This window comes from Mastigoproctus giganteus, chromosome 14 (genome assembly GCF_048544385.1).
Source record: "Mastigoproctus giganteus isolate SK-2022 chromosome 14, ASM4854438v1, whole genome shotgun sequence".
Classification (NCBI taxonomy): Eukaryota; Metazoa; Arthropoda; class Arachnida; order Uropygi; family Thelyphonidae; genus Mastigoproctus; species Mastigoproctus giganteus.
In genome coordinates this window covers 98,546,186-98,690,364 of record NC_143588.1, presented here as the reverse complement: position 1 = coordinate 98,690,364, position 144,179 = coordinate 98,546,186, and the positions used below count along the sequence as shown (strand labels likewise).

General features: G+C 36.6%; 2 protein-coding genes across 2 annotated transcripts; one reads left to right on the top strand and one right to left on the bottom strand.

The window, feature by feature from the left end:
* The first annotated feature begins 37,503 nt into the window (after positions 1-37,503).
* On the top strand, positions 37,504-104,176 carry LOC150075426 (uncharacterized). Its single transcript, XM_090388274.1, has 6 exons — positions 37,504-37,630; positions 54,746-54,861; positions 77,418-77,537; positions 91,187-91,335; positions 102,177-102,214; positions 103,644-104,176. Exons 3-6 carry the CDS (start codon positions 77,426-77,428, stop codon positions 103,759-103,761), a joined length of 417 nt encoding a protein of 138 aa, XP_090244400.1. The 5' UTR covers positions 37,504-37,630; positions 54,746-54,861; positions 77,418-77,425; the 3' UTR covers positions 103,762-104,176.
* A 38-nt stretch (positions 104,177-104,214) lies between these two features.
* On the bottom strand, positions 104,215-138,161 carry LOC150075425 (COX assembly mitochondrial protein homolog). The gene is made up of 4 exons (XM_090388276.1): positions 138,050-138,161; positions 120,086-120,190; positions 110,035-110,125; positions 104,215-104,357 (listed from the first exon to the last, which is right to left on the bottom strand). The coding sequence occupies exons 1-4, from the start codon at positions 138,111-138,113 to the stop codon at positions 104,240-104,242; spliced, it is 378 nt and encodes a 125-aa protein (XP_090244402.1). The 5' UTR covers positions 138,114-138,161; the 3' UTR covers positions 104,215-104,239.
* Between the last annotated feature and the right edge of the window lie 6,018 nt (positions 138,162-144,179).

The following is a 144,179-nucleotide window of genomic DNA, read 5'->3' as shown; positions in this document are numbered from 1 at the left end:
CCAGAAGTGGGAACAGCAGATGTTTGTTTGATTCTGATTGCAAGTTAAATGATTTGATAACTGGAAGAGAAATTGATGTAGCTATAAGTGAAAAGGTACTTGAGGCCGATGGAATCTTCCCAAATATATTAAAAGCAGCAGCAGAAAAGGTAATCAAACTTTTGGCCATAACTATGAGAGCACCCTTGGATTTGAGAGGGGAATCCCTATAGATTGGAGACACATAAATGTCTTTCCTATTCACAAGGGTGAAGTGGATAACTATAGATCTGCTAAGTTTGCCTTTCTGTGCCAGGGACAGTGGTGCATTATCCTATAGGCAAAAAAGACATCTGCCTAGAGCCCCGATCAGAGGGGATTCCCAAAATCACTGTTTCAGAAACTCATTGCTGTTTTTTACTAATTTTTTTAAGAGAAACTGCTGAACTTTCTACCTGCCAAGGTCAATGAACTTTACTTGAAGATTAATTTGAAAATTACGTGTTTCTTCAAAAATGGCTTTACTGATTTTGATGAAATTTTTTATTTAGTTCTTGTCATATAATTTGTTTTTGTTGTCACTAAAATTAAATTGAAAATGTTCTTTATTAGTTTTTTTCTTTTAGATGGGCCCCCAAATTCCATTTTGCTTTGGGCCCTATGAAGGAATAACATGCCACTGGCCAGGGAAAGTAATGGAATCAATATAAGGTCATCTTGATAGACTGAAAGTTATCAGCATAGATTTATTAAAGGAAAATCATGTTTAGCCGATCTGAATCTGGTTACCTACTTAAGAGGTTGTTGCAAAGGAACCAGATGGTACAATTGTATTACTTGGAACAATGTGGCATGGATAAAGTGATGGAGGCATATGATGCAAGAAAGCAAACTTATACAGCATCAGCCAAAAAAAAAAAAAAAAAAATAATCCCATTTCACACATCCATTTGATCTAAAAATTTGTCCAGTTCTTCCTTGAATTTATTTAAGCTATCAACTTCCACAACGGCAGATGGTTAAAGTAACTACTGCTCTTCATTGACCAATGTTATGAGAGGAATACTACAAGGTTCAGTGTTGGGACCCCTTATTTACTGTTTTTAATATTTATTAATGATATTGATATGGGCTTCAAGTTTAATGTCTAAGATTACTGATGACACATAGGACAGGATGGTTAATGACAGTAATTGTAGAATCATCCCTAATTTTTTTTTCCTTATCAACTTCTGAGCTTGTTATTAAGTATTTACACAAACTCCATTCCACAATTAATCAGGGTATTCTACTAGATAATTAAAATATCAATGATAAAAGTTAAATGTATTTACTAATTAGTAAAATTAGTAAATACATTTGAATATCAGTAATCCCAGAATAACATACAGTTTGGCTATTATTGTGGAATGGAGTTTTTGTAAATACTTAATAACAAGCTCAGAAGTTGATAAGGAAAAAAAACTTAGGGATAATTCTACAATCTGACACAAAGTTCTCTGGATAGTGCATATAAGCTGGCGCCTCTGTAGCCAGATGGGTAGGAGCAGCAGTGTGTAGCACGCGCTTATTGATCAGACCGGGGTTCGAGCCAGTGACCACCAAATATGGAGGATGCGGAAAGGTCAGGAAATGACCAGCACATATTCCGGGAGCAATATGGCCTTAGTTGCTAATGCTCCTAAAAACTAAATAACAACAGCATATAAGCTACCAGAACAGTTGGAGTTTTGCCAGCAATATGCAGGCATCTTGCCAGGGGAGTTATCCCTTTATACATAAGCAGAAAGATGGTATTTTTTGCATATGTATAAAGCAAAGGTTAGATAAAATCTGAAATTATTGCATACAGGCTTGAAAACCTCATATTAGTAAGTTAAGAGTATACGGTATGTAGTTAAACTGACTAACTTGGACACAGTGAAAAATGCCCTATAAAAATTTTTCTACTTACTCTGACATGACTCAAGGTTCTGTTCTTTCCTTTCTTGTATACTAGTAGCCTTCCCATGTTTATAGGAAGTCTTATCTATGGTGGGGATTATTTAATCATCATTAATCCTAAAACTCGTGTAACAGAAACATCATTTCCCATTACTCGGTTGTTTACGTTACATGATTTTTCTGTTGATATTTCATTTGGTACTGCTGTGTCATCTGTAATTCTATCTTTCATCAAAACCAACTTAATGGGGAGTACGTCTACAGAAAGGATAGACAGGAAAGGAAGGGAGGAGGGGTTATGCTATTAGTTAAGAAATACATAAAATCCAAGGAAGTGAAGCCAGTCGACATCGCTGGACAGTGCAGTGTCGAGTCAGTTTGGTGTGACATAAGCATTGGGAGATCAAAATTGAAAGTAGGAGTGTGCTATAGGCCTAATGACTCTGATAAGTATAATAAGAAACTGTACAGGGAAATAGTGGGCCAGTAAATCAGAGAGTCTTATAATGGGGGATTTTAATTTCCCAGATATTGACTGGAATTTGTGGGTTGGTCACTCACACACTAGCAAGGCTTTTGTGGATTTATTGGATGATTGTTTTCTAAATCAGCATGTTGGGGAGGCAACTAGAGGGAGCAATACTCTTGATTTGATTATCAGTAGTGATTCTTCATGCATTAAGAATCTGCAGATACAGGAACCACTAGGTGGCAGTGATCACAGTGTGCTGAAGTGGGATTTACTCAAAGAGGTAACTACCATCAGGGGTAAAGGGAAGGGTTATTGCTTTCGTAAAGGCGACTACGATGGTCTGAGACAGTATTTAAATTCTATACAGTGGGACCAACTGATGATGTTACCAACAACAAACTCAAAATGGGAAGCATTCAAAGAACTTATCTTGGAAGCTACTAGGCTTTACATACCAACTAAGAAATATTGTTCAAGGTTCAGGCCTAAATGGATGTCAGATGAACTAATGAGACATATGGCAGAGAAGAAAAATGCATGGGATACATATAAATTAACATGTGACAGAAGCCTATGATAGATATAAGTTGATCTGTAACCAAGTTACAAAGGAGGTTAGGCAGGCGAAGGCAGATTACGAGAAATCTTTGGCAAGGGATGCAAAGAAAAACAGCAAGGAGTTCTTTACTTATGTAAACTCTAGAAGGAAGGGGATGAATCAGATTGGTCCACTTGATATCGATGGTTCAACTGTTGATGATCCTGCTCAGGTAGCTAACAAACTAAATCAATATTTTGCATCTACATTCACACATGAGTTATTCAGGAAGGGGAATGCCATAGATAAAGTAAACACTGGCAGTGAGCTAGATGATCTTGTAATAATTGAGAGTAAAGTGGAGGAGAAATTGTTGAAGATAAATACAAGAAAGGCACCTGGGGTGGATGGGATCTATCCAGTTATATTAAAGGAGACAGCAAAGGAAGTAAGCAATCCGTTAGCCATAATTATGAGAGCTTCCTTGGACTCGGGGGAGGTACCCACAGACTGGAGATGTGCAAATGTAACCTCAATTCACAAAGGAGGATCAAAGGCTGACACAAGTAATTATAGACCTGTGAGTTTAACTTCTGTTCCAGGAAAATTAATGGAAGCACTGGTTAAAGAAGCACTGCAGGATCATCTTGACAAGAATTCAGTTATAGCTCAGACACAGCTTGGTTTTGTTAAGGGAAGGTCTTGCCTGACCAATTTGATTGGATACCATGATGTAGTCACAAAAGAATTGGATGCAGGGAATAACTTTGATATTATACAAAGGGTACTAGGAAAGTTTTGCAATATGACGCAACAATGAATCACAGGAAGCTGCTTGTTGCTGCATGTTGAGACATGTTCATACGTGCATAGTAGCCGCCGCGCCAAGTCAATGGGCTCAGTTATTCATTAGTAGTGAGAGTGTAAAGTGCTTGCGATGGCATCGTGGTCACGAAATGAGATAAGGACAGTTTTGCGGTATAATTTCGTGCGTGGCTTAACCATAGACCAGTGCTTAGAAGAAATGACTCTTGCACTAGATGATGATTGTCCACATCGTACAACGATATTCAGGTGGTATAGAGAATTCCAAAGGGGAAATTTCACTCTGCAGGATTCTGAGAGGCCGGGAAGGCCACGAACGTCAGTTAAGGAGGAAAATGTTACTGCTGTGAGGAAAATGTTTGACGAAAACAGGCGAGTGACCTACCAACAGACAGAGGATACTTTGGGCCTAAATGCACCAGCAATTCGTTCGATTCTGCAAGATCATTTGCACGTGAAGAAACTTTGTTCTCTCTGGGTGACGCATCAACTGACTGAAGAGCAGATGACACGACGTGTGACTTGGTGCCGGGAGATGTTAAAAAAGTTTGATAAGGGACAATCTCGGTATGTGAACAACATCGTGACAGGTGACGAGACTTGGCTGTACTATTACGATCTGCCGACCAAGGCTCAAAACAAAGTTTGGGTCTTTGATGATGACGACACACCCGTAATTGTCAGAAAATCCCGATCTGTAAAGAAGAAAATGATAGCTGTATTTTACAAATCTTGTGGAACGTGTCGTTTTGGACACGCAGAAGACAGTCACAGCTAAGTGGTATACTGAACAATGCCTGCCTAAAGTCATTGGATCTATGAAGAACCTGCGGCCAAAGTCAAGAATGTACACCTGGTACCTCCATCACGATAATGCTCCAGTCACCGCGCCAAAGCCTGCACCGAATATTTGACCACGACAGGACTGAAACTTCTCGAGCACCCTCCCTACAGTCCAGACCTTGCTCCCTGCGACTTTGCACTGTTCCCGCATGTGAAAATGAAGCTAAAAGGGAGGCGGTTTTCCAGTGATGAGGACCTTCTACGGGCTTGGGACAACGAGTGTGCTTTACTCCCTAGTGAAACTTGGCAGAACTGGTTTAAAGATTGGTTTCGGAGGATGGAGAGGTGTATTGAATGTAGAGGAAATTACTTTGAAAAAATTAAATAAACAAAGCTGTATTGCAAAACTTTCCTAGTACCCTTTGTATATTTGGATCTTAGAAAGGCTTTTGATACTGTTTCACATGGAAGACTGCTGCACAAATTGGAGCAGTGTGGCATTGGTGGCAAATTGTTGCTACGGATAAAGGGATGGTTGAGTGGCAGAAGACAGAGAGTGGTAATTAATGGACACTGCTCATCGTGGACTAGTGTTATTAGTGGAGTCCCTCAGGGTTCAGTGTTGGGTCCATTATTGATTTCTGTCTTCATAAATAATATTAATGATGGTATATCAAGCTTAATGTCCAAGTTTGCAGACGATACAAAGGTTGGCAGGGTTATTAAGGACACTACAGACGCTATGCTGCTGCAACAGGATATGGAAAGGTTGAGCAGATGGGCTGAGAGGTGGCAAATGAAGTTTAACATTGACAAATGTAAAGTACTACATATGGGAAACAGCAACACCAGAGCAACGTATCAACTCTGTGGTACTAGACTGACAGTGGTAGAGAATGAAAAGGACCTGGGGGTAATTGTGCAGGCAGATATGAAGTTCTCTGAGCAGTGCAGATGGGCTGCAAGAGTAGCTCATGGTGTCTTATTAATGATATACAGGAATTTTTCTAGCAGGGATAGGGAGGTGATTATTCCCTTGTATAAGGCATGGTCAGGCCACACCTTGAGTACTGTATACAGGTCTGGAGGCCTCATTTCAAGAAGGATGTAGAGCTGCTGGAACGAGTACAGAGAAGGGCAACAAGGTTAGTGAACAGAATGAAGGGTTGCTCATACGAAGAAAGGCTTAAGTTTTGCAAATTACAGTGTCTGGAGACTAGGCACCGGTGAGGTGATCTGATAGAGGTGTACAAAACCTTGAATGGTTTGAGCATGCTCAATGCTGATGGGATACTGCCTCTTGCTCAGAATAATCACCTGAGAGGGCATAAATTCAAATTGAGGAAAGACAGATGTAGGATAGATGTGTGGAAATTTGCCTTTACCCAGCGGGTAGTTGGTTGGTGGAACAGACTTCCATCCCTTGTTGTGGAAGTTGATAGCCTAAATAAATTTAAGGCTCAGCTGGACAGGTATTTCGAACGAACGGAGGGGTGAAGTGGAAGGGGTTTTTTTTTTTTTTTGGCTGATGCTGCATAAGCTTGCTTTCTTGCATCATATGACAACTGCCCAACATCCATTTATGTTTCAAAACTCACTGAACTAAATAAAATTTGTATGTTTTGCTGTATTTTATTTTCTATTGTTGGAATCACTGTTCTCACTGAAGACTAAGGCCAAGATTTGGGTGTATCTTCAACTTAGAGACAAATACCATTATCTATGGGTTCTACCTGAGTGTTAATATCTATTTAATGTACAGCATCATCTGAACAGGTGAATCTGTTACACATAAAAAAAAAAAAAAAAAAAAAAAAAAAAAAACTGGAATTTAGGCAGAAATGTGGATAAAGGTACTGCTCTCCAAGTTGAAGATAACCTGAAGGCTTAGTGGGAAGTATTTAGCACTGGGTCCTCAGTGGGAACATAATCCCCATGATCAAAAATCATGTTCTGTGTAAAGTGTGCAAATTTTATTTGACTTCAGCTATTCCATTGAAATATCCATCTGCAATCCTTAATATTTGCCGAATTAGTCTCTTTTTATTTATTCCTTCTCTCTGGTTCTTTTCAAACAGCCTTTCTCCTTACCTACATAGGTGTAAAAGTTCAGTTGTAATCGAGGCCACACTATGTCAATGAGCTGACTATATTCTTGCCGTGTGTATGCTATATCCAAAAACTTCATTACTTCATACAACAAACCCTCCCTATTTTTCTTACTACTAAATATAATCATGAAAAGTCAAACTAATTGAACAAACTTATCTGCAAAAAGGTCTAAATCTCCCAAACACTTCCTTGTTCATTTCACAAATATACGTGGTCTCAGTTCTAATCTCAATGATGTCTATTTTCACTTACAATCTGCCAAACCCCAATATTTTTCTGGTTGATTAAATTACTGCTCATCTCAGTTGTTCTATACAGGGTGTCTCAAAAATGGTACAAATGTTTAGGGGAGGTAGGTAACATCTAAAGGAATGTGAATCGCATAGGAACCCATAACCAGAAACGTCACGGGAAAGTAGTAGCAGAGGCACAAGAGCAGAAATGCCACAAGACAGTAATTAGTGGCAAACATTTATTTGACATAATATTAACAATGGAGTATGAGATTGATGCATTTCATGATGTTACAACAGATGCTTGAAGGTTCCACCACGAGACGCAATGCATGCATGACACCGACGCAGCATGGTTTTGCAGACACGGTCGAACACACTTGGAGTTTCTCTGGCAGCAGCGCAGATGAGATCCATTTCCGTCTCCACAGGCGATTCATACACGATATATTTGAGGGTCCCCCACAGAAAGGAATCAAGGCTCGATAAACCAGGTGAGCGTGGTTTCATGGCAGGAGTTCACGTTGAACGTGAACTCCTGCCATGAAAGAACTACTCCTGTTACCTCTAAATAACCCATAATTGCACAAATTTTGATGCACATGCGCAAACAAACGGTGGTCCAGTACATGTAACCCATAATCGCACAAATTTTGATGCACATGCGCAAGCAAACAAACAAACAGTGCTCCGGTACATGTCTGTCTGGGAAGCGTTCTCCATAAATTTGTTGAGCGGCTCGTCCATTGCCCTCTGCTAATCCATACACTAGGTGCATGTCTGCCAACTCACAGTTCGTATATCGATGCATGCTCTTCGTGCGGCGACTACTGCTTGAATGAGTAAACCAGAATTTTCCCTCTCGTGAACTGATGAACAGCGTTATGTAACCGCTTTACGGTGACGTTTCGGTTATGGGTTCCTATGCGATTCACATTCCTTTAGATGTTACCTACCTCCCCTAAACGTTTGTACCAATATTTTTGAGACACCCTGTATATTTGCTGTACGATTCCTTTCGCTTAAAAGGTGATACTTGTGCATATATCTGCTCTGATATTTTCTGTCAGACTCAGTAATTTGGAATCTCTCTCTCTCTCTGCCCCATTCTATGAAATTCATCTGTTGTCTCTATCATTCTCCCAAATCCACTAATCACTTGGAACTCTTTGAAACTTGACTTTCTCCAGTCCAACTTTCTTAAGCATGAGGTAATTTTCCTTGGTGATTTTAATGTTCACAACTCCAGCTGGTTCCAGTCCAACTTTCTTAAGCACGAGATAATTTTCTTTGGTGATTTTAATGTTCACAACTCCAGCTGGTTTCTGTTTTCTAGTCACACTGGCCTGGCCCACACTTATAGATAGAAGGAATCTATTTTGTAGAGATACTATTCGTTTGAAGAAAGGTGGTGAAAAGATTTTTTGCCAGTATCATTGAGGATACCTTAAGGGTTCAGGAAAACTACTAGTTGGGGGAAGAAGGGTAATACATATCTGCATTTCTCTGATGATATGGGTCGAATTAATGCTTGCAGTCACCAAGAATTCTTGTTTGTTGCCACAAAAGCTGATGCTGACAAGATGTTCTGAGTGTAGCAATGTTTCAAATGAGCTAAATGTAAAAGAGGGAAACAAGCCTAAATAACTTCAAGTGGTGTGTCAGGAGTGGTCGTAACCAAGAGTTCAAATTCAGCCATTTTATTAACACCTAATGCTGACATAGCATAATAGGGCTAACAGAAACGTGGTGCCACCTGGAAATTGGGAATAACGAGTTCCACTACGGTATATATATATATATATATATATATATATATATATATATATATATATATATATATTGTATTTAGGGAAGATAGGAGGGGTGGTGGTGTCATGCTTCTTATCAAAAGGAGTTTGAGTGCAAAAAGAATTTTTGCTAAGTCTGCAGTTACATCTGCCAGCATACAATCTGTGTAGAAAAGTTAGGTAGAAGCAAAGGTATGAGAGTGGGGGTAATCTACAGACCAGACAATTGTGAAGAATATGATGAGAGTTTATATGCAAGTGGAATGGGCAAGCAATTGTGAATGTCTTATTATGAGTGATTTCCATCAGACCCAGATTGATTGGAATAAGTGTGAGGGAAACTCACCTTCGGGGATAATTTTTCTAAATAAACTAGATAATTATTTGTACCAGTATGTCAGAGATAATACCAGGGTTGAGAATATTCTTAACCTCATCATTACTCACAAAATAGATGATGTACAGGGCTTAAAATACAAGAACCACTGGCAGGTAGTGATCATGCAGCTGTCAGTTGGTAGATGAAGAAAGATGTTGCAGTAGTTAGAGGTAAAGGTTGGGTTTTAATTTCAGAAGAGTGAACTTTGACAGTTTCAGGTGCTATTTGGCATCTATTAGCATAGGCACATGATGCAAGAAAGCAAGTTTATATAGCATCAGCCAAAAAAAAAAAAAAAAAACACTCTTATTTGACCCATCCACTCGATCCAAATGTTTGTCGTTCTGCATTGAATCTATTTAAGCTATCCACTTCTACAACAGATGGAAGTTTGTTCCAGCAATCAACCACCCGCTGGATAAAGGCAAACTTCCGCACATCTACCCTACAACAGTCTTTCCTCAATTTGAATTTATGCCCTCTCAGGTGATTATTCTGGGCAAACCCCGGGGGCTCACATCTGGTGAGTATGGGCTTGGCAAACCCAGGGTCCTGAGCTGGATATCATCATTCTTCTCTTTCTTGGTGATTCCTTTCTACTTCTCTCTCTCTCAGGGTAACTCGGGAATTTTTTTTTTTTTTTTTTTTTTGGCTGGTGCAGCATAAGCCTCAGGCTTCCTTGTACCATGTGGCTAATAATAATAATAATAAGAGAAAGAATCCCATCCACACTGAGCATGCTCAAACCATTCAAGACTTTATACACCTCAATCAGATCACCTCACAGGTGCCTAGTCTCCAGACACTGTAATTTACAAAACTTAAGCCTTTCTTTGTAAGAGCAACCCTTTGTTCCATTCACTAATCTTGTTGCCCTTCTCTGTACTCATTCCAACAGCTCTACATCCTTCTTAAAATGAGGGCTCCAGACCTGTATACATTACTCAAGGTGTGGCCTGACCATTGCCTTATACAAGGGGATAATCATCTCCTTATACCTGCTAGAAAAATTCCTGTATATCATTGACAAGACACCATGAGCTACTCTTGCAGACCATCTGCACTGCTCAGAAAACTTCATATCTGCCTGCACAATTACCCCCAGGTCCTTTTCATTCTCTACCACTGTCAGTGTGGTACTGTGGAGATGGGAGAAATCCCAGGTGCCATCTGACACAAACATACCTTATGTCAGTGTGGTACCACAGAGTTGATACCTTACTCTGGGATTACTGCTTCCCATATGTAGTACTTTACATTTGTCAATGTTAAACTTCATTTGCCACCTCTCAGCCCATCTGCTCAACTTTTCTAGATCCTGTTGCAGCAGTGTACTGTCATTAACAACCCTGCCAACCTTTGTATCTTCTGCAAACTTGGACATTAAGCCTGATACACCATCATCAATATCATTTATAAATACAGAAAACAACAATGGACCCAACACTGAACCCTGAGGGACTCCACTAATAATATTAGTCCATGAAGAGCAGTGTCCATTGATTACCACTCTGTCTTCTCCCACTCAACCATCCCTTTATCCATAGCAGCAATTTGCCTCCAATTTGTGAAGCAGTCTTCCATGTGCAACAGTATCAAAGGCTTTTCTAAGATCCAAATATATGATATCAAAGTTATTCTTTGCATCCAGTAACAACATAGTATCCAATCAAATTAGTCAGACAAGACTCCCCCTTAACAAACCCATGCTGTGTCTGAGCTATAACTGAAGTCTTGTCTAGATGATCCTGCAATGCTTCTTTAACCAGTGTGTCCATTAATTTCCCTGGAACAGAAGTTAAACAAACAGGTCTATAATTACCTGTCTCCCTCTTTGTGGATTGGGGTCACATTTTCAGTCCATGGGTACCTCCCCTGAGTCCAAAGAAGCTCTCATAATTATGGCTAAGAGTTTGCTTACTTCCTTTGCTGCCTCCTTTAATATAACTGGATAGATTGCATCCACCCCAGGTGCCTTTCTTGTGTTTATCTTCAACAATTTCTCCTCCACTTTACAAGATTATCTAGCTTATTGCCAGAGTAGTTGAATGAACCTCTGGCATTCCCCTCTCCGAATAACTGCTCATGTGTGAATGTCGATACAAAATATTGATTTAGTTTGTTAGCTACCTGAGCAGGATCATCAACAATTGAACCATCGATATCAAGTGGACCAATCTGATTCATCCTCTTCCTTCTAGAGTTTACATAAGTAAAGAACTCTTTGCTGTTTTTCTTTGCATCCTTTGCCAAAGATTTCTCGTAATCTGCCTTCGCCTGCCTAACCTCCTTTGTAACTTGGTTAGAGACCAGCTTATATCTATCGTAGGCTTCTGTGTCACATGTTAATTTGTATGTATCCCATGCATTTTTCTTCTCTGTCACATATCTAATGAAGTTTATTTAATAACTAAAATAAATGAAGTTTATTTACTAACTCAAGAAGAAACAAGTATACACAAGACTAAAATTACTCTTTTTTACATTTTTATTTGCAGTATCATTTTTTTTTTACAGATCAATTTTTTTAAAACATGACATTAACTACTGCCATGATACACACAACTGCTTCATATCATCATTGCTGTTTCCTTTATCTTTCCAGTACCAGTAATTCCAAGGAATTCTGAAAATATTCTGCATCCAAGAGCTCAGTTCTTTTTTTAATTTTTAAAATAGCCAAGTGTTAGAAATACATTAGCTGAGCAGTTAAAAAAATTCGTATTTAAAAGAAAAGCACAAAAACTATATACTGTAATATAACTGTCAAGTTTAAGATTTTATTTTTTTTTACTTCAAAAATTTCCTTGATTCTATAGTTATCTTGGTTTAACAGTGTTAAATATTTGAGCATTCATCCATTACAAGTTAAGAATGGGAGAAAACTGATGCTAATTGTTCTAATGGATAAATAAAATTCACTAGGAGAAAAATGGATAAAACTTAAAAAAACAATAACATACTGTCTCTGCATTAGCAACATGTGTATCTATAAATATAACGGAAACAAAAGTTTGCATAAGAAGCATGATTTTACATCCCATCTTATGAATCCTTAACAAGGAGTTTCCCTACTCATGCACCTCAAACAAGGAGCACTTCACTAAAGGAGTATACTGCTATTTATTTATTCTTAGTTGAGTACCCACCACCACCCTGACAGTACTGTTTCAGCAAGGTGCTGGATTGACAGCACTTAAGAGCTGACATCCCAGTTGCAACTCTATTCAAGAATGAAAGATCAAAGATGCAAGGGATTTGAGATATTATAGAACAATGCCTCATGTTAAATTTATTTTTTTATTTATAAAGTTACATATAACATGATATAACACTAACAGTATATTATATATATTCTGTAGCTTGAAATGATGGGATGTAAAAAAAAAATACCATAACTGGGCATTGTAACCTAGTGATACAACATAATCTAAGCATGGGTTCCATTTATTTTATTTAAATGAACTTTCAAAATTTTAACAGAAAGCAATAAAAAAAACTTCTCAAAATGTATTGAGAATTGTGGCTGGACAAAATGGTTTCGGGGTGAAAAAGAGCTTTAATCCAGCAGCACTTGTGCAGAACCTGACAGGTGCTTTTGAAAATGTTGAAAATTAATCATCAAAAATTTGAATTTCTTTTTTATCTTACCAAATATCCCCACACTTCTTTGAGGTGTTTTGGAAGTTAAAAAAGATAAAAGGGTGTAAAAAAGAAATGCTTTTTTACACCCTTTTATTTTTTTCATAAAAAAAAAACTACTACTGATGAAAATTTAAGTTTTAGACAAAATATAAACATGAATCAAGTTCTTCAGATGTCTATATCCCTGTCTAAAAGACTTCACATTTGAAATGCCTACAAATACTTTAAACAATTAAAGGCACATTAGATACTATTATTCACTTCCATTTACATTTTTTTCAAAATATCTGAAATTTGGAATTAACACAAAGCTGAAAATGGCTGCATGTATGAGAGAGAGAAACCATTACATAGTTATGATCCATGTACCTAGAAGGCCATTAATATTAAGCAAGTAATTCGGAAAGGTAAAGATTGAGAGGGTGTACAGTCAAGGTTGTCGCATAATCTGGTTGGTAAATGAACTAGTTTTCTATGATCACTAGCAATTTCAAGTTCCAGCATCTCTATCAGCTGAGTCTGTGTAACTAGAAAATTTAAGTGAGCTAGAATTATGAACATTAAAATCAAAGGAAAATTACCTCACTATTAGGAAATTTAAATTGGAAAAAGTAAAGTTTCAAGGAAAGGAACTCAAAATTCTGAATGAACTGTAGAAATGGGAGAACAGAAGGCAACATGAATTTGACAGAATCTGATAAAGAGATTTCAAGCCAGAAAAGATTTCACATTAGGAAGTCTGACAAGTACCACCTTTGAAGTGAAAGAAATCAGAAATTAAAGCAACAGATCAATAGTGGATGGCACAATCAATAAATGAGATTCTGTCAAAATAAAATTAAGTGGTGGCTTAGCAGGCTATAGATGAAAATGAAGACAACATTGAAACAAAGATTATGTATATTTGTGAAATGATTGGGGAAGTTTAACTATTCACAACACATTGAGCATATAAGGTAAAAGTGGGTGGGGGGATGTATGAATTGATAAAATTTTTGGATACAGTATGCAATCAGCAAGAATATATATCCAGCTTTTCAACATAAGGTGGTCTTAACAGTACCTCCTACATAAACAGTACTTCATCCCCATCACAGTCATTAGCTGACAAGTAGAAAAAGTGAGCAACTTAAAAATGCAGATGGCTCCTATAGGGTTAACAATACTTAGTATGACAGGAGAAGCCTATGAAAATCATTCAAAGCTGTACCATCAAAAATGAAGGGAATACTGAATCTGGCCACAATTCCCATCATAACCTCAAAGATGTCTCATAGTATGAGGGGGAATGACAGAGCTTTGCCCTGGATACCTACCACGAGTTTCACCACTTCAAGCCTCTGATAAGCAAGGTGGTGGTGCTGCAAAGGGTGATAAATATTGCCTGGTACCACAGAGTTAGCTATTCCCATGTTATACAGATCCCACACCTCAATCCCTGCTTATGTTAGGGTGCATCTGGACAGTCACCTCCAGTATACCTTGCACATGGGGATATAACAAATATTCCCCCATTATCATTAAGGTGCAAGCAGAGGACTAAGTTGTCACAAAACTGGACCTGAGTATCAGTTCCATTGATATTTTAAACTCCCACGTAGCAAGCCCTAGATGTCATACCTGGAAAACATCTGGGAATATTTTAATTTAAAAATTTTATTTCATATAATGTGAAAACGGCTAAAAAATATAGTTTTAGTAGATCTAGTAATTTATAATTAGCATTCTTGAAAGGTACTGCAAATTATAGCTGAACAGGCAACAAGAATCCAAGTATGAGTGTTATTACAAGTTTCATATCTTTTCATTAACTTATCTGACTTGAGCTTTAACATAATTATTATTCATTCAGTTTCTACAAATATTTTTATATTTCTATACTTGAGCCAAAAAATTTCCTTTGGAACACATCTCAATTTGTATATAGCAGGTGTAAGCTAAAACAGTTTTGCTTAATGTAACTTTTTTTTTTTTTTTTTTTTTTTTGGGAACACATTTATTATGTTAAGTGAGGCACCTGTTTATTTCATGAATACACTTGCACATGAGCACATGATTATAATTCTAATATCTCTTCCTAGCAACTTAAAAATGGAAAACATTAAGTTTTATAAAAAAAATTTTTTCCCAAGCATGGAAAACACAAATACTTTCCCCACGATGATGAAGCTCTATGAAGCACAAACAAAAATTAATTGCAAACGTTCAAAACATTTCATGGGCAGGAGCAGCAGTGCGTAGCACACGCTTCTTGATTAGACCGGGGTTCAAGCCCATGCCCACCAAATACGGAGGATTTGGAAAGGTCAGGGAATGACCACCACATATCCCCAGAGCAATATGGCCTTAGCTGCTAATGCTCCTAAAAACCAAATAACAATCAAAACATTTAAATTTAATATATTATTATTTTCTAATTATAGTATATAATATTAAAAAATTTGCTCCTGGCAAGACAGGAAACACTATTTCAATGCAAACACTGGAGACAAACCCTTTACATTACAAGAATCGATATACTGTACATCTACATTCATCTTGGTTGTAGCAAGTAATGGAAGAGATTTATCTGTTAGTGAACCAAAATAAAGATGATTATATATACATAAATCAGTTCAGAAAGTATTCTCACACAGTAGATACACCCAAACATGGAAATCATTTTTAAGCCAGATATCTTAAGTTTGAGTAGTGGTCTTCAGTTGTGCACCAGTTTCAGTTGTTTGTTGTTATTTGGTTTTTAGGAGCATTAGCAACTAAGGCCATATTGCTCCGGGATATGCGGTGGTCATTCCATGACCTTCCCGCATCCTCCATATTTGGTGGTGATGGGTTCGAATCAAGAAGCGTGTGCTACGCACTGTTGCTCCTTCCCACCTGGCTACGGAGGCGCCTAGTTTCAGTTGTTATTCAGTAATTGATCTTGAATGAAGTCAACACAATTCAGGAGGAAATAAATTTACATGGCTGATTTTCAATCACTGTGCTGGGTGGGTTGTTAGAAGTAAAATCTTCCCAAAGATTTTCTGTTAGACAAACCATCACCTGTAGTCTCTCAAGCTGAATCATGAGACCTTCCCATAACTAAAAACCAACCAGAGAATAATTCCTGGCTTTAAAAATTTTGTGGAGAAAATTATTTTGACAGTCAACCCCACCCCCTTCCAGAGGAGGCACACTGTTTAGGTGAACTTTTCAGGTCACAGAGAGGACAGCTAGAGAAACCAGTGGAACCTCCAAAACAAATCTATGGGTTAGCTTTGTTACTGCCAATCTACTTCCACATAAAGTAGATGGCTTACTGCCAATGGAGCAGATTGACTAATTAGAATGATGTCAATGCATATAAGAGTGCTAGAGCCCTTTTTATAATGCAGAAAAAATTAGAGCTAAACTTTAGTATAGTGTGCCCCCTAGACGTGGCCGATGAACAGTCAAAGTGAAGGACGTGACTGTTCCTCCCCTCCTCGTGACATGTTACAGGGAAAGGCTGTGTGACAAACAGATCACATGAAGGATGTGAACCAAGAAAAACAGTTGCAAATAGAAGGGAAAAAAAAAAAAAACACACAGGGAGGGTCATGTTTTTAATAGACTTTCATTTTTGTTTAGTGAAAATAGGTAAGGTTAGTTTACGCCACTAATTCAGGACGGATTCATGCAAAAGGAGTGTGGGTTTTTTAATACTTTGAATTTATCAGTTCGTCTCTCCCTTGCACCCTCACTACATCGTTTTCAGCAATGAGTCAAAAGTATGTTACAGAGAAATGTCACTTGATGAGCAAAAAGGTTACGTGATGTGGCTGCTTTCTCCTTCTCCAGAGTTCTGTGTTATTAGGAATGCATAGTTTCTTTTACTAGAGTTTTTGATTATTTGCTAATATGCTTTTGAGTTTAGCAGGAAGTCCGTTAGTTTTTGTTTGCCGTGGTTTGATGTGGATGTCCTCATACTGGTGCCATGAGTTTTTCTCTGGTTGCTTTTGTTTCTTCGTGCTGCTGCTGCTATTGTGATTTCTTTGCTTCCTTGTGTTTGTTCTCTGTTCAACCCTAATGGAGTGAGTGACTGTGAAAATGTATCTTTTGCAAAATGATGGTTGAAAGAGTGATTGATTTGTGTATCATGTCAGGTAATGTGCCATTCTGTTTGTCATGAGGCTTTTCTCTATGACTGGAGGAGGGGAGGAACAATCATGTCATTCACTTCAATCGTTCGTTGGCCATGCCCAGGAGCACCCTGTTCTAAAATATTACCAAAATTAGTCCACAGATAAACAAACAATCCAAGTTACAGTAGGCAGAAAAAAAAAAAAAAAATCTGTAACACTTATTACTCACATCCAATACCCAAATGCAAGTTTTCCAATGGACAGTAATTTCAAATCTATCACCATCAGCTGGGGCTTTCTAAAGATTTTTGAAAAAGTTATTCATTAAATGTTAAGTGTTGTTCAGTAAATATTATTGTGTATTGTACATAAATAAAAGGCACCTCCGTAGCCAGGTGGGAAGGAGCAGCAGTGCGTAGCACACGCTTCTTGATTAGACCGGAGTTTGAGCCCGTCACCACCAAATACGGAGGATGCGGAAAGGTCAGGGAATGACCACCGCATATCCCGGAGCAATATGGCCTTAGTTGCTAATGCTCCTAAAAACCAAACAACAAATAAAATATTTTCAGTTTTAGGTGTATCATTATATTTATTAATATATTTATTAAATATATCATATATATTTAATAAATATATTTATTATATTTATTAAAAGGCCTCCGTAGCCGAGTGGTCAGGAGCGAGAGTGCAGTAGCACACGCTCTTTGAGTAGACTGGGGTTCAACCCCCTGACTGCTGAATACGGTAGATCTGCCAACCCGCACTGGACCAGCGTGGCAGATTATGGTCCATTTCCCTCAGCATGAATTGTTGAGGAGGCTTCCATCCTGCAGTGGGTTGATAATGGCTGCACTTTACCTTTTTTTTTACCATTATATTTATTTATTCATCTTAATATTGAATAGCAGTGATCCTTTTGAGGTTGTAAATTTTCTAAAGTGAGAATTTAAAAGCAAAAGTCAGGTATTTAAAAAAAAAAAAAACAAAAGTCAGTCATATTTTTATAATTCTAAAAAATAAATCACTGACAGATTTGTTGCACATAAGTGTTGGGCATTTTCATTTTTTATATATAGCCTGAAAATGAAAAAACAGTAACACGAAAATAGAAACTTTCTTTTACATGTAACAAGATATGGAAAATGTAACACAATTTTTTATCCAATCACTCAGTGCAGCCCGCAAAACAAATCTAACTTTGAATATGGCCCCTGTATGGGAAAAGGTTGGACACCACTGGTCTAGCAAGAACATTTACATTTTTTTTTTTTTTTACATATTTCCATTTATAAAAATATACATGTAATTAATTAAACAAGACCATAACAGCATTTTCTGATTTTTATGAATGAGGTTTGAAACTTCATATTGGTAACAAATTTAAACATAAAACTGATTACTGACAATGGGTTAATGTTTTCACTGATATAGCCATTTTCAAAACTTCATATAAAAAAAAAAAATTACCTTAAGACAGACTCCAAAACAATATTTTAACGCAACCCGCATGGAGGAAAGTGTTGGAAGAGAGAGGCATGAGGATAAGTAGAACAAAGACAGAATATATGGTATTGAATGGAGAAGATGAGTTCTATAAAATTGCAGGAGGAAAAGCTACCATCAGTTTCGAAATTTAAGTATCTGGGATTGAATGTTGAGAGGGATGGAGGATTGAGTGCAGAAATACAGCATAGAGTGCAATGTGGATGGTTGAACTGGAGAAAGATGAGTGGGGTGCTGTGTTATAAGAAAGTAAATTGTAGAATGAAGGGAAGAGTGTATAAAACTGTGGTTAGACAAGCATTGATGTACAGTGCTGAGACATGGGCAATTACAAGGGCCCAGGAGAAGATGGAAGTGGCGGAGATGAGAATGCTAAGATGGATGTGTGGTGTGACGAGGAAGGACAGGATAAGAAATGACTACAGAGGTACAGTTAAAGTGGGGCCTCTGAGTAAAAAAAATTCAGGAATCTAGGTTGAGGTGGCTTGGAAATGTGGAACGAAGAAGTGAGGAATATGTGGGGAAGAGGTGTGAAAAGTTGGAGGTGATAGGGAAGAGGGGGAAGACCTAAGCTGAGATGGAAGGACAAGGTGGCAGAGGATTTAAAAGAGGATGGAGGAGAGGGAAGCTCAGGATAGGGAGGAATGGAGGAAAAGAATTAAGGACGGAAATGCCGGCCCCATATAAACGTGGGGAGAAGGCGAAGATAAAGAAGAAGAAGATTTAAAGATACAACTACTTTATATGTAACACCAAAATAATTAAGTTTCACTTTTTTCCCTTTTCGTACTATTTATTTATTAGATAGTGTGAATCAGAGCTGTAATACTCAATATGTTCTACGTTAATAATAATATTAGTAAAATAATAAGAGGAGTTTACCTCAATATAGTACGTAGAACACTTCCATATGATACCCTCCAGAAATTAAAACAGTAAAAACGAAAAAAACTGACAACTTACCGGTACATTAGAGTAAAATATAAATAATCAATTTAACACAATTCAAAATCAATTTAAAACAATTAAAAATCAAATTAACGCAATTAAAAGAATCTAATGAAAATATTCAAAACGATTTTCCTTCCTAAGGAAGGAAAATCGTTTGATTATTTATATTTTACTCTAATGTACCGGTAAGTTGTCGATTTTTTCGTTTTTTCCGTTTTAATTTCTGGAGGGTATCATACGGAAGTGTTCTACGTACTATATTGAGGTAAACTCCTCTTATTATTTTACTAATACTATTTATTTATATACTCTTTTCCAAAAGGATGCAGGAGGCTTGTGGAACAGGTGCATGCTACATTGGGTTTCAAGATGGAAAACTGAATTTATTTCTTATGTAGTCTAAACACAATCACTCAGGTTATGAACACCATTATACAAACAAAGCTGTATAAAGTATCTTATTACTATACGGTCAATAGCAAATAAACTACTTATAATCCAGAGTATGTTTGATTAAAGGTTACATGGGTTATGTTTTAAAATGTGGCCACACTTTATGACGACACATTTCCTAGCAATTTTCCGAACTCTCTGGGCCTTAATCCTCATGATTTCTGTTTGTTTGTTTGTTATTTGGTTTTTAGGAGCATTAGCAACTAAGGCCATATTGCTCCAGAAATATGCGGTGGTCATTCCCTGACCTTTCCAAATCCTCCGTATTTGGTGGTGACGGGCTCGAACCCCGGTCTAATCAAGAAGCGTGTGCTACGCACTGCTGCTCCTTCCCACCTGGCTACGGAGGCGCCGTCATGACTTCTAGTTATGGAGATATCCAAAGGGCAAGTTTGTCAAGACATTACTCAGTCTCTGGCTGATCTAAAGAAAAGCATCAAATGGCATACTGCCAGTTTTCCCCATATGCTTCAGGCAACAGCTGACCACATGCTGTATTGTATTTCCAGCACATTTGCAATATAAATGTGCTATCATATTTGGCAGTTTTATCTATCACACTGTAGCTTCCTCCTGTATTCATCATATTGTAACTTTATCAATTAAAGTGTGCTGCATTGGCCACATAGCCATATGCAGTGCCAAATGCATCCTAGTGTAATTTTTTTTTCAGGCTTTGTTTCTGCATAATTTAGACACTTGTCTGTTCAAAGTTTCAACTCTGGATGACTCAGTTTGCACCTATAGGTGGGCAAAGTGGCACACTTTAATTATAACCACCCTGTATATTATTAGGACTACCAGATTTTCCCAAACTCAGACTTTAAAAACTAATATAATATATTTGTCGATCAAAGTGGTTTTTTTATTTATTTTTATCCATTCCTTCAAATATTGTCCCTATTAAACAAATTTAAGTTTAGGCACTCCACTGAATAAAGAAAAAATATAGTACTTAATTGCTTATTTTTTATAATTAAAATGCTACTTCTTACATGACATGAGGTGTCAATAAGTATAGATATAAGGCAAATAGTCTGTACTGATGCATTATTTATGACCTCTCACCTCAATGTGAGGTGAACATATATTGCTATTCATTACAATAATGTTTAACTACCATGTTAAATAAACTAAATTATGTATTGATTTTAAATATGTATATTTAAATAGAAAATAACACTTACCTATCATATGGGTGGCTACAAGTACATGTCTGGAAGCAATACACTGTTTCTTCTTTTCTTGAAGAAAACTTTTAAAGAATTTCGAGGAAAGTGAATAATATATAAAGAATGTTCAAATTTTTACCAATACTCTCACAACATTCTGCAGTTGTTATCAGATCAGTTCTCCTATACTCTCTTACTAACTTCTAATGTTAGTAAGAGAGTATGCTTATTAAACTCTAGATCACAGAATTGTTTTATATGGCTGCATATGATGACACCAGATGACAGAGCTATCCAAATTTCTATTTACATGCAAATGATACACAGAACCAAGGCTGTAACATAAGTAAACTTTAAAGCTCAACACTTTCACAAATTCAAGACTGGTAGGTTAATTATGTGTGGCCCTGACATATTATTTAGTAGAGATAAACATACCTACTTTCAGAATTATCACATCATAAAGAAAGAGTAACTGCACCTCCATTTTACCATATTGCACATACAGGATATCCCAAACTAACATGATAAATGTGTTCCTGTAAACCACTGTTAATATCAAAATGGTGTAAATCTAATCCCATTTTCCTAGACACTACTGAAATGAAGATGTTCTTCACTCGTGGATTTGCCAGTTTCATTTTAATTACAGGTTTTCATACCATATACTGTAATTTACCTTTCCTTGAGACTTTAGGGCATAAATAGTTTATACATTATATATATAAAGAATTTATTTGTAAAGTTATAAAGCTGTATATCTGGCCCTCTTTCATTTCACAGAGCTTTCTGCAAGTGAGATTTTCTAATCTCTTGGTAATACAAAACTGCATTGGTTCTCTGCTATAAACTTCCTTGGCTTCACTGAAGAAAGAACTAGCAAAAATTTAACAGATAGCTGCTTAGAATAGTGATTTTTTTTCCCCCTTAGAATATTCTTCTGCTTCCTATTTTTGCTGCATCAAATCAAACTTTTACATGTCTCTTGAATATAAGTAAAGCTGTTCTTCCACATGCTCATCACATTCTTCAAACATGCCACAATAATCTAGTTTAACTTCTAAATTAATTTTATTTTTTTTTTTTTTTTGTGCAAAAACTACCACATTGGCATTTTCTCACTCATGAAGCATATCAAAAAATTTTAAATAATTAAAATTGTTCGAACACAACTATTTTCTTTGCAGTAAAAATGGCACATCAAGATAAAGTGTTAGTGCATTGCAGGAACAAGTAGTTCCACCAGCACCAAAACTATTGCCTCCTCAATTGACTATTATTATTTATTTTAGTTGACTAACTTTATACATAAAAATATAAAGTTCTCCCATCCCCGTAGAGGGATGATAGAATCTAGAATCCAAACTATTGCTATTATTTGATTATGGTTATCTTTTTAAAAAATGTTCTTCCTTTAACTTTACACTGCTAATGTGGCATCTGAGACTTTTTTTTTTTTTTTGTAAATGAAATCAAATTCTCCCACGTATACCTCTGCCCACAAATATTCTGATTATACAGTATTTTGTTTTCATTTTGATATACTATGAATTAAATAAATTAATTTTTATTTGACATTTAACAGATACTAGCAAACAAAAGCATCTATCTTCCTTATAGGCAACTCCCACTCCCTCCCACGTCGCATCTGTGAAATGCCAGTGCAGTATGTCTAATCTTGCTAGAGCTTTCGTCTCACCAGCTAAAAGCAAATAGCTAACAAAAATACACAGACATTCACATTGTATCTATTTCAATTCAGAGGATGAGTGACTAAATTCTTAAAAATACAATAAAAACTGTTACTGGTGCTTATTTTTGTTTAATATTTTGCAATAGAGTTTAGAAAGTTATACTTATAGAAAAGTCTTCAAGTCTTCAATTCAGTAAAACAGCAGAACATTAACTGCTTATAATTAAGCTGATGCTGCATAAGCTTGCTTTCTTGCATCAAATGCCTCTACTAATGCTAATGCTAAAACAATTAAATTTAAATTAACTGAATCTGCTTCAAACAATTGAATTCAGAATATTATGTCTGCATCCTTTGCAAAAAAGGACTTGAAATGCTTCTAGATTTTGCCATATGGCTTATAAACAGCACTTTTGCCAATGAGATTGTGTGTGTGTGTGTGTGTGTTGCACATGCATGAAGAGTATGCCAGTTTTTAAATAACTGATGAAGAAATTTAAGTAGTAGAAATAAGATAACATGAATCTTCAATGACTAGTGTTTTTAAAGATAAACAGTGAAATCTAGTGAACATGACAATAATTACTGGCCTGCATAGATTTTGATGTTTTCAAAATTCATGGTGTTTCTGGGCATATTTTTAGTGATAATTTTAAAAATCCAGAGAGTTTTTACCTATTACATGCAACTTTTTTTTAAAAACAGTAAAAACTGTTTTCTCAGATACACCTTCCATGTATACAAAATGTGTACTGTTTCCTTTGTGATTGACAGGCATGTGTTTAGACATGATCAAAACCTGCAAGTCAGGCAGATATATAAACCTGTGACTTATTTCCTTCAGAGTCAGCTGTTTTGTGCAGTTGTGCTAACTAGTATAATTTTCCTATTGTCTTTCAAAATGGCAACTTGTAGTTATGTGAACAATATATGCAGTATAATCCAAATATATGCAGTAGCTATGTAGTGGCAAAACAAAAGCATGTATAACATTTGTGAAAAATATATCATGCCACATATTTTGGAATTAAATTAGGTGACCAAGATAAAAGTGGAGACTTACATAAAATGGATTTACATGTGTGGAGGGCTTGTGAAAATGTGGTGAAAAGAAAGCCATGACATTTTCCATTCCCAAAGTGTGGAGGGAGCCTCGGGATCATATTAATGATGGCTACTTTTGTTCCATAAATGTAGCAGGTTATGAAGCAAAGAACAAGCAGAGCATTGTATACCAACAACATTACTTCCGCTGTAAGGCCAGTACCCCATGGATGTGAATTACAGGTACAACCTACACCAGTTTTTCTCGAACATATGCCATTAGATCTCAAATCTGATATTTGTGTTCCGCAAACTTTTTCTCTTTGCGGCACACCTTAAGTTATCCATGACACATCAAAATGTTAATCTCCCAAAAAGCATAGTTTACAGTAATTTAATATAAATATGCTATAAGTCACAATAGAATAAATTATTATTGTTCCAACAATCCAGTAGAAATTGGCTCATGCATATATTAACATTTTATGAACCCTAAATCACTATACAAAAGCAAAGCCAAAAAAAAAAAAAAAAATTCCATTAGTATTAAACTAAACAACTATGCATACCTTCAATGTGATACTTGTGCCTACTTTGCTGAATATAGATGGCTGATGCATGGTGGAATCATTGACAATGCAAGCCTCATTTCTTCATCATGGATCTCAGTCTCTCCCTCTTTGATGTTTTAATTTCAGTCAATGGCTTCACAGTGAATAAGACAATGGTCACATCGTATGTCAGGATTCACTTCATGCACGTTAGCTGCAAAGCCTTTAACTTGACCTGTCATGGAAGCAGCTCCGTCTGCGCAAACTCTAACACTATCCTTCCAATTTAAATCATTTTGGAGCATATATTCATTAGTAACACGAAATATTTCTTCACCGGTGACTCGCTCAGGTATTACTTTGCAAAAAAATAAAATTTGTTGTAATTACATCTCCACTGATGAACCAATCATTGGCAAGAAGTTGAGTGTGACCACTAACATCTGTGGACTCAATCTGCAGTGACAACTTCTGACTGCTGTTGATTTTCTCCTTCATAATGTCTTCAATGTCACTGGACATATCACTGACTTGGCAACTGATTGTGTCAGCTGAGAGTGGAATTTTGAAATTTTGTGAAGTTTCAAAAAACATTGCCTGTTTTTGGTTTTGTTGCAACAACCGTCGAAAATAACTGATATCTTTGCATGCCAGAGAAAAATGTTTTGTTGAGAAATGCAGTTTCAGTTTATTGGGAACCATAACAGCATTGCTGAGTTTTTATCTGCATGCAAGACACTCTGGGATTGGACATGTTTTATCACCACACCAAAAAAAAAAACCAAAACGCCTAATTATCACTATACTGTCTGCACACTAATTTGTTTCTTTTATTTTCGCGGGCTCGTCCCTTTCAGTATTTGCCCTCGTGGACGGAATACTCCTTATGAGGAACTTGTCCATTATTAAAAAAAAGCAAATAGTAAAATCAACAATGTTATGGCTCGCAATCACAGTTTTCTGACTATTTCAGAGCACAGCTGTGAGGAAATTGAAAGTAATAGACATGGGACCAATGCTCTTCGAACAGAAGGAAGTGCACATCTATCGCTTTAAAATATAGTCTTATAACAAAGGGTAGGTGCATTGGCACAGGAACAAAGTAATAAAGTTGAAGTAGCACGGACAAACATCAAAACAAGCAAATAAAATAATAAAAGACAAGGGATGCTTTGCTAATCCTTTAAGGAACAGCAAGTATGTATCTAACTTTAACAAGTGGCATCTTATTTCAGTCAGCACAGCGACAAAACGAGAAATATTGGAAGGGCAACCACACAAATAACTTTAGAAAACAAGTGTTGGATACTTACATGAAAAATAATTTACTGTCCCATACGTACAACATTGTGTTTCGGTAAAAATGGGATGTTGTGAAATATAATAATGGGTAGCATTACAAACATATATAAAAACTATAATTGGGAGTAAATAATGTACAATTAATTTCTTACAATAGATAAAAGTTCTCAGTTGTCAATTTCTAATCATAATACACATAGTATTATTTATAGGTATAGTTTCAGCAAAGTTCGTGGCACACACCAGTTGTGGAAAACTGATCTAGAAGATATAAACTATAATGACAAAGAAATCCACAACTATGGACAGAAGAATCAAAAAACAGAATATCCTTCACCATCCAAAGACCAGACAGAAATATTACTGGAAAGTTACCTTACATAGAAAAGGTAAGCACTCAGATCTAATTACAATTCTGAAGTTGAGTTCACTAAGCATGGCAAATAATATTAAATTTAACAATTTCAAATATTCAGAACTGCAAATTATGAGATCTTATTGCCTAAAATTTCTCAGTATAATGTTAACTTTCTCCTCCATATTTCTTACAGAATATCTTAAAAAAAGTAGTGATTGTTTATAATTCCTAATATATTTAACAAAAGAAACCTACAAGGAAATCACACACTTTAAAACATTACTACCAGTACAGATATATAGGAAAAAAAATTACTTCTACCAATGGCCTAAAGTAAAACTAAGATGTACCAGTGGGATATGGCATCTGGATCAACAGCATAATATTTTGTTTTCTGTGTGGGAGAAAAAAAATAAAAGAATTACCCACAGAGAAAGCTAGATGTAACAAATACCATTAATATTTCTATATACAAAATATTTTAAAACAAAAAAAAAAAAAAAACTTCCAAAAGTATCTGAATATCTTTATTTATTATAACTTTTTTTTTTTTTTACAAAATATTTACATATTACAGCTTAATCGGCACTTTCAAATCTCAAGCTGACGTATTTACAACACACAGAGACAATTATACAAAAATAAAACAATTGAAGCAAACAACCAAAATTTGGGTATTTACCACCAGTTGCACATCAGTCATTTTGACACTTAATATGCACTCTGCTAAAATACATGCACTTAGAAGAATAATTTGAGCATTTCTAATTATCACAGCACTGGTGATGACCCACAAGATCTTGGTAAGTGAAAGCAATTTTCAGACATATGAAAACATAATTTGGCATGCTCTTTGTCTAATTCATTGATTAAAGCTGTCCTCCTGTCTACAGATGATTGAACAGTTTTAAGCTGAATGTTTGCTTTACGAATTAAATGTAGATTCTGCATTACAGTTTTCTCAGCAACTGCCAACTGCTGTTTTAATTTTTGAACATTGCTTTGAGCATTACGTAAAGCAGTTTTCTTCTTACTGATTTGCAGCCTAAGTATCTGCGCTATCTGCTTTTCCTTCTGAAGAGTAGCTTTTGATATATTTAGCCTTGCTTCAAAATGGAGCAAATTCAAAGCAGCTAACTTTCGAGCATTTTGTTGTTGCTGATGATCTACTTTTCGAGCAGATTCTTTCTTAGCAATTAATGCTTTTAATTTTCTGTATTCTGCTTGTTGGGCTTTTGACAGCCTATAAACTGCAGCTGGTGTATTACTTAAATTTTCTGCATTAGATGATTTCACATTAGATTTCATTCTAGCCTCTTTGAGTAACTGATCTAATCCTGCTGGTACATTAAGTTTATGTGATGAAAAATCTGGTCCAGCATTACCATCATCACCACAATCTGATCCATCAGAAGAAGAAGAATCATCCTGAAGATTAATGACTAATGATGGCTGGGAAGCAGTTTCCAAATGAAAGTTATACCCAGAAGAGACACTCTGAACATCACTATTGTTCACTTCTTGTTCATTATCATCACTGGAAGGCAGAGTACGGTTGATTATAACAGGTATGGCAATCTTTTCCACAGCATCAACCTCACTGGATACACTTGATTGCTTAATTTCTTTTTTCTTGCTTGCCAAAGATACCAGAAGCTCCTTTCTTAAGGCTTCCTCATCTAAATCTTCTAACTCTTCATCTACAGCAACACATTCTGTTTTAGTTAAGTGTATTTCAGGCTCAGGATGATCAGAGGCATCTATTTCAGTATCACTATCCAAATCCATATCTATATGATCATAATTATCACCAGTTAAATTTTCTTTTGCAAGTAACAATTCTTGACAAACACATGCATTTTCATTCCTAGTTTCCACTTGACTGATGCCAACTGTGAATGATGATTCTGAGTTATTAACACTACTCTTTAGCTTTAATGTACCAGGAGTAGGTACTGTTTCTTCAGGTTTTGTAGTAAGTGGACCAATTATCTTATTTCTAGATGCCAAAGCTTTCATTCTGAGTTCCTTTAATTCCTCCTCTTCCTCTTCAGGTTTAACTTGGTTATTTACTTTTTTAAAGTTGAAAGTACTTTCTTTTGACTTATGTTTCTTACAAAAAGAACGTGGCTTATCTCGTGATTTTTGTCTAGCTACAACTTTTACTTTAGAACTTGGGCCTTCCAACTGCTTTGATGCTGATCGTCTCCTTTTTTTATCCTTAAAAATACCATGAGGACATCTCTGGTGATTTTCCTTTTCATTTATTTTTTCTTCCTTAGGCCTTGGCAATGGTCTGCGTTTAGTCCTTTTAGATCCCTGTTTTCTTAAACTCTCTAACTGATGCTGTATGTGCCGATACTGATCAAGAAGATCTTCATAGCTGCTGTCCTGATTTGGTCGCTTAATGTTTTCTTTTTTGATATGACTATGTTGCATTCTTTGTTTGCTAGCAGGGCTAACAAGTAAAGGAATATTTCTATTAGACTGATGTTTAGATAAATTAACTTTATAATTATTTTTCTTGCTGCATGTGTGCTTCGGAAGAGATGATGCTTGTGGTGATGGATACACACGTCGCTTATTTGATACTTTTTTTGCCTTGTGATAATTTTTAAGTAGTGAACTTTTCTGACAGTGCATTCTTTTTTGAAAATCAAAATTGGAAGCATTATAGGACTTATTTTTGGAGATTTTGGGGGCAAGTATCCTTTCTTTTTCTCCAAAATCATCTCCAATTTCTCCCTCCTCAAGTTCTCCTTCCTCTCTTACATATTTGGATCCTGACATTTCAATTAACATATCAGCCAAACCAACGGGTGTGTGGAATTATGGAAATAGGGACAAAAAAAATTAAATAAATAAAAAATAACTTTTCCCCAACTAAAACTTGATTAAAGAGTTTATTTATTTAAACTAAAAATCTCATAGTTTAAATAAATTTAAACCAAGTATCTACTTCAATGCAGCTGATAAACTATTCCAGTGTTAAATAGATGGGTGTTTAGGGTAGTGGGTTTAAGAATTGTTTTTAAGTGTCGAAACATCATAAGCCACTGAAATAGAAAAATAAATAAATGTGGAAAAAAATCATTCAAGCTTATCAAATATTTGTTTTTAAATATATCCCTGACATAACCATTAAAATTAACTTTATCAAATGAATACTTTGAAAGGGTAAACAGAAGTTGAAGTGCTCACGTGAGTGATACACAATTTCCATTTTCATTACTCCTGAAGTAGGCCGGTGGCAGTAAATATTGCAGACACATACCGATCTTTTTTTTTTTTTTTTTTTTTTTCACTTTTTCAAGTGCTTTGCTGGGTAAGATTCAGCTTGATAAGTTCAACTTGTAGCTGAATTCACGCTACATGACGATCGACTACTGCTTAATATTCACCTACACGAATTACATTACGTATTATTTAATAACTAACTTTAACAAATTCTGAAACAAAAAACATAAATATACATATCTACTATACAAAACGAATAGTTAAAAAATTCTCAATAAATCTAAACATTAATAACACGCCAAAACACACCCACTCTTCTTACACAAAACCAAAACGATGACTACCAATTCCCCGAACAAGAATAGAATAATATTTCTCTTATTTGGTGTGTTCGAGAGTATATTCTGGTTAGTTCAGTATAGATATAGAACAACCAAGCAAATTTAAAAAAAACAACTTCAACAAAAATCTCTCATGCAAGAAAACCGAGGGAAATGAAAAATAAATGTCTGCGTTACTTTTCTTTAAAAAAAAAAATATATATATATATATATAATTAACAAGTTGAGGATATTCAACAACAGCGAAACTACATAAACGAATTCCTTCGCCCACCCCCCCCACCAAACACCGTGCTCCTTGATAACGTTGAAGGCTTTGGCAAAAGGGCTACAGGCACCACAATTCGCCTTTCAAGCTATTAATGTAATAGTCCCAAGTTTGAAAGTTTTTACAGGTGAGAAAATATCCTTATATTCTTTAGAAAAGAGAGGAATTCGTCTAGGTTTGCTTCGTTTCTCGAGATATACTTAATTGCTATAGGCTTCTGTGAGACAGGAATGTTTTTAATCTTTCCTGCTGATAATAGGAGCAGTCAAATAAAATGTTTCCCTGTGAACACATTATGGCAGTGATCATTTGTGACCACATCATAGTATCCAATAAAATCCATCAGACAAGACTTCCCCTTAATAAACCAATGCTGTGTCTGAATTATAACTGCAGTTTTGGTTAAGGAAGCGATGCAGGATCATCTAGACAAGACTGCAGTTATAATTCAGACACACCATGGGTTTGTTAATGGAAAGTCTGTTTTGACAAATTTGATTGGATACTTCAAATAGTATCTATTTGAAGTATCTATCTATCTATCTATTTATCTATCTATCTATCTATCTATCTATTAGTATCTATCTAATATAATAATATTATATATATAAATATATATAATACTCTGGGGTTGGGTATATTCATACTATGATTTTTTTAGTGTTTCTCACCAACCATTGGTGAGAAACACTAAAAATTTGGTTCTTCGTCTTTCGTTTTTACTTCAATGGTTGGTGAGAAACACCAAAAAAATCATAGTTTGATTGGATACTATATTTGGTCAAAAAGGCATTGAATGCAAAGAATAATTTTGATATCATATACTTGGATTTTAGGAAAACTTTTGATACTATGGCAAATGGAAGACTACTATACAAATTTGAACAGTATGGCATTAAGGACAAGTTGCTACCATGGATAAAAGGATGGTTGAGCGGGAGAAGACAGTGAGTGGTTATCGACAGACACTGCTCTTCATGGACTAATGTTATTAATGGAGTACCCTAAGGTTTGGTGTTGGGCCCATTGTTGTTTCAGGTATTTATCAATGATAAATACCGAAAAATAGATCATTGATGAAGGAATATCAGGGATAATGTCTAAGTTTCCAGACGATACAAAGGTTGGCAGTGTTGTTAATTGTTCCACAGGCTTTCTGTTATAGTGCACTTGCTAGATGACCTTCTTCCATGACAATTATTGCAATCATCTCTTACAATCTTTAGGGGTGGCTGAGGGGGAGAAGACAGAGAGTGGTAATCAATGGACACTGCTCATCGTGGACTAATGTTATTAGTGGAGTCCCTCAGGGTTCAGTATTGGGTCCATTATTGTTTTCTGTATTTATAAATGATATCGATGATGGTATATCAAGCTTAATGTCCAAGTTTGCCGACGATACGAAGGTTGGCAGGGTTGTCAAGGACACTACTGACACTATGCTACTGCAACAGGATCTGGAAAGGTTGAGCATATGGGCTTCGAGGTAGCAAATGAAGTTTAACATTGACAAATGTAAAGTACTACATATGGGAAACAGTAACCCCAGAGTATTAACTCTGTGGTACTACACTGACAGTGGTAGAGAAAGAAAGGGACCTGGGGGTGGTTGTGCAGGCAGATATGAAGTTTTCTGAGCAGTGCAGACGGGCTGCAAGAGTAGCTCATGGTGTATTGTCGATGATATATAGGAATTTTTCTAGTGGGGATAAGGAGGTGATTATTCCATTGTATAAGGCAATGGTCAGACCACACCTAGAGTACTGTATACAGGTCTGGAGGCCTCATTTCAAGAAGGATGTAGAGATGCTGGAACGAGTACAGAGAAGGGCAACAAGATTAGTGAATGGAACAAAGGGGTGCTCTTACGAAAAAAGGCTTGAGTTTTGCAAATTACAGTGTCTGGAGACTAGGCACCAGCGAGGTGATCTGATAGAGGTATATAAAGCCTTCAATGGTTTGAGCATGCTCAATGCTGATGGGATTCTTCCTCTTGCTCAGAATAATCACCTGAGAGGGCATAAATTCAAATTGAGAAAAGACAGATGTAGGATAGACGTGAGGAAATTCGCCTTTAGCCAGCGGATGGTTGGTTGGTGGAATAAACTTCCATCCCTTGTCGTGGAAGTTGATAGCCTAAATAAGTTTAAAGCTCAGCTGGACAGGTATTTCGAACGAACAGAGGGGTGAAATGGAAGTGGTTATTTTTTATTTTTTTATTTATTTTATTTATTTATTTTTTTTTTTGGCTGATGCTGCATAAGCTTGCTTTCTTGCATCAAATGCCTCTACTAATGCTAATGCTGATGCTAATTCTAACAACACTATGAGGTTTCCGGGCAAGTTTAAACACTAATATTAATGTTCCAGAAAGCTCTTGTGTTTTATATGATCAGCTGGTTTATTTTAGGACTACATCTCGTGTTCTCAAGATCTATTCTGAGACGTGGAGAATAGATTCGCAACATCAAGAAGGCACTGTGTTCTCACGCTGAAATTCTTCCTGAAGTTAGACCGCAGAGTGCCGCAAGATATGGTTCTTTTATTATACTTGTGCTATGGTTAGTGTGTGTCAAGAGAATGGCTAAGAGGTAAGGATGAGTAAACAAAACATGATTTATTAACATAAACATCTATCGTACAGGATAAACGCATACCTTACAGAATAATTAGAAGTGGTAATTTAGCTAGTAATAAAAGAAATTAAAACTCAGTACTCTTCTACAACGGGGCTATAGATTAAAATGTATATGTTACATGTGTGGTATTTGGTTTATGTTCTTCGTGTAGCCTTTTCCTTCATTGCCTCGCTCGTACTCGAAGAGGTCGATGCATGTCTTGCTATCCATGTGTTATACTGTTAGTGTGGTAGAAAATGTCAGTTTAATAGTCATAATTAATACTTAAGGCTTTTATAGTGATAGGTCACATTATCCATTAAATTCTAGGTGCTAGGTGAGGTATTAAAACAACTATCAAGGTGTGAATATGAGGAGAGATGTCTGTGGATAAGGATAATATAAAAAGAAGGGGGAGTAGGTTTGACTTTGAGTAGTTTGGTTCGGTTTGTTCTCAGATAGTACGGGTCGACTTACCAAATAAACCTCCGTCCTTCTCCAATGGTTCCAGACTCAGCTCGGCACTCCATGGAATATGACTTCCAGAAAATTCAGACAAAGAAGACAAAAGACTCTCTCTCCCTCTCTGCTTTCTCCTCTTACATATATATATATAGAAGGGGAAGAGAACACAGAGGGGGAAGGGATAAATATATATATATCCCTTCCCCCTCTGTGTTCCCCTCCGGCCTGTACTGCTGTACTTGCTAATTCTTTGCGGGGAGAAACATGCTTGGGGATTGTCATTCTTTGCGAGCCAAAGCAACTCAAGATGTTATTTATTAGTGGGGGGGTTAAAAGGGGAGTTTCATATATGTATAGTGTTGCTTCTCCGGACAGTCAGCCGTAACAACCACCGTCTCCTACAAGGAATCTTCGAAACAACAAACACTGACTAGATACCTGGTTCACATTACATTCAAAGGTGTTCTTTTCTGTTGCAACTCATCTTTCTCCGACGAGAGTCGGACACTTGCACCCCATTCTTGGTAAACATTACGTCACTAAGCTTGTTCGGACAATAGAAATCAAGACCATTCGTCGCCAACCAACCGGACACCCGACAGGGGGAATAATATTTCCACCTACACTCTCCAGGGTGCGGCGCCGACGAGCGTGCACTAGGGCAAAAGAAAACAGTCATCTAGAGGAAGGGAATGTTGTCCTAGAGATATAAGCAGGGACAAAAGTATAGGGTACCTATCCTCTAAGGATGAATCAAAGCAAGTAAAAATGAATGCATTTTTACACTCCTCGCCGCCACCGATAGATTTTGCGCAAGTGAAAAGAGAATTTCACTTGGCCAAAATTTACAGCGTCGTACAAACTCGAGGATCAAGCATTAAGTTTCTTTGGTTGGGGGGGGGCACAAACATATCTCCTCTTACATGACTGAATTAATATAATAATAATAATAATCTTCAGCAATTACTCCAGATCACCGAAGAATTCAGCAAGGATATTAGGATGGAATTTAATCTAGACAAATGCAAGACCCACGGATTGCGTCAGGGAAAATTAGTCAACCGAAACTACCTGCTGCAGAGTGGTAAAGAGATCGAAGCCATGACAGAGGGCGAGGCCTACAAATACTTGGGTATGATGCAGGCTCAGCAGTTACAGCACAAGGAAATTAAGGCCGGCCTGACCGAAAAATATCATCAGAGACTCAGAAGCCTGCTGAAAGCAAAGCTGAACAGAGGGAACACAGTTAAAGCCAAAAACACCTATGCAGTCTCAGTGATAACATACTCCTTCGGGTTCATATATTGGACTAACACCGAGCTGGAGGATGAGAAAGACAAGGACAATGATGACCAAGAGCCGCCAGCACCACCCGAGAGAGCTGCCGTGGAGAGATTGACAATTGCCGGGAAGAAGGAGGAAGGGGCCTCATAGACCTCATTGAGCAACAGAAGACAGTAACAGTTAACCTGAAGAATTACTTCCAGAAACACATAGCAGCACTCCAACAGGCCCTAAGTAAGATAGACAAGCGGTACACCCCAATCAACCTAAGCGAGGAGTCCTCCCCCCCAACCAGGAGGTACAAACGGAGGTAGAAAGATGGGCAAAGAAGACACTCCATGGCAGACAGTAAAATGATCTCCATCAGGGTCACATAGATAAAATTGTTTCCAATGCATGGCTTACGAGCGGGACGCTCTTCTCCGAGACTGAAGGATTCATAAGACCAGGTAATCAACACCAGGAACTATGGAAAATACATGGCCAGAGTATTAGATGACATATGTCATCTAATACTCTGGCCCGGAGTGTTAGATGACACATGTCGACGATGCCACCTGGCCTCAGAAACGATCCAACACATCACCGCTGGATGCAAGGTGATCACCCAGACTGAGTATACACTCATAGTCACGACCAGGTAGCCAGGATAATAATACATCAGAAGCTAGCAAGGAAATACCAGTTGATCGAAGAAAGTGTACGTATTAAAAGTACGAAACCCAGACAGTACTAGAGACCCGAACCCACAAGTTGTACTGGGACTGTGCCATAATAACGGATAAGACTGTCCCGCACAACATACCGGACATAACCCTTGTGGACAAGATGGAAAAGGCTACCTACCTGATTGGCATAGCGGTGCCGAACACCAGCAATGTCCAGAAAACCCATGAGGAAAAAATTAGAAAGTACACGAACCTGAGACATGAGATCAAGGAGATGTGGCATGTGCAAGAAATATCACCCATCCCCATCATCGTGTCAACCACCGGTATGGTACGAAAAACTCTACATGGCAGCCTAGCAGCAATAGGTCTCCCAGAGAACACCTACAAGGTACTCCAGAAATTCGTAATACTGAACACCTGTAGGACAATCAGAGATTTCCTCGACCAACAGTAACACCAGACATTACAACCACCCTGTGTACTTGGTAGCAGTACCCGTCACGTAGTGGAATCCCCCAATCAGGGAGAAATAATATAAGAGCAACAACAATAATGATAATAATAATAATAAATAAAAAAAATAATGCATGGAAAGAGCATTTTGATACCGCACTTGGAAGGGTCGATATCGTAGAAATTTCTGTTTCTCAGGCAATATAATATATGCACACCACAGCGAAGGCCTATAAAAATTCCTTGCGTCATTGACGCTATTCAAACTCATGTATGAGCTTTACCTTAAATTCGCCTCCACAATATCCTCCTTTGTTCTTATTGTTTCTATGTAGTAGTACATGTGATGCAAGAAAGCAAGTGTATAAGCTTATGCATCATCAGCCAAAAAAAAAAAAAATAATAATAAATAAATAAAATACAAAATTCCTTCCAAATGTCCGTTCAGCTCCTCCTTAAATTTATTTAACCGATCAACTTCCACAACGACAGATGGAAGCTTGTTCTAGCTAGCAATTAACCACCCGCTGGCTAAAAACAAATTTCTGCACATCTATTATACATCTGTCTTTCCTCAATTTGAATTTATGACCCCCTTAGGTAATCTGAACAAGTGGAAGAATCCCATCAGAATTCAGCGTGCTCAACCCATTCAAGGCCTTATACACCTCAATCAGATCACCTCGCAGGTGCCTAGTCTCCAGCTGCTGCAATTTGCATAACTTAAGCTTCTCTTGGTAAGAGGATCCCTTCATTCCTCTCACCAATCTTGTTGCCCTTCTCTGTACACGCTCAAGCAAATTTACATCCTTCCAAAAATGAGGCCTCCAGACGTATATGCAGTACTCAAGGCGTGGCCTGACCATTGCCTTATACAGAGGGACAATCACCTCCTTTTCCCTGCTAGCAAAATTCCTGCATATCATTGACAAACATGACCTGCCCTGGCAGCCTGTCTGCATTGCTCAGAAAATTTCATATCTGACTGCACGATTACTCTCAGGTCTTTTTCATTTTCTACCACCTTAAGTATAGTACCACACAGTTGGTACGTTTCTTTATGGTTACCTCTACCCATATGCTGTACTTTGCATTTGGCAATGTAAACTTCAGTTGCCACTGTTGAGCCCAACTGCCCAAATTTTCTAGATCCTGTTGCAGTAGCACACTGCCCTTATTGTCATTAACAACTCTGCCAACCGTTGTATCATCTGTAAACTTCGGCTAACTAAGCCTGATATACCATCATCAATACCATTGATAAATATACAAAACAACAGTGGACCCAACACCGAACCCTCTGAGACTCCACTAATAACATTAGACCACGAAGAGGAGCACCCACTGATTACCACTCTCTGTCTTCTCCCATTCAACCATCCTTTTATCCATTGTAGCAACTTACCCTTAATACCATTCTGCTACAATTTGTACATCAGTCTTCCATGCGCAACAGTGTCAAAAGCTTTCCTGACCATTGCCTTATACAGAGGGAAGAGAGAAGATGTTCCATCTTCCGTCTTCCTTTTTCTCTCTCTCTCTCTCTCTCTCTCTCTCTCTCTCTCTCTCTCTCTCTCTCTCTCATTCTTTTCAATTTTAACAATATGATAGACAAAATATGTCTGATCCTGGGTGGGCATGAGAGTTCTTCCCAGTTTCTATGCCTGTTCTAAATAAAGATATGATTCGGACGAAAAATGCTTCTGTTTCCAGACATTTTTAATGTATATCTCAGTAGCGTAGCTACCCTTTTTCGAGTCCGGAGGCAAAGAACATGGTCGGGCCCCTATTTAATTAATGAAAATTGCAAAAATAGGAGCCATCCAAAGACGCCGTACTCCTAAAGGGCCGGGACCCCGAGGCAATTGCCTTGCCTGCCTACATGGAAGTTACGCCACTTGTATATCTCCTTCTTTATTTCCAATTAGTGACAATCTATTGTGGTTAAAAAGTATCATATTAGGTCCAACAAAGAACCATCTTATCTGCCCTTGTGTATTATGTCCATAAATTTTGTTCTCTGGTCGATTTGCCTGTATTGATTAACGAAAAACCCGAATTCCCTGGTAAATCCATGGCGGTTAGAAAAAATTCAGCGGAGCAGCATAAATTTTGTTTGCAAGGATTCGTACCTTTCACATTGGGAGCTTTTATAAGATTGATTGCAATACCATTATATAAAATAAAACTAAATGTTCCAGGTGGGGAGAGGAGTATTAAGTTCTCCTTCCTTGCATGTCCTATGGTTAAATCACTTACATAGCTATCAAGTTCACGCATCTGAAGTTTAATCTAACTGCCGTGAGGGGCGTTGATTGCTCATGTTTGCTTCCTTACGCATGTTTTAATTCTTACCATAATACAGTACTTGTGTTTTTTTACCATTGAACGGATTAATGTAAAGGAGTTTTGTCTTCTTTGCTAGCCTTTAATCAGAGAAATACTATTAACCATACTGTAAGTTTCATTTATAGCCTGTTTGGAGAAAAACGTTTTGGTTAGATTTGTTGGCAAATTAAAGTAAAAACAAGAATTACTTTTCTTTTTTTTTTTTTTTTAAATACGTAAAATATATACACTTTCTAATGAAATTGGCATAGCATTTTTTGTTATCAGAATCAGAATTACAGGCCCTAATGCAAAATCAAATCTGAAGAAAACATTTTAATTTCAAAAGCATCCGTATCCATACAGTTTGATTGATTCTCACGCGTCTTGGGGTGTGCCTGGTGGTATGGGGAGGAAGAGTCGTTGGAAACTGTGCCGTTTCATACTGATGCTGTATGTTCAATAAAAAAAGTTTTGACAAGATACTTTATTATTATTATTATTATTATCACTAGCCATATAGTGCCAGGAAGCCTGAGGCTTATGCTGCACCAGCTAAAATAAATTTCCGAGCTACCCTCAGAGAGAGAGAGAGAAGTAGAAAGGAGTTACCAAGAAAGAGAAGAATGATGATATCCAGCTCAGGATCCCGGGTGTGCCAAGCCCATACTCACCAGATGTGAGCCCCTGGGGATACTTATTTGATTTTAAAATCCTTATAGATATGCAGAGTTTTGCAAACGTGAACACAAAGTCCGATCCAAAATCTCGATTGTACCCTTAAGTCCATTTGTGTATTGGGAAGAAATTCACCCCAGGGACTTACATCTGGCTTGGCACACCCAGGGTCCTGAGCTGGATATCATCATTATTCTTTCTTTCTTGATGATCCCATTCTACTTCGCTCTCTCTCTTAGGGTAACTCGGGAATTTTTTTTGGCTGGTGCAGCAGAAGCCTCAGGCTTCCTTGCACCAAAGGGCTAATAATAATAATAAATGCACTTGCCTTGACTTAATAAGTTTAAATAGGCAAATTCTAGACATTTATATGCCATTTGAATATAAAAAATTAAATTAATTTGATAATGAACATCTGTTGTTTTAAATTTGGTAAAGGAAAAGGATGGAGTCTTACACTAAAATCCTGATAGGGCTGCAGGGTTTACAGAAAAATAACTGTACGGGTGGGATGATCAGTATCCAAAAGATATACTGTATATATAGAATGTTATCTTAGTGTTATACACTAGAGAAACAAGATTAGTGAGGGGAACAAAAGGAAACTAGGCACCTGCTAGGAGATATGATTGAGATGTTTAAGGCTTTGAATGTATTGAGTAAGCTAAGTGCTGATAACATCCTTACTCTTGCTCACATACACACAAGGGAGTATAAATTTAAATTGAGAATGGTTGCAGGATACAACCATTCTGTGTGAAATTTTGCATTCAGCCAGAGGGTAGTTGATTGTTCAAACAAACTTCCATCTGATTTGTGGAAGTGGGTAGTTTGAATAAATGTACAGAGGAATTTATAATAATATTTATTATTATAAAACACACTTATCAGGTGATGTGATAAGTGTGTTTTTTATTTTATTTAATTAATTAATTTTTTTTTTTGCCGATGCTTGCTCCCTTGCATCATTTGCCAATACTGGAAGAATATACTGTAATTATGAATTTAAACATTCAATTAGCATTAGCATTAGTAGAGGCATTTGATGCAAGAAAGCAAGCTTATGCAGCATCAGCCAAAAAAAAAAAAAACCCCCACTTCCACTTCACCCCTCTGTTCGTTCAAAATACCTGTCCAGCTGAGCCTTAAACTTATTTAGGCTATCAACCTCCACCACAAGGGATGGAAGTCTGTTCCACCAACCAACCACCCACTGGCTAAAGGCAAATTTCCGCACGTCTATCCTACATCTGTCTTTCCTCAATTTGAATTTATGCCCTCTCAGGTGATTTTTCTGAGCTAGAGGAAGAATCCCATCAGCATTGAGCATGCTTAAACCATTCAAGGCTTTATACACCTCTATCAGATCACCTCGCTGGTGCCTAGTCTCCAGACACTGTAATTTGCAAAACTTAAGCCTTTCTTCGTAAGAGCACCCCTTTGTTCCATTCACTAATCTTGTTGCCCTTCTCTGTACTCGTTCCAGCAGCTCTACATCCTTCTTGAAATGAGGCCTCCAGACCTGTATACAGTACTCTAGGTGTGGCCTGACCATCACCTTATACAATGGAATAATCACCTCCTTATCCCTGCTGGAAAAATTCCTGTATATCATTGACAATACTCCATGAGCTACTCTTGCAGCCCGTCTGCACTGCTCAGAGAACTTCATATCTGCCTGCACAACCACCCCCAAGTCCCTTTCATTCTCTACCAATGTCAGTGTAGTACCACAGAGTTGATACGTTGCTCTGGGGTTGCTGTTTCCCATGTGTAGTACTTTACATTTGTCAATGTTAAACTTCATTTGCCACCTCTCAGCCCATCTGCTCAACCTATCCAGATCCCGTTGCAGCAGCATAGTGTCAGTAGTGTCCTTGACAACCCTGCCAACCTTTGTATCGTCTGCAAACTTGGACATTAAGCCTGATATACCATCATCAATATCATTTATAAATACAGAAAACAATAATGGACCCAACACTCAAGAGCAGCAAGGTTAATGAGGGAAATAAAAATAACAACATGAAACAAATTACAATTTTTTTTATCAGATTTAATATTAATCTAAACATAAGAGGATTTAGATAAAATAATAAAAAATTCTTCATTTACTTGGAAAGTTATCAACCTGTAATATAGAAACAATAATGGTTATTATTATTATTATTTTTGAAGATTCTTATTAATATATTAACATTAATAGTGGCCAGAGATGGACTGGCCATAAGACTTACTGGGGAAACCTTGGCCGGTGTGACTTTGCGCATAAACAAAGCGGTTATAAATGCAAGTGTGAGGCTGCTACAAGTTTTACCCCAGTAAGGATTTTTGACCCCACCCACCTCTGATAGTGGTATTATGATGCAAGAAAGCAAGCTTATACAGTATCAGCCAAAAAAACACAATTTAATGCATCAAAAGCATCATTACTGATAATCATTACTAGGCTTTTCTAGCAATTAGGGTAGAAAATGGTCATTCAGCAAATCCAGAAATGTTCTGTTCTGTGCAGTTTCAATGCTAATCTCATTTCAATTGATATCTGCAAAGTTGAAATCCCAAATATAAGACATTCTGATTTCATGACTCACTCTGTCTGTATAGTTGTTCATTACACTCAGCATAGCCATTTGGCCTATAATGGACTCCTGCTCAATTTTACTTTCACACCATATTGACTCAGTGTTATACTGGCAATTTGTTTGTACTGGTTGTGCTATTTTAGAATTTATCCATCTTAACCAAAAGCATACCCCCACCCCCATCATATCTCTCCCTTTTGTACACACTGTACTTATATTCAAATTTTACATCCCTGAGCAACATGTTTATCATATTGCTGTAGTGCTACATTTGATGACTTAACCAGTGCATCAAATTTATATAGTACGTCCCTATAAGCAAGTTTGTGTCTATTTGTGTTGTTAATACAGTACTCGTAAACTCACACACTAGCAAGGCTTTTGTGGATTTATTGGATGATTGTTTTCTACATCAGCATGTTCGGGAGGCAACTAGAGGGAGTAATACTCTGAATTTTATTATCAGTAGTGATTCTTCATGCATTAAGAATCTGCAGATAAATGAACCACTAGGTGGCAGTGATCACAGTGTGCTGAAGTGGGATTTACTCAGAGGTAACTACCATTAGGGGTAAAGGGAAGGGTTATTGCTTTCGTAAAGGTGACTACGATGGACTGAGACAGTATTTAAATTCTATACAGTGGGACCAACTGATGATATTACCAACAGCAAATAAAAATGAGAAGCATTCAAAGAATTTATCTTGGAAGCTACTAGGCTTTACATACCAACTAAGAAATATTGTTCAAGGTTTAGGCCTAAATGGATGTCAGATGAACTAATGAGACATATGGCAGAGAAGAAAAATGCATGGGCTACATACAAATTAACACATGACACAGAAGCCTATGATAGATACAAGTTGATCTGTAACCAAGTTACGAAGGAGGTTAGGCAGGCGAAGGCAGATTACGAGAAATCTTTGGTAAGGGATGCAAAGAAAAACAGCAAAGAGTTCTTTACTTATGTAAACTCTAGAAGGAAGGGAATGAATCAGATTTGTCCACTTGATATCGATGGGTCAACTGTTGATGATCCTGCTCAGGTAGCTAACAAACTAAATGAATATTTTGCATCGACATTCACACATGAGTTATTCAGCAAGGGGAATGTCAGAGGTGTATTCAACTCTGGCAGTAAGCTAGAGAATATTGTAATAACTGAGAGTAAAGCGGAGGAGGAATTGTTGAAGATAAACACAAGAAAGGCAACTGGGGTGGATGGGATCTATCCAATTATATTAAAGGAGGCAGCAAAGGAAGTAAGCAAACCCTTAGCCATAATTATGAGAGCTTCCTTGGACTCAGGGGAGGTACCGACAGACTGGAGATGTGCAAATGTGACCCCAATTCACAAAGGAGGATCAAAGGCTGACACAAGTAATTATAGACCTGTGAGTTTAACTTCTGTTCCAGGAAAATTAATGGAGGCACTGGTTAAAGAAGCACTGCAGGATCATCTAGACAAGACTTCAGTTATAGCTCGGACACAGCATGGTTTTGTTAAGGGGAAGTTTTGCCTGACCAATTTGATTGGATACTATGATGCAGTCACAAAAGAACTGGATGCAGGGAATAACTTTGATATTATATACTTGGATCTTAGAAAGGCTTTTGAAACTGTTGCACATGGAACACTTTTTTTTTATGTGAACCCCAAACACGAGAGGTATTGTTATACTGCTGCACAAATTGGAGCAGTGTGGCATTGGAGGCAAATTGCTGCTATGGATAAAGGGGTGGTTGAGGGGGAGAAGACAGAGAGTGTAATCATTGGACACTGCTCATTGTGGACTAATGTTATTAGTGGAGTCCCTCAGGGTTCAGTGTTGGGTCCATTATTGTTTTCTGTATTTATAAATGATATTGATGATGGTATATCAAGCTTAATGTCCAAGTTTGCAGATGATACGAAGGTTGGCAGAGTTGTCAAGGACACTACTGACACTATGCTGCTGCAACAGGATCTGGAAAGGTTGAGCAGATGGGCTGAGAGGTGGGAAATGAAGTTTAACATTAACAAATGTAAAGTACTACATATGGGAAACAGCAACCCCAGAGCAACGTGGTACTACACTGACAGTGGTAGAGAATGAAAGGGACCTGGGGGTGGTTGTGCAGGCAGATATGAGGTTCTCTGAGCAGTGCAGACAGGCTGCAAGAGTAGCTCATGGTGTATTGTCAATGATATGTAGGAATTTTTCTAGCAGGGATAAGGAGGTGATTATTCCCTTGTATAAACCAATGGTCAGGCCACACTTTGAGTACTGCGTACAGGTCTGGAGGCCTCATTTCAAGAAGGATGTAGAGCTGCTTGTTGCTGGAAGGGCAACAAGATTAGTGAATGGAACAAAGGGGTGCTGTTATGAAGAAAGGCTTAAGTTTTGCAAATTACAGTGTCTGGAGACCAGGCACCAGCGAGGTGATCTGATAGAGGTGTATAAAGTCTTGAATGGTTTGAGCATGCTCAATGCTGATGGGATTCTTCCTCTTGCTCAGAATAATCACCTGAGAGGGCATAAATTCAAATTGAGGAAAGACAGATGTTGGATAGACTTATGGAAATTTGCCTTTAGCCAGCGGGTGGTTGTTTGGTGGAACAGACTTCCATCCCTTTTCATGGAAGTTGATAGCCTAAATAAGTTTAAGGCTCAGCTGGACAGGTATTTCGAATGAACAGAGGGGTGAAGTGGAAGTGGCTTTTTTTTTTTTTTTTTGGCTGATGCTGCATAAGCTTGCTTTCTTGCATCAAATGCCTCTACTAATGCTAACTGTTAACACTTCCCATATAACTGCTCATTCCATGGGACTCCCAGCTGAGCTTATTATTATTAGTAGTGGCATGTGATGCAAAAAAGCATCAGTCAAAAAAAAAAAAAAAAAAACTCCCTTCTCCCTTTCTTTCCAGGCTATTGTATGTCCCAATGGATGCAATTTGAAAATCAGTTCCACTTCTGTTTATAGTTGCCATTAAATGAGAGAGAGAGAATAACTTTATTGCAACAGAAGATCATATTGCTATAAAAGCTAGAGTATTATCACACTTGGCACTGTCCCAATTCTCTGCAACAATGGGAATTTTAACTTTCTTATATTTGCATGCCAAAATGTATATGTGAAGCCATGGTATGCAATGTTCAAAGAGTGCCTCGCAGTAAACAAAGTGACATACAGCATCAGCCATAACAAGGATTATTTCAAAAAATAGTGACTATGTACAAGTATATTAGCATGTAACTTATCATATTCAGATATGTTTAGCATATTTCTGGTTTGTTTTTGGTATTTATTTCCTTTTTAGTGTAATTTATTTCAAAGCTGAGATATCAATTATAAGTTGAGATATCTCTTGGTCAAAATCAGCGTATAGTCATACATTCAGACAGGTTTTTATCAGAAGTGTAACTGCCCGTCCTCTCTGTCCTTCCCATACATATACATTCCAAAATGATACTCACCATCATTTATATCAGGGTGGTACTGAGTTTCAGTTAAAGCATCTGTAGGCTTAACCAGTAGCTCAGATTCATCCATTTTTATTAAAAACACATTTAAAATTATTATATAAATTTTCTATTTTCTTGTTATTTACTTCCCTGATGCATATTATATATTATTTATTATAATAAATAATATAATATCCCCTTATGATTGTGAAAGCATGTTGCACCATTACTATCCTGTTGTATATTGCTTCCATACACTTTCACATACTTAACTCATGGTTGATCATCTTTGGTGCTTTGAAACCACAGATCACCCTTGGGGGCTGGCAGCTTCTCATGAAACTTTAAGAAGAATGCAATGTAACCTTCACCCATACCTGTAACCTATTGCATGTCTAATTCTTTTCTCCCTCCCAACTAGCAGAATGAGCAGTAGCCTGGGGAGCAAATTGCTGGGAATTTCAAGAACTGCTGGGAGTCATCATGAACAAGTAAATACATGGACTGTGTTAGTCAGTGTTGGATCCAAGTGGGTGACTGGGGGTGAGTTTTTGTCCCCAGTGAAAAATAGTAATTTTTATTTTATAAAACACGAATTCAATAAATTTATGTCAAATAAACACAACATGAAAAATCACATTAACTAAGTGTGGTACTTGTTAAGTGGTACACAGCAAAAATAAATCACTAAAATTTAAGAAACACAAAAAAATGGGCAGTATTTCTGGCTGCACAAATTGTAACTAAAAGCCACTATTTCAAGTGTCTGCATTTTCATTTTATGGTTTTCAGGTTCGCTTTATTTTCACACAAACAGTCTACTTACTTGCAACTAATTCTTTGTTTGTATATCGCAAACAAGATCACAGGCTGCCAATAGGTTTCCTGAATTGTTTCCCGACAGATGCTATTTTAATTATAAAGTGTCCCGCGGCTTTCAGGGTGAGGTCAGAGAGGAGAGTACTGCAGCCACTAATTCAATCATTGGCAGTTTCACTTTATGGTTTTCACATTCCCTTTATTTGTTTTTTTCATAGCAAGAGTCTACCTGTAGCTAATTCTTCCTTTGTATATAAGGCGCCTCCGTAGCCAGGTGGGAAGGAGCAGCAGTGCGTAGCACACGCTTCTTGATTAGACCAGGGTTCGAGCCCGTCACCACCAAATACGGATGATGCGGAAAGGTCAGGAAATGGCCACCGCATATCCCGGAGCAATATGGCCTAAGCTGCTAATGCTCCTAAAAACCAAAACAACAACAACAACTTCCTTTGTATACTGCAAACAAAATGGTTTGGTCACAGCCTATAAACAATACATTTTATAATCTTTTGATTATATACGTATCTGTACTTTGTATTGCAAGATTGCATGAAGATATGCTTAGAAGGCCTGAATGAGTTATTGGAAAAATTAATAAATGAAGTGATTGATACATATGCAAAGAATAAGATTATTATAATACTTACACATTTGCTTATAATTTGTATGATTTTTTTGTGAATTTTAGTTGGTGATATTCATATTATTAAACTGTGATTATTGTCAGTAATGTGGTTTTTGTGAACTGACTGTTAGTATTTAGATGTTAAATAATAAATATTTCCTTTTATTTCCTATTTTGTTTTCTCATATTCTGTTATTATAACATTCATAAATATGTATACATATAGATATGCATAATCTGCTTATTTATATTTATGCATATTATGCATAAATATAAATACAGGTAACCCTCTTATAACATGGTAGTTAGGTCCCTATAAAATGTGTTGTGCGAAACTGTGTTATACAGGACTAAGAAAAAGTACAAAAAGGGGGTTATGTTCCAAAAGCTAACAAAAATACACCATTCTAGATTTCGTGTATCTTCTACTCTCTTTAAAAATTCAGTAATCTGGGTTTGTTTGCTTTTGCTTGATAAACCTTTGTGAATTTCATTGTGTGAAACTAAGCATTTCTGAAGCGCTCTTTTGAACTTTGGGTCTTTTCCAACTGGTGTAGGGAGGAGGGCAATTCTATCAACTGTGCTACCCATGAGGGCTTCAGTAGTCATGTCATCAAAACCTTCCCCTCCTACCAACGTAGCAAGTTCTACTATCGCACTAATTCCATTTTCTGCTGGTTTGACCATATTTCCTGAATGAACTGACTCTGGCCATACATTTTTCCACACGCATTTAATGTTGACAATTTTACTTCTTTCAGTGATAAAGCAATGATTCTGATACAGTCCACAATTGAGAAATTTTTCCATGCCTCCATTACTTCAATAGATTCAGAATAATTTTTTTCCAAAATTCATTGTAACGATTTTATGATGTAATGAGTTTTAAAAGTGGATATAATGCCTTAATCTAATGGCTGAATGAAAGAAGTTGTATTAACCTAGTACAACTGTGGTGGAAGTACAACGTTTGGATGACTTCAAATCTTTTGGATGGCCTGGTGTGCTATCCAATAGTAATAACTTTGAAATCTAGATTTTTCAACAAGCACAATTTCAATAGCATAGAATGTAACACGGGGATTTCCCAACAAAATAAAATACAGGGATTTCTCAATAATTTTTTTTGATTAGCGAGTCAACAGCAGGGATTCAAAAAGAGTGGAAATGTTGAAAAATTACATCTAACATAATAGCAAGGTTTCCCCCACACAAAAACTAAAAATACCCTGTTATGCGAGATTTACCGAAATTATCTAACCATGTTAGAGCAAAACCGTGTTATATAAGTACTGTGTTATGTGAGGATTGCCGCAATTTATCAATCATGTTCGTGCAGAATCATGTTGTAGAAGTACTGTCTTATACGGGGGTTGCCTGTATACAGATTTGTTTATAACATATATATATGTTGTTAATATTAAATAATAATAAAAAATATATATATATACTACATGTACCCCCAAAGTTTACATTCTTCCCCCCACCCCACACCCCAGTGCATGCACCCCCAGACTTTACCCCATTCGCTCCAAACGTTTGTCCCGTTCTATCTTGAATTTTTTAAGTTATCAACTTCCAGAACAACAGATGGAAGTTTGTTCCAGCAGTCAACCACTCGCTGGCTAAAGGCAGATTTCTGCACATCAATTCTGCAACTGTCTTTCCTCAGTTTGAATTGATGTCCCTTCAAGTGCATAATCTGAGCAAGAGGAAGAATCCCATCAGCATTGAGCTTCCTCAAACCATTTAAGGCCTTATACATCTCAATCAGATCACCTTGCAGGTGTCTAGTCTCCAGCCACTGCAATTTACAGAACTTAAGCCTTTCTTGGTAAGAGCACCCCTTTGTTCCCCCTGACCAATCTCATTGCCCTTCTCTGTACTCATTCCAGGTGCTCTACATCCTTCCTAAAACGAGGCTTCCAGACCTGTATGTAGCATTCAAAGTGTGGCCCGGCCATTACCTTATACAAAGGGATAATTAGCATTAGTTAAGCCATATGATGCAAGAAAGCAAGTTTATACAGCATCAGCAAAAAAAAACAACCTCCCAATTCACCCATCCAGTCACTCACTACAAATGTTTGTCTAGTGGAGCCTTAAATTTATTTAAGCTATCAACTTCAATAGTTGATGTTCAAATTACAATCTACAGAAGTTCAAGTCTAATGTCAACAAATATCTTCTTTCGTCTTCTCAACCTCCAACCCAAGCACGGTACTAAGTACTATAGGTTCTAATACCTCTCGTGTTTGGGATTCACATGAAAAAAAAAAAATTAACCTAACTGCCCTCTTCTGAATAGAATCTAGAAGCCTGAGAGAGGTTTTGGGGGCACCACCCCAGATGTGTGAACAATATTCCATGATAGGGTGGATTTGCAATTTGTACAGAGTGAACAACTGTTTGGAAGAAAAGTAACGCCGAGAGTGAAACAGAAAACCAAGTTATTTAGATGCAGAGGAAGCAATATTTGTAATGTGCTTGTGCCAAGAGAGGGTTAGAAGTAAGGGTAATCCCCAGAGGAGATATATCTTGCCTAGAAATCGGAGTGTCACCAAAGATAAGCACAGCAGAATAATCCTTTTTGTGAGATATAAGACAGGCCTGAGTTTTAGAAGGATTGAAATCAACTAAATTGTCTTTGCCCCACTGGAGATTGGCATTTAAGGAATTGGTAGCAAATATTTGAGAAGCTGAAACTGATTGAGCAGGGCAAGGTTTCTCAAACTGGAATGCAATGTGCTATCATCAGCAAAACTATGGATAGGATTTCCAGTCAATGGAAGAAGGTCATGAATATACGAGGAAAAGAGTGGGGGAAAGAACTGAACCTTAGGGACACCAGCATTAGTGGAGAATTTAGAAGACAGAGCTATCTACCATCACCCTCAATGAGTGATCAGAGAGAAATCTGGATAGTTAATTACAAAAAACAGTTGGCAAACCATTGGATTTGTCCATAAATGTTACCCATTTATGGACAAATCTTTGCTAGCAGGGAAAAGGAGGTGATTGTCCCTCTGTATAAGGCAATGATCAGGCCACGCCTTGAGTACTGCGTACAGGTCTGGAGGCCTCATTTTAGGAAGGTTGTAGATTTGCTTGAGCATGTACAGAGAAGGGCAACAAGGTTGGTGAGGGGAATGAAGGGATCCTCTTACCAAAAGAGGCTTAATTTCTGCAAATTGCAGCATCTGGAGACTAGGCACCTGTGCGGTGATCTGATTGATGTGTATAAGTCCTTGAATGGCTTGAGCACGCTGAATTCTGAAGGGATTCTTCCACTTGTTCAGATTACGAACCTAAGGGGGTATAAATTCAAATTAAGGAAAGGCAGATGTAGAATAGATGTGCCGAAATTTGCCTTTAGCCAGCGGGTGGTTAATTGCTGGAACAAACTTCCGTCGTTGTGGAAGTTGATAGGTTAAATAAATTTAAGGAGGAAGTGGACAAACATTTAGAGGGAATGGTTGTGTGAATTTTTTTTTTTTTTTTTGACTGATGCTGCATAAGCTCATACACTTGCTTTCTTGCATCACATGCCACTACTACTATTGCTGCATGGAAGACTGCTGTACAAATTGGAGAGTTATGGCATTAAGGGTAAGTTGCTACAATGGATAAAGGGATGGTTTAGTGGGAGAAGACAGAGAGTGCTAATCAATGGACACTGCTCAATGGACTGCTCTTCATGAACAAATATTATTAGTGGAGTTTTCCGGTGGTTCTGGGCCCATTGTTGTTTTGAGTCTTCATCAGTGATATTGATGAAGGTACATCAGGATTAATGTCCAAGTTTGCAGATAATACAAAAGTTGGCAGGGTTGTTAACCACCCTGTAAAGGCAGTAAAGATAGTATGCTACTCCAACTGGATCTAGATAAGTTGGGCAAATAGGCTGAGAAGTGGCAACTGAAGTTTAATATTGACAAATGCAAAGTACTGCATATGGGTACTGCAATAACCCAAGAGAAACATACCAACTGTGTGGTACTACACTCAGGGAAGTGGAAAGTAAAAAAGACCTGGAGGTAATTGTGCAGTCAAATATGAAGTTCAATGAGCAGTGCATATGGGCTGCCAGGGCAGGTCATAGACTCTTGTCAGTGATATATAGGAATTTTGCTAGCAGGGAGAGGGAGGTGATTATCCTGTTGTATAAGGCAATGGTCAGGCCTCATTTTAGGAAGGATGCAGAATTGCTAGAACGAGTATAAAGTAGGGGAATAAAGGGATGCACTAACGATGTTCTGAAAGTTGCAGCATCTGGAGACTAGGCACTTGCGAGGTGATCTGATTGAGGTGTATAAGGCCTTGAATGGCTTGAGCAGGCTCAATGCTGACTGGATACTTCTGCTTGCTCAGATTAAGAATCTGAGGGGGTGTAGATTCAAATTGAGGAAAGACAGTTGTAGAATAGATGTACAGAAATTTGCCTTTAGCAAGCAGGTGGTTATTTGGTGGAACAGACTTCCATCTTTTGTTGTGGAAGTTGATAGCCTAAATAAATTTAAGGCTATGCTGGACAGGCATTTGGAACGAATGGAGGGGTGAAATGGGAGGTTTTTTTTTCAGCTGATGCTGCATGAGCCTGCTTTCTTGCATCGTATGCCTCTACTAATGCTAACATAAGCCTGAATATCACCAGTGGATCGACACTGATGGAATCCATACTGGCGATCGTTGATCCGACGAAAGGTTTCTAGGTAGTTTGAGTTGGCGGTTAATTAATTTTTCCATTACTTTAGATGGGAGGGATTTGTCACACTTTTTAGGAACTGGCTGGATATGAGCAAATTTCCAAGAAAAAGGTTATTTTGGTTTTTTTTTTTTTTTTAGGAGCATTAGCAACTAAGGCCATATTGCTCTGTGGGGATATGCGGTGGTCATTCCCTGACCTTTCCGCATTCTCCATATTTGGTGGTCACTGGCTCAAACCCCGGTCTAATCAAGAAGCGTGTGCTACGCACTGCTGCTCCTGCCCACCTGGCTACGGAGGTGCCCCCCAAGAAGAAGGAAAAACACCTTTGGAATAAGAAAGCGAAAAAAAGGCAGCAAAGGACAGGAGCACAGGTTTTGAGAACTTTCTTTGCATCAAGATTCGTCAAAATCTTTCTGACATTCTTTTGACGCCGACCAGGCTAGCCGGGTGGGTAAAGTGCCCGCCTGACAACCCAAAGGTCGCGGGTTCGAATCCCACCTTGGGCTTGGATCAGAGTAGTGCAAAAACATTGGGAGGTGCATTATGGCCACAGAAGCCGATGCGCCGACTAAAAAAAAAACAAAAAAACAAAAAAAAAAAAAAACATCCTTTTCAGACTTAAGACCACAGGAGGCATTGAATGGAGTGTGTTGGAAATGGTGGGAGGTGTTTTACCAAGATCATTAATACATCAGTTGGAATCAAAATGGGATGCTAGCAGGTCAGCTTTATTCTTGGCTGAAGTAATAATAGAACCATCTGGTTTTGACAGAGGTAGGAACATAGATGGGCAAAAGTTCCGGCCAATAACTTTGGCAAGAGACCAGAATGCTCGGCTACCATTAAGACAAGAAGCAAGTTTTCTACTCTCCTGTTCACAATCTAGTTTGGACTGATTAATAACTGCTTTACAATTGTTGCGAACTTTGGTGTAGGCAGAAAATGAAACAGAAGAATTGGAAATGAGCCAATTACGATATGCAACATTCTTATCTTGAACAGCCTTAGCTTAAAACTAAGGTTTAGATAAAGAACGAGATTTTAAAGTGGAGTGTGGATTAAAGGATTACATTCCTACAAGAATAATTTAACTGACACGATCTGAGCAAACATTGACATCAGAAGTTTTGAAACAGTAATCCGACTAAGGAAAAGAAGAAAAGAAATCTCGTAGGTCATTCCATTTTGCATTCTTGTTTTTTGTTTGTTTTGTTATTTGGTTTTTAGGAGCATTAGCAACTAAGGCCATATTGCTCCGGGGATATGCGGTGGTCATTAACTGACCTTTCCGCATCCTCTGTATTTTGATGGTCATGGGCTCGAACCCTGGTCCAATCAAGAAGCGTGTGCTATGCACTGCTGCTCCTGCCCACCTGGCTATGGAGGCGCCTGCATTCTTATAATGCCAAACAACATGAGGGTGGGATTAGCCATGAGATAAAGGCTCCATTGGAGAAGAGAGAATCACCAGGTTGTGATCTGAGGTGCCTAAAGGAACACTCACTTTGACCGTGCACTTAGAAGGGTTATTTATGAGAAAAAGATCAAGCATGTTGGCTGTATGTTTAGGATTGTCCGGTATTTTAGTAGGTGAATGAACAATCTGTGTGAGGTCATTAGTAATTGCAAAAGCCTCAGCATCTTGACCAGCTGGGTCTGTGTGACTAGAGAACGGAAGCCAGCTGGAGTTGTGAACATTAAAATCATCAAGGAAAATTACCTCACTGTTGTGAAAGTTGGACTGGAGAAAGTCAAGTTGCAAAAAGAGGAAGTCAAAGAGCTCCAAGTGATTAGTGGAGGTGGGAGAACGGTAGAAACAACAGATGAATTTGACAGAATGAAGATTTTAAGCCAGAGAAGGTCAAAAAGAGGGGATTCCAAATTACCAAGTCTCTCTGACAGGGAATATTGGAACGGGCATATGCAGAAGTACCACCTTTGAGATGAAAGGAATCATACAGCGAATACTTTGGGCAACTGAAATGAGCAGTTGTTGAATCAACTGATAACTGAGATTCTGTCAGAAAAAGTACATGAGGTTTGGCAGACTGTAAGTGGAAATGGATATCATTGACATTAGAGCTGAGACCACGTATATTTGTGAAATGAACTAGGAAGTGTTTGGGAAGTTTAGATCTTTTCGCAGATAAGCTTGCTCTATTAGTTTGATAATTCACTGTGTATTCAATAATAAGAAAAAGTGGGCAGGGAGAGTAATGAAGTAATGAAATTTTTGGATATGTCATACACTTGGTAAGAATATTCCCAGATCCTTGACATAACGTGGCCTCAACAATACCCCCCCCCACATACACACTGCTCGGACTCCCTCCAGTCACTCTCTGGCAGAGTAGAGGTAGCAAGATCCGGAAGCCTCCTAGAGATTTACCAATAGGTTTGGTCCGGTGTACTATCTACCGGCCGGCCTGCGAACACCGTTTAAAGCTGCAGCCTTGAAACGTAAGGAAGTTTGGATCTCGCCATGATATCCATCATAACCTCAAAAGACATCAGTCATACTGCATGATGGAAGAGATGAGGAAGGGTTGACTGGAACTTAGCTCTGGAGACTAAACACTGGTTCCACCACTTCAAGCCACTAATAAGCAAGGTAGTGGTATTGCACTACTAATAGTAGTAGTAGTGGCATGTGATGCAAGAAAGCAAGTGTATGATCTTATGCAGCATCAGCCAAAAAAAAATCACACCATTCTCTCCAAATGCCCGTCCAGTTCTTCCTTAAATTTATTTAACCTATCAACTTCCACAACGACAGATGGAAGTTTGTTCCAGCAATTAACCACCCACTGGCTAAAGGCAAATTTCTGCACATCTATTCTACATCTGTCTTTTCTTAATTTGAATTTATGTCCCCTTAGGTTCGTAATCTGAACAAGTGGAAGGATCCCATCAGAATTCAGCGTGCTCAACCCATTCAAGGCCTTATACACCTCAATCAGATCACCGCACAGGTGACTAGTCTCTAGCCACTGCAATTTGCAGAACTTAAGCCTCTCTTGGTAAGAGGATCCCTTCATTCCCCTCACCAATCTTGTTGCCCTTTTCTGTACACGCTCAAGCAAATCTACATCCTTCCTAAAATGATGTCTCCAGACCTGTATGCAGTATTCAAGGCGTGGCCTGACCATTACCTTATACAGAGGGACAATCACCTCCTTTTCCCTGCTAGCAAAATTCCTATATATCATTGACAAATCCCCATGACCTGCCCTGGCAGCCTGTCTGCATTGCTCAGAAAACTTCATATCTGACTGCACAATTACTTCCAGGTCTTTTTCATTTTCTACCACCTTAAGTGTAGTACCACACAGTTGGTACGTTTCTCTGGGGTTACTTCTACCCATATGTAGTACTTTGCATTTGTCAAGGTTAAACCTCAGTTGCCACTTCTTAGCCCATCTGCACAAATTTTCTTGATCCTGTTGCAGTAGCACACTGCCATTACTGTCATTAACAACCTTTGTATCATCTGCAAACTTAGACTAACTAAGCCTGATATACCTTCATCAATATCATTGATAAATATAGAAAACAACAGTGGACCCAACACCGAACCCTGTGGGACTGCACTAATAACATTAGATCACGAAGAGGAGCAGCCATTGATTACCACCCTCTGTCTTCTCCCACTCAACCATCATTTTATCCATTGTAGCAACTTACCCTTAATACCATTCTGCTACAATTTGTACAGCAGTCTTCCATGCGCAGCACTGTCAAAAGCTTTGACACGGTTGATGAGAATCATCTACCACCCTAGTATTGGCTTGTAAGACAGAGGGGGGCATTTCTCCATGTGGTGTGGGTGCCACACCTCGACCCCTGCTTATGTTGGTTCACACCTGACTGGTCATTCACAGTGTACTTGCGCATGGGGGTTATTCCCAGGATTATTAATAGTCCCACCATCATGAAGGTGCAAACAGAGAATATGACTGTCCAGTCCATCCAGGCTTTGCCGAAATTGGGTCCACCTGACTTGAGTGCCACCCGAATATCAGTTCCATCAGCGTTTTAAACTCCCAGGTAACAGTACAGCTTGTGTGGCATATCTGAGAGAATGTCTGCAACAACATCATGGATTGCCTGCAGCACCAGCCTATAGAATTTATTGAGACTAGCATCATTGAAGCTTTGCACTGCTCGCAGTTTTGCCTATGTTTCTACATATACAGATGATATTAAGAGACAGTTTTTCTGCATTTTAATGTCTAGGTCAGATTTTAGCCACCTGTATTCTTGTAAAGCAATCATAATTATGCAAAAATAGTTTTAATTTTATAAATATAACTAATTCATATGCTTACAAGCAGTTAAATAGGCATTCTCTTAAAACTCTTATTGTGTTGTTTATTTTTAAAGGTTTAACATACTGAAGCTGTCCATTGTATTGTTTCTAAGGAGTTTGATTGCTGCAAAAGTTAGCATCCTGGCCAGTCATTGGGTACAGCTGACTGTACCATTTAACCAGTTCTTATGTAAGTAAACAACATGTGTATATTATTTCCCACTGAACTGACTTTTAATGGCATGTTGTATTTAGAATATTTTATTACAAGCAGGGATGGACTAGCATGTTCGGACTCCATTTGAATTGCTTATGTCTTGACTATTAGTTAATGACTCAAATTTTCTGTTGCCCCTGGTGGTTATTGCTGCCTGTCTGATGGACAAGTCTGCCCCTAATTACAAGAAATGTTCTCTTTATATCTCTGATTTACAAAATATCACCAAAGAATTGCATCTTATAAATTAAATATGAGGAGGGGGTGGATAAAAGTTTTGTAGGTCTATAAAAAAGTGAAGGGTTACAATCTCTAAAAGTTTTGTGTGTCTATAAAAAAGTGAAGGGTTACAATCTCTAAATGTTGTGTGTGCAATGTTTCTTATAAATATAAGCACCAAATTTTAAAGTTATAAAAAGTGTATATATTATTTTATTAGGTGCCCAAAGTAATGATACAATGGAAAAAGATGAAAATGAAAAGCCAGGATCATGGAATTGTTGAATATCTTCATACTCAAGGTTATAAATTGTATACATTGGGTTGCTGATTTTACAACATATGCAACAATGAAGGGGTGGGTACAGAGGATTTCAACGTGGCAGGAATAGCCTTGAAAATGATACAGGGTCTGGGAAAACAACAATGCTCATCTGAACTCTGATTTTCAAATCCAAGATTAGAAAATTTGCTACCCACTAATATAGCCACCATGTTTTAAAAGTAATGAGACTACTCATATTATTCAGAATCTCAGGCTCCTTCAAGTTTGGTAATGGTCCTCTTTTCAAAATGTGGTATCCTTCACATGATGTACTTTTTTGTGGCATCCCATCTCAAACACAAGCATTAAGGTGGTTGCTTGCTTCACTTTTGCATCAAGGGGAAATTTGTGCCCTTATAGCTCATATTTAATCATTACAGAACCCCAAAAATCACATAGGCTGAGGTTGGAACTATACTATAGGTAGGTGCTACCACTGATGCCTCACCAGTGACTGCCACTGCACCCTTTGCCAGATGTGCTGTATATAAGTCACTTATATTCATTATGGTAATTGAATAGTTTCTGTCTGTCGGTGGCCCTTGTCCATAAAACTCCCTTCCTTTTTCATGTGCTAGAAGCATGCATTACATTTAAGACTATTTTTAAAAGACCAGAAATTGCTATTTTTAAAAGAATTCGTGGCTTCTTTTTTCTGAATTGCATAATGCAAATGAGTTTTAAGTGTTTCATTTTGCATAATATTGACCATTCACAGCTTACTTGCTTCTGAGTTACCAGTGCTGAAAAATCGTGCCCCTTTAGAGTAATAAAGTGAAGACATATAAGTAATAGAGCAAAGAAATATAGGAATATAGAAAAGAAAAAAAAGAGTAAAAAAATGTAAGATATTATAGTACTGTATATAAAAAAAAACATAAAATATACATAAATATAAAAATAGACAAAAATATTGCCATATAATGCACAATCCTGCTGTCGTTATCAAGAGTCAACCACCAGAATTGCATGAGGAGATGACAGCTTAGTATCTCTCCTTCTAATAATGCAAAGCACATGCTGTGAAATTAAGAATTAAATAACAGTGAATTTATAATGAATTTAATAAAATTAATGAATTTGAAATTTATGAGGATAAAGCTGGTGAATAAGGCCAAAAGGTGATAAATATGGGGAAGAATCCATAATGCAGGCATTTGTTCTTGGTTGACTCAAAAGGAAAATGCCAAACAAAATACTAAAAGAACTCACCTAACTCACTGAGTGACTAATTTGGTTTAAATTTCAAAAATTTCCAATTCATTAATTTATTAAATTCTTTCTAAATTCACCATTTTTTAATTCTTAACTACATGGCATGTGCTAGACACAAGCATTAGAAACAAAACATATTGTTGTCTTTTGGTGCAATTCTAAAGGTTGACTCTTGATAACAACACGATGGTTGTGCTTATATACAGTAAAAAAAACATAATATATGAAATTAGTGTTAAAAATTTAGAAAAATAGAGAATTAGAAAAGGTGTCAGATCAGATTAATGCCATTAAGGTGTTGATTAAACATTACATCTGTCTGTGAAACTTATATTTCACTATTTAATGAACGTATATCATGGGGATTCAATTATCCTTTTATCAGTAATTAGCTTCATTATCATCTTATTTCATTATATATTGTGTTTAATTATAGGGTATCACAATGAAGTCCAACTCAGGTTAACTAAACACTTTTTCTTATATATATGAGGGCTATCCTGAAAGAGGCCTCTGAGGTCGGGAAAACTCATATCTAGGAAATAAACTCATACACCGACCATTGAACAAAATTTTTTTTTTTACTGTAACTAAAATTTTTACAAATAGTATAAAAACAAATTATTTACAATAAACTAATAATTGTATATTGCGGAATACTAAAAACTAATAAAAGATCGTTTAACATGAAATAAACTAAAATATAATATTAAAAAAATCCGCTAAAAACCTGGAGCTTTCGAGAGCGTCAGCTCTCTTCTTCAACAGTGATATGACTTTCTGCAACATCTCCTTAAATAGCAGGTTCACGGTACCTCCACACATGGTATTTCTCCACGTGGTTCAATCGGCACATGGTCAGAACCGGAAGCGGAAATGTCTCGGGTACGTGGCAAATAAAATCGTTCATCTGAACTTAATACAATTGTTTCAAAAATAGGACGAATACGCATGCCTCTATTCATAGTATTCTTACTGGATGAACCAATCCGTAAACCCTCGAGCCATTTACGCTCCCAGTATCCATGTGCACGATCCAAAATAATTGTCCTCCGGGGAGATTTGATGCTGCTTCTCCCAAAAATGTTCGGCCACGGCAGACTTACTGTAATCAGCGGTTCTTATGGCATTTAAATGTTCCCCCAGACAATCCCTAAGCCGTCGTTTTGTGTCCCCCACATAACACTCCCCACAATCCAGGCATTCTGTTCTATAAATAACTCCGCTACTGAGATCTTTTGGTATACGGTCTTTGACCTGGGACACAGCTGTGCACAGCCTCAGCCTGTGTACAATTTCCTGTGCACAGGAAGTTGTACACAGCGTGTCTTATAACCCCGTAAAATTCTTGCCAGATGCTCAGTAAGGCCCAGATAGTAGGGGATGTATGCGGTGGCTACCGGGACGAACGACTCCCTACGCTCAGACACCCCTCTACTATATCTATCCAGGATCCTCTGGGGGGTATCCGCACTTTCTAAGTTCTGCCGTGACACGATTAATTTCTTTCTCTTTATCCTCAGAAGTGGTACAGTGTGATCTTACTCTGTCAAATAAAGCTTTTGCTACACTATTCTTGTATTGTCCAGCTTGTGCTGAATTATAGTGGGTGTATTGACCTCTACACATGGGTTTTTTAAAAACTGACGTCTTAAGCCTAAAACCCACCCTAGAGACCAATACATCCAAAAACGACAGAGTACCTACCGCCCGTTTCCACCTCTGAGGTGAATTGTATAAATTGGGAGAAGCTATTAAGCCAGCAAACGGCATCATCCTCCCTCCCCTTCTGGACCAGGGCAAAGGTATCATCAACGTATCTTCTCCAATTCCTGATAGGAAACGAACACCTACTTTCCAACTCTCTCATCATCATAAATGATGATGAGAGCATGATCTCTTTTGATGTTGTATCTTTATTTACATGTATTCCTATTAATCATGCAGTATATTGTGTAAAAATGGCATTGACCAGGGATACCTCACTTGGTAATAGATCACTGCTCGGTGTGGAAGATATTTGTACCGGGGTAGAATTATGTCTAGCTAGTACTACCATGTTATTGCAAGGAATTATGTATAAGCAGGTTCACGGTACGGCCATGGGTTCACCCATTAGTGCCACCGTGGCCAACTTGGCCATGGAGAAATACCACGTGTGGAGGTACCGTGAACCTGCTATTTAAGGAGATGTTGCAGAAAGTCATATTACTGTTGAAGAAGAGAGCTGACGCTCTCGAAAGCTCTAGGTTTTTAGCGCTTTTAATTTTATATTTTAGCTTATTTCATGGTAAACGATCTTTTATTACAGTTTTTAGTATTCCGCAATATACAATTATTAGTTTATTGTAAATAATTTGTTTTTATACTATTTGTAAAAATTTTAGTTACAGTAAAAAAAAAAAAAAAAATTTTGTTCAATGGTCGGTGTATGAGTTTATTTCCTAGATATATATGAGGGCTGTTCTGAAAATACGTAGACTGAGACCATTGCTCTGAGTCTGAGTCACTTGGGAGGTTGGTATGGGTCTCCTTTTCGAAATAGCATCCTTCACATTCTATACACCTTTTACAGAAGTTCACTAGCTTCTGAAACGTGCTGCAGCCCATTTGTTGAAAGGCATTGCAGGATAGTGGATGTGGCAGATTTAATTTCTTCATTTGTGTTAAATTTTTTTTCCTCTCAACTCTTTTTTTGAGGCTCGGGAAAGCCCAGAAATCGCATGGTGTGAGGTCTGGGCCATATGGAAAATAGTCTAGTGGTTGACTACCAATTTTCGCTAAAGCTTGCATTGCTGGTTGTGTGACATGTGGCCTAGTATTATCTTTAAGAAGAAACCATTCTTGATTAAGCAGTTCCGGTCTTTTTTTTGCAAATTGCTCCTTTGAGGTGAATTAGCAACGTGTTAGCATAATATTCTTCATTTACAGTTTGTTTCTCAGGAACTCAGTGCTTCAGTATTATTCTGCAGGCATCAGAACAAAATCAACATAAATTTTTTTGATGAACCAAAAACTCAATTTTTTTTGAAGTGGTGAATTGTGGTGTTTCCATATGCTTGACTGCTGTTTGGACTTGGGATCAAAATATTTAATCCAGGACTCATCATGCGATTATTTTATTCAAAACCACTTTTGTCTAACTTGACACAAAATTTGATTGCAATTCTTTGTCTAATAATTAACAAAATATCTTTCTCATCCTCCATCATAAAACACACTTCACATAAACTGTCACAATGAACACGAAAATGAATACTATGTGATACATTTGCACAAACTAATTAAGAAAAGGTGGGAGAACATTCCTAGACTGCAAACTCATCAGTCGTTTCCATAGCAACGAAGCAGTGTTACCAGTCCGCGTATTTTCAGAACAGCCCTTGTATATACATATTGTAATTTCTTTCGTCTATTTACCTCTTCTAATTCTTATTTCTTTGCTCTATTACTTATACTGTATTCTTTATTACTTATATTCTTTACTCTTTTTTTTATATTTCTTCACTCTATTACTCTATCATTTATATTCATTATGGTTGTTAGGTACTTTCTGTATGTCAGTAGCCCTTGTCCATAAAAAAACCCCTTACTTTTGATGTGAAAACATCTATGGTGGCACCTGCTACATTTTCGGATTGAAGCAAAACCAATTGGTAACGAAATTTTCTTATGGAAATGATGCAAATGACTTTAACTCAGTCACTAACTTTGATTCGGTAGAGTAAGTAGTGGGTAGTAATATTGTGCAAGAATAAAATCTTCAAAGCCACCGAAGAAGCCCCTTGTATCGACAAAAGAATGAGTTCAAAAGCATAGAGAGGGGGGGGGGGAAATGCAGAGTTAAATTAAATCTGCTTCTCAAGATTTTGATCAACACCAACCTTCTAAGTAGCTTAAGTAAGTAGCGGGCATGAGCATAAAACGTTACATCATTCATAACTTCAGTTCTAGCTGTTAAATTTTAATATCTGTTCAATTAAACCGTTTAAAAATTTAAACAGTTTTGATTTAAGAACACAATGATAAAACAATCACTTCAACAAACAACAGTCACTTGCAGTAGTTTTTGGTTATGACGTCATACTATTCTACAAATTTTGCTAACTATTGAATTATAAAAATACCAAATCTAATTTTAGTTAACAACTTATAAGAGTATTTTGAAGATGGCTAAAACTCCAGCTGAAAAAAATCGAAAGAATTATGGAAGAATAAAAGCTTAAAAACCACCGAAGAAGTCTCCCATGTCGACAAAAGAATGGGAGTTCAAAAACATAGAGAACAAAAAAAAAAAAAAAAAAAGCAGTTTAATAAAATCTGCTTCTCAAGATTTTGATCAACATCAGCCTTCTATGTCTACTTCTCATCAAAAAGCTGGACTATCAACATCACGAAATTATGTTCAAGAACTTCCTGAAGATTTCGATCCAGAAGATTTGAGTTCAAATAAATTACCTGAAGATTTTCAATTTATTACCAAACTGGCTAGACAGTATACTGCAACAACCAGCTTGAATCGCATCATCCAAAAAAGAAACAAAATCATATTTCAGCTCAATCACATGTTGTAGACCCTCCACAGGTATCAACAGTAGTTGAGCATGATATCATTTACAAGAACATAGAACATGACCGTAACTCCTATAAAGAATTTGAACAACAATTTCTGAAAAATACATTTGGAGCTGTTTGTGATATCTGCGATCGATTATGGTATGAAAATGATGTAAAATTGTGCACTCTGGGAAGTTATCCATTACTTCTCTTTGACTTACCAATTTGATATGTAACGACTATGAAGGCTCGTAATAATTGTCGAGCATCTCTCAAAAATGGTTCCATTTCAACATTTTCGAAGAGTAATGGTTTCGTTTATCCTGCTATTCCACCTCAGCTGCCTTGATTGGATTTAGTGACCGAGCAGCTCATTTCTCCTTGTATACTATTCATGTAAATTATTATTGTTAGTATTAGCCATATAGTGCAAGGAAGCCTGATGCTTATGCTGCAACAGGCAAAAAAAAAAAAAAATTTCCGAGATACCCTGAGAGAGAGAAGTAGAAAGGAATCACCAAGAAAGAGAAGAATGATGATATCCAGCTCAGGACCCCGGGTGTGCCAAGCCCATACTCACCAGATGTGAGCCCCTGGGAAGACTAAGACACTGTTTTGGCCAATGGGGAATTTTGGGTCAAATTATATATGTTCATGTAAATGTTAATTCAATGGTCAATCATTTGCCTCAGAGTATAGATGATGATTATTGCGTTAACGTTCATATCAACATAAGAAAATTCACAACTCAAGTTATTTAATAGGCTTGATTCGAAAACAAGATGTAAGGGTTTCGTAAAACTATCTGCTTACGACTCCTTTGTCATCTGTATGATATGGAGATTGACAAAGCATTCTTCGATGAATACATGGAACCTAATGATGCTCCTAAACGTGATGAAATGAGTTTTTTTTTTTTTTTTTTATGAAAACCCCAAATACGAGAGGTATTAGAGCCTATAGTACTTAGTACTGTGCTTGGGTTGGAGGTTGAGAAGATGAAAGAAGATATTTGTTGACATTAGACTTGAACTTCTATAGACTATAATTTTCAGGAAATATGCATGAAGGAAGGTTGTTTCAGAAAACAGCAGTTGAATGAATAAACGAGGAAGATGAAAAGTTGGTTCTGTGAGTTTGAAGTTGGACAGTAAATGGATGTTAGCTGGTGGTGGCACATGTTCGAACTGTTTTGAAAGAGAGAGAGGGAATTATAGAAGCCAATTCAGAAGAACAGCACCCATGGAAGTATCTGTAGAAAAGGCATGCAGCAGAAACAGTATGTAGTAGTAGTAGTGGCATGTGATGCAAGAAAGCAACTGTATGAGCTTATGCAGCATCAGCCAAAAAAAAAAAAAAAAAAATCACACCATTCCCTCCAAATGCCTGTCCAGTTCCTCCTTAAATTTATTCAACCTATCAACTTCCACAACGACAGATGGAAGTTTGTTCCAGCAATTAAGCACCAGCTGGCTAAAGGCAAATTTCCGTACATCTATTCTACATCTGTCTTTTCTTAATTTGAATTTATGCCCCCTTAGGTTCGTAATCTGAACAAGTGGAAGGATCCCATTAGAATTCAGCGTGCTCAACCCATTCAAGGCCTTATACACTTCAATCAGATCACCGCGCAGGTGCCTAGTCTCCAGCCACTGCAATTTGCAGAACTTAAGCCTCATTTGGTAAGAGGATCCCTTCATTCCCCTCACCAATCTTGTTGCCCTTCTCTGTACACGCTCAAGTAAATCTACATCCTTCCTAAAATGAGGCCTCCAGACCTGTACGCAGTACTCAAGGCATGGCCTGACCATTGCCTTATACAGGGGGATAATCACCTCCTTTTCCCTGCTAGCAAAATTCCTATATATCATTGACAAAACCCCATGACCTGCCCTGGCAGCCTGTCTGCATTGCTCAGAAAACTTCATATCTGACTGCACAATTACTCCCAGGTCTTTTTAATTTTCTACCACCTTAAGTGTAGTACCACACAGTTGGTACGTTTCTCTGGGGTTACTTCTACCCATATGCAGTACTTTACATTTGTCAAGGTTAAACTTCAGTTGCCACTTCTTAGCCCATAAGGCGCCTCCGTAGCCAGGTGGGCAGGAACAGCAGTGCGTAGCACACGTTTCTTGATTAGACCGGGGTTCGAGCCCGTGACCACCAAATACGGAGGATGCGGAAAGGTCAGGGAATGACCACCCATATCCCTGGAGCAATATGGCCTTAGATGCTAATGCTCCTAAAAAAAAAAAAAAAAAAAAAAATCTTAGCCCATCTGCCCAAATTATCTAGATCCTGTTGCAGTAGCACACTGCCATTACTGTCATTAACAACCCTACCAACCTTTGTATCATCTGCAAACTTCGAAATTAAGCCTGATATACCTTCATCAATATCATTGATAAATTTACAAAACAACAGTGGACCTAACACCGAACCCTTTGGGATTCCACTAATAACATTAGTCGACGAAGACCCATTGAGTACCATCCTCTGTCTTCTCCCACTTAACCATCCTTTTATCTATTGTAGCAACTTACCCTTAATACCATTCTGCTCCAATTTGTACAATAGTCTTCCATGCGCAACAGTGTCAAAAGCTTTCCTGAAATCCAAATATATGATATCAAAATTATTTTTTGCATCCAGTTCCTTTGTAACCACATCATAATATCCTATCAAATTTGTCAGACAAGACTTTCCCTTAACAAACCCATGCTGTGTCTGAATTATTGCTGCAGTCTTGTCTAGATGATCCTGCAATACATCTTTAATGAGTGACTCCATTATTTTACCCGGAACAGATGTTAAACTAACTGGTCTGTAATTACTCCTGTCACCCTTCGATCCCCCTTTGTGAATTGGGGATACATTTGCATATCTCCAGTCCGTGGGAACCTGCCCTGAGTCCAAGGACGCTCTCATAATTATGGCTAAGGGTTTGCTTAGTTGCTTTGCCGCCTCCTTTAATATAACTGGATAGATCCCATCCACCCCAGGTGCTTTTCTTATGTTTAACTTCAACAATTTCTCCTCCACTTTGCTTTCAGTTATTCCAAAATCATTTATATCCTGCTACAATTTGATAACCTTCTGCCATATTCAAACCTTAATAATTCCTCATGGGTGAATGTAGATAGCAAACAAAATGAATTCTCATTCATTTTGTTTGCTATCTGAGCAGGATCATCAACAGTCGAACCATCGATATCAAGTGGACCAATCAGATTCATCCCCTTCCTTTTAGAGTGTATATAAGTAAAGAAATCCTTGCTGTTTTTCTTAGCATCTTTTGCCAAGGATTTCTCGTAATCTGCCTTCGCCTGCCTATATCTGCCATAGGCTTCTGAGTCGCTTGATAATTTATATGCATCCCATGCATTTTTCTTCTCTGTCACGAGTCTCGTTAGTTCATTAGATAACCATTTAGGCCTAAACCTTGAACAATATTTCTTAATAGGTATGAAACTTTTAGTAGCTTCCACGATTAATTCCTTGAATGCTTCCCACTTAGAATTTACTGTTGGTAACATCGTCAGTTGGTCCCACTGTACAGAATTTAAAAACTGTCGGAGACCACTGTACTCACCTTTACGGAAGCAAAAACCCTTTCTTTTACCCCTGATGGTAATTAAATCTTTAAGTAAATCCCACATCAGTACACTGTGATCACTGCCACCTAGTGGTTCCTTTATCTGCAAATTCTTAATACACGAATGATCACTGCTGATAACCAGATCAAGAGTATTACTTTCTCTGGTTGCCTCTCGAACATGCTGCTGCAGAAAACAATCATCCAATAAATCCACAAAAGTCTGACTAGGGTGTGAGTGACCAATCCACAAGTTCCAGTCAATATCTCGGAAGTTAAAATCCCCCATTATAAGACATTCTGATTTACTAGCCCACTCTATTTCTCTGTACAATTGTTCATTGTACTCATTCGAGTCATTAGGCCTATAACACACTCCTACTCTTATTTTTGCTTTCGCAGTGCTTATGTCACACCAAACTGACTCAACAGTGCACTGTTCATCTATATCAACTGGATGCAACTGTTTGATTTTTATGTTTTTCTTTATTAACAGCATAACACCTCCTCCCTTTCTATCCTTTCTGTACACATTGTACTCCCCAAATTCCAGTTCAGCATTCCTTATATCTGTGTGACACCACATCTCTGCTATCCCAACAATATCCGCCTTTGATGTCTTGACCAACACTTCAAATTCATCAAATTTATTTACTATACTTCTAGCATTGGTATACATGCAAGCATACATGCTCCTACTCCTACTCCTATTCTTAGTTACCCTAACACATCCCATATATCCACCTATTTCAGGATGACTGCCATCCGTCCCTGAAACCCTCAACACCCCACGCTCCAAATCACTACTTATTCTAATAGAAGTTGTGCAAGAATCACCTTCACCTCTGCCTACGGCTACTGTTAAACTATTAGTCCTTGTATCTCCCCAAGCTATCAGTTTTCCGACCCACCTAACACTGCCTCGATAGTATCACCAAATATTCTTGCACCCTTTCTATTTAAGTGTATCCCATCCCTATAGAAGCAGTCTCTCCTGTTAACAAGTACAGTCCAGGCTGAAAAAAATTCTACCCCTTGAGCCTTGCACATTCTTTCCAGGGCCGAATTGATCGACAAGGCTCTCATCATATACTCCCTTCTATCGTGTCTGGGCAGAATTGCAGACACTTTCAAATTCAACCCTAATTATTGGCTTTTGTTCATCAGTGACCTGTACTTGTTAAGTAATTCTGCTGGTCTCCTACTCCTAATATCATTAGTGCCAACATGTACAACTATATCACCTTTTGTGCCCTTAAAAGATGATATCTGCTCTACAACGTCATCAACCCTTGCCCCTGGCAGACATACCCTGGTCCTGTTCCACCTATCCTTTTTACAAAGCATGTTTCCCTGACAATAGAGTCTCCAACAACTACTAGTTCCTGAGGGACCAGCGCATTCTGCCTTGGGGGCTGCCGCTGTGTTGCGTGTTGACCAAGTGCAAGCTCTGGCGTTGATGTGGGCAGCTGTGAGCCCGATGGGCCCCTCAATTTAGATCTTTCGAGGGCATCCACCCTGTCCTTCAAACTCTCATATAGGCCCATAACAACGCTGAGTTGTCGCCTGATTTCCTTACACTCCTTACATCGCACACACACAAAGACATCCCCCATGGCAATGTCATGTTCTGTTCCAGAGAGTTTGGCAAACATTTCACAAGTTGCACATTTTTTTAGGCTGTGATGCGTTGGAGAATCGCCCCCCTCGGTTCTCCTCCGAGTCACAGCACTCTTGCCACTTTGTGCCCGTTGCTTTGCTGCTCTAGTTTGGGGCATGATACTTTAAATTAATAAAATCAATCAATTAAATTAATTAAATGTCAATACTACGCTATCTAATAGAAACCGCATCTATTAGTATGTCTGTGAGACAGCGAGTGGAGAGACTCTGTTAGAGAGGAGCCATTAATTAATTAAACTGCCCTCTTCTGAATGGAATCTAGAAGCCTGAGAGAGGTTTTGGGAGCACCGCCCCAGATATGGGAACGATATTCCATGGTAGGGCAGATTTGCAATTTGTACAGAGTGAACAGCTGTTTGGAAGAAAAGTAACGCCGAGAGCGAAAGAGAAAACCAAGTTTTTTAGATGTAATGTGCTTGTGCCAAGAGAGATTAGAAGTCAGGGTAATCTCCAGAAGCTATACCTATTGAAGAAAGTTTAGTTACTCAACAACAAACTCTTTTGTGGAGCGATGACAAATATTTACTTCCACAAAGTTTACTTTTGACAAATATGCTGAAGAATTGTCATTTCCTAGCATTTACCTTGGTCACTATCAAGAGTTTACAGGTAATTTAAAAGTTACACCATTTATGATGGCATCAAGGGAACTTGGTTGTTCGGATCGGCTTGGAATGATGCCTTATCTTCTTTATGTGGTTATGAAAATAACGAGACTGAGAACTCAAGATTCATTAAAAGTTGTTTTTAAATATGTCAGAAAAGACCCTAAGCTCACCAAAGAACAAATCCAATCTCAAAAATACATCAATAGCTGTATCGAAAAGAATTTGGCATTTTTGAAATTGATTCCTAATTCAACTTATTACTGGACACAACGTAAAAGAGATCTGTTTGCGATGATCAGACAATTGGATAAACCTACATCTTCTTAACTTTGAGTACAAATGAAATCGGTTGGCCTACACGCTTGCTAAAACTTTTATAGAAATTAAAACAAGACAGTTTGGATATCCATGACGAGCTAGCAGAAGCTCTTCATTTTATGGAAAAGAACTCTTTATTGCATACAAAACGCACATGCCGTACACAATACCCTTCACGGCTAAAAGCCAGTTGTTAAAAAGGTAACATTAGTTAACGAAGATGCTGTAACATGTGCAATTCATTTTAATAAACTTGTGGATTGTATTTTAACTTTACTTTAGTCTAAGTGTTTCGATTCATTTCGACAGTATTATGTCAACTATTTTAAACAGATCGAATTTCAACATTATGGCAGTTCACATGCTCACATTCTTTTGTGGCTTAATAATGCTCCTAAAGAACCTATGGGAAACAGTATGAATGCAACGATAGCTATGATAAATCAGCTCATGTCTGTTTCTACTGCAAAAGCATCTGGTAATATCATATTTTAGCTATCAAACCCATTTTAAGTAAATTACCTATTGAACATATATTTGCAACCTCAAATTGACGAAACTGTCGAAAAAAAATAAATGCTTTAAAATGTTAAATGTGTTTGGTTTCTTTTCATTCTTAAAAACCATTTAACCTCATCCAAGCCAAAGATGTTTTCACATAATTGTTCAATAAAACATCTTTCATGTGTACAGGGTATACACAGTGCTTTTTTTTTCATTTTCACTTTCTTTTTCTTTTTATGAGTGTGTGTACACACACACACACACACACACACACACACACACACACACACACACACACACACACACACACACACACACACACACAAAGGGTTCAAAAAAAGATTTGTATTCACCCAGAAATAGTTAACAGAAGTTTGAAACAAATACCATATTACACTTTTCCAACATAGTTACCAGACAAAATGACACATTTTTGCCACTTCTCAATACACTTCTGCAGGCCAGTTTTGTAGAAGTCCTCTGACTGTCCTTCAAACCATGACTCTGCAGCAGAAATCGCATCAGCAGCAAAATAGACTTCAAGGCTGGAAATTTGAGGGTGCAAGGTCAGGAAGAAATAAGCAGACAGCAATATTTCAAACGTACATTCATGGGCGCACCTTACAGCATGCAAAGTATGCACAAGGGCATTATCATGGAACAGGCACACACCTTTTGACAGCTTTCCTTGTCTTTTTTTTTTCTTTTAAAAGAAGCATGTAGCTTTATGAGGAGGTTGGAATAATACCTTGTCAGCACAGTACAGCCCTTTTGAAGGAATTCTGTTAGTATTCTGTCAGTCTAAACCTCTTTCCCCATAATTTGAATTTATAGTTCTTGTTTCTGGAATCATAACAGTGAAAATTTTGCCTTCATTTGTTTTACTTTATGCTTTCAGAGCCCCCTCGACGTGACACTCATATGTAGTTAGGGGGACCTCCCAGTGATGCTGGGCTTCCAGATTATCATCACTGGGATTCAGTGCCCACAGCCTACGTCCAGGCTGACATCATAGGAATCTGGTGTGTTTGCCTTATACTGAGACCTGTTGAAACTTGGAAAGGGGAATACTGGTGGTTGAGGGGGCCCAGCCCAGCTTCAACATACCACTTTGACTCCTGCTTCGACAAGGCAGGTGGTTCTGGATGGCTCAGCCAAGATGAATTGGCTAGTGGGTTTGCCTGCAAGGATCAACCACGTCAATGTCATGCCCTTATCCTCATGGTCCGAGGGACAGGATTCATGCTGGAAGCAGTGCAAGTATAGTGTCAGTAGTTCTGGCATCCCATTCCCAAGCACATTTATTGCTTGCTGGGTAGTGGGTGTTCCATTTCAGCTCCATGGTGTGTGGGGAGCTCAGACACTGAACAAAAAATAAAAATGCTATGAATCCTGATAAAGTTGTTTCTTCTTGGGGGCCCCAACATGGTCCCTATCTGAAAAATTGCCTGCTAATGTCACTTCAGCAAAAAGGCAGAAAACAGAAGTTATCAGGTCCAACACACTATTACCTGATAATACACTCTGCAAGTGAGAAACCTTTATCTAGAAGGTTTTGGAAGGGTTTGGCAGGCTCTTCAAATCAGTGAAACGGCTTTGCTCAGGTGACATCCTTGTAGAGACCAGAAGTGACACATCCAGAACAGCTCCTCCAAGGGGAGAATGCTGATCACAGTTTCCCTACAAAACAATGAACTCATCCCGCGGTGTCATCACAGAATGGGTCCTCCCCATTCTGTGATGACACCATGCTGTAAAACGAATATTCATACATAGGGATGGGAAACTTGTTCCCACTAGAAACATCATATGTTTAATTCACCAACACCTCCTAATGAGATCAAAGCTAGCTATATTAGTTGTCCGGTGCATCCATATGTCCCAAATTCTTTAAGTTACTTTAAGTTCCAGAAATATGGACACTCACAAATTGGCCTGTCGTGGAGCCCTTGCATGCATTTGATGTGCTGCAAAGGACTACAAAACTACATCATGTTCAGCTGCATTAACTGCCAAGGAGGGCACCCTGCTTACTCACGAGCATGCCAAAGATGGAAAGAAGGAAAAAGAAATTCAAAAACTTAGGCATGCATTCAATGTGCTGCAAAGGACTACAAAACTACATTGTGTTTAGCTACAAAACCCACCTGCATTAGCTGCCAAGGAGAGCACTCTGCTTACTCATGAGCATGCCAGAGGTGGCAAGAAGAAAAAAGAAATTCAGAAACTTGGGCAGAGCTGAACATATATCAAGGCAAGAAAAGTGGTGAAACCTTTGATTATAAACAAACCTACCTATGCTCAGAATGTAGCAGGGAGGTGCTTCATTGGAATCCAAACAGAAATGACAGTTCCATCAAAAGAGTCATTCACTCCCAACGTACGCTACCTGTTAAGCTCACAAAAGCCTGCACAGAAGGATTAATCAGCCGCTGCTCTACCAGTAACAAAGGAAATTCTTAGAGAAAAGAATAAAAAAATCTGAAGCATCCCCTACTTCTCGAGAAAAAATGGATGTTGAGATGGAGGTACCACTAGATGATTCAGTCTTGGAACTCTTTGCGGAGGAAGAAATGAACACAGGACAGTATCCATACTTCCCCAAGAAATATAAATCCAAAACTGAGAAGAATAAGCTCTCAGCACTTCAGAGGATGACCAACAGATCCGCCAAAATAATGGCTGAATTCCTACAGTGGAATTGTCATGGATTCCAGTGAAATACTGATGACATTAAGGCCCTTTTGCATTTGCTTGCAGGGAAATATTTGAGGGCAAATAAAAACCTTTCCTTTCATAGTACTACTATTGTACATAAGGACAGAACTGGGAATGGACCTGCCCACAGAGGAGTTGCTATCCTTTTGGGCAACCACATCCCATTTCAACCCGTTCTGCTTTCCACCAACATAGAAGCAGTAGCAGTTACTGTATCCTTACTGTATGGTTTTTATTGACAGGTTAATTTCTTTGCCACCTGAGGCTGGCATCTCCCAGATAGACCTTGATCTCATTGTGCAGGTGCCCACCCCTGTCTTACTTCTGGGCGATTTCAGTGGATGTAACACCCTGTGGGCTAGTGCTGACATTAATGGAAGGGGATGTGTCATAGAACATATGCTCACTGGCGACCTCTCCCTTCTAACACCTTTTTCCATATGCCTACCCACACGTTCTCTGCTATTGATCTGCCTATATGCTCCCTTCTCTCACCAAATACGGAGGATGCGGAAAGGTCAGGGAATGACCACTGCATATCCCGGAGCAATATGGCCTTAGTTGCTAATGCTCCTAAAAACCAAATAAACAAACAAACAGCTCCCTTCTCTCCTTCCTTCACTCACTTGGGAGGTGGAGGAGAAATCCTACAGAAGTGATCACTTCCCTGTGATAACCAGCTTACTTAACAGGAGGCCATGTCTACATTTTAGGTTACCATGATAGAAGACTGATCAGACTGACTTTAATGCCTTTCAGCACCTAACCACCCCACGTGAACACCCTTTTTGAACAACAATGGGAAAATCTGGCAGAGTTTAACATCAGTACAGTCAGTCGGAAGCCTATCAATGATGCAGTGGCATACATCACAGAAAACATTGTTTATGCAGCTGAAATTACAATTCCAAAAACATATACAGTAGACTTTCAGAATAACGGCACCTTTGGGCATTCGAGGTGCCGTTATTTCGATTTTTCCATTATCTAGAAAGTTTTATTTTTAATATATTTAATGCAGAAATAATGAGGCTAAATAAAAATAGAGAGGTTAAGAATGCAATTTTATTATTTTATTATTATTTTTTTTATTATATGGTATTTGGAGGCAAATGGCCTCCTATCCAGAATGCTAGACTCAGCATACTCCAATGGCTGGATCCCATTCACCCTCAGATGAATCTTATTGCTTCTGGAGCATTTTGAACATCTCTTGTCCAGAGCCTCTATGTTGAAGCAAATAAGCAATTGTAATTGCTTCATACTGTAGAGACAACTGTTTCAAACAGTTGTCTCTACAGTATGCTTTCAAACTGAAATCACTGCAAGACATGTGGACACCCTTTTTGAGCCACGATGAAAAAATCTCTATAACACTCGTCAGACTACTAACCATCCCTTTGGTATTTGTGTCCAAGATGTTATGCCTGTGATGTTAAGCTGCTCAGAGAGCTTAACATCACAGTAGACAATGTTTCCCAGTCACCAAGGCACCTACTTCCACGCGGACATTCTTGAACACTATCATGCAACTTCTCTATTAACAAGTGGGGAAAGACCATCACTTCAAATTCTGTCTACCAGTAACTTTATGCTGCCCATCAAGTCGAATAATCAGACTCCATGCCTGTCTTCACTGATGACTCAAGGTCAGAGTCATCTGTTGGATCTGCCACTATCTTCCCAGATAACACTATCCGATTAGATCCTCATGACTGCAACATATACTTATCAGATTTGTATGCTATAGAATTTGCCTTGGGCTACATTAAACCCACAATCACCAAAGGTGTATGGTGTATACAGACTCTTTAAGTATATTACAGGCTTTATAAGGGATGAGATGTAATCCTCATCCATACCTGGCACAAATCCAGCAGATGTTACATTCTCTTTTTGAATGTTCATTTAACATCCATTTCTGCTGGATCCCAAGTCACATTGGAATAAAGTGTAATGAACTGGCCAGTGCTGCAGCCAAGTCACCGGAACCCAAAACAATCGTAGCCTGTTAGTCCCCCATACAGACAATTGATATGCAATAGCTTACTCTCCTCCCAGTAGCAACAATCTTGGCATGGGCAGGTCACAAACAAGCTGTATCAGATAAAGCCTGTAATTAAACACTGGCAGTCTAATCTGCATAGGAACTGTAGAGAGGGCATTCTTGCTTGCCTCTGCATAGGACACAGCCATCTTATGCATTTATTCCTGCTGAGGACAAATGACTCCCCTGTGTGTGAGGTGCATTAGCATTAGTAGAGGCACATGATGCAAGAAAGCAAGCTTATGCAGCATCAGCCAAAAAAAAACTCTCCCATTTTACCCCCTCTGTTCATTCCAAATACCTGTCCAGCCCAGCCTTAAATTTATTTAGGCTATCAACTTCCACAGCAAAGGATGGAAGTCTGTTCCACCAACCAACTATCCGCTGGCTAAAGGCAAACTTCTGCACATCTATCCTACATCTGTCTTTCCTCGATTTGAATTTATGTCCCCTCAGGTGATTATTCTGAGCAAGAGGAAGAATCCCATCAGCATTGAGCATGCTCAAACCATTCAAGGCTTTATACACCTCAATCAGATCACCTCGCAGATGCCTAGTCTCCAGACACTGTAATTTGCAAAACTTAAGCCTTTCTTCGTAAGAGCAACCCTTTGTTCCATTCACAATTCTTGTCGCCCTTCTCTGTACTCGTTCCAACAGCTCTACATTCTTCTTAAAATGAGGCCTGTATACAGTACTCAAGGTGTGGCCTGACCATTGTCTTATACAAGGGGATAATCACCTCCTTGTCCCTGCTAGAAAAATTCCTGTATATCATTGACAAGACACCATGAGCTACTCTTGCAGACTGTCTGCACTGGTCAGAAAACTTCATATCTGCCTGCACAATTACCCCCAGGTACTTTGAGACACGGCCCACACACTTTCAAGTCTCTGGCTTGACAGTGTACTGTCCTCGATACAGCGAAACACACGCGGAGATGGGAGAAATCCCAGGTGCCGTCCGACACGAACATACCTTGTCAGTGCAGTACCACAAAGTTCATACATTACTCTGGAGTTACTGCTTCCCATATGTAGTACTTAACATTTGTCAATGTTAAACTTCATTTGCCAACTCTCAGTCCATCTGCTCAACATTTCTAGATCCTGTTGCAGCAGCATACTGTCATTAGTGTTCTTAACAACCCTGCCAACCTTTGTATCCACTGTAAACTTAGACATTAAGCTTGATATACCATCATCAATATCATTTATAAATACAGAAAACAACAATGGACCCAACACTGAACCCTGAGGGACTCCACTAATAACATTAGTCCACGATGAGTAGTGACCATTGATTACCCATCTGTCTTCTCCCACTCAACCATCCCTTTATCGATAGCAGCAGTTTGCCTCCAGTGCCACACTGCTCCAATTTGTTCAGCAGTCTTCCATGTGCAACAGTATCAAAAGCATTTCTAAGATCCAAATATATGATATCAGAGTTATTCCCTGCATCCAGTTCCTTTGTGACCACATCATAGTATCCAATCAAATTCATCCGGCAAAATTTTCCGTTAACAAAACCATGCTGTATCTGAGCTATAACTGAAGTCTTGTCTAGATGATCCTGCAGTGCTTCTTTTACTAGTGCCTCCATTAATTTTCCTGGAACAGAAGTTAAACTAACAGATCTATAATTACTTGTCTCTCCCTTTGATCCTCCTTTGTGAATTGGAGTCACATTTGCACATCTCCAGTCCACGGGTACCTCCCCTGAGTCCAAAGAAGCTCTCATAATTATGGCTAAGGGTTTGCTTACTTCGTTTGCTGCCTCCTTTAATATATCTGGATAGATCCCATCCACTCCGGGTGCCTTTTTTATGTTTATCTTCAACAATTTCTCCTCCACTTTCCTCTCAGTTATTACAGAATCATCTAGCTCACTGCCAGAGTTCAATTCACCTCTGGCATTCCCTTCCCAAAATAACTCCTCATGTGTGAATGTAGATGCAAAATACTCATTTAGTTTGTTAGACAGATGAGCAAGATCATCAACAGTTGAACCATCAATATCCAGTGGACAAATCTGATTCATCCCTTTCCTTCTAGAGTTTACATAGGTAAAGAACTCTTTGCTGTTTTTCTTTGCATTCTTTGCCAAAGATTTCTCATAATTAGCATTAGCAGAAATCCTTGGCAAAGGATGCAACGAAAAACAGAAAAGAGTTCTTTACCTGTGTAAACTGTAGAAGGAAAGGGACAAATCAGATGGTCCACTGGATATTGATGGTTCAACTGTTGATGATTCTTCTCAGGTGGCTAACAAACTAAATGAGTATTTTACATCTACATTCACACATGAGGAGTTATTCAGGAAGGGGAATGCCAGAGGTGAAGTTAACTCTGGCAGTGAGCTAGATGATTTTGTAATAACTGAGAGGAAAGTGGAGGAGAAATTGATTATAAACATAAAAAAGGCACCCAGGTGGATGGAATCTATCCAGTTATATTAAAGGAGGCATAATCTACCTTTGCCTGCCTAATCTCCTTTGTGACTTTGTTACAGACCAGCTTATATCTATCATAAACTTCCATGTCACCCATTAATTTATATGTATCCCATGCATTTCTATTCTCTACCATATGTCTCATTAGTTCATCTGACATCCATTTAGGCCAAAACCTTGAACAGTATTTCTTAGTTGGTATGTAAAGCCTAGTAGTTTCCAAGATTAATTCTTTGAATGCTTCTCATTTTGAATTTGCTGTTGGTAACATCATCAGTTGGTCCCACCATATAGAATTTAAATACTGTCTCAGACCACCGTAGTCACCTTTACGAAAGGAAAAACCCTTCCCTTTACCCCTGATAGTAGTTACTTCTTTGAGTAAATACCACTTCAGCACACTGTGATCACTGCCACCTAGTGGTTCCTTTATCTGCAGATTCTTAATGCATGAAAAATCACTACTGATAATCAGATCAAGAGTATTACTCCCTCTAGTTGCCTCCCGAACATGTTGATGTAGAAATCCATCATCCAATAAATCCACAAAAGCCTTGCTAGTGTTTGAGTGACCAACCCACAAATTCCAGTCAATATCTGGGAAATTAAAATTTTTCTGAGTGTTCATATTATTGACACAAGCATTTTATTTTTACTACTTTTAGTTATCTGGCTAAGCCCTTATACACTCAGTCAGATTTTATCTGACAAAGACCATGTGTCAGCCATTTTTGCTTATCTAAAATCATTGAACCTTTTTACTCTTATTTAAAATTTATCTTTTAACTTATATTTTATTCCTATACATCTTTATATAGCAAACTAATTCATTATGTCACTGAAATTGTAACTTATCTTTTATATAACCTAGTTTTGGCACATTATAGCCTTAGCTGCTTGTGCACCAGTAAAACCCAACCAACCAACCAACTGCTCTCAGAGCTTTATAGACTTCAGATAGGTCCCCTAAGATGTCTGTTTGCTAAGCTCTATAATTCACACATTCAATCTTTCCTTGTATGGACACCCTTTTGCTGATCACGCCAGGTGTATTGCCTGTTTTCTGGACCCATTCAAGAGGCTTGATATTTTATTTATTTATTTATAATTTTTTTTTTTTTTTTTTTTTGGACACACTGTTCCAAGTAGATTTTTCAATTGCAAAGCAATTGAAAGATATACTTGGAACACAGTGGGATTATGGCCTCCCTATCTCTATAAGCAAATTTTTGATAAATCGTTAATAGGACATGATGGGCATCTCCTTACAACCTATCTGCATGCACAGAGAATTTCATGTCTATTCATATTGTAACTTTAAAGTCTGTTTCTTCATTTACTTTTTTAATTTAATCTCAAGCATTTAAGTTATTTTGAGGTTTGCTATTCCCCAAGTGTTATTCCTATTCCCTAAGATCTTACATTTTGCTGCATTAAAATTAGTTGCTACTTTTCTGACCATTCCTGAAGCCTAAGTCAAAGCTGGCCCCAAAATTTGCGGGGTCCTGTTCAAGAATTACTTGCAGGTCCATGTGCAGGAATTACTTCCAGAAGTTTTCAAGTTGACTCACGCAAGCGCTCTTGGAGTGACAATAATGTGGGTAACTAGACATTGAGATGGCGGTAGGCTCGTTGATAGAAATGCAGAAAAGACGCAGACGATATTATTATTTAGACCAGTGATTATATTTCCAAACCAGTTTCTTATATTTCCAAACCATCGCGGACCGATACTTTTGTAAAATACAATAAAAATGAAAAACTACTCATCACGGATCGGTAATAAACAGTTTGTGGAATGGCACTGGTCTGCAGACTACATTTTGATTAGCACTGATTTAGACCATTTGAGCATGAGGCTCTGTTCAACAGAACCAGTTGAACAGAATGCCACATGCCTGTGGTCGATCCTGGCCTAAGTCATCCCTGAAGAACCACCATCACCACTTGGTGACAAGTATTAACTGCTTTCCTGATCTTGACTGTGTAGATTTTGACATCACATCCTGTACCCCTTCATTGAAATAGTAGTTTTGTCACTTTTCACTCATTTGGAGGTCTGGATTCAAATCCATCCAAGGCTAGATGAATTATTAAAGGCATGTTCAGCTGAGGCTGCAGTTAGCTGACCTCAAGTCTCCCCATGTAACCAACTATAGGTTAAAAAATCAAAATCTGTTCAGTTGAATTTTTAATCCATAAGTTGTTAGTCATTTGTCTTAAATAGAATCTGCATTTTAACATAAATATGTAATTTTATTTGATCATTTATTCTTTACAGATATTTCAATGGCTGCTGTACCATATACATCTTACAGTGCTGCAAAAATTCATGAAGGAATGAAGAAAGACCACAAAAAATTTGGCCCAGATGCAACTCCTCCACCATCCCCCAAAACATGTAAGTACTTTTATGACCGTAGCATCCATCTGGAATAGTACCACAGCTAAGGGGACACGTCTTGAATGACTCGAATGAGTACAATGAACAATTGAACAGAGAAATAGAGTGGGCTAGTAAATCAAAATGTCTTATAATGGGGGATTTTAACTTCCCAGATATTGACTGGAACTTGTGGGTTGTTCACTCGCACAGTAACAAGATTTTGTGGATTTTATTGGATGATTGTTTTCTGCAGCAGCATGTTCGAGAAGCAATCAGAGAGGGTAATATTCTTGATCTGGTTATCAGCAGTGATCATTCGTGTATTTGCAGATAAAGGAACCACAAGGTGGCACTGATCAGTGTACTGATATGGGATTTACTTAAAGATGTACTTACCATCACGGGTAAAGGAAAGGGTTTTTGTTTCCGTAAAGGTGACTACAGTGGTCTCAGACAGTTTTTAAATTCTGTACAGTGGGACCAACCGATGATGTTATCAACAGCAAATTCTAAGTGGAAAGCATTCAAGGAATTAATCGTGGAAGCTACTAGACTTTTCATACCTATTAAGAAATATTGTTCAAGGTTTAGGCCTAAATGATTGTCAAATGAACTAATGAGAATCGTGGTAGAGAAGAAAAATGCATGGGATGCATATAAATTATCAGGCTACACAGAAACCTATGGCAGATATAAGCTAGTCTGTAATCAAGTCACAAAGGAGATTAGGCAAGCAAAGGCAGATTACGAGAAATCTTTGGCAAAGGATGCAAAGAAAAACAGCAAAGAGTTCTTTACTTATGTAAACTCTAGAAGGAAATGGATGAATCAGATTGGACCACTTAACATAGATGGGTTGACTGTTGATGATCATGCTCAGGTAGCTAACAAACTAAATGACATTCAAACGAAACTACATTCACACATGAGGAGTTATTCAGGGAGGGGAATGCCAGAGGTGAATTAAACTCTGGCAGTGAGCTAGATGATTTTGTAATAACTGAGAGCAAAGTGGAGGAGAAATTGTTGAAGATAAACATAAGAAAGGCACCTGGGGTGAATAGGATCTATCCAGTTATATTAAAGGAGGCAGCAAAGGAAGTAAGCAAACCCTTGGCCATAATTATGAGAGATGCTCTCATAATTCAAAGATGCTTTGAACTCAGGGAAAGTCCCCATGGACTGGAAATGTGCAAATGTATTCCCAATTTACAAAGGGGGATCGAAGGGTGACATGGGTAATTATGGACCAGTTAGTTTAACTTCTGTTCCAAGTAAAATAATGGAGTCATTGGTTAAAGATGCATTTTGGGATTATCTAGACAAGACTGCAGCATTAATTCAGACACTGCATGGGTTTGTTAAGGGAAAGTCTTGTCTGACAAATTTGATTGGTTATTCTGATGTGGTCACAAAGGAACTGGATGCAAAAAATAATTTTGATATTATATATTTGGATTTCAGGAAAGCTTTTGACACTGTTGCGCATTGAAGACTACTGTACAAATTGGAGCAGAATGGTATTAAGGGTAAGTTGCTACAATGGATAAAAGGGTGGTGGTAAGTGGGAGAAGACAGAGTGTGGTAATCAATGGACACTGCTCTTCGTGGACTAATGTTATTAGTGGAGTCCCACAGGGTTTGGTGTTGGGCCCACTGTTGTTTTTTATATTTATTAATGATATTGATGAAGGTATATCAGACTTAGTGTCGAAGTTTGCAGATGATCCAAAGGTTGGCAGGGTTGTTAATGACAGTAATGGCAGTGTGCTACTGCAACAGGATCTAGAAAATTTGGGCAGATGGGCTGAGAAGTGGTAATTAAAGTTTATCATTGACAAATGCAAAGTACTGCATATGGGTAGAACTAACCCCAGAGGAATGTGCCAACTGTGTGGTACTACACTTAGGGTGGCAGAAAATGAAAAAGACCTGGGAGTAATTGTGCAGTCAGATATGAAGTTTTCTGAGCAATGCAGACAGGCTGCAAGAGCAGATCATGGGGTTTTGTCAATGATATACAGGAATTTTGCTAGCAGGGAATAGGAGGTGATTATCCCTTTGTATAAGGCAATGGTCAGGTCATGACTTGAGTACTGTGTACAGGTCTGGAGGCCTCATTTTAGGAAGGATGTAGATTTGCTTTAGCATGTACAGAGAAGGGCAACAAGATTGGTGAGGGGAACAAAGGGATCCTCTTACCCAGAGAGGCTTAAGTTCTACAAATTGCAGCAGTTAGAGACTAGGCACCTGCGAGGTCGATCTGATTGAGGTGTATAAGGCCTTGAATGGGTTGAGCATGCTGAATTCTGATGGGATTCTTCTACTTGCTCAGATACAAACCTAAGGGAGCATAAATTCAAATTGAGGAAAGACAGTTGTAGAATAGATGTGCGGAAAATTGCCTTTAGCCAGTGGGTGGTTAATTGCTGGAACAGACTTCTGTCTGTCGTGGAAGTTGATAGCTTAAATAAATTCAAGGAGGAACTGGACAAACATTTAGAGGGAATGGTTGTGTGAATTTTTTTTTTTTTCTTTATTTATTATATATATATATTTTTTTGGCTGATGCAAAGCTGTTACGCTTGCTTTCTTGCATCTCATGCCTCTATTACTACCTTTGCATCATGTCATTGTATTGGATGTGAAATGGAAAAGGACTCCTGCAGCCATGGTATTCCCCAAATATGAGTTCCTGTAACTTTGATTTCTTTTCCAAAATGAAAAATGAATAAAGAATACGATCAAACTCAGTTATAGTGACCTCAGAAATAACAAAAACTTGGATATAGCATCACAATTAACTAACTCCGGTGCCACTCTGAATAAATAAATAAATAATTAAAAAGTCTATACAGTATAAAATTAAATTGCTACTTTAATATAACTGTAAAATTTAAAAGTTGTAAAATTACATAAAAGCAATGAAATAAAAGTCATGACAAACTCTAGAGCTTTCCAAAGCCTAAACTTTCTTTACCAGTAGATGAATGTTGTATTGCAACACAGTCAGTGGTGAGCTGTGATATTTTAACAATGGGCTTGCCGTTTTGCTGACCTTTTGATGTGAAACATCCTTGGGGGCAGGGGGTTTCCTACCAAGTAAATCTGATCGGTCACAGAAGTGACATCATCCGCGGCTTCTGCCAGAATTGCTTCCCATGCTCACACCACTAGTCTGTGCCGAGCACTCACTAGTAGTACGATTAGAGTGCATGAGGCATTTTTTGTGACCAGTTCGATATCTCGAGTTCTAACCTTTTAGAATTTTTAAATAGTATGACATCACAGTCATGCTTCCTGCAGTAAGTACGTTTACAACAATACAAGTATTTGTCATATGACTGCAACAATACAAATATTTGTCAACAATTTCTTTTTTTTGTCTCGCATTTTCATTACATTCCATTGTTAGGTGCCCCCAACAGCTGTGTACGTCATTTCAACTACAAGATCATGTACCTCAATCGACGCTGTTTTCCAGAGACATTTAGATGCATTGCAATCGCAAGTATACATCTCTTACTTTAGTTATCATAATCCATTGTATCTTGTCGTCCAGAAATAATGGAAATTTGTGAATTATCAGTAAAATATTTATAATACAAAAGCACTTTTATTTCATAATCAATATATACAAATCAAAATATCTAAAAGAAACATGAAGGATGTTTCACATAAAACCATCTACCGCACGTGCTCAGCACACAAGCCACTTTTTTATTCTTTTAACAACTAGGGAAATATAATGGATACAAAATTTTAATATTGCAAATAAAAAATAACATGTAATATTTCCCATATCACAAATAACCTAAAAACTATCACAAAATGTTACATAGATTACACAAATATTACATAGAAAACAAACTATTCTAGAAAAGGTACGCAAAAATCACAGATTACATGAAAAAAATTATTACGCAAATATTCAAGAAAAATTTATTCTAAAAATTTCCATATAGAATTTACTTCTTTATTAATATGTTGTCGATGTTCTGCTTTGCTCAATAGTTAAGCAGTGATTACAGAGGAAAGTTTGACGTAATGTTCTGGATCAAATTGAAGCAATGGTTTTGCATTTAGATTTATGGTCATCATATCTGCAACATGTTTAATTGTCAAAGATGTTCTTTTTATTGTTACGATATTATTCATTATGCTGAAAGAACATGGTACGCCCCCCGCAACTTACTGCTTGCGGGTGTGGCCAAACATGGTACAAACATTGCAAATTATTATTATTTTTTTTTTTTTAATTATTGCCTGTAAGTCATATTTTGGAACATTTTCTTCACAGTGAAGACCTTGACACAATTTCAAAATCTGCCAACATTTCATCTTCGGAAAGTTTATGTAATATCTTAGTTGTCTCATTTCCTCCCCCCTCCCCCCAACGTCGCTACACTGTCAGTAGTTTTTTGAATCCAATACTGTCCAAAATGTCGGAATCACTTGGAAATTCAACAACTGTGACCATGTAAACATTAAGGGAAATTTACTGAGAGGCATGATCACTCACTTCTCCGAAACACAGATGACTGCTTGCAGGAATAGAGGGGAACCACAACACAGGTTGACCAGAGACTATTATCCATGTCTGTAATATGCTTTAATCTTCTGACTGGTTATGGAAAGCATATTGACTTGCGTGACTTCTCGGTATGTGGGATAGATATCTGCATAGGTTTTATGGGCACCACTAACATTGTGGAACGGTAATCCCTTTAACCCTTAATTTGCACTTTCTAATTTCCTAAAGGCCAGAGGTGGTACTATGTGTACAAAGTTAAGTCTCTCTTAATCCGTTTGTTATATGGAAATTTTCTTTGTTCTATGGAAACTTTTTTAAATGTAATTACCAAGAGGAATTCAAAAAAATTTGCTATAAAGAAGTTCATTAAACAGTGGTCTGACTGTAATTAAATCAAAAATGAAGCAATTTTAAAATACATAACTGGTTGAGTGTGTCTGGGGGGGACCCCCGCTTGCCCCACTGTAGTCCCATCTCTGGATACTCAATAATTGAATTCAGGATTTAATTTGTAAAATAAATGATTGTTTCAACAATGGGCTTGCAAATTTTAAAAAAAATTAACAATGGGCTCTTGTGAGCCAACTATAGCGCACCATTGCTAAATATTCCACAGGAATACATGACATTAGTACCATAATAACAATGTGACTTTTATTGTGATTCTACCAGTACTATTGGAAGTCTACTTCTTGATGACTGCCAACAAACATTCCACCTGAGAACTAGATTCATAGGTGAAATATAAACTTCATCCTTGATCACAGTTCATAATTTACTCTGTTGTTGTAATGTAAAGATTTTGGAGCTACTTCTGGTCATAAAACCTTTGCATACTGTCAACAGTTAATAATTTCAGAGTGTACCTGGTGGTCTTCCTCCCACACATGCATAGCAATGGCTGAACAGTCAAAATTGTCCTCCCTTAATCCTTATGTTCCTTCAACCTGTCATTAACATGATGCCCTATTTCTCTGATATACTGTCTTGCACTCTGGGCATTAGATCTTATAAGATCATATGTATTTAGCAATGAATTAGTAGATGTTTAATTTAGCATAATTTATCTCAGTAATCTATAAGTGACTTATTGGGAAAATTGAAAAATTTCTTAAAAAGGAACAAAAATAATCCCTTTGATGACAAACCTTATAAAAAGTGTTCACTTGCTGTAAAATTGGTCACCGAAGGAGTTTTAAAAAAAGAAAGGTGAATGGACTAAAAAACTGATAGCTTGAAATTGAAGCTTTTAAGGTCATCTCATTGTCAGTTGGTTTGTAAGAATGAATGTGAAAATGAAAAAATATGATAAAAAAAAGTCATCTTCCCCAAACCAGTATAACGAAGTGAAGAAAGTTTCACACTATTTAAGTACCATATTGAAGAAACCTCCATTTGCATGTGAGCATTACACAAATCAGGTGACTTGCTGGAACTATTTTATTATGAAGAATTCAAATGCAAGTAATTTATGACCAGACAGAAATTTCATAAAGATAATGGCTTTATTTGGTTGATGAAGAGGTTAGATGTTAGCTACCTCTAAATTAATTAATTTTGTTTTTTGTTCTATTATAAAATAATTTGGATACATGTGCATTATAATATATCCTTATAATTTTGTTAAGTAATCCCTGGAAATCTTAAAAAGTGAACTGAATATCATATAAAGAGGAAAGTTTGTCTGTTCATTCTTTGTGCATTCAACCAAAGTTATCAATTCAATCAAACTTTGCATAGACACCATATGAAATGTGTACAATGTGAACATTATGATCAAAGAATGTGCCAAAAAATTTCCTAAACAACTAGACAACTTTGCACAGCTTCCTGTTTCATCCAGAAGGGTTGTGTTTGGATTCATATTTAGCTTCCTGGGGTATTTTCCCTCAAATATGTTTCAAAATGAATAAAAAAATACATATGAAGAAGTTTTTTTTTTTTTAATTCTCCAAAATAGTTTAAAAATTGTTCATAGCATTCATCAGCTATTTATTGAAGTGACTGAAAAGCAATCTGCCTCTAGTGTTACCAAGGTATTTTTTATTGTGATTTAGTATTCACATTACCCTTTTTTTTTTTTTTGCATCAAAATATAGGGGGGAGTATATTTTGCAACACTCAAGATGAGTAACTTATCAAAACCATAAGACTAATGTGTCCCAATTTCTGCACTGACTGTTCTTGTAGCAGCACCATTGTTATCTCTATCAGATTGTGTTGCATGACAGTATGGTTAGTGGAAAGAATTATAGCAGTAAAGGCACAGTGTTGCTAGTGAGTGCTTCATGGAATTTTTAACAAAATCTAAGTAAAGGTAATCAGTCATTTAAGGATCTAATACTGTGCACTGGCATCACATATGCATGAAGCATGCATATGTGATGCATTTATGGATTAGACTGTCATTTAATGGTGAATGTTTTTCACTCTAGCTCTAACCGTGTACATGAGGAAACCCATTCAGGTTGAGCCACTTGTGATGAACAGTAAGTGCAGCCCTTGTTTCTTTGCTGGGAGTGGATTGCATACTACCTTTGCATTAGGATTTATCCAAAAATGCTGAAAGTGTTGAGTCCAAAAAAGCATGCCATTACTAACTCACAGTTCATGAGTGCTTACTGTGTATGCATCCATTGGCCCTCTGAGAACTGCATGATCCTTGTCATGTGTATACCACAAAAGCTGCCAGCAATTTTTAATTTATATATTTTTTGATATTTGCACTATTCCAATTTATTTTTAATATTTTAACATATTTTATTGTAAATAATTTTATTTAGTGTCATTTTATTTGTTTGATCAGTGCATCAGAAAGAACTCTAGCTGTTTAAATGTACCTCATTTGTAGTATTTAGATTTATCTATGTATTTTTATATTTAACCCATGTCCAGGTGCATTAAAAAAAAAAAAAAAAAAAAGAGTCTGCCAAGTCAGTTTTTTGGAATGAAAACAAGAAATAGTTTAAAATATAGAGCTTTAAAATTTTACTAGTAATTCTGACACTGTAGTCTCGTTGTCCAAAAAAAAAAAAATTTTTTTTTTTATGATTATCTTACAAGCAAATCTTGGCATAACAAAATCAAAGGGAAACCAAAACTATTGAAAATTAACACAAGAACAGGTGAGCAGTGCACTTTTCTTTTTGTATAGACATGATGCTATAAAGAATTTCTTTATAGCTGTACTTTTCCAATTGAAAAATTAATAATGCACATCAAAAGTGAATACCAAACTGAAGAAATAAAAATTGACATCAATCTAAATTTAATATATATTTTAGTTTTTACTTTTGTTTGGTAGACTTTTTTTCCTGTTTTATTATGAAGGATTCAGATGCAAGTAATTTATGACAATACAAAAATTTAATAAAGATAATGGGTTTTGTCTGGTTGATGAAGAGGTTAGAGGCTAGTTACCTCTAAACTGATTAATTTTATTTTTTGCTCTATCATAAAATAATTTATAATTTTATAATTGCCTGCTAGAGGGTTAAATATTTGCTATAAATATTAAGGTCAGAGTAACTGGTTAGATTTACTCTAACTTCTTGAAGCATAGCCTATATAACAGTTCTGATAATTAAGCTAAGCTATACATAAGATCCAGTTCTGATATAAAAAAGTGGTTTGCAACTTGCATTTTGATTTTTGAAACTTTCTGATTACATGTATTATTATTTAAGTAAATGTTTTAACTTAAAACTAACTGTATTCATAATTGTGCAGTTGTCTCACCCATGCAAAGGCACATCAAAATACGTTTTTTGTTTAACAAAGCATGATGACTTCTGTGCACACACTTGGAAATACTATTGAACATAGGTCTCTTGCTCATTTTTGACTGGATGAAAACCTGCAGCCTTGCCAGAACCCTCATTGCTATAATATACACTGAGTGATCACTGAATTATAACCATCCCTATGAAAACTGAATACGGTCTGTTGACCATGTGAGGTACGAGAGTATGCAGTTAGTCTACCTATGTAGCATAGATAAGTCAGTGGTTCAGTAGGTAGTAAAATTTTGAGCGTGACGGGTAAAAGGAAGTATTTATAGGACTTTGATAAAGGAATCTGTGGGTGCTCGACGAGCTGGTGCCTCGATTTCCCAAATGGCTGAACTGGTGGGGTGTTTGAGAGCCGCCATAGTTAGTGTACCAGGACTGACGGCAAAACTGCAAAGTTCAGCGAAAGGTTGGTGTCAGAGATGAGCACTGGGTCCAATGACTCGTACAGGCAAACAGGTGCAGCACCATTGAAGAGTTGACTACCCAATACAACATGGGCCAATGCGGAACAGTATCTGGCATGACCATGCATCACACTATGGGCTATACCAGCAGACAAACCCTATGGCATCCTCTCCTAACCTAAGGTTCATCAGCATAAAATACTTGCCTGGTGCAAAGAGCATGCAAGTTGGATGTTAGAAGACTGGAAGGTGTGCTGGTCAGATGATTATTTACTCCACACCGTGGATGGTCTTGTATGGATTTGGCATCAACAACATGAGGCTCTTGATCCATCATGCATGGTATCAAAAGTGCAGGCCGGTGGAGGCAGTTGTATGGTATGGGGCATGTTTCACTGGCAGGAACTTGGACCCCTGGTGCTTGTGGAACAATGTATCAGTGGTCTCTGCTATCATCAACTGCTTGCTGACTGTGTACACCCTGCTATATTACACTTTTTCCTGAATGGCGATGGTGTCTTCCAAGGTGACAACGCACCAAGCCATCAGGCACTTGTTGTGCAAGAATGGTTTGAGGAACATAGTTCTTACTTCCAGCATATCGATTGGCCTCCGAACTCCCCCCGATATCAATCCCACATAGCACTTGTGGGACACTATGGAAAGGTATATCAGGCATCTGGATGCAGCAATCACCTCCATACCTGCATTGCTGACCGCATTACACACAGCTTGTTTGGCCATACCTCCCGAATGCTTCCGACATCTTGTTGAATCAATGCCACGTCGGATAGCTGCTGTACTGAGGGCAAAAGGAGGACCTACAAAGTATTAGGTAGGTGGTCATAATTCAGTGATCACTTAGTGTATATATATGTATATATATATACAGCAGACTCTCAATTTACCGGGATTGAATTAACTGGGTAGCGGATTAACACTTCAAGACTCCAAATTTAAAAAAAAAAAAAAAAAAATCAACCAAAATAAAGTAATAACTAGAACCCACTGCTCAAAAAAAAAAAAAAAGACAACAAATGTTTAGTTTGTTTTAGTGTGTCATGTCAATTGTCGTGTTCCGTTGCACCACAAAAGACAAATTTTGTTTTGTTATTTATGTCAGGGTTGTCGAAATTTTTTTTATAGTAAATATATTTTTTTTGTTTAGAAATCGCGAAAATGATGGGTAAATGCAAAAGAGTTGTGCTTTCAGTTAAACAAAGACTTGAAATTATTCAAAAGTTTGCAAACGGTGCATCCATTAAATCTCAAATGAGCCATTATAATGTCGGTGACCAAACCATACGTAACATTGTAAAAAATAAAGGGAGGCATCGTATTGGACACGCAAGTAGTGCATGGTAAGTTTTTTTTTATCTATCACCATATTTTTTACATAGGTTACTGAACATTTTTCGATATGGTAATGGTAAGTTTTTTTTATCTATCGCCATATTTTTTACATAGGTTACTGAACATTTTTCGATACGGTAAGTCCCCAACTTACACAACTGCGGATTTACGAAAAAATTTTTTTCACTCAAATTTTTTTTTTTTTTTTTTTTTGGATTGTAAAATTTAAAACAAAAAAAAATAATAAGCTATCAATAACAACATCACGGTATGCACAAATTGCACAAGTGAGATACGGAGTAACAAGCAAAAAAATAGGAAAGAAGAGAAGATATTTACAATTTATTTATGGGGTTTTTTTTATATGACTGAAGATTTCTGTGAAGGGGACGCACACTTCAACATAATAACATAAAAACCCACACAATTGAAGCTATAGGTATTAATGCAAATACAATAAGATAGAGTTTAATACCCGTTTATAATTAGATGCACTAACAGAAAAGCCCAGTAACCCGGAAAATGCAAATTGTTTTTATTGTTTTATGGCAGTGACCTCAAGAAATGTGCTTTAGTAAAATGTGAGCTCGCACGGGGTGATAATAGTGAGTTTTCGCCTCATGCATGTGAAGTTCTTTACAGAAAATTTCATTTTGACAGTTATCATGGTGCCGACTAAGAGAATAATTACAGCGGTACTAGTAAATCTACCAAGAAAAGGAAAGCGATTGATTTGGATCAGAAAATTGAACTAATAAGAATGTATGTAAATGGTCAAAGATTAACAAGTATCATGCTGAATTCAGATTTCTCAATAATAATATAGTAAAAAATTGCAGCCATTATCAACCCACTGCAGGATGGAAGCCTCCTTAACAATTCATGCTGAGGGAAATGGACCATAATTTGTCACGCTGGTCCAGTGCGGGTTGGCAGATCGATTGTATTTAGCAGTCAGGGGTTTGAACTCCAGTCTACTCAAAGAGCGTGTGCTACTGCACTCCTGCTCCTGATCACTTGGCCACGGAGGCCTGAATAATATAGTAGCAATATGTTATTAGTCATTCCCGAGTTACGTAAAACTCGACGAAATAAGAAGTTGCGTCTTACGTTACCATTATGTATGTCGAGGACTTCTGTATTTTTGGATTTACCGGGAAATCAGCTATCCAAGATTTGTAAATAATAATTTAGAAAATTTAATTAATAATTACATATAGTTAGGCCAAACGTTTCAGAACTCTTTGGTTCCCTTGTCAGCAGAAATTTTAAAAAGATCAGTGAGTATTTACATGTTGCTGTTCTGACCTATATAGGGAAAGGTAAGAAGTTATATCCTAAAGAAGTCCTACAACAAAAAATCCAGGAGAATTCTCCATCACAAGCTTTGATTATGCAGCCTGAGAGGCCCAAGGATTGATTATCTTGTAGGTTGAATACTGTGTAACTCCCTCAAGCTGCAAGTTTTGGCATATATCTCTGGGGGGTGGGGGGAGAATACATTGGGAGATGATGTTAGTTCTGGTTGTGTTAGAATTGGCTCAGGGAGAATATCTGTAATGGGCAAAAGCTGGACAACTATCTGCTAAGTATCAGGGGTCTGGAGCATTGCCTGCTTTATATAATAGTACAACTGATCTGCTTTTTATGTAGAAAAGTGGGGATTATGGATACTATGTGTGCAGAGGCCTATTTACCTTGGAAGAGAATTAACTATGCCAGGTGGATGTAAACCCTGCCTGTTTTCTGTTGACTTCTGGGAACATCTTTGCATATGGTATGCTTTCAAAAAGTTTGTTCTGTTATGGTGGTATGCAACATTCAGGACTCTAGGGTTGGAGATGTCTAAAACAATGTTCCTTCGTGATTGTACAGGGTGTCCATAAACCTCCTTTACAAAACTGAAATGTTATTATGTGATTAGGCACGATACAAATCTGAAATCATGTCTAGGTGAATGAGGAACATCTTCAAGTTTTAATTAGAGGTGTTTGATGTCGGAAACTCTAGTAATCCTGCAGATGTCCCATCTATAATCTGATTCCTGCTGTATTTGGCACAACATATCCCTGTGAATGCAGCTGATTACTTCATAGAAGCATTGTTTAAGTTTCATAATGGTTACTGGCATAAGTGGAACTTACACCTAGTCTTTCGCAAATCCCCAAAGAGTAAAATCTAAAGGAGTCAGATCAGAGGTTCATACAGGCCACAAAATCATTCCTCCTTTTCAAACCCACTTCCTGGGAAACACTATTTAGGTGTGTACAAACTTCTTTGTGGTAACATGGCAGAACTCTGCCATGTTACCACAAAGAAATTGATTTTCTTGTTGAAAAATCAACAACTTGAAAAATTAAATGATGACAAATTAATTTTCTTGTAGAATCAAGTTGTCATCATTGTCAACCTAGAGTTAGGGAATGAAGACTTCCAATTTCTGAACAGAATTTCATCCTCTTTGTTTTGTCATTGATCAGCAGGTTCTGCACAAATTGTAACTGGTATGGTTTCATCCTCAGATGCCGACAACATGCTGTTGACCTTGATGTGTTAGCTCACAACTGTCACATCTTATAGATTTTCCTGGGCTTCGTGTAAATGTCCTCAAACCATCTCCATTGCACCCTCGCTAATTTTTTTGAGCCACCACCTTGGCCGGGATGGTTGCACAAATAGGTGTCATTTATGAATTTTCCATGCCATTGCAGAATCTACAGTTCTGCAATGGCGTGGAAACTAATTTCTTTTTTAAACCATGTTAGAAAATTACGTATAACAGCAGTGGCAGACTGCAACTTGTTGAACCAAACTATACAGTAAACCTTCTTGGGGTTGGTAAATTCTGCAGTGATTACAGTTTTGCAATTATGATGCCATCTGATGTAGTGTGCACATTTTCCAGTTGGTGAATTTAAAAACTTAGATATCACCTGGATGTAGTTTCAGGTTTGTATCATGTATCCTATTCACATAATGTGCTTCTTGTTTTGTAAAAGAGATTCCTGAACATTCTGTATTGTGTGTTGTATTGATAATGATATCATTTTTGGATATTTCTTCTCTTTTTATGGCTTTTTTAATCTGTGAAACATCTGCCCTACATAATATTTCTCACAGCTACAGTCCAGCTTATAAACTTCACATTTTGTTGGGGTGAGGGTTACAGAAGCTATTTAAGATTTTTATCACCAGTAACTACATTCTCACATTGTGTTTTTTAGCCATCCCATTAATTATATCACTTATCCCTGGATGGCAGTGGAAGATGAAATAAAATTCTGAAGAAACTGTGCACTGCACATACATGCTGCTTCACATTTTCTGCAAGTAAATCAAGCCCGGACCTTAATAAAATTAAATTCAAATACATGTTTTGTTATTAGTATGTGACACTTTAGCCATCAAATGGTTTTGTCAAAACTCTCCTTCTGAAATCCTTGAACCTTCTTCTGCCAGTTGACTCTGCTCATTATGCCCAATGGATAATCCTGCCCTGAATATGAGAATTGTTTAATTTCTTATGTTCTAAATAGCATTTCTGATTTCTTTATTATCTGATAAAATTTTTTATATTCACAGCAATGGATCCTACACCACCAAAATACAATAGTAAACTAATGAATAGTATTTGGGGTCTCTACAATCGTTACGCACCACATGCATTCCAGAAGAATTCTGAAGGAGCCTTAAGTGGTGCAGGCATGGCTGTCCCCACCCAGGCTAAGTCAGTAAGCTTTCTTTAGTTAGTATTATATTAAGTTTATATTAACAAGTATGAAACAGATTCTCTTAATTTTTGTATAGGCTATTTGTAACATTATTAAAAAAAAATTAAAGAAAATTTTTATACCTCATTATTTTAGTTACAGAGCAGTATGTAGTTAATTATAATTAAATATGACACTATGCTACATAACACAGAATTATCTGATACAGTCAATGTTACTTCATGTAATGACATCTCTCTGGATGCCTACTGTATGGCATATTCCTTGAAAATTAAGTAAGCTAATTAAAATTTAGAATACTAGAACAGATTTAAAATTAAAAATATTCATAAAAATAACCTTAGCATTCTAAGGGTATTTTCATGCTCTTAGAATGCCATGAATTACTGCACTTTATGCAGTAGCTAAATGCCAAGGTTACTATGCCATGTGCAATAACCTTGACTATAAAAAAATATATCAGATAAATAATTTTGCTTTACTTATTTCAGCCTATTTTTGATCAATGTGAAATTCATAGCTTTTTTTTTTTTTTTAAAGCAAAATGCTGTGGGCAGACCCTATGAAATCTATATTCTTAGGATAATACTAATTGAAGAAAATGTGGATTTCAAAAAATAAAGCAAAACAAAAAATACAGACAGCAAAAAATAAAAAATAAACCACATATTACTATTGGACAAAATAATGCAGTTGCTATTAAATACTTGAAACTCATCTTATGACCATCAGTCATCTGTAGGAGGATGAGTGGACTTAGTTACTGGATGTAAGTCACATTCAATAACTTAATTCTCCCCACATCTTGGATGAATTGTATGCAGTGGAATGCAATGCGTTCTTGTTTGAGTCTTGTTCTTGTTTGGTGGTTTGTTTTCAAAAGATCATGTAATTTTGATGTTTAGGTGAAGTAGTTCTTAGAAGTAGTAATGGTAGGAAAAAACATTGATTTTACTCCTAAAGAGACTAAAATAAAATCTCAAGAAATGTGGAAAAACAGTTGGATTGCAATTAAAGAAAATGCTAGAATTGGAAGAATCTCACATAAGCAAGTGTGTAGAAGAAAATGAATGTCAACTCCAAGAGTAGATAATCTCTTTTGCCATATGTGAACTCAAGATAAATTTGCTTGTTCTGAAAGCCTTACCAAAGAGAGAAGCCAGTGCTCAATAAACAGCTCCAAGCATACATTACTTGGGCTAAATAGTACCAGCATTAGTCTGAAGAAGAGTAGCAGAAAGTTTTGTTTAGTAATGGAACAAAAATTAATTTCAGTGACACTAATTGCTGTAAAGTTTTGCAAAGCATGCAGACATTCCCTGCAAGACAGTGAAGTATTAAACCAGTGTGATGGGCTAGGGATATTTTTCAGACAATGGTGTGGAGAGATTCAAGTTCTTTGACTGCACTGTGAATACCATAATATACACAAGATGTTCTTTCTCCCCAAATTATACCCTCGGAGAGAGAACTGTTTAACAGTGGAGAATTCATTTTTCAAAACGACTCTGCCCTGCTCACCAAAAAATATAATCTTAACCTGGTAATTCACTTGCTTTGAATTCCATAGAAAATCTGTAAATGCCATTAAAAAGGAGAGTAATAAAAAAAAAAAAAAAAATCACTCATAAAATGTAAGTTGATGGAGGCCACTCTAATTTAGAGTTCAGTATCATGAAATACCACAAGAAACGTTAAATCTCGTGCTGCATGCCCTCATATCAAACTATATTACATTCTCTTGAATATCCAACAAAACACAAATAGTTAGTTATGCTAGTGGGGTCTATCAGACAACCCCAGCAGTTGCTTCTTTGTTTATTTGTATCTTTACACAGACCATCTTGTAGTTTTAACAATGTTAGCCAGATAGCATTGGGTAACTAGGTAGTCTCCTTAGTGCTGAAGCTTGAGCTGTCAATGTGCTTTGCACTTTGCGTTTATTTCACTCGTTAGAAATAGTATGGAGTCCATTGCACTCCACCGGTGTTTAATAAATATTTTTGAAAACTAAAAAAAAAAAAGTTTTGATTTTTATTCCTAATAATTATGATTATTAATAGACAACTTGTCTGATAGCAATTTATGTTGCCTGCCAGAAGAGTCCTTCCTAGATAACAATGGTGATAAAAGATTATCTTCTGAAGCTGAGGCGCCTCCGTAGCCAGGTGGGAAGGAGCAACAGTGTGTAGCACATGCTTGATTAGACCGGGGTTTGAGCCCGTCACCACCAAATACGGAGGATGCGGAAAGGTCAGGGAATGACCACCGCATATTCCCGGAGCAATATGGCCTTAGTTGCTAATGCTCCTAAAAACCAAAACAACAAGAACAATCTGAAGCTGATAAGATCACCTTCATAAACTATCAGTCATCTTCAAAGGAAAATGCTAACAGTAAAGAAAGTTCTTCCATTTCAGCTGCCCAATACAACTACAATGATATCTATGGAAGTGATGGGGAAGGGAATGAGCAGCAGCCTGGAAAACAAGGTGCAGGGGATTCCAGAGACTGCTGGGAGTCATTGCAGAACAAGTAAATACATGGGCTGTGTTAGGGTAGCTAAGAATAGAAACAGGTGCATGTATACTTGCGTATACACCAATGCTAGGAGTTTGGTAAATAAATTTGATGAGTTTGGGGTGTTAGTCAAAACATCAAAGGCAGATATTGTTGGGATATCAGAGACGTGGTGTCACACAGATATAAGGAATGCAGAACTGGAATTTGGGGAGTACAATGTGTACAGGAAGGATAGATGATAGGAAGGGAGGAGGAGTTATGTTATTAGTTAAAAAACTCATAAAATCCAAGGAAGTACAGCCAGTCGACATGGCTGAACAGTGCAGTGTCGAGTCAATTTGGTGTAATATAAACACTGGGAAAGCAAAATTGATAGTAGGAGTGTGTTATAGGCCTAATGAGTCTTTTTTTTTTTTTTTTTTGTCCTCTCTTTTTCCCATTATATATGCGGTCAGCATTTTTATTGTTTTGGCATGCAATTTTTACAGCCGGATGCCCTTCCTGATGCCAACCCTCACCCTTTATCTGGGCTGGGGATATGCGGTGGTAATTCCCTGCTCTTCCACATCCTCCGTATTTGGTGGTCACAGGCTCGAATCCCGGTCTAATCAAGAAGCATGTGCTACCCACTACTGCTCCTGCCCACCTGGCTGCAGAGGCACCTATAGGCCTAATAACTCTGATGAGTGTAATAAACAACTGTACAGAGAAATAGAGTGGGCCAGTAAATCAATATAATGGGGAATTTTTATTTCCCAGATATTGACTGGAATTTGTGGGTTGGTTGGATGATTGTTTTCTACAGCAGCACGTTCAGGAGGCAACTAGAAAGAGAAATAGTCTTGATCTAATTATCAGTAGTGATTCATCATTAAGAATCTGCAGATAAAGGAACCACACTAGGTGGCAGTGATCACAGTGTGCTGAAGTGGGATTTACTTAAAGATATATTGTGATTTTAAATTTTCTCACCAACCAATAGTAAAATAAAACATGGAAACTAGAATTTTGAAAACTATGTTTCCTACTATATATTTAAAATAATGTTCAACTAAAAAGGATAAAATATATATATATATATTTTATCCTTTTTAGTTGTCAAGTTATTTTAAATATATAGCTATGTAAACATAGTTTTCAAAATTCTAGTTTCCGTGTTTTATTTTATTATTGGTTGGTGAGAAACATTTAAAATCACAATATGAATTTGCCCAACCCCAGAGGCCTGTTTGAAGAACTTAAAGATATAATTACCATCAGGGGTAAAGGAAAGGGTTTTTGCATCCGTAAAAGTGACTACATTGGTCTGAGACAGTATTTAAATTCTATACAGTGTGACCAACTGATGATGTTACCAACAGCAAATTCAATAATGGAAAGCATCAAAGAATTAATCTTTGAAGCTACTAGGCTTTTCATACCAACTAAGAAATATTGTTCAAGGTATAGGCCTAAATGGATTAACATTAGCATTAGTAGAGGCATTTGATGCAAGAAAGCAAGCTTATGCAGCATCAGCCAAAAAAAAAAAAAAACCACTTCCACTTCACCCCTCTGTTCGTTCAAAATACCTGTCCAGCTGAGCCTTAAACTTATTTAGGCTATCAACTTCCACGACAAGGGATGGAAGTCTGTTCCACCAACCAACCACCCGCTGGCTAAAGGCAAATTTCCGCACGTCTATCCTACATCTGTCTTTCCTCAATTTGAATTTATGCCCTCTCAGGTGATTATTCTGAGCGAGAGGAAGAATCCCATCAGCATTGAGCATGCTCAAACCATTCAAAGCTTTATACACCTCTATCAGATCACCTCGCTGGTGCCTAGCTCCAGACACTGTAATTTGCAAAACTTAAGCCTTTCTTCGTAAGAGCACCCCTTTGTTCCATTCACTAATCTTGTTTCCCTTCTCTGTACTCGTTGCAGTAGCTCTACATCCTTCTTGAAATGAGGCCTCCAGACCTGTATACAGTACTCTAGGTGTGGCCTGACCATCACCTTATACAATGGAATAATCACCTCCTTATCCCTGCTGGAAAAATTCCTGTATATCATTGACAATACTCCATGAGCTACTCTTGCAGCCCGTCTGCACTGCTCAGAGAACTTCATATCTGCCTGTACAACCACCTCCAGGTCCCTTTCATTCTCTACCACTGTCAGTGTAGTACCACAGAGTTGATACATTGCTCTGGGGTTGCTGTTTCCCATGTGTAGTACTTTACATTTGTCAATGTTTAACTTCATTTGCCACCTCTCAGCCCATCTGCTCAACCTTTCCAGATCCTGTTGCAGCAGCATAGTGTCAGTGGATGTCAGATTAACTAATGAGACATGTGGCAGAGAATAAAAATGTGTGGGATACATAAATTAACAGATGACATGGAAGCCTCTGATAGATATAAGCTGGTCTATAACCAAGTTACAAAGGAGGTTAGGCAGGCAAAGCAGATTACAAGAAATCTTTGGCAAAGGATGCAAAGAAAAACAGCAAAGAGTTCTTTACTTATGTAAACTCTAGAAGGAAGGAGATGGATCAGATTGGTCCACTTGATATTGATGGGTCAACTGTTGATGATACTGCTCAGGTAGCTAACAAACTAAATGGGTATTTTGCATCTACATTCACACATGAAGAGTTATTCAGTGAGGGGAATGCCAGAGGTGAATTAAACTCTGGCACTGAGCTAGATGATTTTGTAATAACAGAGCAAAGTGGAGGAGAAATTGTTGAAGATAAGAAAGGCACCTGGGGTGGATAGGATCTATCCAGTTATATTAAAGGAGGCAGCAAAGGAAGTAAGCAAACCATTAGCCATAATTATGAGAGCTTCCTTGGACTCAGGAGAGGTACCTGTGGACTGGAGATGTGCAAATGTGACCCCAATTCACAAAGGAGGATCAAAGGGCAACACAAGTAATTACAGACCTGTTAGTTTAACTTCTGTTCCAGAAAAATTAATGGAGGCACTGGCTAGAGAAGCACTTCAGGATCATGTAGACAAGACTTCAATTATAGCTCTGACACAGCATGGGTTTATTAAGGTCTTGTCGGACCAATTTTATTGGATACTATGATGTGGTCACAAAGGAACCGGATGCAAAGAATAATTTTTATATCATATATTTGGATCTTAGAAAGGCTTTTGATACTGTTGCACATGGAAGACTGCTGCACAAATTGGAGCAGTGTGGCATTGGAGTCAAATTGCTATGGATAAAGGGATGGTCGAGTGGGAGAAGACAGAGTGGTAATCAATGGACACTGCCCTTCGTGGACTAATGTTATTTTAATGGAGTCCTCCAGAGTTCAGTGTTGGGTCCATTGTTGTTTTCTGTGTTTATTAATTATATTGATGATGGTATATCAGGCTTAATGTCCAAGTTTACAAAAGATACAAAGGTCAGCAGGGTTGTTAATAACAGCATGCTGCTGCAACAGGATCTAGAAAGGTTGAGCAGATGGGCTGAGAGGTGGCAACTGAAGTTTAACATTTGCAAATGTCAAGTACTGCATATGGGAAGCAGTTACCCCAGAGTAACTTATCAACTGTGTGGTACTACAGTTGACAGTGGTAGAGAATGAAAATGACCTGGGGGTAATTGTGCAGGCAGATATGAAGTTTTCTGAGCAGTACAGATGGTCTGCAAGAGTAGTTCATGGTGTCTTGTCAATGATATACAGGAATTTTTCTAGCAGGTATAAGGAGGTGTTATCCCCTTGTATAAGGCAATGGTCAGTCCACACCTTGAGTAATGTATACAGGTCTGCAGCCCTCGTTTTAAGAAGGATGTAGAGCTGCTGGAACGAGTACAGAGAAGGGCAACAAGATTAGTGAATGGAACAAAGGGTTGCTCTTATGAAGAAAGGTTTAAGTTTTGCAAATTACAGTGTCTGGAGACTAGGCACCTGTGAGGTAACCTGATTGAGGCGTATAAAGCCTTGAATGGTTTGAGCATGCTGAATGCTGATGGGATTTTTCCTCTTGCTCAGAATTTATTAATAAATTATTAATAAATTCTTATAAGAATTTATTAATTTATTTATTATAAGAATTTATAAATTCAAATTCTGAATTTATGCCTGAGGGGGCTCAAATTCAAATTGAGGAAAGACATTTGCAGGATATATGTGTGGAAGTTTGCCTTTAGGCAAACTTCCACACACATATCCTGCAAATGTCTTTCCAATGATCAGCCAGCAGGTGGTTGATTGTTGGAACAAACTTCCATGTGTCGTAGAAGTTGATAGCTTAAATAAATTTAAGGTAGAACTAGATAAAACATTTGTAGCGATTGGATGGGTGAAATGAGAAGGATTTTTTTTTTTTTTTTGGCTGATGCTATAAAAGTTTTTCTTTCTTGCATCATGTGCCTATGCTAATGTCACATGCAAGTGTATTTCACTAAAGATATTTTGTATGTACTGTAGACAATACATGTGTGAAGATAGGAGGAATGACAAGCTGTGATAAAATACACCTTATCCTTCATATACAAAAGGAAGTGGAATTATGAATTGAAAGTAGTTATAAGTTTGCTATACTCAGGAATCATAGAATCTTCTCCTATCCCAATGGGGAATAGCAAATACTTTTATGTGCTGTTTTTTCATGCTGGTTATTAAGTCTTGGGCAGAGGGTGCATGGTTTTAGTTCCATAACTTGTGTTTTTCAGCCCATAAAATGGCCTAATCAACATAAAAAAAATACGATTTACAGGCATAATATACTGATTTCTCATTCCTTTAGTTTCCTATCTGCTAGACAACCAACTGAACCCTCAAACAATGGCTAAGGGTGTGGAGAAAGGAATTTAAAAAAAAAATAAATAAAATAAATAATCTTAATGGAATATTTTAATTAATAATACTTCAATATATACATGTATTAAGATTAAAACAATGCCTCAGATGGGTTTTTGATCCTCTTCTGTGGCATAGCTTAGTCATTCAGTTGTAATCTGGGTTATTTGCATTGACTTATTATACTATCTGAGAGGCAGCTTACAAGTTAAATAAGAAAGGATAATTACAAAATAGATATGTAAAAATTTTCCTTTAACCTGAGTTGAAATAAATTTCAACCAGTTATGCCGAGGCGAAAGTTTAACTAAATTAAAGCGGAACCATGAATACTAGCTAGAAGCAATAAGCGAATGGTGACATGGGCCAAATTTATCTTGTTAATGCTAAGTTCACTAGCTGTAGCTAAGAAATTGGCAGAAAATTAAATTAATAATAATAGTTTATTTTATTTACGTACAAGTTAGTGCAATAGCATCATTTCTGTACGTAGCCAACTACTTAAGTAGTTACGGATTGGCATAATTTGAGTATGTCGCATATTGTGAATACCTTCACGAGTTACCATGATATTGTACTGCCTTGAATAAGTAATGCTTCACCAACAGAGAAGACTATTGTTGCTTATTCTCAGCAGATACCACCACCCATGCCATTGCACTAACTTGTACATAAATTAATTTCTTTTGTAACCTGAGGCTGTAGCCATAAATTACATTGTAATCTAGTTTATTTTATTTAACTCTATTAATTTTGAATGCAGATTCAGCAGGGAATTCCTGCTGCTATTGGATTACAGAATGAAAGGAATCGCCATAAGCTAAAATTTCATGCAGGCCATAACGCTACCCAAATAAAGAACATAAAAAATCTTAGCTCATTTCCAGCTTGATTCAAATAACCATGAGCAAAATACAATAAGTTGGTATGATAAGGTGACAACTTTTGTTCAAATGATATTTTCTAATTTTTCTTTAATATTACTGTGTTAGATCACCCCATCATACCAGGATTGCATAATTTAGTGTGACATGCTTAAACCTTTGGCTGTATTACTTTATACAGCCAAAGGTGGTACTACTCCCTTACTCTTTATTTTCTTGTATGTAAGAAAGCAAATGTATACTGTTATCTTAACTGTCACCACTGGGCTCACAAATGATTTATAATATAATACAGTTAGCACTCTTCAGTCCTGATTTTAAAAGTTTCCATCTATGGGAAATTGTGGAATTTTTACTGCTAATGGAATTTTTCCATATCATTGTAACAACTTTTTTCTTCTTGACTTAACTTCCTTAGAGCTCTCGGACTTGTTGCAACTACTGCAAGAACATTTTCAGAATTAGTGTTTTACACATGCACGCAAGTGAATATGCTATGAGATCTAGCGACTACACTTCCAGTTTCTCTCAGTCATTTCAAAGTTTTAGAGATGAATTACTAACTTCGTGAAATAACTGGTATGCTCTTCCTTGTTTTCAATGTGCTTTTGATATATGAACTTATCGATCCATACCTTCAGTTATCTACAAGAAAAGGAAAATCTGCTATGAAAATGGCCTTTCCATATATATAATATATACAGGGTACATTGAGACCATTTGAGCAATATGAATGCACCATGGCAATGTGGATTGGGCACGATATTTTTACACTGTGCTGCAGTGGCCTGTCACTTTCATTTCTAGTAAGAACATTCTCATATCGTGCTGTACCATTCAGAAGGTTTTTTTTATGTAGTAATCTTAAAACAAAAAGAGTATACTACCCCAGCAATGGGCTAAATTTTATATAACTAGAATTATGGTAACTGCAAGCAACAAACAAGTAAAAAAAAAGACTGCAGTTGTGAATAAATGAATCCCTTTTTAATATAGATGGTAGGCAAGTCTCCAGGGTTGGAATAACAGTGGAAGGAAATGTTCTCATAACATGGGTTAGGCTGCTATTTGCAGATAGTGATGGATACATTCAGAACAATAATGCCATTGACCACCATGGTGAATATATCTGATGTTTAACTGCCCATAAGGAAATTCTATGGTCTGAATTATTGTGTTTATTTATTGCAGCCAAAAAGTCTGTTGGCTGTAAAACATGGAGCAGGATATCATAGTCTTCAGTTTATCAAACATTTTTTTATTTAATTTAAGTTTACTTGAAATTTAAACTTTTGTACAGCATGGCAGTTCACAAATAAAGTGCTTCATTATTCACAAGTCACAAATTTATGCCACCCACTATAAGCTGAAACACCAGTAAGTCTCAAAAGTTAGTCAAAACAGTATCTCATATTTTAAAATAGCTTTTTGGTAATGTCATTTATTTAAAAGATTAGCATTTATTCATTCACAGCAGTTGACAGTTTGCTGCTGCCAAATACAGGACATATTTACTAAATATCTTCTTGGAAATTATATAGCTATACTAAATACTTGAAGTTTTAATTTCTTCAGAGGCTTGCAGTTCTGCCATTTTCCCGAGTAACTAACACCATAGATTCTACTCCTACTACTCGGTGCATTTCTCACACAGAAACAATATTGTGAAAATAGTTGCCATTTTTATATTTCATTAACCTGGCAGTGGTGACATAAAATTTATTGCACAAACAGTGGCAGAGCACCTGATAGGTTTTATTTTTAATTTCTGTAAATAACTTGGCATTTTTTAATTCTGCTCAGATGGCACCAATATTTCATCTTTTCCTTAAGGAATTACAATACTTTGTTACTTCTTAATTTTTAATGAAAAATTAAATAAAAAAGTTAAATACTATGAAAAAAATATTTTAGACAAATACAGATATGAATCTGTTAGTCTGGTCCATTTTCCAGTTAAAAAGACCATTAACTGCATCAAATTTTTGAATGTGCACACATGCATCTATTTCTACTTGTGTATAAATGTTTTTAAAAATTAAAAAATATATGTATATATTAGTTACTGTTCTTCACAGTGTGCGAAATCTGATACTACCTACATATACTTCTTCCAGAGTAGCATCGGCCCACCTTGAGTGAATATCGTGTTTTTTTTTCCACATCTTTATTTCTGGGAAAACAATAACAAATTTTTCAAGAACAACTCATGTGAGACCACAGATATTTACTTGGCATGTGGGAGTGGAAAGGAAAGTAATTTTGAACTTTAAACAAACACAATTCCAAACTTTGTGCAGCAAATAGTGTTGTATAATGGTAGTGTAGTATCCTACAGTTGCTTGCATTTAATTAATTACTCTGTGAAAACAATAAAAAAAACAAAAAAAAAAAACAATTACTGCATTAAAAGAGTAGCATCCATTATGAGGGAATATCTTAAGGTTTGACTATTTAGGAAGCTAGAAAAAAAATTTTCAAATTTTTAATCATTGATTAAATGGCATTATTTAGTGATCGTGTAGGAACTATCAGGTCCTACACCATCACTACCAAATTAAAATATGTGCATAAAGTTATATTATTACCGATGTTAACTGATTTTATTTATTTATTCTGATTTAAAATAGGACATGGAGCCTGTGGAACTGGGGACGGCTGAACTGAAGTAAGTTGAGGTTTATTAATCTTATTTTTCATTGCCTCTTGTCTATCTTATATTTTCTGCATTTACAAAGAAAGGTAACAGTAACTTTTTTTTTGTCACAAATTCTGCTATTGTTGACATCAGCTTTAACTTGCACACTGGTATGAATCCTTAATTATTAAATCATCCCACACAAATAAAATTTGCAGTTCTCCATCAAACATTATTTGTTCTTTAGTAATTAACATTATATAGAGAACTTCTAAGTAAGCTCCAGTCTTAATGGTCTGTCTTTTGTAATTTGGGACCAGTGTTCTTTCTTGTGAATCACTATGTAATGATATATAGCTTTCTAGCTTCATTTGAAATACTATTTCAAGTAGTTTTGCCAACAAAAATCTGCTTCTTTCTTATTTGGCAAATCTTTTTCTGCATGAATAACCAGGATTGCTTGAATATCTATCACTGGCTTTACAGTTCTGAAATAACTAACCATTCCCCTACAGAAAGGCACACTGCTTCACCAGAAGAAACCCCCCCTCCCACCATTATCTTTCTCTCTAGAAAAACTTAGAGCATATACAAGGAATAGTTTTTCATGTGTTCCCATTTGGCAGTCAATAGAAATCAGGGATTCACTGCTTAAATACCAAATGGATTAGATAGCTAAGGTCTTGTAATACTATAAAAAAGGATATACTGCCCAAGTCAGCACTTTCTAACATTGACCTTAATACATAAAAAAAGCTAATTTAAATTAACATAATCCAGATAGCAGCCTTGCCAACTCTTGAATGTCTGTATTAACATTGAATGTTTAGTGATTACAATAGCTTATTGGAGGGCTCTAGCCTATTATTTGGCAACACCGGTGATGTAACAAAAAATCAACCATTGTTATTTGTGTGGCATCTGATGTTGTTGCCACTATTTGCATCTGTCTTCAGGGACCAATTGGTTGATTTAGGAAGCTGACATGCATAACTGAGATCAGGAAGTATGGAGTTTTGAATCTGACATTTGACTTATTGACCTTTGTGCAATATAAACCTGAAAATAAACCACTCCCTGTTTCAACATAAACAGGGACTGAGCAAATGATAGTGTGGAAGGTCACATCACAAAATACAAATATCAATTATATGTATTTTAGACTGCTCGTCTGCAGGGGGAAAAAAATTTAAATACTATTGGTACTAATAATTTTAGACATTATCCCAACAATCACTCAGTTCTTACTTATTCCAATAAATGATGTGAATATATTTTTAGTTTGGAAAATGTTACTCCCACTATGAGAACTTGTAATATTTCTAATTTTACATTCTGCCTTAATGAATAATGAGTTCATAAGAGTATTATTTCAAGTATTAATATGTTACTAAAAATATTAAATACAGTACTTTTCTGCTTTTCCACATGGTGTTTAATTTGCATAATTTATTTTCAGACCTTTGTCTCATTACCAGTATAGTTTTTCCATGCCTATGGGATCCTGCATTTCTGCTGGCAATGTTCCAAGCTTACTTGGCAATGGGAAATTGGTTTCAGATCTAATGGGAGAGTAACACCTTTAAAAGTGACCAGCTTCATGAAAATGGTGTTTCTCTTTCATAATGACCAGTAATAAACATGTAAATTGTAAAATAATCTATAGCAAGGTGTTGTTACCTTCTAGAGAGATGTAATCAGTATTTGTCTATGTATAGTAAATATTGTATATTTGTGTGAAAAATAGTTACTTACATATATTAGTTACTGTTGTTTTATGGTTTTGGACAATGTTATTGAAACCAGTGATGATTTAAAAGAAAAGTTTATATTGGTCTTTATGAAGTACTCTGACTTGCCACGTCTATCCAGTTATTAAAATGTTCTGTGATATCTGTTACTCAAATATTTTTAAAGAGCTAGTCCAATGGGAAAAAAAATATCAATGTCTAGTCTTTTACTTATATTCATATGTACAGCAAAATAAAAAAAAATAAAAAATCTGAAATTATCTTTACTACAGAGGCCAGTGTAAACACTTTTTATATCATGTTTTTAAATTGTTGCTGCTTCTTTCCTCTTTTGCTTTTTCTTTATTCCAGTACGGCGGTATTCTGATCTTTCAGCTAAGTATTCATCTGTACATTTCTGTATAAATTCTTTATCATAGTACCTATGCAAAATGTGTTTTAAGATATTCATTAAACAAATTTTATTTACGACATGATACATTTGCAATAGAGTATTAATGAAATTGTAAATTCACTATTCAGTTTTCTAAGAACAACTGTAAAACAATAGGTCTTATGACTAATATATTTTAATAAAAGTATGTTAAATTTTGTTCTTGACTGAATTTGTTCTTCACTAGAGATTCTGTGTTGTGACAACTTTGTCACAAACTCGCCAGTAATATCCTAATAATACAAATAAAATGCTGCTTTGCTCCCACAAGGAAAATTTAATATCAATATTAGGATATTGCATATGGGTCTATTTTTGCAGATAGCAGCCAAATCTTCAGCTTGAAGAGAAGTAATAGCAAAAAGGTCTTTTTGAGTATAGATATTAAAGTACAGTAAACCCCCACTATTTGAGGGGGTTACGTTCCTGAGAAATGCCGCGAATACTGAGTTATGGCTCCCATAGTAATAAACGGGTTACGTTCCAAAGTATGAAATATATAAGAAAAACTAGTCTAAAATTTTGTCTATGTATGTATTATATGTACCTTCACAATATGACTATGTACATAGACAGCACATAGCATCGAAATGAAAATAAGAAACAATTTAATATTAAATGTAATATTTATTAGAAATTTCAAACCAGCGCCTTTACTAGCTAAAAAAACTTATCCCGCCAGTGCTATCAAGTTTCGTTAAAGTGTTGATAAAGGAATTTTGCCTTTTTCACGAATGATGAGTGAACTTAACAGAATTTTATTTTTAGTTCGGTCTTCTATCCACAGATTTAAAGCTTTTTCCATTTTTTCTAATTTAACATCACGAGTTACAGAGCAAATTTTTGAAGCAATTAGCGTGTTTTCACGGACACTACGGTGGATTTTTTCTTCCAATTTCTTGATTGATCGTACCGTTGACTCATTGATTTTATAATGTTTTGCCACTGAGGAGACATTTTCACCATTAGAAATATTATCTAATAACTCAATTTTATTCGCTAATGTCATCACCTTCTTTGATCTTTTCACATTTCCCTTGTTATTCGTAGCCATATTTTTGTACGGGTTAGAAAGAACTTGTCCAAATAAAGTCACTTTCTTCCGTTAACACACTCAAAAAAGTCTGTTTTACACTGCAAAACGGTAGATTTATCACTTTTGTAAGCATATCAATTTATAAGCATATAAATTAAAAACAAACGACGAAACCTCCCATGGCAAGCGCATAACACATACTGAACAAGGATTAGCGAGAAACATCCACACTAGCGATTTTGTCACCCCTCTCCCCCCCCCACCCACTGAGCACTGTTTTGACCAGGGAAGATAATTTTAGCCACGCCCATGTTTTTTTTTATGGTGGAAAGTGTTTGTGGTGCTTTAAAATTCACATTTTTTTAGGTTTCATTTTATATTAAATCAGCAACCGTGAATACAGATACTGCGAATAGCGGGGGGGGGTTTACTGTATTCTTGAAATTCCAGTGTTATTACACCGGAATTTCAAGAATGCAGTGGATATGTAGATATAAAGTCTTCCCATACCCTTGACGTGTGCTATAATATAAATTTGATTCAGGTGTGGTATTAAATATGCATAAAGGCAAAAGTAGAAGACTTCCAGAGATGTTCACAAGGTGTACCTCCCCCCCACCAAAAGTCTGAATGAGTAAATAGTGCTACAATTATTAGCACTGAGACATGGATATAGCAACTCAATAACAAGATTCTAATTAGATGAAATAACTATTGGCTATGTTAAGCTGGTGAATTTATTAGGTGTGAGTCAACATTATTCTTGATTTTGATCCACACCTAACAGATTCAACACCTTAGTGTGGTCATTCACTAGTTGTAATAACATAGATCAGCTGCTACTTATTCACTTACATAATAAGAGTTACCTGTTATTATGTGAGTAAATGACTGAACAATGAATTTATACATATAGTGTACATGCATCGTCAATGTATGACACCATAAAATACAGTAAATATTCTTATAGCATATCTTATAAACTTGTGGGGTTGATCAGGAATATAAAGAATTTGTCTTCATTATATCCTTGGCAGTAACTACTGTATTATGAAGATGAAAGAAATAGTATATTTGCATCATTTCTTGTGTGTCTACCTCTCATATCAGACTTAATGTCTAAATTTGCAGATAATACAAAGGTTGGCAGGATGGTTAATGACAGTAATCAAGGTATGCTACTACAACATCTAGAAAAATTAAGCAGTTATGCCTAGCTATTGTACTGCATATATGAAAAGCTGATTCTCAGTAAAAAAATATGTCCAAGTAGCTGTTCCAGAGTATATTTCTTGAAACTGTTTCAACCACCACTGGATAGACTGTCAACCACATGCACTCGCTCTTTCTCTCTCCATATTCCAAATGACAACACTTTGCATTAAACTCTCAAGAATCCATTACTATAACATTTATGGAACATTTGAACTTAACTTACATGCTCTGCAGACCAGAGGGGGATGCAACACAATCATATAACCTTACAAATCAATTAATAATAAAAATAAATAAAAAAACACATGCAAAAAAAAAAAAAAACACTAAACCCAGCCACACAGAGAGCCTAGTATTTTTTAGAGGGAGGGGGAACCACCCAGTAAACTCAGAAGTGGCTGGGCATTATGTTGTACAATTTAAAAAAGAAATTTAAAGACTTAACCAGAAGTAGACTAGAGATTGTTAAGCATTTGAATACATGACATTGAATAAGAAAAGCCAGCTTTAACATAAACTACTCAATAGACAGCATTCTTTTAATATTGCAACTGCGGCTCAGATCCCCGAGGAATATAAAATCAGTGTAAATAAGAAAAGTGTACCCTTGTAATAAATCTCTATTAGACATGTGAAAGAAATGTTGTTTGGGAGCCGTCCTGAGATTTTTAATTTGCCACATAGCAGTTACATCAAACTTCTTGAATTGTTCTACCAAATAAAATGAACATGTATCTTTATCGGGTAGCTTTTAATCTAGTGAATAATATGTTCCACTCCTGTATACAAGTAAACAATTATTTACTTGTATACAGGGAATGAATGCAAAAACAAGTACAATATAAAAAGGTTTTTTCCTCTTCTATATGTCAAAGTATCTGATGCTTTGAAACATCACTACTGTATATTAGAGTTAACATAAGATACAAGGTGATAAAAGTTCATCTGTTATAATACTAATTTTTTTTTTTTTTTTTAATGGGAAGTATGTAATTATCCCAATCTCAATTAAATTATTTTAATCAAAATTTTATTTTCAAAATTGTAACAATAACTTGAATCTACATGTATATACTAAAGAACATAAGTCTATTTACATTGACTATTAAAGAACATCTTATTCATAGCAAATTGCAGAAGGGATGTTTGAGTCTCCCTGAGCTAATGATGCCAATCACCAATATAAACTTTTCCCCCTCTTTATATTAGTGATTGGTATCATTAGCTCAGAATATTAGAAGTGAAGTGTAAAATTCCAAAGGAACTTCTTACCTGTTTTAAGCTAGACAGACACTGCACAAACAGTTTTTTCTAAGGATGTTATACCTTCAGATGTTGTCTATGACAGACAGGCAACTGTACTGACAAACATTTTTGTACTGAGGACTTCAGTTCCTCAGTACAAAAATCCCTCCTATTTAATTTTTTGTTCTTCAAGGTGCTTAGAGTAAACAAGCACATCATTTTGGGAAACAAATCACACCATTTCCAAAGAAGCCAGACATGAAACTGTTCACAATATTCTGGAAATTTTGTAGTTTCTGGTATTTTTTTCACACAGTACAAAATGCAAAGAACATCTGAGATCATTATTTCATTTTTAAACAATGAAAGGGCTGTTCCAAGGATTATATATAGTTCATACTCTTCCAAAAACTTCTGAAGATAATTCTTTACTTCCAGCAAATTACTGTGGAAATATGTAAATCAGATTTGGAAATAGTGAGCTCATACACTTGCAACTAGAATTCTCTTTACTTATTTCAGGATTTCCAAACTGGTCTCCAATAAACTGGATCAAACATTATACTAGAGATGATTTCACACATATAACAATCCTGTGAATTCACAGGGTCTAACCACTTAGGATTATCCACGAGAATCTGTATTCCAGCTACTACCTCTAAAATCCTTTATAAATACAATCACTTGGAGACTGGAGGAGGAAATCCTATACGACTGCACTAATAAATGAGCCTTCAACCACATTGTGAACTAAATTAATGATCAAACAAGTAAAGAATGCATGGTAAGTTGGATAGATGACTAGGTTCATTTGTCTCAAACCCAGGCCATAGCTATTTGAAGGGTTAATTTAAATATACATTAATTCCTAGAATATTCTAGATAAATCTTAAGAAAATCAAGCAGTTATGAGCATTTGCTTCATGGTGCTTGGAGTTCATCAAAATGGGAAAGAAAGCAATATCACCCACCCTCTGCTCTTTCCAATTTTTGCTCACTGAGAAAAGTACCACGTCCTTTATGAAAAATGAAGGAAAAATCTAAGGGAGCCCATCTGAAGGAGGTAAGTTGGAATCTGAGCTTGATTTATAAACCTTATTTCTTAATATTCTGACTTTTACATCCTTGAAATCAAAATTACTTTCTGCCAATTTTAATAAATTAAGACTACTGAACCATACCATTGGATATTGCCTCATACAGTGAAAAATTTCACATTGCCCCTGCTTCAAACTATTTAATTCCATGGTAAACTGTTCTTTCCAGAAATAAACATTTCTGGTAGTTTGAGATTGTTGCTTCAGCCCTCCGACAAATTCATGAATCAAACTGAGCTCAATTTAGTTCTCATTTTTTTCCCCTTTCAAACCTAGTTTGTTATCAACTGTTAATGCTCCTTTCTTTTGCACAATTTCACAGGCAACAAAATGTCCTGAATATCTTTTTCAAAGATATTCCTTTATTTCTTACAAATACTAAGGGTGAACTGATGGCAGATCAGTTTATTATCTACCAGTGTTTGTGTTATTTTTAGCTTATGAATGCCCTTCTATAACTAAGAGTACCATAGTTAAATACATCTGTTGTTTTTGGGCTTAACATTAAAAGTATTCCTTTATTATTTTGTCAGACATTAGCAATAAAATCGTTTCTGCTATTACATGTATTTTAATGAATTGCAAAAACATGTGGCACCTTTTCATTCTTACAAGTTCTTTTCTTTTTCTACGGATCAAAAACATCTGATATTAGCATCAAACATCTGAAATATCTGGGTGTGTCACTTAGTCCTCATTAATGTTGTGGCTATGTATGGTGTAATTTTACAAAGTAAAATATATCTATGATACTTAATGTAGTCTGAATAACAGGAATTTTTGTGCCAATATGCTGAAATAATCTAAAAATTATATGAAAGAAATATTACATCCTTTTACATGTGACAGATACTCCGACTTGACATACTGCTACCACATATTACTTACATAAAACAATGTAAAGTTAAAGTTCACCAGTCTTAATTCTAAGACTTTTAAACTTTCCACAATATAATAAAAAAACAAATAAAAAGCCTGAAAATATGTTCAAAAGTGAAGACACTATCAAATAACATTATTAAAATGAAATATCAAAATATATTCTTATTTTAAACATAAATGGGTTTAATTACCATTTTGTCAGACAATCTCTTAATAATGAATTTTCCTTTCTGCATTTGGCTACCATTAATGCACCATTATCCAAGCAGCAGCTATTAAATTCTGTAACATAACAAATTAGATAAATGTTAAAAGAAGAAATACAAGGAAAATTATAAATTTTAACATTATAGTTAATATGGTCAGGCTCTGTAACCTGGTACTGGTGCCACAAGACAATTTCATTTAACCACCCCAACAATCTTGGTACTGAAACAAACACAAGTGTATGTTTCAATTTAATTTCAAGTTTCAAGGACAAACTATCACTGCCATCAACAGAAATATTCACGACAGGTAGAAAAGCATCTGGTATTACTGATGATTGTTAGCTTTATATTGATTGAGATTTAATTGTAAAGAGATTATATTTTGCTTATTTACACTTAAATTAAATGTTCCAGAACTGTGTAAACTCAGTAAATAAAACTAAATAACTGCACTCCTCATAGCCAAGTGAATGGCTTATGCATCACTAAGTTAACTGCAGCCATTATCAACCCACTGCAGGATGGAAGCCTCCTCAACAATTCATGCTGAGGGAAATGGACCATAATCTGCCACGCTGGTCCAGTGCGGGTTGGCAGATCGACCGTATTTAGCAGTCGGGGGACTTGAACCGCGGTCTACTCAAAGAGCGTGTACTACTGCACTCCCGCTCCTGACCACTTGGCTTGAAGCCCATCACTAAGTACTTGCTACCTAATATAACATCAGTTCTTCAGCAACTTGATGAAGGTGTAATCCAGTGCTTTAAGAAAAACTATCAAAAAATGCTATTAAGGAAAACAATGAAACATCGACATGCTGCAGTCGGTGTGTGTATGTATGTATGTTTCAGTAAGGGATGAAGCAGAGGGGCAAAAAGCATCACTGCTTCAAACATGCTGGATTTGTTGCCTTGAATGATACAACAAATGAAGCTTTTCGTGTCTCCTCTATTAATTGCAAAGAACAGTCCAATAATAGTGAAAAAATTTATGAGGATGTACATCATCTCAAATTTAGAGGGAAATTTGTATTTTGAAAAACTACATTGAAGTGGTTAAGGACTTGCTTGTTTCAGGATATGCATGAATGAAGAGGGAACTCATTGCAGATGCAATGGAAACCAAAATGTGCAGGGAGGAAGAAGAAGAATTTACTATGGTTCAGCAGGAAGTTTTTTTTAAGGATGGTCACCAAATATTGGAACTTTTATTGTTTTTTTCAAGGGTAGCATAACTACAAAAGTAAACTAACCACTGTCATGTCTCTTCATAATTCTCTTTAAAACATGCTCTGCCACTGAAACAGTGCATTTTGATAGATTATTTTCAAGTCCAAAACATAACAATTTTCATTTTCTTGTTTAATTCTGTAGTACATATTCTGAATTATATTATACTGCATTGTATTAGTAGAATTACATTAAATCTTCAGCCTTTTCTCTTTCTTTTGCTGATTTTATGAACTATCAATATGACTCAATTTCTTGGTTGTGGGGATTGCTATACTGAAATTCAAAGGAATGTTAATTATATTCATAATTCAATTACTGGTAATGAACTTTCACTAATTTAAGAAAAGGTATAGTAATGTCCCATGGTGACTATCACAGAAATCTCATACTAAGTACAATTACATGCTGAATAATACTTCTGTTACCAAAGATCAGAAAAAACTTATCTTGGACTTAAGTTATGGGCATTTACAAAAGCACACTGCTCATGTGATTAAGCAAGCATCAAAAGCATTTGGTATTATTAGGAGAATATTTAATAACACTCCTGCCTGATTGAGGTATACTTGCTCTTTCCCTACATTTGAATAGCTACACAGTTCAGGACCTCATCAGGATTATCATCAATAAAACTGAATGGTACAATAAACTTTTATAAGAACACATAAGAAATGGTGCAATTATTATCATATTGTATCCTTGGAATTCTGAAGGGAGTTTATGGAATTAAGTTTTCTGAATAAGTTGATTTCTGGTAACAGAAATTAGTTGGTCTTCAGATCTTCAATTAATTTTAACTCTAAACCAGTGCACTTAAAGAGTACGCTACTGCACTTCTGACCACTCGGCTACATCAGGCCTACTATGCCTCTTAGAGATGGAACAAATTATTTATTCTTCTCAACTATGCATGAACCAATCACAGTATCCATCAGCATTTTAATAATTTTATAGATATTTAGCGGATGTCACCGACACTCATTTAGTCAAAATAATTGACTTAAACAGGTGGCAAAAAATGTTTTATTCACTAGATATTTCAGTTCAATAATGGATGGGATGTTTTTTTTTTGTTAATTAGTAGTGGTATTTGTTATACTGGTCTATATATAAAATGTAATATTATATTGTTTATATTTATCTTAAAATTTTATTCATATTCTTAAATTATTAATGTCGAGCAATTGTATTTTAGAGCAAATTCAGTAATAAAATATTTTATTACTATAATACAATACAGTCTAATATGATATATATATAATAAACCAATATTATTTATGCTTGTTATATGTATTTTAATATAAAGTTGCATAAGGCATTTCATGTGCTATCTTATAATAATCAAGAAAAATAAGTGAAAAAAGAAACTATAATCTGGAACTAGACCTCAGTTGAAAAATAAAGGATCAATTAAAATAGGTGATTTCCAAGTCTTCTGTTGTTTGTTTGGTTGGTTTTTAGGAGCATTAGCAACTAAGGCCATATTGCTCCGGGATATGCGGTGGTCATTCCCTGACCTTTCCGCATCCTCCGTATTTGGTGGTGATGGGCTCGAACCCCGGTCTAATCAAGAAGCGTGTGCTACGCACTGCTGCTCCTTCCCACCTGGCTACGGAGGCGCCTCCAAGTCTTCATGCAATCCTGCAATACGTATCTCACCATGGAGCAATATCTTTTGTTAGAGTCAAGTTAAATCCCACAGACAGTATGTACGTTCCTTAACTTGCAAGATCAGAAAAATCAAGTGACATCAATTATATACAATAGGCTGCAATACAGAATGTATTTTTTTTTTTTTTTTATGATTATAAAATGACCACCTGGAACCTGGAAAATTCCAAGAACTGTCAATTGTCAGATGCAAAGGGATTTGTGGATTTTGGAAGTTTCATTGCACTCATGAAGTTTGCTGTGGGGAAATGTTCACATTCTTTAAAACAATCAAATCACTCCCTAATAAACTTCCTTATGACAAATTTCACTTACTTGCTCGCTCGCGCTCTCTCTCTCTCTCTCTCTCTCACTCACTCACACACACACACAAGCAGATAGCATGGAGGAAACAGTGAATCTTACAGTCCAGGACTGATTTGCATCACAGCAATTTGTACTGATATCCCTCTCTATAACAAAGCTTGGCCTTGTTGAACAATTTCTTATTGCAGCAGGTAGTTCCACCTTTTGTTTGATAAGTTCGTACAAATTTGAAACTGATAATCCATTTCATATTGATTAAACAGTAAAGATGCCTATATGGAAATATTTGAGTAAAAACCTGAATGTTTCAAGGGTATTAAGTATTTCAAGACTTAATCAGAATTTTCTTAAAAAATGCTGAATGACAAACTTTTAACTGTGGCTATGAAAACTTTATAAAGACATCAAACAAAAGTACAAAATGTTTTAGGGCTTAATAAAACTGCATGTTCATCCACACAGTATAAATGAAAAACTCCATAATGCTAATGTTGTGATTAAAAAAAAATAATAAAATAATAATAATATGTATTATTGATTGTCTTAACAGTATTTGTCCTATAAAGTTTGGAAAATTCAGTAATTCCTCTACAGAAAAATTTATAATGAAATTTTGTGGTAATTTAGGTACTTTATGGAGCTTTGACTGATATCACTACTCTGCATTTTGAAATAAATTCACTGATGTTTTCTCAGAAAAGGGTATTTCTGAATCATTTTCTAATGCTGGTTTCAAAAATGACTTCCATTTGTTTCCATTACTTCAGGTTTCTTCAAAAATCGCATAAGAAAATTTGATTTTTCACAAATTTTTATATCATCAGTTTTCAAAATGCAAATTTTTACTAGACTTTTATATTTAAATACATAGAGAAGACACTATTAAAGAGGGCAGTGTGGTAAAAAGTCCACTAAATACTCACCTCTCATTTTAAAAACTGATCTATGACATGTCAAATTTTCATATCTTCAGATCCTTCTACATTACAGTCATTCCTTTGACATCCAGCAATAGCCAGCCATCACGTTGACATCCCCCCCCTTACCTCATCTCCATGTCTTTAATGTCTTGGTGAAACTTCTCACCCTCTTCTTCACTAATACTGCCTAGATTTTCTGGGAAGTAGATGATGTGGGAGTGTAAAAAATGTACCTTGGCACACATGTTGCAGCCCAGCTTCTTGAAGTTTACCAGCACATTTTCAACTATACTCTTGTAGTCTGGATCCTTGTTGTTCCCTATGAAATTCTTAACAATAAATCTGAAGCTAATCCATGCCCGTTTTTCTCTTTTATTCACAACTCCCTCAAAATCTCAATTCCTCATCAGTTTTTTTTTAGTTTCTCTTGGGCGATTGATGGGAATTTAGTACAAAGGCAGCTGAAGCATGGTTCTTCCTGAAGTAAAGCTTTCAAAAACTGTTTCATCAGTTTTTGAAAGTTGTCCCCCTTCCACCCTTGCAAAATATGCAAAGGGTGGAAGGGGGACAGTTTTTGGGTCCCATTTGCACAAAAAGCAAGGCATTTTTGTGTTGCCAGATTGCTATAAAAGCATGCCTATCACTTTAAAGTCAACACAGGCCAGACCAACCATGTTCTTCATATTAATATTTGTCAACAACTTCAAGTTCTCATGTGTTTCTTTCACATGCACAGAGTAAGCTACTGGAATTGACCCATATTTAATTCCATTGTGGAGCAACACACCTTTGAGACTCCTCTTTGATGAGTCAATAAAAAGTCTCTACTGTGTAGGATTGTAACTAATTCCTAAACCGTTACATTTGTTACTTCATATTATTGCACAAAAAAAATCACAAAATTGTCCTCAGAAACGTAGGAGAACTAGTTTTCGTTCACTGTATACCATGAGAAAAACATTCCATGTGCTACAAGATACTAAGTCTATAACCACAGAGTTCTGCAAATTCCTTTGGTAAATTTAAATATCTTACCAGATCATTGAGTTCATGCTGTGTAAACAGTTGAGGGCTGAACATCGATGTCTCCAGGCATGTAGACCAGTTTCATCTTCAGAAGCTTCACTTTGTTTCAATCACTTGCATGAAAACATTTTACATTTCATCACAAGTTTGACATAATAACCTCAAAAATAAACTGAGCTCACACTGATAAACCCTGCTGCATGGAGCTCTCAAGGTCAAGAAACAAATGACTTGAGGCAGTGTTGCCAAAATGTGAAGATTTAGTTTACAAACTTCCAGCATTTATTCCTAACTTTTAATACAACTCATGACATCAACTTAAGTGATTTGTGAAAAAACAGTACGTGACAGAAAAAAATTAACAATATTCCCAGAATCAGCATAAAAAACTGAGTTAAAAACAGCTATTAGTTTACAAATATCAAAAATCATACAGGGTGTTGTATTCACTGTTGAAAATAAGCCAAAAGTTTGGAAAAGTAAAATAAACAGTTAAATATAAGCAAAAATAAATGCATTAATAATATATATATTTAAAGTATATTACACTACTTGGCTTTCTTGAGAGGCCAAAACTACAATGATATGTAATAACAACAGACTCTCAAATAGTCTGAAGTTGAGAAGATGAAAAAAAACACTAAGTTATCAAAAATGACATGACATTGAATTTTTCTACTTTTCTATTTAAAATAAGTTACTGTTAATTAAGAACAGAATAACTTTAGTTCTTTACAGTACTCTCCCCTTTAATTTGATGAAATTGTTGTATTGATGAAATTGTTTACAAAAAAATTTAAGTGAAAAAATTGAAATGACTCAAAAAATGCCAAAAGAATGTACACATTATTTGGGACGTTCTGTTTAAATAAATAATAGCAATCAAAGGTTGGTAATTAAAACTATTAGTTTCTAGGATACCATTAACTGCCAGTATGGGATAGTTACTGGGATACTGTCAACTGCCAGAATTAAGAGAAATAAAAACAAGAAGTTTCATATAATGGAGGCACACTCAGTTTAACCTGTCAGCAGCTGCACAAAGAATTAATCTTCCTCTATGTGCGGGGTAACTCTGACCACAAGTGAAAATAGGCACTTGAAAAAAATCAGCAAAAAATAATTCAAACTTGTTCACTTTATTTGATGGCACTTTTATTTTCAATCTTTTCTGAACCCAATTGTTAATAAGAAATATGTTCTATTAGGTAAATGCTTGTAAAACAAGTCTGCACTGAATATACTATTAAGGTGAATATGCACTGAATATAATATCTTTTAAAATTTCAGATAGTTTTTGAACTTTCCATTTCTTATATTAAAAAAATAAAATTTTTGAAATTAAAACTTCCATTCGACTTGCTCAGTGAATGAAATTCCAACTGAAAAACCTGTATGCTTCAACGAATGCATGCAAGTGGATGCCACCATGTTAACAACAGAAGTGCCCACTACATGAAAGGTGAAGCACATGCATCACCAATTTGATTGTAGATGATGCTTCAATGTCATGAAGCCAGAAAGCATCACTAATTAGAAGATATGCATCATTAAAACTAGCTGTGCAATAATTAACAGAGATATCTGGAATTTTCAGTGGAAAAATTAATTTTAAAAACTGCTATTAGAAGTTTCAGCTGTGTGGACAGAGTAGATGAAGAGCATGAAATGCCTAAATATCATCTGGAGTCTATATATCATCTGGAGTAAATATCATCATGGGCCCTGCTCAGGGTTAAATGGTTACACGATCACAATTCAAATGAAAACAAACACAGTTGAGGCACCATACACCCTGGAAATTTCTTGGTAATTTAAGGTTTGACCTAGGGGTATCCAACCTTTTGTGAATACAAGCCAAAAACAAAATTCCCAGGGCCACAGTGCTGCATGATCCAAGTGAGCCAAATGAGGGTTAAGTGGTTATGTGTGATTACAATTCGAATGAGGAAACTAAAATGTTTGAGGTACCATACCTTGGAATTTCTTGGTAATTTAAAGATTAACCCAGGTTATTGTACAAACAAAACTTTCAAAATACAGTAAGTCTTACTGATACATTGTTTTTTCTAGGTAAATTTCAACTAAAATTTAAAAATATATTTTTATAGCAGGGAAAAGGAGGTGATTATCCCTCTGTATAAGGCAATGGTCAGGCCACGCCTTGAGTACTGCGTACAGGTCTGGAGGCCTCATTTTAGGAAGGATGTAGATTTACTTGAGCGTGTACAGAGAAGGGCAACAAGATTGGTGAGGGGAATGAAGGGATCCTCTTATCAAGAGAGGCTTAAGTTCTGCAAATTGCAGTGGCTGGAGACTAGGCACCTGCGCGGTGATCTGATTGAGATATATAAGGCCTTGAATGGGTTGAGCATGCTGAATTCTGATGGGATCCTTCCACTTGTTCAGATTACGAACCTAAGGGGGCATAAATTCAAATTAAGAAAGGACAGATGTAGAATAGATGTGCGGAAATTTGCCTTTAGCCAGTGGGTGATTAATTGCTGGAACAAACTTCCATCTGTCGTTGTGGAAGTTGATAGGTTGAATAAATTTAAGGAGGAACTGGACAGGCATTTGGAGGGAATGGTGTGATTTTTTTTTTTTTTTTTTTGGCTGATGCTACATAAGCTCATACATTTGCTTTCTTGCATCACATGCCACTACTACTATAACTACAGAACTCTATTATACTGTATTAAAAATGCAAATATAAACTTACACACTCAATTTAAAATAATTCAATAAGAAGTTTGTTTTATTAGTCAAATGCTTTTAAACGTCTACACTGAATAGACTATTAGAGCTGTAATCTCAAAATTTCGGGTAGATTTTAGCTCCAATCATCACAAAATTCGTTACTATCCTTTGAACTTTCTCTACAAATGTTTCAAAAAATTTCACTACTTTTTTTTTTTTTTTTTTTTTTATATTTTACTAGCCATCCAATACTTTCCGACAATTACGTTTTGCTTTCCACAAACTAAAAAATTAAAATTCACCAAGCATACTCTTCAAAAACTTTTACCTTTTCTTCTTGTGGAAAATACTAAACTAGATAACTTCAAAATAAGCAGAGAACTTACGAAACTGTGAACCAAGTGTACAGCTTTTATAGCACTCTCTAGACCATGCGACTGATGCTAAGCAAAATCCCAGCTATAATGTAACAGTTGATGGTTCAGTCAGTGTACTGATATCACTCAGTTCATTTCATGTGCCATTCCTTTTAAATCACTCATTTAGTGAATATAATTGAATTTATGCATATCTGCATTGAGGCACAAAAATTGCAGTTCGTTTGGATGCAAGTTTGCATTCGGGCAGTGAATGTGTTAAGTGTTTTTAGCAAATTAAGTGTCGACGCATCATATTTCTCAGATAACAAGAATAAAGGAACATAAATTAAATTAGAAAAGGGTGGTTACAGGATAGAGATATGCAGAAATTTGCTTTCAGTCTAGGGGTAAATGATTTTGGAATAAACTTCCACTTGGTGTTGTGGAAGTGGGTAATTTGAATAAATTTTAAAAAAGGATTGGACAAATTATTAAAAGTGGGGGGAGACATTAGGTATACTACTTAAAGGATTGTCCTTTTCTCAGAAATAGGGGAGAGAAAAAAAAAAAAACAGTGTAGGTATAAGGAAATGGGTATGCTCTGCCTGCTTTCAAATTACATCTTTATTTACTTTAGGTAAGCTGAAAGTATTCTTGTAACCCAGAATAATGCACTGAAAGTGCTCACCAATTCTCATGAAAAATCATATGAGATTCCCTGGTATATGTATATTACTGTGACTGATCTTTATGTAGTACTCAGAAACTGCCAAACCAATTCATTATAAACCATCAGAATTACTGAAGATGTTTTTTTTTTTTTTTTTTTTTTAATGAAAACCCCAAACACAAGAAGGTATTAGAACCTATAGCACTTAGTACAGTGTGTGGGGTTGAAAGTTGAGAAGACAAAAGATACTTGTTGATGTGAGTGTCCAGATGTTGTTAGCATTTAAGATAATGATGAATTCAAATTAACAATATTTCAGTTATTTGAGAGTATACTGCATATTCTCCTTGAATTATGCAGTATTAACCCATTACTGGTTGTAACACTCTGGGGCTGCAGGGGTATAAGAATATTCCATAAGCTTTATCAATATTAACATAAGACAGTATATTTCATATTAGGCTTACCAACAGAAGATCATGTGATTTTGCCAAAGTGATTCAGTGAGTGAATGTGTGCAAGTACACGAATGTCTCATGAACTGATGTAAGAAACATGTACTGATGTGCTTCCTATCTACTTCTGCTTGGATTTAGCCTGCACAGAAACACTGTTCAGGGGCACCAGCAGCATGGTACAAGGTGGTGCAAGTGCACCACCTTCCTTTGGATTTTGAAGTAATCACAATTTTTAATATTTTCATTAATTTATTGAAACATAAGATACTGCACGTATTCAAAAATTTGGTAAACAAAAAATTTATTCCCACATGCACCACCTTACAAAATATCCTACACGTGCCCATGACTGTGTTGATCTAGTTTGACAGAACCAAATTGCAAAAGTATTGAGTTACCAAGAACAGCATTAAATGCAGTTCAAGGTAACAAGAATATTAAAGTAGTATTCCTATGGAGATTTACACCTGAGATTGTTAGAATTCAAGGAAATGTTAAGATGAGGAATTCAAGTTAACTATTCAGTTATTTGAGAGTCTACTGCATATTCTCCTAGAATTATGCAGTATTAATCCCTCACTGGTTGTACCACTCTGGAAGCTGCAGGGGTATAAAAATATTTCATAATATGTGTTATCAATATTAAAACAAGTCTAAAAGTGAAAAGACTGCATTATTTTTAAATAATTACCTTCTACTTCTTTGTGACATTTTACAGCTCTTGCTATTTCTCTCATTTTTTTAGGTATTAAAACTTCCGTTTCTACCTTTCGAAGGCTATGATCATCAGGATCACCTGCAGTACATTGCTTAATTAAATATATATTATACAGAATTATTACAACCAACTGATACAAATAATACAAATATAAAAAGAAAAAAACCACAAAAATTTTATCAATGATTAAACTGAACAAAAAAAAATAAAAAATATAGTAAAAGTAATAAAAAAATAGTAAAATATAGTCAAAGTAACTTAACTTAAAAACCAGGTAAATTTCTTAATGTAAACATATTATTCTACACTCAAGATTCTGTTATATTGTGAATATTAGGGTAACTTTATTAACTTAACTTTATTAGGGATTATTTGCCATACCTAGGGTATGGCAAATAGTCTTTGCCATAAATGGCAAATGGGATTAACCCCATCTAGGGGGTATACAACCAGTCAGGTGCTTCATAAGAAAGTTTTATATGTTAATTGTTGGTTCAAGATTAATGACTGAAACTTTCTCTACCTTCTTAAATACAGATCTAGTTTTACTCGAGCTGTTTTGAAGTAATATTTTTATGTTTATGCAGAGTAATAACATGAAAAAAACCAACAGGCAACACACGTCCATTTTTGTAACTTTGTACTTAGAAGGCATGCAGTTCAAGGTTACTAACCAGTTACACTCACTAACTTTGTAAATAGGGAATTGTTTTTTAATATGTAAATAGGGAAAGAACATTTCAGAGCCTCTAAGGAGCGATTAGCTGAAAACAGAGGAACACAGGTCCTGCTTGTGTTTCAGGTTTACATTTCTGTGTGTGTGTGTGTACACACAGTGCTTGCTTAGTTATGTTAAGCAAGAATTATGTGTACAGAGTATTTGGTATCTGACAATCTTGTGCATTCTGCTCATCTCATGATTCATCATAATGATAAAGCTGAGAGATACTTTGTATCAAATATGTACTTAGTTCCACAGAACAAAGTATGTGACATCTCACTGATGAACATCTTAGGAGTATTCTTAGAGTTGTGTGAACTATATTTAGACCAAAATCAAGTTTTATTATGCAATACAGAAACAGTGACCAATTTTACATTAATAAAATTAAGTTTCACATCCTCACCTTTTTTGCCTAACTACATATGCAAAATTACACATTTGTGGAAATTGATTCTTTTGATAATCTATTATGTGTATAAGATATATATATAAAGTAAAATTTAGATTTTAATTTTAAAACTATACACCTCAGTGGTTTAAGTTTTCACGCTTAATTTTCTTTCAATTTCCTTGTGATATTCAGGTTGGTCATCTATTCTCTGTACACAAAATAACAGTAAAGTTAAAGCTTACAAAATCTCTCATCCTTAAAAGGCTGAATACACCTATTACAGACCAAAATAATGATGAATAATGACAACCTACAGAGAAAAACAGACTGAGTAAACATATCGGAATATCTTATTATTCGGATATGTTTACTCAGTAAACATATTGGAATAATAAGATATTCCGATATGTTTACTGAGAAATTTCAATTTTCCAAAGATAAACTGGTACTTACACATTGATTACTTTCCCAGTAGTAGTATATTTTTGGACTTATTGCTTGTTGTACTGACATACTATTAGAGTCAACATATTATAGTATCAGCATACTATAAATGACATTGTGCACCTATGGGAATTTTCATGAATGCCAATGTGTCAAGAATCTTCAAAAGGAAATCTTAGCAAACAGGAATTATGCTGCACAGATATCACAAGAGCAACATTAGAAATTGAGGATCAACAAATTGGCACAAGACGGTCAATATTCTTTACTTGTCTAACATGAAGGATTCATCAGAAATTAACCCAGTATTTTTAATTGTATAGTCATTATGACCTCTCCCCATACTGTGACATTTATTTTAATGGCATTCATCTTTCAAAAAGATTATCATTGTTTGATAGCTGTTGGTGCAAGAGTAGCTGAGGCTATAATGCACCTAGCTTAGGTTAGGAGAATTTCTTATTTCAACATTTTTCTTTTGGTTTATTTTAATAGAGTACCAGATTCTGTGTTGTAATTTGCCAAGATTCTACATCATAAGTAGCCTTTAAACAAATGGTATAGTATTAACTTTTATATGGGTTGGACATATCCCATTAACTGAAGAAATATGAAAACATTAGTAATATTTGGCGAGCATCTAAAATTGTTTTAAGCATTAGGTTGTTTTGTGGATTTGTTATAGCTTGAAAAGCTCTTTGACGTTCCCTATTAAATTTTGGACAGTTCACAGTGAAGTGATGCGCAGTTAGCAGAACCTGACAGTTTTGGCATTGAGAAGGATCTTCACCTCTGAATAGATAGGAGTGAGTTACATGTATATGCCCGATTTGCAATCAAGCAAGAGTTACTTCTTTGTGTCTGCTGGATCGTAAACTGGTATGACATGGTTGAAGGGTTTGTTTAATTAGACAAAGTTTGTTGCTTGTCTGATTGCCATTGTTTTGTACTGCTTTAGCAAATTAAGGACTTTTAATCCGTATATGGTATTGAGTGAAAGGTATAGTCAGAAGTGGCAGCTTCTCTTGCTGCTTTGCTCTTTTGTTTCCAGTTATTCCTGCTGCACAGATATCACACAGATGTGTAGCCTGGGATCCATCAAAACCTGATATTGTGATTTCTTTGATACCAAATTTTGGAACTTTTATAGAACTGGGTATGCTGTGGTATTAGCATTCTGCAAGGCAATAAGAGGACTAAGTGAGTCAGTGAAAATTATGCTGTTTGTTATCTGTTTACATTCAATTTGGTTTACAACCATCAAAATGGCTTGCAATTCGGCAGTAAAAATACTGCATTCTTTGGAAGTTATTGAAGAACTCTTTATTGCATACAAAAGACACACGCCATACACAATACCCTTCACAGCTACAAGTCGGGGGGGGGGGGGTTAATAAGAGAACTAAGTGTGATCTTCAAAGTGAACTGCAGCTCCTACATAAGTCTGTTTCTGACCCATCAGTATATATGAAAGGGTGATGTACATATTGGACTTTGTATGCAGCATATATCTGCTGGTAGTTTGTACTTGAGAGTTGTTTCCCTCAGGTTTGAAAATACATGTCACATATGGGTTGAATTATACTCCACGGTGGAATCATGTGCCATTGTAGTAGCTATGTGGTCATAATTAAGCTCTCAGTTTAATAGTAAATCTTTCAGACAGATATTGGCAGGTCAATTCATTTGTGATTGGGCTTGGTATTATGTTTTCCCAGTTAGATGAAAACAGTCTTTAATTGGATGATAGATTTTATCTTGACGGCATAGTGTAATAAGCTCTGTCATCTAAGCTGTAATGAGGGTTCATGGGCCTCTGCATAAAGGTTTTGTATAGATGAAGTTTGGAAAGCTCCAAGTGCTATGCGCCTCCGTAGCCAGGTGGGAAGGAGCAGCAGTGCGTAGCACACACTTCTTGATTAGACCGGAGTATCCGGTCTAATCAAGAAGTGTGTGCTACGCACTGCTGCTCCTAATAACCAATGATATCCCCGAGCAATATGGCCTTAGTTGCCAATGCTCCTAAAAAAAAATAACAAAAATAAACCAAGTGCTATTTAACTCAACAGTTCTTGTTATACGTTCAGTTATGGTATTTATTTTAATAGCAAAAAGGTAATGCTAAGCACAGATCCCCTGAGGCATACCTTCTTGAGTAAAATTTTTTGAAAGGGTAGTTTGCAGCCTAACTTGAAATGTCCTGTGTTGTAAGAAATTTTGGATATATTTAGGAAGGTGTCCATGCAAAGAGATATAGGTTTTGATGAATTCCATAACGCCATGTTGTAAGCTTTTGCTATATCAAAACAGGTCATGACGTGACGTGCTTTTCAGATGAAAATATTCCATACACTGTTTTCCAATTTTAAGTAAGTCTAGTGTTGAGAAATTTTATTACTATTCAAAAACTATATTAAACAAGCAATTGATAATTTTTTCCATAACTTTTCCTAGGCAATCTGTTGGAGCTATTGGACTGTAGTTGCATGGGTAAGAGAGAGAGATCCTTCCCCAGTTTTGGGAAAGGTTAGAATTATTGCATGATGCCAACTATCTGGAAATTGGTTTTCTAGGAAGATTTTGTTATACAATTCTAGTAATTGCCATTTGAGATTGGTGGTATTGGTCATCAAATTGCTTTAGCATCGTATAGTGAATTTGGTCTGGTCCTACAGCACTTTGCTTTGTCTGTGACAGTATTAGTAATGGCTGCATGGTGCAAGAAAGCCTATGGCTTATGCTGCACCAGCAAAAAAAAAAAAAAAAAAAAAAACCCAGAATAAAACAATGATAAAAAAAACAAAAAAAAACAAACTAATAATTAATAAAAGAAAAGGAAATTAAACCTATTGTCCTCTGCATTTCCCCCACCCGAAGGCACTATCCAGATGACCTTTGAATTTCCCCAAACTGTCAGCCTCTACCACCCATGTAGGCAACTTATTCCAGTAATTTATAACTCGCTGGATAAAATAAAACTTCCTGCAGTCCAATCTAAACATCTCCCCCCCCGTAACTTGAATTTATGTCCCCTAGTTCTAGCATCATTTATAATCTTGAAAATTTCATCCTCATTCATTTTACTGATGCCTCTCAGAGCCTTAAACACCTCAATCAAATCTCCTCTAACGTGTCTAGTTTCCAAACTCTGCAACCCACGTATTCAAAGTCTTTCTTCATAAGGATACCCTTTTGCTGATCTCACCAGACGAGTTACCCGTCTTTGCACCCTTTCAAGAAGCTTGATGTCTTTCTTTAGGTGCTGTCTCCATATATGAACACAGTATTCCAAGTGTGGTCTAAGAAAAGCCTTATATAATGGGATTATCACGTCCCTATCTTTACTTGCAAAAGTTCGATAGATCATTGATAGGACACCATGGGCCTTCCTTGCAACCTGTTTACAATGTTCAGAGAATTTCATGTCTGACCGTATCATAACACCTAAGTCCCTTTCCCCCAGTACTGGGTTTAGTTGAACTCCACCAAGTGAATAAGTTATTTTGGGATTACTGTTTCCCAGGTAATACCTTACTTTGTTGGATTAAAGCATAGTTGCCCTTTTTCTGACCATGCCTGAAGTCCATCTAGGTCTTTCTGAAGAAGCTCAGCTTGACAGTGATCATTAACTACTCTACCAATTTTAACATCATCTGCAAATTTAGACATCACGCCCTCTATCCCTTCATCAATTCCATTTACAAAAATTAAAAACAACAGTGGTCCTAATACTGATCCTTGGGGAACCCCACTTCTTACAACAACCCAATCTGAGGAATAGCCATTTATCACAACCCTCTGCCTCCTGCCCTGAAACCATCCTGATATCCATCTAAGGATTTTCCCAGTGATTCCAACCTGTTCCAGCTTATAAAGCAACCGCTCTTGTGGGACTGAGTCAAAAGCTTTGTTGAAATCTAAATAAACAATGTCGAAATTATTCCCTAAATCCAGCTCATGAGTGACCCTTTCAAAATAGCAAACCAGATTTGTTAAATATGATTTTCTCTTTACAAAACCATGCTGAGTATCCTTGAGAATTTCAATTCTATTCAAATAATCCTGAATTCCACCCTTGATCATTGCCTCCATGATTTTCCCTACCACTGAAGTCAGACTGGCAGGTCGATAATTTCCCACTTCACTCTTAGAACCACCCTTATGTATGGGAGATACATTGGCACTTTTCTAATCCAACGGAATCTCCCCAGAGTCTAGTGATGCTCCCATAATTAGCCTCAATGGTTCAATGCACTCACTTGCCACCTCCCTTAAGATTATAGGGTATATTCCATCAACTCCAGGAGCCTTACTGGCCTGTAGGCTCGAAAGTTTTTTCATTAAATAACCTTGTGCAATTACAATATCATTAATTACATATTTTTCAACTTCGCTCCCACAATTTCCCATTGCCACAAAAGGTTTTTCTTCTGTAAATATCGATGCAAAATAACTGTTGAGTTCATCTGCAACGGCAGCTGGTGTATTTAATACTATCCCCTTTCCCTTACGTAAAGGTCTGATCTTGTTTGTCCTGCTCTTCTTGGCATTGGCATTTATATATTTGAAGAATTCCTTATCCCCCCCCCCTCTTTGCTAGCGATTTCTCATAAACTGCCTTTGCCTTTCGAACCTTTTCTGTGGCTCTATTACAGATCATCTTGTAGCTGTTATAGGTTTTAGTACTTTTTATTGCTCTGTAACTTTTCCATGCCATCTTTTTCTGCTCAAGTAATGTGTCACTATTCATCCAACTTGGAACCCTCCTCAGAGTATTTTTTTAATGATAAATAAGCATTCAAGGTGTCTGTGATTAATGTTTTAAAAGCATACCACAGTTCAATTGTGTTCGTTCTCTGTGCGAATGTTAGAATTCGGATACAAAGGACAATATCACTCACTATTACCAGAGCATGTCGCAGAGTAAGCACACCTGCACTACAGTTGCTGGCTGGAACTATCACTTTACATGGAAGTAGCCAAAAGAGGCTTATATTATAGATTTAAAAAGGGCATACCCACTGAATTTCTGGGGATAGCCCTTGATACAGCCAACAACCCCTTCAATGCTGAAAGAAAAAGAATAGCCACAAAGCTCCATGAGCTATAAGACCAACAAAGTGGGAGCAGGAAACCAGAGGTCTGGTTATCAAAAGGTTTCTGCCACAGGTGGCAATGGTTAGCCCAATGCCGCCTAAATGGTATGTCCCTGGACTTTTTACATTTATATTGACAAGTCACGGCTCCCTAAAGGCAAAATTAACCTCGTTAAGGCTGACAGATGACCCAAACTGCACCTGTGGTGAGAGCAAAGACTGGGCACACGTTCTATATAATTTATGACATCATCAGAACATAGCTAATAGCTATGTTCTGATGATGAACATAGCTATTAGCTATGTTCAACATCTGTTTATCCTAGAAGAGGTTCATCATAGAAGAGGAAAATATTCGAAAATGCACAGAACTATCCAAAGAATGGCAATTCAGCCCACCATCAATTAAAAAATAATGAATAGTTAAAATTGCCCACCACACTCAGACAATGACCTAAAAACTGTTAGGATAGCAGTATTCTGCGCTGCGACAGAAACTTGACAAGACAAAACTGGATTGACTTGGGTACTCCCCCACCCAGAGATGAAAAAGGAGCAGATAGTTGGTAAGAAATTAAAATAAGAAATGAAAAGGCGACCAGAAAAGTTACATTGCAGTGTTTTTCACAATTTCAGTGTCTTCGTCACAGGCCATCCACCGAAATTACGAGAAAGATGGGAAATGCTCTTGCTTCTGTTTCTGAAATGTTCTGTATGCTACGGAGCTGTGTGCAGTATGCACTTGTTAAGAAAAATTTGAAATTTTGCGGTAAGAATAAGGCCAAATAAAGTCTAATAAATGTAATACATACAGATCATGGATGGCCTTACAGAAGCAAGTAAAAAGAATTGTAAAAATTAAGAAATTAAGTCTGAATAGGTACAAAGAAAGGAACTTACCATTACTATGTAAGGTTGCAACTGAACAAAAGAATGAAGTGGCGGCGTGCCTGTATATTTATGTATGGGTAAACTAGCAGTACCTAGTGTTACAAAATTGTGAGAGAGAAAAAAAAAATTCATGTTATGGCATCTGTAAGCTTGTTGGATGTATAAATTGAAATGAACACTATTAAATACATGGTGCCCAAACTGCCCAGGATAATAGATATATATATAATAGCTTGAAAAGTAGTAGTGAAAAGCAGCTAAACTTTAAGTTGAAAAATAGAGCGGGTAAAGTTAGAAGGTAGTATCCTGCATATTGGGTTTGATAAACTAATGTGGATAAGTAAAGCAGAAAGATGAATGAAGTAAAGGTAAGTAGTTGGGCTCGGGTAGTTCGGGGTTGCAAACCTGTTCCTATAGATAGGACCCGGAACGAAGGTCTGGGAGTGAGTACATCATGTATTTAAGGTCAGTTATGTGATAGATGGATAATGAAATGAAAATGAAAATTTAAATTAAATTATATACATAGTTAATACACTGTGTTAGGCCAATTGATGGGTACAAGTTTTCTAAGCTGTAAGACACCAGAGGTCTAGTGTATTGTATATATACTATTTACAAACTTGGTATATATGGGTTTTTTGTCATCAATTATTATTGATTATGTTATCTATATTGATGTCACATAGTTTTCTATGTTTGATTATGTTGAGGGCTTTATGAAAGTGGTAGCAAAGATATGCTGCAGGAAAAAGGTTGTTTGCCAGTTTATTGTATAGCATCTTGATGTTATTGATGGTTATTTCCTTATTGCTGCAGATGGTTGCTATCCTGATGCTTTGTGCTAGTATAACATTGGCATATATTGGAATGCCATTATGTGAGGTTGACTATATTAAAATTAAATGCATCCCATTTATTGTACAGGTTTATGGTAGCTTTGTTGTTTATTACTGTAATATCAAGATCCAGGAAATGGGGCTGTACCATCCATGTTGTTTGTTTTTTCCAGTTTATTGGGGTATAAGTGTCCATATTCCTTGATAAAGTTTGGGCAGTTAATAACTATGAGATCATCTATATATCTGTAGAAGTTAAGCTCCTGTGGAAATGAGTTTTTGGACCAATATAGATATAGGTTTGCTATTATGCATGAAGCCGGACTTCCCATCGGTGTTCCATTAGTTTGTAGGTATAGTGTCTTGCCATCATCACATACAAAGTTATTGGAGATACATCGGTTCACTAGGTTGTTCCAGTAGTTGGTATTGCAGGTTATATTTTCTCTATATTTTGTGTATATATCTTTGAGTACTGTTTTTAGCTTGGTTTGGTTAATACTTGTAAATAAACTGTGGAAGTCAAAAGTTTGTATACTGGAAATATTGTTATTCTGTAAGGATTTTAATACTGGTAGGTTGTTGCCTATATTCTGCTATTTGGTATAATGTTCAACAAGGGTTGTAGTAGACGTTCAAGGATTTTTCCCGGTTTGTGTACATTACTATTCTTACATGATGTTATAAATCTGAATCCTATGGGTTTCTTATGGAATTTAGGAATGAAGTATATATAGGGCAGACTGTAATTGCTGATATTTAGTTTTAATTTTTTGTTAAAGGCTATAAGCTTCTTTGTAATGATATTACATGTACTGGATATAGGTCTGTATGTGTTGCTAGAGTTAAGTTCCATTCTCAAAGTGTGTGCATAAAATGCTTTGCAAATAAAAGCATAGTTATTTGATGCTTTGTCTACCGGTGTAATGATGAAGTCTTTATGTGTCTCTAGCAGTTTTTGTTTTAGCTTAGATAGGTTATAGTAACAGAATTTGTACTGGCTATATCCATTTGAACTTGGGGGATTTAGTTTAAGTTTTAATCGATGTAATGTATTGCTGATCCACATATGGTATGCCTCTATTGGTGTGTTATGCTTATGTGCCAGGCAAAAGCAGTAGTTTCATAGGTCTTGATATAGCTGTTTCTTGAACATAGTTGGATTTATTTTGTTACATGGCCAAAATTTAAATCCTTGTGCTAGTATATATATCTGAGTATTGGGTCTGCAATTATACTTAAATTTCCTGTGATGATGTGTCCATGGTAAGGATCAATATATTGTTGCATATTGCTTTGTTTGCAGATGCAGTCATTAATGTCTGGGTTATGGGATATTAAATTGGTTGCCATGGATTTGTAGTTGCAGGCTAGTATCCCAAATGGTTTCTTATATTTATATCTAACTTTTATGTTGATGTTATGGCTATTGTTAGGAAGCAAATCATTATGATATTGATATATTTATTAATGTTGATGTTATCCATTATTTTTCTTTGGAAATTTAAGATTATGATAGATTCTTCTGTACCAATTTTATTATGTGGGTTTTTAAGGTTAAATTTACAGATATCATCTAATATGTAAAAGAGTTGTTTGGACTCGAAGTTGAATGTGTGTATAAACCTATGTAGTGCTCTCAGTACACTGTGTTTGGTGCTGAAAAGTAAGTTATGTATATATTGTACATTATGTTATTTTTGTCCCAGTCTTTAATAGTTGCATCAAAATTGCCCAAATTTGGCTTATTTTTACTGTTAGAATAATTTTATGGTTGACTTGATTATTCAGGCCATATGGGTATAAGGTTTTTAATTTCAACACAAATAATCCTTCTTGCTTAGTTCTAATGTCGGTGTTATTAATGTGTGCTAGTATGAATATGTATATATTGGTAAAGCTGTGTGTTTGAAAGTGCATATATTCTATTTCTTGTTTCACATTATTACTGTCTATATTTGTAGTTGCTGATGACTGATCTGTGCAGATTTAATCTGAGAAGTAGTTTATTACTCGTTTGTCCAACATATTATAGATTACACGTTTTGCATGTTATTAGATATATAACGTTACTGGATTTACAAAAGGTAGGATCTGTAGCGTTATTTATTATATGTTGCGGGTCCATGCAAGGGCATGTTAAACGTAGTTTATTTTTACAGGTACTGTATTTAAGGCAATAGATCCCATGTTTATTAGATGCTGTTGTGCTCTGTCCTGTGTGTGCAAATTGCATATGTCTAGATTGATAGTTATGTTGCGGGGCAGAATTGTAGAATTCACTTCTGGTGTATACCATAGATTCAATATGATTAAACAAAATCTTCTTTACACTTTCTTCATAATATATATATATTTATTATTATTTTTTTCCACTCACTCATTCATCTTTTTCTCATATACGGGGGGGGGGGGGGATGCAATGATGTATAGTGTAAATTTAAATATTAATTTAAACTAGGGTTAGTGCATACTTAACTGCAGCATTTATGGTTTGTGTTCGTTTTCTCACACACTTGCACTCTTCTGGCTTTCAGTTCATTTATTCAACTCTTGCTTTCTGCATTGCACTCTCTGGGCACCTCAACTTACTCTTATTCTTCAGTTGTGGTGCAGGCCTAGCTGCAAGTTTTTTTTTTTTTTTTTTGCAGGCCAGGGGAGAATGCAGTGATAGTGTTTGTGTTGTTAGTAAATGTTAGTTAGTATATATAAAGTAATATAAGTTATTATTAACTTTGTATTCTTTTGGCTTTCATTCTCTCTTTCCCTCATGCTAGGTCACTCTTTCTTTCACCAAAACTGCCATTTATTTCCTTTTACCATAATTCCTAATTCACTCAGTGCCCAGCCTATTCATTCTCATTCATTCTACATTGAGTCCTTTTGCTACTAGCTTACTGATATTTTCACCTAATCTGCTTCCATATATCACTACATGCCTTATCCATTTCGTAGAATTCACTTCTGGTGTATACCGTAGATTCAATATGATTAAACAAAACCTTTACACTTTCTTAATAATATATATATATGTATACATATTATGGCTGTAGGGTACGTTTTGCTAATGCAGTGTCCCTGATCCATAATCAACACTATCTTCATTTTTGCACTCTCCAAACTACGATTACTTAGCTTCTTAATATTATTCTTTTATTATATATATATATATATATATATATATATATATATATACACACACACTGGTTAATTGATTTAATGCTTAATTATTGGTTGATTTAATCTATTTTCTGGTATTTATTTATTAATGTTATTTATTTATTTATTTATTTATAGGTATTTAAGTGTATATGGAACAGGATAACAAGTTAGCATATGTGGACTAACTTTAGCCGGGGGGCCTGTAATTGTAATGGTAATAATAAATGAAGTTAAAATTATATATATACTAATGGTATTAAGAAATAATTATGATAAAGAGATAATATATATAACTATATATATATATATATATATATATAAATAAATAAATAATGGGGGGGAAGATTATAAAATATAAAAAAAATGCAAGTAGTGAGAATGCAGATTATGAATGAAATAAATGTCTCACTCCCACCCCTTTGCCTGATGGGTTACCCACTGCCAGCTAACATATCCCTCCCACAGAGCGGGACGGGCAGTTTGACCTTCCTACAAGATTCGACACTACACGGACCTGACAACCATCACTGATTAAGACATACTGTGGCTTTGCTGCCAACACACCATTTGGCAATCTGAACTCTAACCCAGTTCCCTCTAAAACCCCATCCCCAGGCAGGGGAGGGAGGAGATGGGTCTCTGTTTCCTCCCCTCTCTGCTTCCCCCATACTTCGTCTGGTGGGGCTCGTCTCCACTGACTTCTTTGGGAATGCCTACCCTATCGTCCCCATCCCCCAGTCTTCAGTCTCCCCATCTGTCACTAAAACGACCAAGTACCCCCTAACAATGCCGCCAAATTCTAATGAACATCTAAATTCTACTGCTTTCCTGTAAATCTCTTTTGTCCAAATTCTAGTGTTTACCCCCCCCCCCTTTTTTTTTTTAATATAGGTCTTGCCACTGAAATCCTTGGAAATTAGGTGGTGGAGCCTGCCAGAGTACTTAAAAATAATCTACTTGGTGCCTAACCTGCCTCATGGCAAAGTGTGGGCAACGGTGGGTCCCAATGGCTAAATGGTCAGAGAAACAGCAGAACATAACACTACACAACAAACCACTCCCCACACACTTTAAATTTCTGGCCTCTGTTCCCATGTAACAACTTGATTCCAGTGGATGGATTTTCATGAAATTTCACACTTGGTTCATATAGAAAGATTTGTGGAGCTATCTCACATTTCATTAAAATCACACAAAGAGAAACCTGGCAATTTATTTCTTTTTTCCATACGAAGTGCATGGAAAAAAAGAAAGTCACATTAAATATAGTTTTAATGTGGTAGTGTTAGCTTTAGACAGTCCATGCATGCTTCACATGTATTTTCAAGTGAGACTCATGAACACGGAGACACATATATAGAGAGAAAAGGGACTTAAAAGGGAGAGGAGAAATAAATATTATTCAGTTGTTATTAAACTGAACAGCCAAGTTTCCTGAACATAAAACTACAGTTTTATTATGCATTCTATAAAGTTATAATTTTAATACTTAATTGATAAGAAAATAACTATAGTTAATTTTCACTTCAGTTCATCACAGAAAAAAAATTAATTTTAAGAAAAAAATAGAACATTCTGAAATGTAACACACTGCATACATTAACTTGTAATGGAATTATTGGGTGTTTATATATTACGCAATTGATATTTAATTTGCAGTGTATGTTTTGTTGCTCCCTGGAAATTTTTTTAAGATCAATCATAGCCTCCAACCTCAGAAATCTATTCATATAAATGAAAGTATATTTTGGGTATGTATATCACTCTAGAATGAAAAGTCTGATAGAGGCCAAATTTTCAACCTATGTTCTGTTGGTACTTCACAAAATTTCAGGTCTAGTTACTATTTCACAGCCCTTGTTTTTCCCCCCCCCTACAAAAATTGGCATAAATAAAAGTATATTTTCACACTGAATGACAAAAAAAAAAAAAAAAAACCGACTACCAGCAAATTTTCAACATATACAGTATTCTGTTGGCCCCTTGAATGGTTCTAAGTTGAATTCCAATTTCATAGCATTCCCTCCTCAGTTTCCCTACAGAAATATTACTATATATTTCTAACTGGAGCTCAGACCATTTTAAAATTTCAATGCTTACTTAGAATATTTTAGGGATCTTTTTAACAAATTTTCACAGATGGGTTGACTTATTTTGTTATAAAACATTATTGCTATTACTAACGTGCCCAAAATGTAATGCACTGTGTATATTAACTAACTTATTTATGTTTAGCTTTGACAATTTCCCTTTCACTTTCCTCTCATTTATCACAAAATAATTTAGCTCTCAGAGTTTGATATACTTCTGACACCCCTCTACAAAAAAAAAAAAAAAAACTTTCTCCAGTGTGGATGTAGATGAAAAATAGCTGAGAGGATCAACAGTTAAACCATTTATATCTAGTGGACTGATGTGATTCATCCCCCTTCCTATTAATGCTTACATAAGTAGTCTTTGCTGCTTTTCTTTGCCAAAAAATTCTCGAAATCTGCCTTAGCTTGCCTGACCTCCATTGTGACTTGACTGCAGATTAATTTATATGCATCCCCCATGAATTTTTCTTCTCTGCCACAAGTCTCATCAGTTCATCTGAGATCCATTTAGGTCTAAGCCTTGAATTGTCTCTCTTATTCAGTATTAAAAGCCTTATAGCTTTTAATACTAAATTTTAATTCTACAAGCATGACCACTTTTTTTTTTATTATTATTATTATCAGTTGGTCTCGATGCATAGGATTTAAGAACTGTCTGAGGCCACTGCAGTTACCATTACAAAAGCCCTTCCTTCCCTTTGCCCATAACAGTAAGTAAATCCCATCATCAATACACTGTGATCACTGCCATTAAGTGGTTCTTTTATGTGCAGATTCTTATTGCATGAAAAATTACTGCTGATATAATCAGATAAAGAGCACTGCTCTCTCTTGCTGACTCTCTAACATGCTACTGTAGAAAACAGTCATCAAATAAATCAACAAAATTGTTGCTAGTGCCTGACTCACCAACCCACAAATATCTGGGTAGTTAAAATCGTTCATTATAAGACATTCTGATTTAGTGGCTTACTCTATTTCTCTGCATAGTTGTTCATTATACTCATCACAATCATTAGGCCTGTAAGACACTCCTAATCTTATTTTTTCCCTAATTCACCCCACACTAATTAACATTGCACTGCCACCCACATCAACTCACAGCATTAGGTTTTATGTGCTTCTGAACTAAGATCATAACTCCTCCTCCCCTGTGTCCTTTCTGTATGCATTGTACTCTCCTATTCAAATTCTATATCCTTTATGTCAACGGACATGCTTTCTATATCCTCAGAATGCCTGCATTTGATGACCTGACCAGTATTTCAAATTTATTTACAATGCTCCTAGCATTACTGCACATGCAAATATACATGCATTTGTTTTTATTCTTAGTAACCATAGCAGCCCATGTATTTGCTTTTCCATGAGGACCCCAGCAAGCTTTGAAATCCTCAACACCTTGCTTTCCAGGGTGCTGCATGTTCCAATTGAAGCAGTGCAAGGATCACTTATACCTCTGCCTGCAGCTACTATCAGTCTGTGTTCCCTCCACCAAGCTAGCAGTTTTCTGACCCACATAACACTGCCTCCATAACATCTGCAAATATCATTGCATCCCTTCTATTTAAGTGTATCACATCCCTGTAAAAACAGCCTCTCCTGTTAACAAGCACAGGCCATGCCGGGAAAAATTCTACATGAGCCTTTCATAATCTCTTCAGAGCTTCTCATCATGTACTCCCTCCTATTCCATCTTAAATGTCTTAATCTTTTTCTCAACATTGCTCTGCACTTGTTAATTAAGATCTACTCTTAATATCATTAGTACCAATGTGTACAACATCACCTTTTTTGCCCTTAAAAGACAAACTGGTTGTTCTTTTTGCACACTGTATTTGCCATTTCTCTGATAACTGAATCACCAAATATAGCTACTTCCTGTGGACCAAGGATTCTCTGCTATGGAGGATGTTGTTGTGTTGTATGAGGCCTTATTGATACATGTATAGCTTCGCCATTGTACGACATAAGTCTACCGTGTTCTTACTGTAATACAGAGTGGTCCATAAGTAAGGGAATCTATTTGACTGTAAATAACAATATTTTAAACATATTTTAATTAATGCTAACATGATACAAAGAGCTTACATAAAAAAAGATTTTTTACAAACAAAATATTTTTACATCTGTTCAATATGGCTGCCATTTTGGTCTTTATAAAACTAGTCTTTTTGGCACAGTGACACCAGCAAAGCAAATTCCTCCAAAATATTTTCAACTTCTCTAACTATTGACTGTCAGTCAAAAGTTAGAGACCTGTGTTTATTACTAAATACTTTATCCTTTAAGAATCACGGCAAAGAGTAATCACAGGATGTAAGATCTAGGGAGCAGAGTAGCCATGTAATAGAACCCTGCCATTCAATCCATCTCATCTACCTGGGATGTTATGTTATGATTTGGTTTTTAGGAGCATTAGCAACTAAGGCCATATTGCTCAGGGAATACGTGGTAGTCATTCCCTGACATTTCCGCATCCTCTGTATTTGGTGGTGACGGGCTCGAACCCCGGTCTAATCAAGAAGCATGTGCTACGCATTGCTGCTCCTTCCCACCTGGCTACGGAGGTGCCTATCTACCTGGGAGCTTTTCATCTAAGAATTTTCTGACAATTTTTGCACAGTGAGTTGATGCTCTATCCTGCATAGAAAAAGTGATGCAGAAAATTTAATTTGGACTGTGCTGACAGAAGGATTTTGTCTTTTAGCAGTCTCAGGTAACTTTTTCCTGTTATGGTTCCCTCAAAGAAAAAAAGCTCCAAGAATGGAACTTTTTTCTATGAAGGAATCATGTTCCAGGCCACAATGTCAAGCCAAGGACATTTAAACAGTTAAAACCCAGGATTATCAAGAGAGCAGTAAACACAGTTATGGCAATTAACAGTTCCATTTAGTTTAAATGTGGCTTCTTCAATTCAAGAAACACTGTTGATAATATCTGGGTTTGCAACATTAATAGCCAAAGACCATTCAGCAAATTCCAATCGTTTATCTCAGTAGTCTTCATTCAAACTTTTTAGCATTCTATTTAAGAATGCTAAAAAGCTACTAACTTAAATAGAATCGTTCCTTTACGATTCTATTTAAGCTAGATTTGAATATTTTAATTTACAGATTTTGCTTTCTTTGATTTTTTTTTTTTTTTTTACTTATTTTGATATTCTCCCTTTTAAGTTCCAAATTGGCAGGTCTTTGAGATGCAAGGTTATGGGCTGAGATTATGGTACTGCTCCCACATCATCAAACTTCATAATTTGCTTTATCATCTCCATTTTATGGGTACACCTTTTCACCACATCGCGAGCATGGCTGAAGAATGGAGTGATTGTCCAGTCAAGTTCTGTGATTGAGGTGAGTTTTCTTTGTATTCAAGTAGTCATTTTTGTTTAGTAAAAAAAGGTTAGGCTTTTAAGTGACTTCGGGAGGGATTCAAGCAAAACACCGGTCATTGCACACAGCCAGGACTGCCTTCTTCTTCCTTTCTTTCTCGCCAAAGTACGTAGGTGTATTCATAATCCGGAGTATATCCATGGTCTTTACGGTGGGTGGTTTTTGTCCAAAAAACTTCTTGAACTAGTGTGCAGCTTATGGAGCATTTTCATATTTCAAGGGTTTAGTGTCAAGCAACGTTAACTACAAAACTGCATTTCGTTTTTTGCAATAACTTTAGTTTTACTTTATATAAATAACAATGCATATCATGTCATAAAACTGTATCTCTCTAGTACTTTACAAAGTTAGTCTAGGCTGTAAGTACATTTCCGGTAAACCAAGAAAATGTCAAATGACTTTTTGGTTAATTGCAAAAACAAACTACAAAATGATTTTGTAGTTAACGCTGTTTGACACGAAACCCTCGCTTTTGCATGCTACTTTCAAATTTCTATCCTCTCCTTCACTATAAAGTGGCATGCGAAATAAGAAAATGCTATAGAAGTTGCATTACATTTCAAAAAGCTTTTAAAAAAAAGGTTATAAACTATTTTCAAATAATTCATTCATACTTACATCAACAGTTATTCAAAAGTTTCCAGAATTATGGACCACCCTGCATAACGCTATCCCTAAACAGAGAACAGCAAAATGTATCACATAATACTCTAACGAAAATGTAAAAAAATAATAAATAAATTTATTGTACAAGCTGTGGCTCCATTTACAAACTACATCGCAGCAACGTAAAATGGGGAGGCTTTAGAATTAATACGTACACTACCATGAAGCAAATCCGATTTTATTTTTATAGTATTTACTCTTCCAGCTCTAGCCAAATCAGTTTGAAAATATCGTACCTAAGCCACGAGGCCCAGACCCATATTTTTGAGGAAGTACCGCAGCTTTTTCATTTCCTGCCATATTTCAGAAGTCACCATTAAACTCCTTTCCTTTTTTTTTAAAGGCAGTTTTGGTATTTTTCTAAAACAAGGAAACAATATCACCTAGAATCAGATATAATCAACCAACTTCATAAATATCCCATCCATTGCATTCATTTAAGTAGGACCTATTATCCCTCTAGCGACAGTAATATCACTCTTCACGCTAATTATGATACATTGTCAAATAATTTCACGCACGAACCGATTGAGAGTAATGGCAACAACTACATTGCACAGCCAAAGGGGCACGAAAAAATTAAAGGCTTACTAATTTGAAGTTAACAGTATACAAAAGTTGCCTTTTGGTTTAGTGGCGTCCAGCATATAGTTAATCAGGTTCACATATTGTAGAAGCTCCCAATAAAAGGTCATGTGTTATAATAACCCCAGGGGCTCACATCTGATGGGTGTGGGCTTGGCACACCCAGGGTTCTGAGCTGTATATATCATCATTCTTTTCTTTCTTGGTGATTCCTTTCTGCTTCTCTTTCTTGGTGATTCCTTTCTGCTTCTCTCTCTCTCTCGGGTAGCTCGGGAATTTTTTTTGGCTGGTGCAGCATAAGCCTCAGGCTTCCTTGCACCATATGGCTAATATTAATAATCACCGTCTTTCCATGTCTTAGAGTTGAGAGCAACTGTTCTGGGTTTTTACAGACCGTTGCCAAGTTATTCGGTCTCCGAGTGAAAGCAACATTAGATGATGATGGCACGTCTTTTTTTTTCCTGGAAACTCTAGTGTTTAATCCCTCAAAATAAACAAGCTGACCATCGAGCGACATCTAAAAGTATGTTTTGTCTGTACATTTTTCAGGTGTGCACACACACACACACACACACACACACACACACACACACACACACACACACACACACACACACACACACACACACACACACACACACACACACACACACACACACACAGGAGCTGAACAGGTCCAAGATATGTAATTATAGTAGACTTTGTGGACATGGTAACACTCAGACATAAGAGATGAAGAACTTAAATATGGTCAGTAGAATATGTACAGAAAGGGCATTATTTCAGATTAGGGTTATCACAGAAAACAAACTCATCGAACCATGTTTATTATGTCCGTAAAATTCGTGCGTTCTCTAGTCGTTTTGACTGTTTTGCAGGATGAAAATACCCGATTTTCTGGGAAACAATTTTTATTGTCCTCCCAGGAGATTGACTAACTCAGATGTGGCTAGAGAAAGTCAGACATACAGAAGGTTATACTCTTTAGCATTAGTAGAGGCATTTGATGCAAGAAAAGCAAGCTTATGCAGCATCAGCCAAAAAAAAAAAAAAAAATAATAAAAAATAAATAAAAATACCCACTTCCACTTCACCCCTCTGTTCGTTCGAAATACCTGTCCACCTGAACCTTACACTTATTCAGGCGATCAACTTCCATGACAAGGGATGGAAGTCTGTTCCACCAACCAACCACCCGCTGGCTAAAGGCAAATTTCCTCACATCTATCCTACATCTGTCTTTCCTCAATTTGAATTTATGCCTTCTCAGGTGATTATTCTGAGCAAGAGGAAGAATCCCATCAGCATTGAGCATGCTCAAACCATTCAAGGCTTTGTACACCTCTATCAGATCACCTCGCTGGTGCCTAGTCTCCAGACACTGTAATTCGCAAAACTTAAGACTTTCTTCGTAAGAGCACCCCTTTGTTCCATTCACTAATCTTGTTGCCCTTCTCTGCACTCGTTCCAGCATCTCTCCATCCTTCTTGAAATGAGGCCTCCAGACCTGTATACAGTACTCTAGGTGTGGCCTGACCATTCCCTTATACAAGGGAATAATCAACTTCTTTTCCTGCTAGAAAAATTCCTACATATCGTCGACAATACACCATGAGCTACTCTTGCAGCCCGTCTGCACTGCTCAAAAAACTTCATATCTGCCTGCACAACCACCCCCAGGTCCCTTTCATTCTTTACCACTGTCAGTATAGTACCACAGAGTTGATACGTTGCTCTGGGGTTGTTGTTTCCTATATGTAGTACTTTACATTTGTCAATGTTAAACTTCATTTGCCACCTCTCCGCCCATCTGCTCAACCTTTCTAGATCCTGTTGCAGTAGCATAGTGTCAGTAGTGTCCTTGAAAACCCTGCCAACCTTCGTATCGTCTGCAAACTTGGACAGACATTAAGCTTGATATACCATCATCAATATCATTTATAAATACAGAAAACAATAATGGACCCAATACTGAACCCTGAGGGACTCCACTAATAACATTAGTCCACGATGAGCAGCGTCCATTGATTACCACTCTTTGTCTTCTCCCCCTCAACCATCCCTTTATCCATAGCAGCAATTTGCCTCCAATGCCACACTGCTCCAATTTGTACAGCAGTCTTCCATGTGCAACAGTATCAAAAGCCTTTCTAAGATCCAAGTATATAATGTCAAAGTTATACCCTGCATCCAGTTCTTTTGTGACTGCATCATAGTATCCAATCAAGTTGGTCAGGCAAGACTTCCCATTAACAAAACCATGCTGTGTCTGAGCTATAACTGAAGTCTTGTCTAGATGATCCTGCAGTGTTTCTTTAACCAGTGCCTCCATTAATTTTCCGGGAACAGAAGTTAAACTCACAGGTCTATAATTACTTGTGTCGCCCTTTGTTTCTCCTTTGTGAATTGGGGTCACATCTGCACATCTCCAGTCCATGGGTACTTCCCCTGAGTCCAAGGAAGCGCTCATAATTATGGCTAAGGGTTTGCTTACTTCCTTTGCTGCCTCCTTTAATATAACTGGATAGATCCTATCCACCCAGGTGCCTTTCTTGTATTTATCTTCAACAATTTCTCCTCCACTTTACTCTCAGTTATTACAAGATTCTCTAGCTTACTGCCAGAGTTGAATACACCTCTGGCATTCCCCTCGCTGAATAACTCATGTGTGAATGTCGATGCAAAATATTCATTTAGTTTGTTAGCCACTTGAGCAGGATCATCAACAGTTGACCCATCGATATCAAGTGGACCAATCTGATACATGCCCTTCCTTCTAGAGTTTACATAAGTAAAGAACTCTTTGCTGTTTTTCTTTGCATCCCTTGCCAAAGATTTCTCGTAATCTGCCTTCGCCTGCCTAACCTCCTTTGTAACTTGGTTACAGATCAACTTGTATCTATCATTGGCTTCTGTGTCACATGTTAATTTATATGTATCCCATACATTTTTCTTCTCTGCCATATGTCTCATTAGTTCATCTGACATCCATTTAGGCCTAAACCTTGAACAATATTTCTTAGTTGGTATGTAAAGCCTAGTAGCTTCCAAGATAAGTTCTCTGAATGCTTCCCATTTTGAATTTGCTGTTGGTAACATCATCAGTTGGTCCCACTGTATAGAATTTAAATACTGTCTCAGTCCATCGTAGTCGCCTTGACGAAAGCAATAACCTTTACCCCCAGGGCTCCCCCTCCTGGGTTTTTCCACCCAGATCTGGGTTTTTTGATTGTCATCTGGGTTGATAGGTTTTTTTCACAAAAATATCTCATTATCTGGGTTTTTTCGGTGATTTTTAATTTTAAGTCAAAATTTATTTTTATTTCTTGTAAATACAATAAAATTTAATACATTTAATAACAGTTTACAATTTTCTTAATTTTATATTCTAACAATACTGATCATAATTTGTAATATCTCAAGTGCTTGTACAAAATACTACAAATTTCAAAGTTTTTGCAGGGTTCTACACTATGAAATTACGCTTACATGTTCATACATGTAAGCATACATGATCGTGTTACTAACATGTATGCGCAGCCTATTGAGCAGGCGGAAGGCGGTCTTTACTGCACAGTCTTTCGTGATCGTTCGTGGTATTATTGCATTATTTGGTGTGATTTTTACATTTATGCGTGTACTACATACAGTGATATAATAAATTTAAATTGTAGTGACTATTTCTATTTTATGTTAATGGTTAGTGATTTATTTTTTATTTTATAGAACATTTTAAATAAGATAACTGCTAATTAGTCATACCCACAAATTGCCCACAATGTCTGAAACTTGTTCCCCACAGAGAAAGATGAGTAAACGGTGGTATACTCAAAATTTTAGAAATGAATGGTTAGAAGATCCGGAATTAAAGGATTGGTTGAAAGAAGACAGTAATGAAAAAGGTGCGTCTTACTGTATTTGTTGTGAAATGAAATTAAAGAATGCCAATAAATCGATGTTACTAGCGCATAAAAATACAGTTAAACATAAAAAAAAGTGCAAATGTTGCTAAGACAAGTTCAACGTTAGACACGTTCTTGACAAAACGTAAACCTATGGAGAATGAAGAAGTAGCAAAGGCAGAGTTAACAATTGCTGCACTCATTTCTGAGCATAATATTCCATTTGCGCAATGTGATTACCTTATAGAAGCATGTAAGAAAGAATTTCATGATAACAATATTGCAAAACAAGTTCAGATGAAGGCGACTAAAGTCTCTTATCTTATACAAGATGGCATAGCCTATCATGAAAAAATATACATTTCTAACATATGCAGAAACAAGTTTTCAATGATAATAGCTGAAAGTACAGATTTATCTTTATCGCAAGTTCTAGCTGTTGTTGTTAGATATTTTGATATTCAAAAACTTGATGTTGTAGATGTGTTACTTGACACTGTTTGTGTCGAAAATGGTACTTCAGAAGGGCTTTATCAATCTGTAAAAGATCTTTTCATAGAAAAAAAACATTCAAATAAGTAATCTCGTTGGCTTCGATAGTGATAATTGTGCCACTAAGAGTGGGTTCCAGTCATTGCTAAAAAAGGATGTACCATCAGTATTTATAATGGGATGTGTTTGCCATTCTTTTGCATTATGTGCTAGTCATTCAGTCACGGTACTACCATCATATCTAGAAATATTTATAAAAGATATCTCTTGTTATAAAGAGTTCTTATTTTTCCCGTAGTAGTAAAATATTAAACGAGTTCAAAATGATTCAAGATGTTGTAGATACTGCTAAGCATAGAATCCCCAAATTAGCACAAACACGTTGGTTATCCTGTGGCAATGTAATAAAAATTATTACTGAGCAGTGGGATGCGTTAGTTCTTTATTTTCAGTCTCAATCAAAAATTGACAAAATCGATGGTGCAGGGAATATTTACAATACTATGATTACCAAAGGAACTAAGCATATGTTGTTGTTTTTAGGATATGTACTGGAGAAAATAAACTGCCTGAATATTGAATTTCAATCTGAGCATTTCAGATTGCACTTACTTCATTCAATGGTTTCAATTGAGTATAAAAATATTCTTAGTTTTTTCATAAAAGAAGTCATTACTTCGTGCAAGCTGGTTGAAATTGATCCAAGCAATGCAATAAATCATAAGCCTCTGAATAAAATATATTTGGGAGGCCTTTGTATGGCCTTATTAAATTCAACACCGCTTGGTGACCGTGAAAGCAGGTTTAAAAATGATTGTTTAAAATTTCTTGTTGAATTTTGTATGGAAATCAGAAAAAGATTTCCTCTAAATGATGATGGAATTATCGCCAGTCTCAATGTTCTTGACCCAGCAGTGATACATGATCGTGCCAATTCGCCATCCATAATTTTCCATTTAGCAATGCAGTTCCCTCACCTTGTTTCTGAAGACAAACTAGATCTTCTAGATGATGAATGGAGATCATTTCGTTTAAATCAAGATTTAGATTTCTCTTACAAAACCATTCCTGAGTTTTGGTATCTCTTACGTAATGTAAAAGATGGCTTTAATAATTCTAAATATGAGATTTCATCTAACTTTATGACCAGTTTAACTATTTTACCTCACTCTTCAGCAAGCGTAGAAAGAATCTTCTCCCAAGTAAACCATGTAAAAACAAAAGCCACAAACTCCCTTAAACTAGAAACTGTGAAAAATCGACTAATGCCAAAATAGGCGATAAATAGATCTAATCAAAATTGCTATACATGGAAAGCTAAATCAGAATTGGTAAAAGAAGTCATACAAGGAACTTGTCATAAAAGATACGAAGAACGTTTGAAAAA

What these genes read in the sequence shown, in the direction of transcription:
- LOC150075426 (XM_090388274.1), top strand. Translation starts at nt 77,426, where the DNA reads ATGGCTGCTGTACCATATACATCTTACAGTGCTGCAAAAATTCATGAA. An exon ending in TCCCCACCCAGGCTAAGTCA is followed by an intron (nt 91,336 to 102,176) that starts GTAAGCTTTCTT and finishes GATTTAAAATAG; the next exon opens with GACATGGAGCCTGTGGAACT. An exon ending in CTGGGGACGGCTGAACTGAA is followed by an intron (nt 102,215 to 103,643) that starts GTAAGTTGAGGT and finishes ATTTATTTTCAG; the next exon opens with ACCTTTGTCTCATTACCAGT.
- LOC150075425 (XM_090388276.1), bottom strand. Translation starts at nt 138,113, where the DNA reads ATGGCAGGAAATGAAAAAGCTGCGGTACTTCCTCAAAAATATGGGTCT. An exon ending in GTCTGGGCCTCGTGGCTTAG is followed by an intron (nt 120,191 to 138,049) that starts GTACGATATTTT and finishes AATGTACTGCAG; the next exon opens with GTGATCCTGATGATCATAGC. An exon ending in ATGTCACAAAGAAGTAGAAG is followed by an intron (nt 110,126 to 120,085) that starts GTAATTATTTAA and finishes GTTATGTTACAG; the next exon opens with AATTTAATAGCTGCTGCTTG.